This window comes from Ursus americanus, chromosome 13 (genome assembly GCF_024610735.1).
Source record: "Ursus americanus isolate L20-20 chromosome 13, mUrsAme1.1.p, whole genome shotgun sequence".
In the NCBI taxonomy this organism is placed as follows: domain Eukaryota; kingdom Metazoa; phylum Chordata; class Mammalia; order Carnivora; family Ursidae; genus Ursus; species Ursus americanus.
In genome coordinates this window covers 54,608,030-54,742,379 of record NC_142139.1, presented here as the reverse complement: position 1 = coordinate 54,742,379, position 134,350 = coordinate 54,608,030, and the positions used below count along the sequence as shown (strand labels likewise).

The 134,350-nt window shown below is 35.9% G+C and overlaps 1 protein-coding gene and 1 non-coding gene across 5 annotated transcripts; both read left to right on the top strand.

The window, feature by feature from the left end:
• The first annotated feature begins 25,832 nt into the window (after window positions 1-25,832).
• Window positions 25,833-128,198, top strand: LOC123793167 (putative ATP-dependent RNA helicase DDX60). Of its 4 annotated transcripts, none has more exons than XM_087866566.1 (38): window positions 25,834-26,125; window positions 32,874-32,981; window positions 33,110-33,173; window positions 33,973-34,162; window positions 35,469-35,810; window positions 37,499-37,615; window positions 44,135-44,296; window positions 45,820-45,978; window positions 51,726-51,867; window positions 52,738-52,893; window positions 55,243-55,348; window positions 55,808-55,923; window positions 57,400-57,560; window positions 60,645-60,891; window positions 61,806-61,972; window positions 62,868-63,020; window positions 64,490-64,639; window positions 66,943-67,062; window positions 68,458-68,553; window positions 70,482-70,597; window positions 71,417-71,559; window positions 71,646-71,755; window positions 75,792-75,896; window positions 76,380-76,508; window positions 77,534-77,658; window positions 81,577-81,735; window positions 85,186-85,336; window positions 86,743-86,895; window positions 89,015-89,119; window positions 97,050-97,250; window positions 102,132-102,236; window positions 102,499-102,640; window positions 104,254-104,375; window positions 110,820-110,967; window positions 112,666-112,808; window positions 116,511-116,662; window positions 124,412-124,474; window positions 127,474-128,198. In XM_087866566.1, exons 2-38 carry the CDS (start codon window positions 32,978-32,980, stop codon window positions 127,571-127,573), a joined length of 5,124 nt encoding a protein of 1,707 aa, XP_087722692.1. In that variant the 5' UTR covers window positions 25,834-26,125; window positions 32,874-32,977; the 3' UTR covers window positions 127,574-128,198. The 4 variants fall into 4 exon arrangements, 3 of the variants coding, with proteins under 3 accessions (XP_087722692.1, XP_087722693.1, XP_087722694.1); XM_087866567.1 differs by having other exon boundaries at window positions 25,834-26,151; XR_015726517.1 differs by lacking the exon at window positions 116,511-116,662 and having other exon boundaries at window positions 25,833-26,125; window positions 127,474-127,545.
• A 1,246-nt stretch (window positions 128,199-129,444) lies between these two features.
• Window positions 129,445-129,551, top strand: LOC123793416 (U6 spliceosomal RNA). Its single transcript, XR_006779952.1, has one exon. It is a non-coding gene; the product is annotated as a U6 spliceosomal RNA (small nuclear RNA).
• Window positions 129,552-134,350: the final 4,799 nt, after the last annotated feature.

Here is a 134,350-nt window from a genome sequence, read left to right as displayed (position 1 = left end):
CACAGGGTGCCTTGGTGGAGCATCCAAAACTGAGGTAGCCATGGGTCAGGGGTTCCCAGGGTGCTCCGTGCAGGGAGCATCCTTGTGGGTTGGCTGTAGCTGAATCAGGCATGAGCCAGGAGGTCCCAGAGCTCTGTGTGCTAGGGGTATCCTAGCAAGTTACCTGATGCTGATGTGGTTTGGGCCTGAAATATTCCAAGGCACTTTGTACCTATGTCACCTTGGTATGACAGCTGAAGCTATAATGAATGCTAACCAAGGACGTCCTGGTATGTGCTGTGCCGGAGCTGTCTTGATGTGACATCTGGGGTTAATATGGGACATGGGACTTGCTGAGGTGCTAGGCTGGCTGCAGCACCCAGATACTTCTCTTGTTCATGCTATCAAGGTGGAGGGGAAATGAACTGTGGTGTTCGCCAGCCCCTCTGACCTAGAGAGAGTTCCAACAGCTCTACTGCTGTTGGGTGGAGTTCTAGGGTTGGCTGTCTTATATGCTCATTGCTTTTTTTAACTTCAGCTTTTTTTTTTTTTTTTTTTTTTCCTGTGTCCCAGAGCAGACAGATCTGCTCATGGTCCTTCGGTATTAATCCTCCCACTGAAGTTCACAACAATAGGAGTGGGGGTTCCCTTCATTATCATGTCTCCATCTCTCTTGCCATAGTCCATATGGTCACTCTATCTTTTGTTGATCAGCCCTCAGTTCTTTAGGAGAAATTCCTTTATAAGTAGGTGTAGATTTGGTATGTTCATGGAGGACATGAGTTCAGGATCTTCCTTTATCACCATCTTAGACTAGAACTCTAAGTAAATTCAACTTTTTTGAGAACCTTTATTTTGAGGTCCTTGCTTGTGAAAATATGTTTGTGGCTTTCTTTGGCCTGAGTTGAGTCAGAGCCTTTGGAAAACTCTCTATAGAGAGTGAGAGTCTTAGGATGGCCCTGCTTTGCCCATCAGGGGTATTTCTCCTTAGTAGATTCCTGAGTGGCTCATAGTTTACAAAGCTACCACCACCTCTTTGAGCAGCCTGAGAAGCTCCAAAGGCTTTAAACATATTTCAGGAGTTGGAATAGGGAGAATAACTTGTTTTAGTCAGTGTTCTTTTTATCAGCCATTAAATTATTAAGGTATGTCTATGTCTGTGTAAGGCACTCTTCCAAACACTTCAGTATCATGGGAGAAACTATCTTATAGGCAATCATGTGGTACGTGCTATAATTGAGTACCACACAAAGTACTATGTTAACACAAATAACTTTATGGCTAATACTTAGAATCAGAGAAAGTATTATACAAGAAGTAATTTTCCGACCAGGTCTTAAAGAATAAGTAAGAATGTATTAAAGAGATTAAAAATGGGGTGGTAGGAGAGCATTACAAGCAGAATATGATAACAAAAAGGATAACAAAACCAAATCACAATTGCTTTCAGTGCTTGAATAATGTCAGGTGGCCAAGAGAGCCATTTTTCTCTGTCTCCATTCTTGTTCACTTCAGCTTCCTAGTCCTAAGATATATGGATAGGGACACAAATTTCTTGCATTTAATTGGTGACTGTGAGTTTCAAACATAATGGGCACAGTGCTAGGAAATCCAAAAGATGACTCCAGGGATATGTATGCAGAGAAAAAAAAGGAGTTGAATAATTTCTGCTACAGCCTAGAATTCTGTGGTGCACCAAATGTATAGTGCAAGTTTAGAGGAAGTAAACTTGGGAACTGCATGAAGGGGAATCGCTATATTTTCTTAACAGATATGATGTATTCTGTAAGGGTTTTACAAGGTAAATGTACATCTTATTATGATTTCATGTGTTTTCTCTACATATTTACATTGGATGGCTTTCTGGGTAATCGCTTCAGATCATCTCCTTATAATGAATGTCAATCAAAGTGCAGGGTTTTTATTATTTTTTTTTATTGTATAGTGATTACTTGAGTGAACTATGTGAAGATTAACATGACACTGTGCTCTTAACATTTAAATAGTCAAAATCTTCTGTGAAAAACTTCAACATACCTAAACTGAAATGTGTCAAATCACTTGGAATAACATTGTGGGTATTTTCAAGTCCAATTATGTGGTTTTCATCCCTTTGCTATAAAGATATATTTGAATGTATGCAATGAAATGGAAAAATGCTTCATTTTGGAGTTGAACAGAATTGAATTCAAATATTATCTCGGCCATCTAGCTGAAAGATGTTGGCTAAGTTATGTAATATAACTTAGTTTCCTTTTTGGCAAAATAGGAGTAAAAATGCAAACCTCTAGTTGTTTTGAGGATTAAATGATATAATGTATGAAAAATGATTGGGATAGAGTAGTGACTCAGTAAATGGTAATGTTACATTTAGCAGAGTTTTATTTTTAATGTCCAGAAGAATTTAGTTTCACAATGTTAAGTTTTGAGTATGTTTCTAACCTATTAAATTTTTTCATTAACGATCCATAAATCACAAAAGACCCATGTCAATTCTGAATAATAATTTAGTTATGTAAGAAGACTTCTGAGATTATAAGAAAGCCACTGCTATGGACAAAGTGTGTTCACTTAAATTTTATATGTTTAAATCTTAACTTCCAGTATGAGGTTATTAGGAGGTAGGGTCTTGGGAGGCAATTAGATAATGAGAGTGGTGTCCTCAGAATGGGACTAGTACCCTTAGAATAAGAGACACAGAAGCTCACTCTCCTCTCTCTGTTCTCTATCATGTGAAATTACAATAAGAAGAGAGATGCCTGTAAATCAGGAAGCAGGCCTTCACTAGAACCTAACCAGCTAATCTTGGACTTCACCAGAACCTAATCACCCTGATCTTGGACTTCCTAGCCTTCCAAATCATGAGAAATAAGTATTTGTTGTTTAAGTCACCCAGTCTGTGGTATTCAGTTATAGTAGCCTGAACTGAACAGCTGCTTAGCATAGTTATAAACTCCTTTCCTACTGAAAGCAGAACATGTGGATTCAACTGTTTCTCTAGTAGCTATGACAGATTTTTTGGGGGGTCTCTACGTTTATTTGTTCTGATAATAAACAAAAGTGTACTTTTCTACATCCTGGCAGTGAAAGATTTGTATGTGACGGAGAAAAGATTTTCACCTTGTGAGGCAGTGTCATAATTAAAAAATAAACCAAAAGAAGAAGAAGGAGGAGGAGGAGGAGGAAGAGGAGGAGAAATAGGGGGAGGGGGAGGAGAAGGAGGAGGAGCAAGAGGAAGAAATTATAACCATAGCAAAAACAGATGAACATTTAAATACTACTAAGGCTGTGACAAGTGAATACAGGACCCCAAAGGAGAAGAAATCTCTCCAATGAGCCCAATAAGCAGTTGATTTATAAATTAGGAAATATGATTCTTAAAGCTATAAAAAACAGTTTTAAGATACTTTTTTTTTTTTTAAAGATTTTATTAATTTATTTGACAGAGGGAGACAGCCAGAGAGGGAGGGAACACAAGCAGGGGGAGCGGGAGAGGAAGAAGCAGGCTCCCAGCAGAGGAGCCCGATGCGGGGCTCGATCCCAGAACACCAGGATCACGCCCTGAGCTGAGATTAGGCGCCCCAGTTTAAAGATACTTTTAACTAGCAAACCTCAAATGAATTTTTTATGTAAATGAGGTTATTGGTATAAGTTCTGTGATGCTTTAAGAAAATAATTAACTTATAACTTGATATTGTACATTGTGTAATAAGTGTCTGGATACTCATAAATAGATAAAGAATGCTTAATTTATTTACTTTTGGGCTCTTTGTGTTAAATTTGTCAGCTAATTTGTACACATCTAGGTATTTGGCTTTCATTATGATCTGTCTGTACCTTAGCCTTAAGCCACAGACTACAAAATATGTTTTAGACCCAGACCTTCAACACAGAACATTTCTTTCTCTGGGAGAAAGACAAACCTCTCCTATGATCCAGTATGTCTTACCAAGAAAACACCTATAGTATGAGATTACTTACAGATATATTACATAGGCTTAGAGAAACACCAATGTTTCTCTCTGTTTAGAGATGGAAAAACTGATATTTCTAAACCTTACCTGTAATTGGTTTATATTAGGCGTGTGCCAAAATTTGGTGTGATTATTCTTTGGGCTAATCTTATTTCCTTCTGAGATTTGATTTCTCTAAAGAGTTAGAGCCCAAAGATGTGTTAAAATGAATGACATGGTATATTAAGTAAAGTTCTAAAATATCTATAAATTGTTTTTCTACAAAGATGCTACATAAATTTTAAAAAGAAATAAGTACAATGAAGTAATGGGAGCTTTGCTAAAGCTAATGATCAGATAAATAATTCCACCAACTTAAGTCTGACCTAATATATTGCCTAAAATATTTTTGACATTTACAAATTCTGAAATTAAGAGTCTAAATGACAATAATCCATATTGGTTTTTTTTCTTCTGTTGCGTATAGTATTATAATCAGTATTTATAGACAGCCTTTAAATGAAACATCCAGTGCAATTTTAATGATGATTTGTTTCGTCAAAATAAAAATCTTTAAAGAAAAGGGTGCCTGGATGGCTCTGTCAATTGAGCGCCCAACTCTAGGTTTTGGCTCAGGTCATGATCAGGGTCATGGACTAGAGCCCCTCTTTGGGCTCTGTACTCAGCTTGGAGTCTACTTGAGGATTCTCTGCCTCTCCATACCCCTCTGTCCCTCCCCCATTCATGCTCTCTCTTTCTCTCTCTCAGATAAATAAGTCTTTAAAAAATAAATTAAGAGGAGAACTGAACAGACAACACATAAAAGAACAGATATCCAAATGGCAAGAAAGCGTATGAAAAGATGCTCAGCATCATAGGACATGAAAAAATTGAAAATTAAAACAATAATGAGATATGACTAAACACATTGGAATGGCTCAAATCCTGAGCACTAAGAATGTCAAATGCTGGCAGATATGTGGAGCAAAAGGAACTCTCATTCTTTTCTAGTGGAAATGCAAAATGGTATATCTACTTTGGAAGACAGTCTGCAGTTTCCTTTTTTTCCCCCTAGATTTTATTTATATTTATTTATTATTTATTTTTGGAGATTGAACATGAGCGGGGGCGGGGGGGTGAAGGGAGAGGGAGAGTGAGAATCTCAAGCAGACTCCATGTTGAGTGTGGAGCTCAACCTGAGGCTCAATCTCATGACCCCGATATCATGACCTGAGCCAAAATCAAGAGTCTGATGCTTAGCCAACTGAGCCACCCAGTCTGGCAGTTTCTTATAAAACAAAAAATATTCTTAGCAAAAGATTCCACCATCACACTCCTTCATATTTGCCCAAAGGAGTTGAAAACTTATATACACATAAAAACCTGCACATGGATATTTATAGCAGCTTGTTCATTGTTGTCAAAACTTGGAAACAACCAAAATGTCCTTCCTTCAATAGATGAATGGATAAATAAACTGTGGTATATCTAGACAATTGAATATTCTTAGCACTAAAATGAAATGAGCTATGTAGCCATGACAAGACAAGGAGGTAACTGAAATGCATATTACTGAGTGAAAGAAGATAATCAGAGTAGGAGCAAACTGTATGATCCCAACTACATGACATTCTGGAAAAGGCAAAACTGTGGAGACAATAGAAGAATCATTTATTGCCAGAGGTTAGAGGGGAGGAAAGGAGGAATGAGCAGAGCACAGGGGATTTTTAGTGCAATGAAATACTCTATGATACTATAGGGGTAGGTAAGTATCATTATACATTTGTTTAAGTTAATAAAACATGTTAACACTAAGAGTGAACCGTAATGTAAATTATGGACTTTGGGTGATAATGATGTGTCAGTGTAAGCTTATTGATTGTAACAAATATACTCTGGTGTGGGAATTTTGAAAGTAGGAGAGGGTGTGTGTATATGGTGACCAGACTATATGTGAAATCTCTGTCCCTTCTGCTCAATTTTTCTGTGAATCTAAAACTGCTCTAAAAATTAAAGCAAAAAAAAAAAAAAAACAGGGACAGTAGTTTTAGAAAAACAGACACGTGGAAACTATAGGGATTTCTGTTTTTGTTTTTGTTTTAATTCTGTACCCAAAATGGACTTAATATTTTACCATGTTAGTTTTTAACTTCTTAGTTCCAGCCTTTGGTTGAGAGACAAAGCCTTTTTTTCAGAAGCCTGAGCCAATGTTGACTTTTTTTGGAAGAATAATAGAGGGTACAGGGTCTGTTTCAAAGAGGGGGACTCTTCCTAACCTTTTTCCAGGCCTCTCCTTGGGAGGATATAATTGGCAGTAATTGTGTCCGATCATAATTACATTTCTTCATTTGAGGTAAGTTCAATGGCAGGCCCCTTTCTGTTTTGTTTCGTTTTTATTTTGCTTTCATTTTTTAAGTAGGAACCTTAAAGAGCAATCTAACACAGGGAAATTTCACAGGGAACTCACAGCATTGTATATTGCATTTATTTTAATAATGTAAAAGTTCTCTCTTAAGTTCCTTCTCTGGGATTTTTTAGACACAGAAATACCAAACTGGATAATATTTCTTTGATGGAAGAAGCTGTGAAATGAAAGGCTCTCAGCTCTGGATCAGAAAAGTAGAGTTGGTTGGTTGGCACAAAGAAGAAAAATAGTAAAACAAATCCTTCATAGAGAGAGTATTGACAGCATTTGAGTCTAGTTCTTTCCTTAATTCACGAGTATATATTGAGCACCTCCTATGCAACAGACATTGATCTAGAATCTGGGCATAAATAAGTAACATATAGGAAAAAACTCCTTACTTTTAAGGGGTTTGTATTCTAATGGGGTGAGCAGATAATAAACAAGCAAACACATGGGAGAAGAGAAAAGTCATGCAATCATTTGGGGAAAAAAAATTCCAGGCATAAGTAGCAGGAGTTCAGTAGCCCTGAGGAAATATGAACTTGCATTCAAGATACAGAAAGAAGGCCAGCATAGCTGCAGCATAGCAAACAAAGAATATAGTAAGAATGAATGTGGAGGGGTAGGAAGACCATAGAATGTAGGACTTGTAAGTTGTAGAATCTAAATATTAAAGAAAACCATTGGAATATTTTGGCCAGTATATAGAAATAATCTGATTTGCATTTATAAAAGATGGTTCTGGTGACTGTGGAAATAGGCAAAAAGTGGGGATAAGAAGGAAGGCATACTCCTGTGATAGTCATGGGGCTTAGATTTGGTTGGATGCAATTGGAAGGGTTCAGTATTTAGTCATCAGTATTTAGCTTAAGTATGGATGCCTTTTCAGATAATTGGCCAAATTTAAGTAAAACTGAAAGAATTTGCTGATAGGTCATACAAGGGGTATGAGTTTAAGAGGGGAAACAAAGATGACCTGTAGGATTTTGCCTCGTGATGAGGTAGGTACTATTTAGTAAAATAGAGAAGAGCAGATATGGGGATATGGAAGGATGAAGAGTTCTGTTTTGGAACTATTTAGTTTGAGAAGTCTATTAAGTGTTCAAATGAACATATCTTGAACTCAGAGATTGGAGCTTGAGGTAAAAATATGGGAGTAATTAAATAATATGTAAAGCCACAGGAATGGGTTAGACCACCATGAGTGAGTATAAATAGAAGAGAGATGAGACTTGGTTCGGTCCAACACTGTAAAGTCAGAAATCAGTGGAGGAGCTGGAAATAGTGACTAAGGAATGGCCAGTGAGGTAGGAGAAAAATGAGGAGAGGGTGATGTCTAAGTCAAGTGAAGAAAGTGTTTCAAAAGGAGGGAATAATCAACCATGTACACCTTCTAGTAGGATGAGGATGGATTTAACAAGTGGAGGTTTTTTCCCTTGATATGCAGTTTAATAAGAATGATCAAGATAGAAGTGTGATGAAGTTAAGGAGAGACTGGAAGCAAGGGAGTAGAGAAGGCAAATAAAGACAACTTTCAGCTTCTACATAAAAGGAAACGGAGAACTAACGTAACATAATAAAAAAATTTTAAAAAAGAATTAAAAAAAGGAATTAGAGATATGGAGTGATAGAGTCTGTCTTAGTTGTTTGGACTACTGTAACAAAGTACGATAGATTGGTGGCTTATAAACAACAGAAATTTATTTCTCACAGTTCTGGAGGCTTAAAGTCCTAGCTCTGGTTGTCAGCATGCTTGGGTTCTGGTGAGAGCTCTCTTCTGGGTTACAGACTGACAACATCTTACATCCTCAAATAGCGGAGAGCAGAGTGGAGAAGCAAGCTCTCTCTTTACTCTTATAAGGACACTAATCCTATTCATGAGAGCTCCCCCTTCATGACCTCATTTGATTCTAATTAGATCCCAAGGGCCCTACCTCCTAATACCAGTCACATTGAGGGGGGTAAGATTTCAACATATGAATTTGGGGGGGACACATTTGATCCATAACAGGGTCATTTATGAGATTAAGTGAATATTTTTTTAATGGCAGAATTAATAGCATGCTTGAATGCTGTTAATTTATTAGTTACCTATTAGATTAGAGGGAGAAAGCAATGAAGCACAGGGTGTTAATTTGCTATGGCTGCTATAACAACTCACCCCAAGTTTGGTGGCTTAAAACAGCAGAATGTTTTCTATAGTTCTGGAGGCCAGTTGTCTGAAATGAGTAACACTGAGCCCAAATCAGAGTGCCAGCAAGCTCTGCTGTCTCTGAACTCTAGGGGCAAGTGTTTCTTTGCATTTTCCAGCTTTTTAGTTGCTTTCCTTGCATTCCTTGGCTCATAGCCCCTCTTTCCATCTTCAGAGCCAGCAGTGTAACATCTTCAAATCTTTCTCTGTTTCTGTGGTCACATCACCTTCTTCTGACGTCAAATCTTTCTTTCCTTCCCTCTTATAAGGATACTCTGATTGTATTTAGGGTTCATCTAGATAATCCAGGATAATTTCTTTGTATCAAGAGTTTAATGCAATTACATCTGGGAGGTCACTTTTGCATATAAGACAGCATCACAGGGGTGCCTGGGTGGCTCAGCTGTTAAGCATCTACCTTCAGCTCTGGTTGTGATCCCAGGGTCCTGGGATCGAGCCCCACATCAGGCTCCCTGCTCAGTGGGAAGCCAGCTTCTCTCTCTCACACCCCCTTGCTTGTGTTCCCTCTCTTGCTGTCTCTCTCTGTCAAATAAATAAATAAAATCTTAAAAAAAAAAAAAAGACAGCATCACAGTTTCTAGGGATTAAGACATGGACACATTTAGGGCTCATTATTCAATCTGTCACAACAGGAGAGAGGGGATGATTCCAGGAATAATGTCCCTGGCCATTGAGAGAGTTTATGTATGGATAGGAATGAGAATATTTTACTCTTTGTAACAGTGGCTTAGGTACTGGTGCTGATAGTCCAATATATTTACAAGTGGGAAGATGGTACTGTTTGCTCTTGAACCCCAGATAAATTCCAGACCCTGGATTCTGTGAGACACTGCAGAATCTTAATAACAGATTTTCCTTTTATGTCTAACTTACTTTGAGCAGGGCTTCTGTCATTTGCAATCAAGAGATCCCTGTTTAATTTATAAGGTAGTTATTTAAATTTGTATTTGATATCAACATTTTTAAGTAAAAATTTCTACAGAGATCTTTTTCAGATTTTCCAAAAAACAATTGATTGTTTTGATTTCCTAGGAAATGTGGATAATATATTAGCTGGTTGGCCAAATAACTCCCTCAGTTCTTGTCTATAATTGCCAATAATTTGATGAGTAGTCCTTAATTTTATCATTCTGGATAAGTCAGCTGAACAGTAGAACTCTTCCTTTAATCTCTTGGGCTATTTTCTCAAACTCTTGGTCATAGCCACAAAGATAAAATTATGGGAAGGGATATTATCATATAATTGGTTTTGATTTCTTTGCAAAAATGATTGAATGGATTTTTAATGGTTTTATGTTGGTGGAAATTTGTCTTTTATAAGTAATTTATAAAATTATACTAGTAGGCAATTAGCCAATTTTAGCAAATGTCAAAAAATAATATGAGCCTGGAATCATTCCTATTGGCCTCATATACCTCATAACCTCATAGCTGTTAAGTCACCAGCTTCTAAACTTCTAAACTGTTCTTAAACAATTAAAAGTACAATGGGTAATTTCAAATAGAAAAAGTGACACAAGGAATGCTCTTATAATTTACTGTTGTATGCATATAAATTTTACTCAAGTGGCAGATTATCTTAAAATGGTAATTCAGTAGCTACTTAAAAATAGCTACCCATTTTACCCACATCTACATAAAAATGATCATACAATGATGACGAATATTATGGACATAGTCTATAACAAGGAGATGAAATAGGAATCCTAGAGGCATGGGGCTTAAACCATTTTGCTACATTGAGTTCAGTGCCTGCACATCAAGAGCACTCAAATAATGTTTGTTGAAAGAAACAATGATTGGATGAGTAGGTAAACCCAACTTGCATATTTTTTACAGGAAACTATTTACTCTTTATTTATTTCCATTTTTTTAAAGATTTTATTTATTTATTTGACAGAGAGAGACAATGAGAGAGGGAATACAAGTAAGGGGAGTGTGAGAGGGAGAAGCAGGCCCCCCGCCAAGCAGAGAGCTCTATGCGGGGCTCGATCCCAGGACTCTGGGATCATGACCTGAGCCGAAGGCAGACGCTTAATGGCTGAGCCACCCAGGCGCCCCACTATTTACTCTTTAAATTTGGGCTTCCTAAGATTCTATCTTGAATAAAAAGGGTCAAGATAAAAAAGCTGAAAGAATTCTCTAATTGAGGTAGTTCAGTTTATAAGAACTCATCTTTCCATTTTATTTCATCTATTAACAGTATCTTGAATGGGATTATAAATACTTATAAATAACATAAATTTAAGATTACTGTGGTCAATGATTTCTTTATATTGCTAATAAATCTGAGGCCATAAGCCAGCAGAGGGTGTCAGAATAAAATATATTCTGCCAGGTAAGACCTGTTCATGATAATGACAGGCCTTCCTGTAGTTGTAAAAATGTTCCACAACCAATATATCATCCATTCTGTAGCATCTCCTTGTAATGTAGTCTAATATTTTAATGTCTCAGGTAGCAAATATAGGCAATAAAAACAAAAAGCACTTCTGTCCTGACATCTCGTAGCAGAAGCATATCTAAGAGGCAGAAATATACAGGCATACCTCATTTTATTGCATTTCACTTTATTGTACTTCCAAGACACTGCATCTTTTACAAGTTGAAGGGTTATGGCAACCTTGGATTATGCCAGTCTATTGGTGCCATTTTTCCAATAGCACCCTGTGTCACATTTTGGTAATTCTTTGCAATATTTCAAGCTTTTTCATTATTATTATTATATTTGTCATGGTGATCTGTGCCCAGTTATCTTTGGTGTTACTATTATAATTGTTTTGGGGCACAATGCAACCTTCTTATATAAGATGGCAAACTTGGGAAGTGTGCATTCTGTCCCACTGATCAGCCATTCCCCTGTCTCTCTCTTTCTCTCTCTCTCTGGTTTTCCCTTTCTCTGTGACACAACAATATCACAATTAGGCCAATTAATAACCTTACAATGGTCTTTAGGTGTTTAAATGAAAGGAAAAGTCATGTCTTTCACATTAAAACAAAAGCTAGAAACAATTAAGCTTAGTGAGAAAGGCATGTTCAAAGCCAAGATAGGCTCAAAGCTAGGTTTCTTCAACAATCCAAATTGTGAATGCAAAGAAAAAAATTCTTGAAGGAAATTAAAAGTGCTACTTCAGTGAACACACAAATGATAAAGTGAAACAGCTTTATTGTTGACATGGAGGAAATTTTAGTGGTCTGGATAGAAGATCAAATCAGCCACTTTATTTATTTATATTATTTTTTAAAAAAAGATTTATTTATTTATTTGTCAGAGGGAGAGAGAGTGAGAGCGAGCAAACACAGGCAGGGAGAGCAGCAGGCAGAGGGAGAAGCAGGCTCCAGGCTGAGCAAGGAGCCCGATGCAGGACTTCATCCCAGGACCCTAGGATCATGACCTGAGCCAAAGGCAGACACAACCAACTGAGCCACCCAGGAGTCCTACAATATTTATTTACTAAAGCCAAAGCCTAATCCTGAACAAGATCCTGACTCTCTTCAATTCCATGAAGGCTGGGAGAGGTGAGGAGGCTGCAGAAGAAAAGCTGGAAGCTAGCAGAGGTTGGTTCATGAGGTTTAAAGAAAGAAGCCATCTCCATAACATAAAAGCACAAGGTGAAGCAGCAAATGCTGATGTAGAAGATGGAGCTAGTTATTCAGAAAATCTAGCTCAGATAAATAACGAAGGTGGCTACCCTGAAAAACAGATTTTCAATGTAGATGAAATAGCCTTTTGTTGGAAGAAGATGCTGTCTAGGACTTTCCTAGCTAGAGAGGAGAAATCAACACTGACTTCAAAGCTTCAAAGGCTAGGCTCATTCTGTTGTTAGGGGCTAATGTAGCTGATGACTTTAAGTTGAAGCCAATGCTCATTGACCATTTCAAAATGGCCCTTAAGGATTATACTAAATTATACTAGAACTACTCTACTTATGCTCTATAAATGGAATAACAAGGACTGGATGATAGTACATCTGTTGCCAGCATGGTTCACTGAATATTTTAATCCCACTGTTGAGACCTAATATTCAGAAAAAAGATTGCTTTCAAAATATGACTGCTCATTGATAATGTACCTGGTCACCCAAGAGCTCTGATGGAGATGGACAGTGAGATTAATGTTGTTTTAATGCCTGCTCACACAACATTCATTCTACAGTTATGGATCAATGAGTCCTTTCAACTTTCAAGTCTTATTACTTAAGAATTACATTTGGTAAGGTGATAGCTGCCATAGACAGTGATTCCTTTGATGGATCTGGGCAAAGTAAATTGAAAACCTTCTGAAAAGGATTCACCATTTTAGATGCCATTAAGAATATTTATGATTAATGGAAAAGAGGTCAAAATGTCAACATTCACAGGAATTTGGAAGAAGTTGATTCCAACTCGTATGGATGATTTTGAGGGTTTAAAGACTTCAATGGAGGAAGTAACTGCAGATGTGATGGAAAAAGCAAGAGAACTAGAATTAGAAGTGGAGCCTAAAGATGTGGCTAAATTGCAGCAGTCTCATGATAAAACTTGAACAGATGAGGAGTTGCTTATTATGGATGAACAAAGAAAGTAGTTTTGTGAGAAGGAATCTACTCCTGGTGCAGATGCTGTGAAGATTGTTGAAATGACAACAAAGAATTTATAATATTTCATAAACTTAGTTCATAAAGCAGCAGCAAGGTTTGAGAGGGCTGACCCCAATTTTGGAAGAAATCATTTGTGAAAGGAAGAATCAATTGATGCAGGAAACTTCATTGTTGTTGTTGTTGTTTTTTAAAGAAATTGCCATAGCTACCTCAGCCTTCAGTAGCCACCACTCCGATTAGTCAGCAGCCATCAACACTAGGCAAGACCCTCCACCGGCAAAAATATTACAACTCACTGAAAGCTGAGAGGATGGTTAGCGGTTTTGTTTTTTTCTTTTAACAATAAGGTATTTTAAAAATAAAGCATATACTTTTTTTTAGACATTATGCTCTCGCATACTTAATAGACTACAGCATAGTGTAAACATAACTTTTTTATGTACTAGGAAAACAAAAAAACTATTTGACTCACTTTATTGCAATATTCACTTTATTGTAGTGGTCTGGAACTGAACCTGCAGTGGCTCCAAGGTATTCGTGTGTTAAAAAACTCTGTGTTATGTTAACTTAGAATTGAATTACAGAGGCTTTCTTTATTTAAATGATACTTCATACTCACATTTGATTGAATTTCTTATGTAAAGGAGTTTCTTTGTGAGCTCGGCTGGTTGAACACATGATTTTCCCTCCTAAACCCCCCACATATAGTAATACAAACCTATAAGGATAAAGTTGGGAGTAGGAGATGGTAGAAGATTCCAGAAACCATCAAAATTGTTGGAAATGATAAACAGGTGAAGCAATGGTCTAATTAAATTAGAGAGCAGAAAATCAATCAACTGATCAATGAATCAATCAGAGAGCAGAGAAGGAAAAAACTTAAAGCGCTGTGGAAAGAGATGCTGATGAGAAGCAAATGAATTGTCTACAGAGCCCCAGAGAAATCCAGAAATTGAAGGCACCAGGCACTTTGTAAGTACTTTTAATTGGCAAACTATGGATATATGTGGGAATGAGATAGGAACTGAAAACAGGATTGAAAGAATGCCTGGGGACAGGTAGAGTCTACCTTCCCATCCCCACTTTTGTCCAGAAAAACTAAACCAGAAAGGCTTCCACCTGCCAATACAAACCCAGAAGACAGCAGATGAATCACTAGAGTATGTCTGGGGGAATTGGATTGCAGAGGGGGAAATAAGAGCTTCAACCGTACCTGTAGTTTTATTTCTTCAAACAAGATATGATGTATATATATATAAATGTTAACATTTGAAAAATCATGGTGATGTTGTGTTGGGGAATGGACCATCAGGATTAACTAGGTAAATGGTGAATAATACCATGTGTACAATATATTATTTTCAAATAAAATTAATTGCTAATTTTTTCTTAGCAGAATTATAACAAAATAAATCCATATCATGTCATAATAAATCATATCAATGTTTTTAAATGTTTTGTTGAATTAATAGTACTTGTTCAGTGTCCCGCCACTTTTCCCCCCCAGACTAAACTGCATCAGGAAATAACTTTAGGATATCCCATGTAAACTTTACAATCCCATCCCAGTGTGTGCTGAGGAAATGTGTGCCCATTTTAATATTTTCTTCAATAAAATAATACTCTTTTCTTTTTGTTGCTGTGGACTATTTGCAAATGAATGTAAAAGTTCCCCATCCTCTAAAATGTATAAAAAAGTATAAGTTCCCCCTTCTGTCTCCCAGGAAGTCTAGTCAAGTCTTTTAAGTTTAGAATCCTTTTATCCCAGAGAGAAATTCACATCTTTTTATACTTCTCAATCATAAGAATAAAAAAGTTGCAAATGCAGGTATAACCCTTACCTCCCCAAAGTGACATTGATTTGAAACAAACATGTTGGATTGTAGGGAGATGGGGGGGCGGGGGCTCGTGTTTCTAGGGTAAGATGCTGGTTCCAGCCTGGGAGAGAGTTGGGTTCTCAGAACCTAGAAGGACAGAGTGATGGTAGGCTTTGTGATTGGCCATGATACTCATGCAGGGTAGGAAAAGCACCCATTCATAGCAGGGTCTGAGTGAAGACACTTGGGCACTGAGCATTAAGCATCATGGCCTCAGGGGCTGCAGTGACAGGTTGGATGCCTTTACTTTTTAACAGCCATGGGGGCTGGAGCAATAAATCTCACAATGAGTCTCAGTGGTGAGGACGCTGGACTAACCAGAGGGAGGCCTATCCCACATTTCCTTCGAATACCAAATTCCTAAATCCTGGTGTAATGCCATGGAAGGGAGAAATCCAGAAGAAGGAGGAGAAGGGGAGGAAGGAAGAGGAGAAGGAGGAGAGGAGAAAAGGAAGAAAAGCTTATGCTTCTGAGAGAGCTCTTAGAGCTGGACATTCTTTCATTCAAAAAGATAAGGAAAATGTGACATGTCTTTCGTCTATCCGTAATGGAGAAAAACATACTTGTTATAAAAATATTATAAGAATATGAAATGCAAAAGTTCTAATTGGAAAATTTACACAGAGTAGTTCAGCTAAAACTCTTAAGGTGAAATAGTGCATGGAAAGTAATAAGGTTTTGTAATAGAATGTTTTTAGAATGTTTTCTTGACCCAGTTTTGAGGTCCTGTCTAGAGGCTAGTTTGTTCCCCATCTTGAGCAGTCCTTTAAGTCTACATCCCCAACCGCCTCTGTTATAGGGCTCCCACACTCTAGACTCCTATATACCCACCCTAATCACCCTAGAACCAGGTACCAGACAACCAGGAACTGTCTTTGTGCCTCAGAGCCCACTAATTTGAAATTATTCAAATCAGCCAATCCTAAGGCTGCTTACCCTGCCTCACCAATTCCTTCCCATGGAAAGCACAGTAAAGATGTCACATCTTTTTTATCCATTCATCTATTTATGTACACTTGGGTTGCTTCCATATCTTCCATATCTTGGCTATTGTAAAAAATGCTTCAGTCAATATAGGAATGCATATATCTCTCTGAATTGGCATTTTGTCTCCTTTGGATAAATACGCAGAAGTGGAATTGCTGGATTGTATGGTATTTCTATTTTTTATTTTTTGAGGAACCTCCATAGTGTTTTCCATAGTGGCTGTGCCAATGTACATTCCACAGTAGTGTATGGGGGTTCCCTTTTCTCCACATCCTTGCCAACACTTGTTATTTTTTGTCTTTTTGATAATAGCTAATCTGACAGGTGTGAAATGATATCTCATGGTGGTTTTGATATACATTTCCCTGATTAGTAATGTTGAGCATCTTTTTATCTGTCTGTTGGCCGTCTCTGTATCTTCTTCGGAAAACTGTCTATTCAAGTCCTTCGCTCATTTTTAAATCAGATTTTTTTTTAAAGATTTTATTTATTTATTTGACAGAGAGAGACAGCCAGCGAGAGAGGGAACACAAGCAGCCAGCGAGAGAGGAACACAAGGGAACAAGAGACAGCCAGCGAGAGAGGGAGTGGGAGAGGAAGAAGCAGGTTCCTAGCGGAGAAGCCTGATGTGGGGCTTGATCCCAGAATTCTGGGATCATGCCCTGAGCCTAAGGCAGACGCTTAACGACTGCGCCACCCAGGTGCCCCTAAATCAGATTTTTTTTTTGATATTAAGTTGTGTAAGTCAGTTATACCTCAGTAAAAAATAAATTAAAAAAATTCTTGTCCACAGTTCTCCCTCCTCTTCTACCTCTTAACTGGTGCTTCCTTTGAGTGGCCCTGCACAGTATGCTTTACCCAGGGATGTGTGAATAGCAAAACTGTCAAGCTCTTTCTGGTCTCTCTTTCTTGATCTGAATTTGGTCTCACCACATCTCACTGAAGGTGGTATGGTTGAAGCACGTTTCCCATGCACTTTCACATTACCACCAGAACCCACTTCCATGTGCATCGGAGGTTGGGAAATGGGATCAGTGGCCTTTTTGGTGGGCCCCAGTACAGTTTCCAAATGATTACTTCTTATAAAAAGGCCTGCTTTGGGGTGCCTGGGCGGCTCAGTTGGTTAAGCGGCTGCCTTTGGCTTAGGTCATCATCTTGGGGTCCTGGACCAAGCCCCTTATTGGGCTCCCTGCCCAGTGGGGTGTTGCTTCTCCCTCTCCCCACCCCCCAACCCTATGCTCTCTCTCTCAAATAAATAAATAAAATCTTAAAAAAAACACAACCTTGCTCTTTTGAAGCTCTTGTCTTTTGAGTTGATCATCATCCAGCTCTATCTTACTTAATTAAGGTTTCGGATCCAGTTGGGCTCTTGATTCTTTTCCTCACACTAAGACCAACATTATCTTGGGTGACATCAGTACCCATTTGTCTGTTTATTCCACACCCTTGGCATATTGCCTCATATTTATTGTTTGGCCTGCTTATATCTGCTGATATTTACCTCTATTCACCTTCAGCCCCTTGGTTCTGTAGCCACACTTGGTTGTGCTTCGTTTCTAAAATCCTAAATCAAAATGTGTATTTGTGTCTTGCTGGATAACAAATTACTCTAAAACTTAGAAGCTTAAAGCAATTCACATGAACTTAGTATGTTTTTCTAGAGCATTAAAAATGACCTTCATTGATTTTAAACCCCGGAAAGAAAGTGTTCTCTACTCTATGCCAGTTTTTTTTTTCTGTAGAATTGCAAATCTTTAGATCCTTTTATGAATAGATTAGCTTCTGCACACTTCAGGTGTGCCCACTTTAAAAAGTTCATCTCCTTTGATTCATCCCATCCTACTCTATTTTGAGGAACTATATGATATCATGTTTATCCCAACATTATTTATAATAGCAAAAATGGGTAACAACCTAAATCTCTAATTTAATGGAATAGTTAAATAAACTCATGGAATTTTAGTCATAGAAGGTGGTATTTATGAAATGTTTACATTAGCATAGAAAAAACTCATAGAATATTAATGGAAAGAAGAAGAAAATCATTTGTACTTACAATATGAACACATTATTAAAAAATGGAGACTTTTTATGGCTGGAGATTTTAATGTTTTAAATGAGTTGATACAAAGAGAAACAAAGGCTTGACTGGATGAGGCATTTTGATTTTTTTTCTTCACGAGAGGAGAAAGGCAAATCTACCAGAATAATTGGCTATTTAAAAATGGCTTTCAAACTTATCTGATCTAAATAAAAACTGATAGCCTTCATTTTCTCTTAAAATTTGCATTGTACATGCCTCATGTAGATACTTAGAAAGGAAATAGCAAACTTGCAAGTGGAATCGTCACTGACAGACAACTAGGGGCAGCTGTATAACAATTTCTGGAGCTGTTTACCAAAGAAAGTCTACTGAGGAAGGGTGTGGCTGTCAATCCTTGGGAAAACAGAAAGGAAGGAAAAATATGGTAAAGGAGGAAATCAGCTGTTGGACCAAAGATGGAATTAAATATTTAAAAAATTACAATCATTGAAGACAGTTGCTCTGCCACACAAAATCCTCAGGTCTGCTCATTGTCTACTTCTGTTGAACTAACAATTTGCTCAGCACTATTTTGGGAAAGAATTTCTACAGAGCTGGCGTATCTTTAGCCGCCAATGTTTCCTCTGAGAATCAACTTATCAACAGGTGTTGAAAAAGCCTATGGCAGAAATATCACAGACCCAGTAAGCTCATTTTAATTTCATACCTGCATCTCTGATTTTGTTGGAATGTTTTGTTTCTGCAGGGTAAAGAGGCAAATAAATTATTGTTGACATGGTTACATTCCATAGGTATACATATGAATTTATTAATACCATATGTTTATTTATGATTTTTAAATTTAATATTGACAGTATGATCACACAATTCAAACCTAAACAAATTTAGTAGAGCATGAATTCTCTTTGTAATGAAAGATGCTGGCATTATGATTTTAAGAAAGCATGCAAAAATCTTGACTTAAAAAATCTATTATATCTGGAAAAATAATATTGAAATTCCTTACAAAGCCACATGTCAGGTAAGCTTCAGAAAGAACAATAACATCATTATCAGAGAAAAAATTAAAAGCAAAACAATATAGTATTAAACTGCTATACTCTTGACAAATAATTTTCAGGAATTTAAGCATAAGACATAATTATATGTGACATAATGAATGAAGGAATGATCGTCCTCACTGCTTCTCCATTTAACAGCCTAGTTTGTCATGTTCCTAAACTTGAAAAGAAGGAATGGCTCCTAACAATGGATTACCACAGCGTTAGTGAGGTCCACAGCATTAAGGTCCACCTCATTAAGGCCCTCATACCCAATACTTAGTATTGTTAAAATTACTGCCTCCATCCAATCAGCAGCCACTAAATAATTTGGCATTATAGAAATAGTTAATTATGGTCTGTTCAGTGCCTATTTCAAAAGCATCTCAGTCACAATACACCTCTACCAGGCTACCCATGGGGTATTTCAGCAGCCTTGCTGTTGCACACAGTCTTTGAAGGCAAAATCTTAACTATGTCCAGCTATGAGGAGATTAATTTATTCATTTGAAATACTTATTCAGGACATACAAATACTAACAATGTGGCTTACAAAAAAGGGGATGAGCCATTGCTCCACACATAGTGCAAGGTCCTGCCTCCCAGATGAAATTCTTGAAAATTATTTTGTGAATTTTGAGGGCTGCTCTATCTCAGGCAATGTCATGACCCAGCTATTGTCCCACGTAGCACCCACAATATCAATACAAGTCTAACAACTTTTAGTTTTTTGGGGGTCTGGAGGCAGCATATTCTGCATTTATTTATTTTTTAAATTTCACCAATAGTTTAACTTGCAAGTCAGTCAACCTTAAATGGGGTCCCCTCCAACAAAATGTTATGAAATCTGTCTAAATTGAAATCATGAGGCACCCTCATAAGTGTCAGAGACACCCTACTGTAGATGCTTTAATAACCTCCTCTCATGACTCCCAGAGTCTTGGACCACCTATGATGTACATAAGTTGCCCATGGACTTCTGATACAAAATACTGCCCCTCCTCAGCTCTGTACTATGCACTATTAGAGTGGCATTTACTGAGCACACACCGGGATCTCCTGGAAGTAGAGAATTTTATAGACCCTGAGCATATGACCTTATGTACTCAATTGCCCATTGTGCTTTGGGTCATGGAAGCAATACCTCACAAACTTGGAATTGCAACCAAGGCTTCCTTGCAATAGGATGGAGCCAAACATGGGCTCTCTGGCACATTTCACTTGTACAAGTCCTCCTTATCTCTTTTCCTTAGTCTCTTGCCAGATGCCATTGTGTTGGAGGAGGTCACCCCTCTCCCAGACACTCTGACTACCTGGAGAACAAAATTGAGTGAACAGAATTGGGAATTTGCAGGTCTTATAGATGGACTCCACTACTGTATGTGATGGAGCTCAGTGGAATGCTGCCGCTTTCCCATCTTTTAACCAAGTTGTCCCTGCTAAAGGAGAAGACCCAAGAGTCAACATAATTGGCCAAACTTTAGATAGTTATCTCATCATGGATGCCTAGAGCAATAATTGGCCCCATCTATATATTTTTGCATGCTCTCAGGTGGCCTTAGAGTTTCTCCCTTTGATAGAGAACTCTGGAAATCTCTTGCTTCACAGATACACAAAATATAAATTAATGTAACAGGTATCTCTGAATATACTAAAGCCACAATACAACACCTCAATAGAACATTCATTATACATTTGGAGTTCCAGACATTACTGACAGTGACTGAAGACTCATTTCACTTCTTAGAAAGCACAGTGCTGGGCTCTTTAAAAAAAACATTCAGTGGAACTTCTACCTTCCTTTTATGCCCTTTCCAGTCGATTTAATTCATTTAATTCAGAAGTCCAATGAACTCTTCAAAGAGCTCTTATTTAATTACACAGTAGCAAATGGATTTCCCAGTGGGGTCCATTGCCATAGGCATTTATTAAACTAAATTCTTACCTCCTGGGGGCATGCACTTCCTCCATTAGTGCCACACAGATTCCTCAGCTGCGTTTGTAGGCCATCAAGAGGGGCACCTCTAAAATTTATGTTTTCAATGATCACCTGTCCATTTGGTTTTCTCCCTCATGGTCAGGTACCTACTTTGCTTCCTATGGAGGTATTTCTCCTCTTCCTTAAAGTCTCAGTCATCGACCACAGCATAAATTGATGTCAAGGCATTTTATTGTAAGACCTAAATTTTCATGTGCTGTTGTAAGGAAGCAAAAATTCTCCTCTACCCTCTTTGGGTCTCTGGCTGGGCCTAAGAATTAAACTGACGTAAGGCAGATTAACAGGAGAAAGGCATACAAATCTTACTGAATTTTTCCATGTACATGGAAACCTTCACAAGAGAGTAGAGACCCAAAGAAGTGACTAGAGCAGGAAGCTTTTATACCTTTTAGACAAACAAACAATAAATATGTCAAGAATTGACAAGTCAAGGTGTTTGGGCTATGGGTAATAAATGGTGAAAAAGTAACAAGGTTAATTTATACAGCCTTTCTGGCCCTAAATTTCTTTTGTCTGGTGATAAGGATATCTTCTTTCTTCCTGGTACTAGGAGATGGGGCAAGTACCTTTCACAGGGGATTTATCTCCTGCTTTCAGGGAAGAAGGGTGTGGGGGGAGGTCAGAGTGATCTTGCTTCTACTGTGCTCTCAACTCTTTCAGCTAACATATTCAGTATGCCAAAGCGCCGTATCTTTGGGTGTCATGTCCTGAACCTCATCACTATATTGACTTCTTTGTACCTCCAAGGGCTCCATGAGTTCCTCTACCGGGGCATATCTCCTCTCTTGCAGCCATATCTGGTGAGAAGGGCTCCCTACTTGGCTAGTTCCTCTATCAGCCAGAATAGCTGCATTTACCTAACAGTTTCACTTCCTCGTCAGCCACAAAATTATTTTATTTTATTTGTTCTTTTTTTAAGATTTATTTATTAGAGAGAGAGAGTGAGCATGGAGGGGCAGAGGGAGAGGAAGAGAGAGAGTCTCAAGCAGACTCTACACTCAGCATAGAACCTGATGCGGGGCTTGATTTCAAGACCCTCAGATCATGACCTGAGCCAAAATCAAGAGTCAGATGCTTAACCGACCGAGCCACTCAGAGGCCCCAGCCACCAAATTATTTAACAGAGGGACAGACTAGGGTCAGGAAGGAAATAGGCTGTTATAGTTACCCAGATGAGAAATGGTGTTGCTTACTCTAGCCTATGGAAAATGAGAGAAAGAAGAGCTCTCAGATTCTTTAAGTGTTAGCAGAGTTCCAGTTCACTAAGATTTGAGGAAGGTAAAGATGCGGCAATGATGCCCAGGCTTCTCACTTGAACAGTTGTTGGGTGATAATTTCACCAATTCTGATAGAGAAGGTAGGAAGAGAAATAGATTTGAAGAAGAATGCTGTAAACTAAAAGAAAAGAGGCTCTTTGGAAACGAGAGATTGGTTAAAAATCTTCCAAGTATTTCAGAGAGAGAGAGAAGTAATGGATCATGGACTAAACAAGCATTGTTATGTTTAGATTTGTCAATGACTGGATCATCATTGGTGATCTTTGACAGAGCAATTTCAGGGCACATCTGGACTAAAATGGCCTGAGGATTTGGAAGAGGGTGAAGAAGTATAGACCACTAAAGTGTAGATCACTACAGGGTACTGTGCCAAAAAGAGAAGGTGTGAAATACAGCAGGAGATGATTTTTGTTAGTATTTTAAATAGACCTGAGTCTATTAGTGGAATGAACAGTACATTTTAGTTGACTGGGTGAAGTTGTGGGTACATCGGTCTGAAGAAAACTGGACTGAGATGCTTAAGGAGGGAACTGAATCCAGATCGTAGAGGGTTAGTTACATTGGGTATGAGTGGTGCCTGGTGTGTTGGTCTCAGACTCCAAGCTGGGATGGTATATGGAGTTATCCTAAGGTTGAGAGGGAATTGAAAAAAGAGATATGTCATCAGAAAGAACTTGAGGGGCGCCTGGGTAGCACAGCGGTTAAGCGTCTGCCTTCGGCTCAGGGCGTGATCCCGGCATTCTGGGATCGAGCCCCACATCAGGTTCCTCTGCTATGAGCCTGGTTCTTCCTCTCCCACTCCCCCTGCTTGTGTTCCCTCTGTCACTGGCTGTCTCTATCTCTGTCAAATAAATAAATAAAATCTTTAAAAAAAAAAAAAGAAAGAACTTGAGAATATAAAGTGCTGTAGGATTGTAACCATCATTATAAAATATGCACAAGGCTTGGGGGTAAAAGTTAAATGCATCAGCTGTGTTTGTGAACAGTTTGATGGGGTACAAACTTGGTCATTTTCCTCAATATCCAGAAACAAACAAGCAAATATTTGAATTGTCCCAGATTATTCAATTGCAGGCACAATTGTAGAGGAAACTCAATAAGCTCAAGTGGTTGTACATGTTAATTAGGGGAAGGTTGAAGTGTTTATGTACAGGGTCATCCTGATAAGACAAAAATTCAGGAGTCCCAAGAAGCTTAAATGCAGGAAGTAAAAGGGAGGAGGTCTGAAAAGTAGAAATGTAGTTTGTGATTCTGTTTGTGATGATTAAGATTCTGGACAAAGTCCAGGGTGTGCCTGGGAGTAGATGGCAGTAGGTTGATGAAGTGGAAAAGAAAAACTGGAGTTTTTGTATGTTGCTTCAAAACACAGGGGTGGAAAATTGCAAATGATTGGGTCATGATTTATTGAGTTCTCACTTGATAAATTTAAAGACAATAAAAATCAAAGCAATGATAAAATATGTACGCTAAAAAACTTATCTCAATAATTTAACCAAAACAGAAAGCAAAGTGAAATCATTTGTCTATTAGTGAATGGCTTTCAGCTGTAGAATATGAAGAATTTGTCTGCGATCAATAGAGAAGACTGTAGGTAGACCTTTGGGTTAGACTAGATTTTGAATCTTGGCACCACTTATTAGTTGTGTTATCCCTCTAAGTCTTATTTATTTAATCTATAAAATGACAAAAATAATAGTGCACAGCTCATGAAATTGTTGTGAGAATTAATGTAAGAATAAATATAAAGATATTAGCATATTGCTTAGCACACAGTACCCTCCCCAGTTAATGTTGCCTCTTAAAACAAAGTCCATTATTTCTGCTCCTAGCAAATATGTTATTGCTTGCTTGCTTGCTTCCTTGCTTCCTTCCTTCCTTCCTTCCTTCCTTCCTTTCTTTCTTTTGCTATTAGTTTCTTATTATATGAGTTTACAGTAGTGGATCAGTTTTCTCTTGGTGCTGTAACAAATTACGACAAACTCAGTGTCTTGACACAACACAGTTCTTAATGTTCTGAAGGTCAGAAGTCCAAAATCAGTCTCAGGAGGTTAAAGTCAAGGTGTCAACAGGACTGTTTCCTTCTGGAGGCTCAATAAGAGAATCTATTCCTTGCCTTTACCCAGCTTCTAGAGATCACCTGACTTCTTAAACTGTGGGCCCTTCCTCCATCTTCAAAGCCAGCCGTATAGAGCTATCAGTTTGCCTTCTCTGACACTTTGCTCCTGCCTCCCTCTTTTAAGGACATTTGAACCCACCAGGGTTATTCTGCGTAATTCCTCAACTGAAAACCCTTCATTTAGTTCATTCTGCAAAGTATCTTTTGCTAGAGAATTTAACATGTTCACAGGTTGCAGGAATTAGAACACTGACTTCTTGGCAGGAGAAAGGAGGAGTATTACTATTATTAGAGATGTTAGTGAAGGACAGATATGAATATAGTATAATTTTAGACCAGTCATGTGTCAAGTTCCAAGCTTTTCAATTTTCTTTCTCCATTTCATCATCAACAAACACATCACAAATTTGTAAATAAGTGAATGAATGAATGGAAGCCTGATGGAAGTGAGAAATGTTCACCCTCTCCATCCCTACCTTTTTCTTTAACAACTTGACACTCCAATTTATGACCAGCAAATGTCATTCACTGCTCTGTTCTCTGTTTTCTTTGTGGAACACTGCCTGCACATCCGTTCTTTATTTTCTTTGCAGACAAAGCAGCCGTGGCTTCCTATTGTTGCTAAGAGTGCCCCAATCTACTGCCACTTCCGTTTGCCTCCTCCTAGAATTCCAATATATTTGCACATGAAATTAAGCACACTAAGAGACTAAAAAGAAAGAGAGGCTAGTGTCAAAACCCAAACTGCAGATATCAACAGGCAGAAATTTAGTGAAAATCACATTAAGGCAGAATTAAAAGTGAGCATGTTGCATTTTCAATTTGATTTTTGATGGTGTTCTTTGGCCCAGGAAAACTCCACATATAGTTCACAAAGAACAGTAATCATCAGCTTCTCCTAATGGAAACTCCGAGTTCGTGTATTCTTCCATACTGTCTGTTTTTGTTTTTGCATAAAGATGGAACTGCAAGACTCCACCTCTCAGGGTAGAACTTCAGATTCCACACTGTTACATTTCATCTGTTTCTAAACGGCTGCTTCTTGATTTTATGTTTAGAAGTCCCAGATTTCTCTGCCTCACTTTTGTCTACCTTATGTCCAAATTCAATTAAAAAAAATTTTTTTATTATGTTATGTTAGTCACCATACAGCCATCCTTAGTTTTTGACGTAGTGTTCCATGATTCATTATTTGCATATAACAGCCAGTGCTCCACGCAATATGTGCCCTCCTTACTCTACCCATCACCTGCCTATCCCAATCCCCCACCCCCCTCCCCTCTGAAACCCTCAGTTTGTTTCCCAGAGACCATAGTCTCCCCTGGTTCGTTCCCCCTTCTGTTTACCCCCCTTCATTCTTCCCTTCCTTCTCCTACCCAATTCTAAAGCTTATGTGTTTTTTTTGCTATCTCTTAAGGCTCGGATTGAAGAGAAAGGTGCTAAAACTCGCTTTTCTGAAAACTGTTTTACCTATTTCCTGGAGGAAAATGAAACTTAGACGTCCTGAGAGGAGAAATGAAACCGAAACTCCCTTCCCGGGTATAAAAGGCTGGCTGAGGCGGCTCCGCTAGTCAGAAGCCCAGGTTCATCACCTCTCGGTCACTTCTTCCTGGCGGGCGGCAGGGGCCTGTCAGCGGCTCTTCAGACGCAGCAGGTGGGGGCCGGACTTCGGGGTCTCAGGTGGGGAGTGCTCCGACGCAGGACAGGAGCTGGGGGGAGGAGGGAGGGGTCGGGGGTGGGGCCTGCGGACAGGGCTCCGAGAGGACAGGTATAACTAAGGGAGAGCCTCGGGGTGGAGATGTCCCGCGCGCGTTCAAGCTCTCTGGTTGCAGCGCGAGGCGGCCCGGGAGCCGCCCTGGGCGCGCGGGGCTAGTGGTGCGGGCGCCACTACGCCCCCCTAAAACGGTGGTGGACGGGTCTCTTTGTTGGCCCCAGAAGGCAAGGCTTGGGAAGAGGCAGAGGAAAGGGACGCTGGTGAGAAGCGCCTGGGTCTGAAGTCTGAAGCAGAGGGTCGAGTGTTCAGGCAATTAAGGGGTCCTCTTGAAAGAAAGAGTGCTGGGGATCTGGGGCCTTGAGGAGAAACTAAGGAAGGTCGGATCTGAGCACAAACAATAAAATCTAGAAGTTGATAGCAGCAAGCAGCTTCCTCTTCCACGCAGAATCCTATGTCTAACTACAAACTTGCAGAATCAGAATCTGCAATATTCTGATTCTCACAGGTGATTTAATATCTCACAGGTGGTTCCTACGTACCTACATTTCAGTGGCTTCATACAATAACTATTTCTTAAAAACAGTTAAAAGAATGTATTCATGGTCAAGGGGCACACATTAGTTTTCTACTGCTGGTTGACCAATTATCATAAGTTTAGTGGCATAAGTCAATAAAAATTTATTATTTTATAAGTTTCCATGCATCGGAAGTCCAGGCACCGATTAACTGAATCCTTTTACTCAGCATCTCACCAGACTGAAATGAAGGTTGTTGCTGAGGCTGCCATCTTGTCCAGGCTCTGGATGCTCATTCAGGCTGTGGGAAGAATTCAATTCCTTGCAGCTACGGGATTGAGGTTCCTGGTTTTCTTGTTGGCTGTTGGCTGTGGGTTATGCTCAACCTTTAGATTCTACCCTCAGGTCCTAGCGGGGTGGCTCTCTCAAAACATGGTGGCTTTATGTCTCCAACGCTAGCAGGAGAATCTGTCTCTTGTTATGTTAGAGTCTTACATAATGTGACCTAATCAGGGAGAGACTATCTCATTGAATTCACCAATCCTGCCTACACTCAAGGGGAGGATATTATACAGGGCAGTGCACCAGGGTGGCTGGAGTCTTGGAGGCCATCTAGAATTCTGTCCAATGCTGGTCAGCTCTTCTCCAGACAGTGTTTCAGGAACTTGAGTTTTTCCATCAAGTGGTTCCATCATTCCCTGGGCCCTGTTCTCTGTACTGGGCTGTCTCTGCTCCAATAATCTATGATTTCTTTTTTACCCTTCTCTTCTTCCTTTTAAAGATTGTTTAAGTCAGAATTCAAATAGGGTTCTGGCACTACTATGATTGGATGATATGTCTTTAAGGTTTGTTATAACCTCTTTCATCCTCTTGTAATTTATTTATTAATAAATTGGGGTTTCCTCCTTTCCCTTTTCCATTTTTTGGTCTTGTAGAGATTCTCCTATTCTTCCTGGTATCATTTAACAGTTTCCTCTAGCTTATAAATGTCTTGTCAATGAATTGTTCCTGCTAGAGTTTTGACCAAATTCAGGTTAAAAAAATTTTTTTTAGAATTACGTATTTCAACAATGGTATAGTTCTACATGGAAGTAGGTATTTGCCTGTATTTTTGTTGTGCTATCACCTAAAAATAGCAAGATCTATTAATTCATTAGAATTTGTAATATAAATATAAATGAAATTTCCCCATCTATATTATTTGGTACCCCATTTGTTCAGTACCTATATAAGAAAGGCAGTTTAACTTCTTGATTCCAGAAACCCTTAATTTTTTTATATATCATCTTTAGATGCTGTCTCTGGACTTTCTGCTATGAAAATCAAGGAACTTAATATACACTCTTCTTTTTCTACTATTCATCCCTTTCTGAACCTCCCAATTTGGTTATTATATTATTTTTATATTGTCAGGGTTTATCATAGTTTACAGTATTTTAAGACTTTATTCTTGTGATTTGTTTCTAGTTGAATCAAAAATGGAAAGCCAAGTAAACAAGCTACAAAATTATTTATTATGTTATTCATTGTAGATGCAATCTATATGTTTGTCTTGGAAACGTAGTTATCGTTAAGACTGCTGTTTGAAGTTGATACTTTTCTAAATTCAAAGTATCATGGATCTTCCTATTTTTCTTTATAGCTTCCTTTAATTTTTCTGGATCATATGTAGTTTCACTGTTTCTTGATTCCCCCCACCCCCCTAATTTTTTGTACTGTCTCTTTAAATAAAATTATCATTTAAGATAGGTGGTTGGTGAAATTTCTGACTTCTTGAATGTCTGGTGATATTGTCTTTCTGCTCTCTTAGTGGATTGAATGACTAGATATGGAATTCTAAGTTCAAAATATTTTCCCCTGGGAACTTTGCAAAATTTTTTTTTTTTTAATCAAAACATCCAATGACGCTCCTCTTTTTTTTTTTTTTTTCCAGTTCTATGTCCCAGGTACTATTTTCATCAATTTGTATACATCAGCTCATACATTTAAATAGCTAGAAAAGACAGCCGGAGAAAAGTAACATTATGGTCTGTCCCAATTTTATAGATGAATAGACTGAGATACAGAGAAAGTAAATAACTTGCATAAGGTTATAAAACTATAGTGTGTTTCAGAACTAGGATTAAAACCTAGGCATTCTGCCAATAGCGCTCATGCCTTTAACCACTATATATATATATATATATATATATATATATATATATATGGCCTCTCTGACTTACATTTCTTTGTAGCGTATCTCCATCTTTCTCTTTGCTCTTGGAGCTCTGCAATTTGAAGGTGCTATTTCCAAGTGTGTGTTTCTTTTTTGTCATTATTTCTTCTTAGTACTTGGAAAAACTTCAATCTAAAAATGTGTACTTTTCTTTAACTGTGGTCTAATATTATTGTATGACTTTAAATATTATATCTTTGGTTATTTTTATCTCCACTTATTTTGAAATCTTAGTTTTCTCCTTCTAGAATTACTGTGGGATGAATGTAAACTCTTAAATCCATCCTCTGTATTTCTTAGTATTTTTTTTTCTATTTTCTATCTCTTTGTTTTTTTCTTCTGTCTTCTAAATTTCCTGGAGGTGCCTAGGTGACTTCAGCTTAGGTCATGATCTCAGGGTCCTGGGGGAGTCTGCTTGTCCCTCTCCCTCTGCTCCTCCCCCCACTCATGCTCTGTCTGTCTCTCAAATAATAACTAACTAACTAACTAACTAAATCTTTAAAAAAAAAAAAGAACTTTCCTGAGTTTTAGCTCTCCAATTTAAGATTTCAGCATGTCCATTTTATTTTTCTGCACGATTTTTTTCTGAAATTATACTTTAAATTTTTATGAGCATTTACATTTTTTCCCTGTAGCAGTCTATTATTGTTGTATTAGATAATATTGTAATTATTGGAAGGCTAATTTGAACTTTCTAAAGGACTATTCTGTCCTTGAATCTTGTTTATTCATCTGGCTTCTTCTTAATACCCCCAAATGTCTATTGATTCTAATTTTTTAATTTATATTTATTCAGTGGTTATTATGATGGGTAGTTGGTTTTATTTTCCCTTGTGTGCCTCTCTCCCTTAAATGAGAAAGAACTGGGCGTAGTGATGTAAATTCTGTGTAAATGTTAAGTGGGGCATGAGTTCAGCGTGAAGTTTTACAGGGAGTTTCCTACAGGATATGTGAGAGGAGAGTAGGCATGCAGGCTGTGGAACCTCGTAATTGTCAAATTGAGAAGGGTTTTATTCTGCTACCATGGCTCTTGTTAAAAAGTTGTAGTGTCCAATAATAGGCACACATGTCTAATTGGTAATTGTTATTTAATTTAAAAATGATGTTATTTCTTTCAATGTATGTGTATTCTATTTTCAGATGATTTTGTTAGGACTTACTAATTTTTTTTAAAGACTTTATTCATTTATTTGACAGAGAGACAGCCAGCGAGAGAGGGAACACAAGCAAGGGCAGTGGGAGAGGACGAAGCAGGCTCCCAGTGGAGGAGTCTGATGCAAGGCTAGATCCCAGAACGCCGGGATCATGCTCTGAGCCCAAGGCAGACGCTTAACGACTGCACTACCCAGGCACCCCAAGGACTTATTAATTTGTTTGGCACTAACTACTTAATAAATAAACTATTAGGTATTTATTTTGTCCTAGGAGTACCATAAAAAAATTCCTGAGACATTCAGGACACTGTGAACATCTGGGAATCTATGAATTACCTTGTTTCTTCATATTTCATTAAGTCTGACCCTACCTTTTCTGGAGCTCTCCCTTCTGTAAGATACTCGGGGTTAATTTTCTCCTTTTACTCAGTTCTCACTGACTCATCTTTTCTGTTTGAGCTTGGTACAGTTTGGAGAACTGAAAGAAGAAAATATGGCTAATGTGCCATTAGTGAGGTTGAGGATTGCATGAATTGGATGGCAGAGGGTTTTCAGAAAATTTTCTAAACTTCTTCCTTGGGCAAAAGCCCCTTATAATCTGGGCTACACCTACTTTTCCTGTCGCATTTCCAATCAAGTCATTCTGTTTTATGCCATGTGAAACAGTCTGGAATCAAACTTGTCATGTGGTTTCATATCTCTGTGCATTAAACCAGTGCTATGTTGCTGTCTGAAATGTGATCTTCTATGTCCCTTACTTTCTCCAAAATGTCTCCATAATTTTTCCACATCTTTTCAATGTGTCGTTTAAACCTCAGAACACAGGACAGTCCAGTTGATTGAAGAACTCTTTCAATTCTCCAATAGCTTCCTGTACCATTTCTGCTGGATCCCTCAGCACATTATACTTTTTGATGTAATTCTCTTTAAACCATTATCAGATTGTAAGGGCCATGTTTTATGCATATTTGCATATGTTGCAGCAAGTTACAATGCTTGGTGAGGAGTAGATGCTCTATATGTCTGAAAGAAAGGTAGAATAGCTAGGTAAGTTAGGCTTTTGCCCATCTTCATTAAGTGTTTCCTAAACATTCCGTTCTAGCCCACAGTAGTTTCTTCTTTCTTCAAGCTTACTCGTGTTTATAGTCCTAAACTTCCTTGCATTCTTATTTTAATATTTAGTATCAAAATGTTCCTCACCGTTATATGTTCCTTAATGTCATATAATATGGATATCTATCAGTCTATCTCTCCATCCATCCATCCATCCATCCATCCATCCATCCATCCATCTATCAAGTTGCACTGCCCTAACACACTGTATGGCATATTTGAGGAATGTCTCAATATTTGTTTTTTCTGACAGAATGCTCAAGTGCATTTTCTTCTGCCTCTTTGACAGTTCTTTCTCAGTTACCTTTGCAGATGCTTCCTCTTCTGTGTTGGCATTTATTATATATTAGTGATCTGCAAAACTGGATTTTCAGTCCTTTTTTCTTCTTCCATGATATTGTGTCTCTCTGTCCAAACAAGCTCATCTATATCAATGGCCTTGTTTGCAATAATATTAAAATTATTCACATATTCAAGTCTAGCCCAGACCTTGTGCTTGACCTCTAGACCTGTATATATTTTTTAAAAGATTTTATTTATTATGTCAGAGAGAGGGAGGGAGCGCACAAGTAGGGGGAACAGTAGGCAGAGGGAGAAGCAGGTTCCCCACTGAGCAAGGAGCCCGATGTGTGACTTGATCCCAGGACCCTGGGATCATGACCTGAGCCAAAGGCAGACGCTTAACCGACTGAGCCACCCAGGTGTCCCATAGACCTGTATATTTAATTACTCAGGTGACATATCCTATAATAGGTCTTGAAATCAAGTCAAACTCAGACTGACCACAAATTTGAATTCATGATCTTTCCCTGAAATGTGGTCTTGTTCCAAGGTTTCCTGCCCAGGGAATGTCCTAGTCCTCCATCCTGTTGCATCAGTTAGAATCCTAAGAATCATCCTTGACAACCCTTAGTCTCCCCTCTTCTCCATCCATATCAGATCCATTACCAAATTATGTCAAACTTATCTTCTAAATATTTAATATCCATAAGTGCCCCAAACTACCAACAAACTGTATTACATCACACTATGATCTTTAACCTTCCGAACAATGGTTTTTCTCTCTACTCCAGTAACAGGAACTTTGCTCCCATCTGATCCCTTCTCTCTCCTATAGCCAGAGTAATCTTTCAGAATGTAATGCCACTCATGACACTACCTGCTTAAAATCCATCAATGGATTTTAGGATAAAAACATGCCCTCAAAGGCTCTGCATACTCTGATATTTCTGGAACCCTCTAGCACAGCTAGCTCGTCCCTCACTGATTCCATTCTAGCCTTTCTGGCTTCTATTTTGACTCTAGTACTACCCACAGTCCTTCACGCCACAAGACTTTTGTACATGGTATTTTGATATTCCCTCTGCCTGGAATGCTACTGTCCCCTACTCTTTTGTTTAGTTAATTCTTGTTTCATTCTTCAGAAATCAGCTCAAGCATTACTTTGTTAGGGACGCTTCCTCTATTCTCTTTGACTTTGTCACATTTGTAATTTTCCATTATTTATATAATTATCTGATTAATATTTATTTTTCCTGATGGAGTTTAAGCTCTGTGAGAACTGACAGCATGTTGCCTTTTGTTCATTCTTGTATTCTCACTGCCTGATGTTTTGCTTAATATACAGTAATTATTCAATACTATTTGTTGATGGAATAAATGAATTTCTAATTTTTCTTCTTTCTTTGTAGGTCTGTCATTTTCATTAATAACTGCTGCTTTGAGGTACCAAAGTGAGATATTTGCTATATTTGATATTTTCCAGTTCAGGTTCGAAGCCCAGGTAGCAGCAAGAATGGGTAATTTTCAATTTAAAATTTTTATAAATTATAAGATAATCTTTAAGCTACGCAGATTTAATAGAATTAAAATAACTTTATTGTTATTTCTTTTTAAATAATAAATAATCTTTTTTCTTCATGTTTAGAAGAACACATGATGATTTTAGAGAGAATGTCACAGCTAATTTTGAGTGCAGTGCCAAAAGCTGAGTGAGTATTGTCATAAGAAATAAAGAGATGTATAATTCAATATCATATTTCCTGTATATCTATTTGACCTTAAAGTAATGACTGCCTAAAAAAAGTAATGTCTATCTATCTCAGTATATATTATAATACATTATATGTGTAATTATATATATATATACACACACACATATATATGATTGTTTAACACAGAACTTTTAGATCTGTTTGATGGTGAATGGACAGTTTTCTCTTGCTTTATTTGTACACAGCTGTCAATGAACCCATTGTTTTTTTTAATAATAATTTTTTATTATGTTATGTTGGTCACCATACAGTATATCCTTAGTTTTTGATGTAGTGTTCCATGATTCATTATTTGCATGTAACACCCAGTGCTCCATGCAATATGTGCCCTCGTTAATACCCATCACGAGCCTATCCCAATTGAACCTATTGTATTATAAAGAAATAAGATTGATTAAGCGGGAAGCATTTAATACAGGTCTGTATCCAGAATAGAGGTGCTAAATTCCTGATTCCAATCCAGATCCTGACATGTGGTCTTACGTAATTTGCTCTATCTCTTTGAGCCTCAGTTTCTGTATCTATAGAATGGGAATGATCCTGCCTTTTTCCTATGAAGGACAGTCATGCATATGGATGTCTTGAAAAGTCTTAGCATAGAGCCTGACATAAAATAATTACTCAGCAAATCGCTTGCTGGTGATAGTGATAATGGATAATAACAACAATGCTACTGCCTTTTTATGGGACTTATTTAGTCAATATGTAATTTTTGTTTTTACTGTTTTCATTTTAGATATTCCAGTTTATTCAATGATTTTGTTGAATCTGAATTTTTTCTGATTGATGGAGATTCATTACTTGCTACATGTATATGTGAGAAATCATTAAAATCGGGGCAGGAGCTCCACTTCTTTTATCTGGTTGAATGCTATCTTATGGATCTTATCAATAAAGGAGGACAATTTGCCATAGTTTTCTTCCAGGTAACATGAGACAGTAGAGTTCTTTACTATGATTTAAGAACTAAAACCAAAATTCCTTACTATTTTATAATTTTTTTCCTTATTACAAAGTTAAGTACATTAAGAATTCAGAAAATTTTAAGGGAAGAACAGAAAAAAATACTCATAATCCCAGTATTCAGAAATTACCATATTTAAGATTATATTTTAGGGATGCCTGGGTGGCTCAGTCAGTGAAGCATCTGCCTTTGGCTCTGATCATGATCCCAGGGTCCTGGGCTTGAGTGCCACGTTGGGATCCTTGCTCGTTGGGGAGCCTGCTTCTCCCTCTCCCTCTGCTCCCCCTGCTTGTGCTCTCTCGCTCTCTCTCTGTCAAATAAATAAATAAAATCTTTAAAAAAAAGTATATTTTATTTTCAATAATTAAACTTCATTTAAGGACATACAGGATCATGAAGGAGGATGAGAAATCCTCTCAATGGAAGCTCAGTTGATCTCTGGATTCTACTTCTCCAACTCTGAGAACTGCTTCTGTCTTCAGAACTCAGCAATTTATTTGACCCCAGAAAAATATCAAACTCATTAATACTGCTTTGTTTATTATTTGCTCTATAGTAAATACTTCTAAGGAAATATGTTTGGTCTTCCTTTTCCAATTATGAGTATAATTAGTAAAATATGAACAGTTTCAAATACAGATAGGTATAACCACTACTACCCCTTCCTTATCCTGTCCCTAAAGGTAACCAGTGTGTTACTCTCAAGGATCTTGGCGTGTATTTGTTCAGTCACTTTGCAGTCTACATTATTGCTAGATTTTTTAATATTGCTGACTTCTTGCAAGCCATGTTTTGAATAAAGAGCCAGGATTCTAGTCTAATGTTTACAGTCTAGTTGGCTGCACTAATTCTGATCTGTTAAGAAAGACCTCTGCTGCTTCAGGAGGATCGTACTAAATTGGGACAGTCCCCTCAAAGTGATTCACCTTGGCTTCCTGTTGTGGATTATTTATATCCACCATTTGCTTTTGCATATTTTCCTGTCCTTTTTCTTTTGGAAGTGATATTGGAGAGGAAAAGAATTAGAATAAGAAGGGAAAGTATGATAAACCACTATTATGCCTGCTTAAATGGGATGTATGTATTTAAATCCAAATTATAATTTATGGTGGTATTTGTTAAATGACAGGCAAGGTTTAAGGGTCTATTCCCTGACTATAAAGCAGAACAAAACTGTGTTGGAATATATTTCTTTAATGATTTTAATGATATATGTAAACAAATTAAATGATAATTTCAAAAGAATATACTTTATCTCATCCCTATAGGATGCTGAGTATGCATATTTCAACTTCCCTGAACTTCTTCCTTTGAGAACTGCTTTAATTCTTCATCTTCAGCATAATACCACCATTGATGTTCGAACAAAATTTTCTGGATGCCTGTCACAGGAGTGGGAAATTTTCTTGGAAGACAGTTACCCATATTACCTGATAGTTGCAGATGAAGGACTGACCCATCTACAAACATACCTTTTCAACTTTTTAATTACTCAGTCTTGGGCAATGAAAGTCAACATCGTGCTTTCCTCAGGGCAAACATCTGACATTCTTCGACTTTATGCGTACCTTATGCCAAGCATGTATAAAAACCAAAAATTTTTCAAAGAGGTAATTGATATCTAAAGACAAATTTCTTCTAGAATTTTACAAAATTTTCCATGTTACTTGACTTAGTTTTATTTCCGCCACTTCTATGGAAATTATCATAGGTTTAACACAGAAGTCTAGAAAATTAATAATAAGGATAATACAAATGCAGCCATAGGTTCAGAACTTGTAATAACAACAGTGATTGGTACTTCTCATGAGTAATTTTTTAAAACCTTTACAATAGCCCTTTAAGTTAGATGTTAATATCATCTGTGTTTTGCCAATGAGGAAATAGATACTTGAATAAGTAATTTGCTCATCATCAACACTAAATGAATAATAGAGCATGAATTTGAAAAGAAGCAGTCTGACTCCAGCCCTTATGTGCCTAAGTACTATGTGATATACTGCCTCTAAGTTAATGAAGGCCAGAAATGCATTAAATTGGAGGGAAAAACTTAGGCCTCTTTTGCTGAGACATATTAGTGAAATGATCGTTAATATAGTAGTTTTAATAAGAAAACAATGGAGAAGGGTGATGAGGAAGGAAGGAAGTGAAATGTTTATTTCCTAATATTAAATCACTAATACAACTTTCAAAGTATTTAGAACTTAATTCCTTGCTTGATCTTATTCTTTTACTGTATTGGTATATTTGACAATTACTGTATTGAACTTTTCAGAATTAAAAATGCATACTGATATTATAAATAAATCTAGTTTCTATTCAATTTTCACTACTTATAGTGAATTACAAATATGAAAATAATGCTGTATTTCATCAAAATGATTTTGAGACAGTTAACATTCTTTACTCTGAGAATAGTGTCATACCCCTCGTGATATTTGGAGACATCCAGATGGTTGTCATGAAATCTGATAAGATAATTTATTTTGCTTTAGTTAGAACTCTAGTCATTAAACTCTTTCCAACTCTAGTTGCCTGCTGTGAGTAGGAACAGCCCTGGGATTTTTATTTTGGGAAGAGGTACTATAATCACTTTATCTCATTTTATTCTGTTAGAGCAATTTCTGAACTGAGTTTGAAGGATACCTTACAAACATCCTTCCCAATCTCTCCTTAAGGTTTTTTTTTTAAGTGTTAGATTTTATTTCTAGTATAATAATATATTTCCTACTTTATTGAACACTCATTTTAAAGAAGTTATTTTATCTCTTTGAGGAATATGTGAGATGAAAATAAAAATGCAGTGTATGTTGATAATGGTTGTTGCTGGATGATAGGTACCTGGGGGGAGATTATGCTATTGCTTATTTATGTGTGTGTTTGAAATTTTTCATGATAAAATATAATGTATTAACTGGGCACACTCTTCTTTTTGAGATGTTGGAAATATTCTAAAATTAAATTATAGTGGTGGCTGCACAACTCTGTAACTTTACCAAAAGCCATTGAATTGTCCCCTTAAAAAGTGAGTGAATTTTATGTTATGTTAATTATACTTTTCATGAAGTTGTTAAAAAAATGCACTAAATTCCCAGACAAAAATTAATTCAGCGAAAACAAGATAGTGCTGCTTGGCAGGCTTTAAAAGCATTGTTGATGACCTGTAGTTATATTAGTGTATTTTTTTAACTAGGAAATATATTTTAATAATTATATCTTCAATATATGATTTTCTGTAGTTGGAAAGTGATTAGATATTTAACTATGACAATTTATGTGACTTGCCTTCCTTTTACAGAATAAAGAGAAGATTGAGAGTGCTTATAAAACCCTGATTAAACAATTGGAAGAATGTAGAACTTTGGCACTAGAATTTCTTTTTGGAAATTTAAATTGGAAAAATATGATGGAAGAGGTACTGAAACTTTAAAACACCTTTTTATTTGAATTGATTTTTTGATTATAAAAAAGTTGCAAAAATAATACTGACTTCCTATAGACTTCTCATCCACATTCCCCTAATATTAGCATCTGATGTAACCATGGTACATTTTTCAAAACCAGGAAATGGACCTCAGTATAATACTATTAACCAAGCTTTGGACATTATTTGAGTTTCACTTACTTTTCCACAAATGTCCTTTTTCTGTTCCAGGATTCTGTCCAGGGTCCCACATCCATTAGTTATTTCTCTCTAGTCTCCTCCAATCTGTAGTAGTTTCTCAGTATTTCTTTGTCTTTTGTGAACTTGACGTTTTGGAAAGGTATTGATTATTTATTTATTTGTTTATTTATTTATTTTTAATATCCCTCAAATTGAGCTTATCTCATGTTTTCTCATGATTGGAATGAGGTTATGTATTTTTGGCAAGAATGCCAATTAGTTGGTGTTGTGTACAGTATATCAAAGCGTTCATGATGTTAATATGTCTTAACACTGGTTAAGCTGGTGCCTTCCAGCCTTCTCCACCATAAAGTTACTATCTTTCCTGACTATGCAAATCCTGTTTTTTTTCTCAGACTTTTGCCAATTAATTTTAGAAGCCATCAGTGAATCTTGTCTGCAACAGTTATTGCTAGATCTGTTTGCCTAATGGTTATTTTCTATTTCACTTTTCCTCTGCTTTTCTTAACTTGGAGTTCTGCTGTAAGGGAGAGCTCCTGTATCTCTGACCTTTACTTGTTTATTTATTTATATCAGCATGGATTAGTGGATATTTTATATTATAGATTAAAGTCCAATATTCCAATTGTTTTGGTACTCAGATTGTTCTCGTTTGAACATTAGAGACTCCTTCAGGTTTGTAGCTGTGTTCTTTTGCAAGCCCCACCCCTCTGCCCATCCTTTTTCTCTTCTAAAACCAGTTTGTTGAGATTTGATGACATACCTTGTGGTGATGGTTACACAGATGTATATTTATCTTCAAAAACATCAGGCCCTTTCTTTTTGAGCACTGTTTTACTTTTTGAAACCACAAGGTGTTCCATACTCATCTTGTATTTTCTCTACCTCAATCTTGAAATCTACCGCTTCTCCAAGGAGTTGTGGTTGCTTTTTTTTGGAAAACAGCTTTTATTTATTTATTTATTTATTTATTTATTTATTTATTTATTTATTTATTTATCTTTACTTAATATAAGCCAATCAATAAGTCAATGATTTTAATTTTTTTTGTCTTTTTAAATGTTTCACATAAACTGTTGAACAACTAAAATTATTTATATACAACTGTGACACAGAAGTAATGAGATGATTAAAATATTCTTAATGAGTTTGCATTTTCCAATTGTTTGACTTGATGTAGCAATACATATTTATGATTTTAATTATTGTTTAGGCCTCAGAAAATGTCTGTTTTTTAAAGATCAGCAGGGTTCATGAGAGAGTTGATAATGTTGACTTGTTGACTTCTTGATTCTTTTCTTTTTATTATAATATTTTTTTATTATGTTAGTCACCATACAGTACATCCCTGGTTTTTGATGTAAAGTTCCAAAACAGCATTTAAAGCCAAGATCTGGGAACTAAGTTTGTTCATTTCTACTGGGGCGTCATTGCTATGAAGACTTTTCGGCAGACACAGCTAGGAAATATATGTATGTATGCTAAGCCATGCATATACATCTGTCTATTTTTTAATCTATCTATCTTAAATATCATACATTCATACTGATAACTTACACTCGAATCCAACTTCATATCCTTCATTTTACCCCTCCCTTTTCCTTATTTGTGATTTCTTTCTCCAATTATGAGAAATTCAGCTCTCATTACGTACAATATATTCACTATTTTTTCATTTCTAGTATATACACAAAGTAGTTTTAGAATTGCTAACAATATCTTGTAAGAAATACATTTACTAAATGGATTACAGGATTTATGTGCAGTTCTTTTTATCTTTAGTCATAGAATATGTAAAATACTGCTTTCCAAACTTATTCAGGTTAGTTCTTTTCTTGCACACCCCCTTCAGTTTGGTTGCTATTCATTACTAATACAGTTGGGTTCATTGGTTAGTGTTTGTTTTTCACTTTGGGTCCCTGCCACCCATTTCCAGATTGTTTTTAATTATCTGTTTATTTTGAAGGGTATATGAAAGGTATAGGAAACGTACTTATGATTCTAAGAATCAGAGATATACAAAAAGATGCTCAAAGAAGTGACACTTTGTTCTTACCCTGCTACTCTGATTCCATTCTCCTCTATGGTTACCCCTTTCCCAAATACTTTCTGTAGGTAATTTGTCTCTTTAGTTTCAGGTTTATCCTTCTTGCATTATTATTGTTATTATTTTTTTGCACAAAAAGGCAGACATGTGTATTTTCTTATCATCTTTCTTAAATAAAGGAACACATATTGTAGATATTTTTCAGTACTTTCTTTTTATACTTAACAGCATGTTTAGAACTCATTTTAAAGCAATTTGTAGATATCTTCCTCATTATATTATATAGCTACATAGCACTCCATCATGTGGATGTACTATAATTTGTTTAACCAATTTCCTACTATGGAATTTATATTTGTTTTCAACATTTTGCAATTATAATCAATGCTGTAATAAATAATGATTTGTAGTATGTGCAATTTTGTATTATTGGAGGTATAGCCTCAGAGTAGATTTTAAAAATAGAAACAGTGAGTCAAAAGATAAGTGCATATGTTGCTTACTTAGGTTTTGTCAGTTTTCTTTCTAGAAGAATTATATCATTTCTTTTGTCTTTCAATTTTAAGTGTTCTCTCTATATCACAGATATTAGAACTTTGTGATATATTTTACGAATATTTTCTTCCAACTTGTCAGTTGTCTTTTGACTTTATGATTTTTTGTTGTGTACATTTTTAAAATTTTAATGTCAAATTTATTAATCTTTTTGTTTCGTTGTTGCCTCTAGATTTTGAGACCCAGTTAGAAAGCCTTTCCCTACATACATTAAGGTTAAGAAGAGGATTTGCCTTTGGTTTCTTCTTATACTTACAATTTTTTAAAATTTAGATTCCTCATCTATTTGCAATTCATTCTTGTAGACAGTGTGAGATATGGATATATTTTTTATTTTTTTCAAAGGGATGCTCAGTGGCATTTATTAAAAAGTCCATTTTTTATCCCAGTGATTTCAGGTGCCACATTATCTTTAAATTTCTATATGTATTTGGAAATAAATCTGGACTTTCTACTCTGTTCCTCTGATTTATTTGCAAATTTTACAGTCTTTTGATTATAAAGACTTAATAGGTTTTTTAATGTATTATTTAGCTAGGTTTTCCATGTATAGTTTTTCTCTTACAGCCATCTTGCATTTTTATTTTTCCATATGAACTTTTGTTATCAAAATGTCTAAGTTAAAAAAAATCTTGTTATTTTTGTTGGAGAATATTGACTTTATAAATTAAACTGGAGAGAAGTGGCATCTTTATAATGTTGAATTATTCCATGCAAGAAGAGGGGGGTGTATTTAAATTTTTTTCTAGTTTATTTTTGTGAATTAAAAAAAATTCCTTATATATGTTTTGTATATTTCTTGTTAATTTTCTTCCTAAGTTTTAATGTTTTGTTGTTATTAAGTAAATTTTGCTATTATTCCAAGATTTTATCTACCATTGTGTTCTTTGACTCTTTGTTGTTTATACATATGAAACCTATTGATTTTTTTTGTCAATTCTATGTGCTGATGTCTCATTGACATTTTAATTTTTGAATTAGTTTAATTATTCTTTGGGGTTATCCATATATACTATCACATCATCTGTGAACAGTGATAGTTTTGTATCTTTACCCATTGTTATGCCTGAAATTACCTTTTCTTATCTAGATGCATTAGGTAACAAACCTGATACAATGGAGGATAGTACCAGCTATAGTGGGCATCTTTGCCTTGTTCCTAATCTTAGTAGAAATGTCTCTAGTATTTCCCCATTATACACACACACACACACACACACACACACACACACACACACATTCATTCTGATTTTAAGACTGTATCCCTCAACTTATCTCTTTTTGAGTGTTTTTATCATGAATGTGTATTGAAATTGTGGATACAATTATGATTTTTAAATATTAGCTTTATTAATATGGTATTTTGATATAAGTGGATTTTTAAATATTGAAGTAACTCTATTTCTGGAATAAATCCCATTTGATCATGGTATTATTTTCTTAATTGGTGTTGGGTTCCACTTGCTAATATTTTGTTTAGAATTTTTGCCTCAGTATGCGTGAGTGATACTTTTCTGTAGTTTTCTTTCTGTGCACTGTAATTATTTGGTTGGGTATCAGTGTCATGCATGCTTCATAAAGAAAGATTAGAATATTTTCTTTTTCTTTTCAGTATTCCAAAATAATTTATGCATCACGGGGATTACCTGGTTTTTGAAGATTAAAATAGTTTCCCTATAAAGTCATATGGGACTGGGGCTTTTTTGTGGGATAGTTTCTTAATTTTCTCTGTTTGTCCACTGGAAATTGATTTATTTAAGCTTAGTTACTCCAATGGGGTCAATTTTTATAATTAATCCTTATGAGGAAATTATCTATTCATTTACATTTCAAATTTATTTGCATAGAAGTTAAAGTAGGCTTTTTTTTTACTCTTTAAAAATTTCTTCTGTTTCAGTAGTTATTTTACCTTTACATTTTTATTCTGTACATTTTTTTATTTGTCACATTTATTAATGGTCAAATTTGCTAGTGGCTTGTCTGCTTTTTAAGGTTTTCAGAAATCCCTGAAATTTTGATTTATTAATTAAATCTATCTACCAATTTTCTTTTCTTAATTTTTGCTTACTTTTATCTTTATTTTTCGCCTCCTTTTGCTTTCCTTTAGCTCAGTTTGTTGTTTCTTTTTAGATTTTCTTTTTGGAGCTGAGAATTTAATCCATTTTTTTATTATTTCATTTTTATTGTTAAATATGTTTAATGCAACGAATTTTCCTTTGGTCACTGCTTTAAATTTATCCCATAAATTATGATATGTAGTGTTTTTGTTATCAGTTTTATAAATTCTGTAATTTCAGTTTGTATTTCCCTTTCACCTAGGAGTAGCTTAATTGAAAATGTTTTTAAGCTTTAGATTGAAGGGTCTTTGTGCCTTTTTTTTTTAAAGTAAACCCTACCTTTATTGTATTTTGATCAGAGCGCCATTTATAGTGTTTCTACACTATGGAAGTTACTGATGTTTTCTTTGTGACTTAACATATGACCAATTTTTATGGGTATGCTGGGGGCACTTAAGAGGAATACATATTCTCTATCACCAGAGTTTAATTCATAGGACCTACACTATTGATTATGCTGTTTAAGTCATCTATCTTCTTACTTATTTTTTGTCCATTTGATTTCTCTTGTACCAAAAGTAGTATATTAAATTCTGTTATTATTAGTGTGTTTCTGAATATAGTTCCTTTAATCTCCTGTAATTTTTGCATCGTAAAGTTGGTTGTGACATTATATGTTGCATATTTATTCATAATTATTCTTAAGAGATGAATCATTCATAAAGGTTACATCTCCATTATAGATTGTGGCTTTTAGAATAAAAGAGTGCTTTTCCTTTTCATATTTAATGCTCTTGAGCTTGAATTCCCCCTAGTGTGCTGTAAAAATTGCTAGCCTACCTTCTCTCCTTTTCTTTCCCCCCATTTCCCTGGTATACTTTTATCCATCCCTTTATTTTTAGTCCTTCTGAGTCACTTTGTTTAAGTTGTGCTTCTTGCATACCACATGTATTTGAGTTATTAAAAACTCTTCACATATTTTATTTTTACTGGATGTATAATATTTCCCATATGCTAAACACCTAAATTATTTGAGAATTGGTTTCTAAAAATAATTCTGTATGAACACCTTGGTGCATAAATCTTGGTGCACATTTTGTGTTATTTACCTAGCCTGGATACCTAGAACTTGAATAGCCAGTAACAAAGTATCAATATAATTAATGGTAATCATACATATTGCTAAATAGCTTTGCAGTAATTATGTACCTATCTCTACTCTCATTAGCAAAGCATAAGAGAAATGACATATCACATGATTTCCAGTGCTGTCTATTATCATTAGAATATTCTAATATTTGTTAATTTGTAAGTAAAAATATGCTATTTAATTATTCATTTATTACTAGAGAGGTTGAACATTTTTTCTATTTTGTTAATATTTGTATTACTTTTGTGAATTATCTGCTCATGTCTTATTAAAGGCTGAGATGTTTTATTATTGATTTATAGGAGCTCTTTACATAGTTAAATTTTAATGATTTTACTAAAATATGTATTTTCTCATCTTAAAATTTTATCACTTTTAACAGAAATATTTATAGTTTTATGTAGCCATATCTATCTTTGTATGATTTCTTCTAGTAAGATTACTTATGAATAAAAATATTTTTTAAATATCATGACATTTACAGTTTTCTTCTGTGACAGGCATGTGAAACTATTTCTCAGCTTAAGCAGCTCTGGCCAGAAGGCTCTGACATTCGGCGTGTTCTTTGTGTTACTTCATGCTCCTTGTCTTTGAGAATGTACCATCACTTTTTAGAAAACAGAAAAAAGACTACCTCTGATGAGAAAACTAACATCCAAGAGGTGTGATTGTTATAACTTTACTATGAAACACCATTGCTTTCCACTTTTGAAATTTTACTGATTTTCATCTACCTTTTTTTCCATTTCTTGCTGTATTTATTCCCCAATTTACTTATATAAATTTCTCCCAAAAGAGGGAAAAACTGGAATTTGTTTATCAGAAATATCTATGGTGTTGTTATATGATTTAGTGTTTTACTATACAGATGTTTCCCCTTAGTACACAGTCAAATTTATCCAATCATCCAGAAGAAGGGGTAATAAGAAAGGAAATTAGCACTTGGTGAGAGCTTATATTATAATGTTCTGGGTTCTTTAAATGCCTTGTGCCTTTATATCCTCACAAGAGCATTTTCAGGGAGGTATTTATTCCCATTTCACATATGGAAACCCCTGAGGTTCAGATAGTCCAGGTAACATTCCTTAATTCAATAGCGGAGTGGAATGATGATTGAACCTGTATCTTTCTTGTTTAAATTCCATACCAAACTGTCTTTAGAAAGAATCTTCTTGCTGTAGTGTCTTGGTGCCATCTTAGCTGCAGAAATACTAAAGCTCTTAACCTTCTTTATGGTTGACACAGTTTGTTAAGAATCTGTTGGCCAGTGTGTGTTTGCTCTCCAGTTAAATAGTCATCCCTATATATATGTGTACATATGCACACATACACACACTCACACACACATGTGTACACATACTGTTTTGTATATAATCTGACTGCTGGGGGATTCTTGCCTAAATTTTTATTAAAGTAAAATGAAGCTTTTGGTAACTTTTTGTACACTCTCAGAAATGAACAGGACTTACTACCTTTTACTTAGCATCCTTTATATTTGGTTTTCCAATATCTACTTGAATATATTCTTACTCAAATATCTTTTATGTCATTAGGCATGACAATTTTAAATTAGTATCACAAGAATGATACCAAACCAAGTGTATCTCTTTGGAACCTCTAGTCGTTAGACCCTATTTGGCCCTGTGGAGGCACTCTGAAATAAGTCTTACTTTTATTTCACTGACAACCCTGCAAACTTTTGAAGATGGCTAGGAGGGCCTTGTCCCATCATGTTAAATGTGCCCATTTCTTTACCTTTTTTCTAATTGGGTACGTTTTTTTAGATGTGTCCTGGTTTCTTCACTCTAATAGTATTCAGTGAAACTTTTAAAATATGATGCTTTGGACAGAATAGGGCATTTAAAATATGGCTCTGTTCTTGCAAAGTCCTGTGGGATCATGACTTCATTAGCTGCTGGGTCAGCTCATTTAAAGTTAAGCTTAACTAAAAGTACTACAAAACAGCTTTACATAAACTGCTGTGGAGCTAGCAGTTCCCTGTCCCCTTACCTGACATCTGTATTTTATATGCAGTCAAATTTATGTATGAAGAAAAAACCCTCAAAAACCTATGGAATGAAGAATGTAACAAAGCAAAATGTGGCTGCTGACCTTTGTGGTGCTGCATGCGTATCATGAAATTTCATAGCCTGCTGATCTCTATTTTACTTTCTTTGTTATTCAGGAGGAAAGTAATTGCTTAGCCCTGCAAGAGATGGAGGATTTGTGTAAACTGCATTGTCTCAGTGTGGTTTTCCTACTCCACTTACCTCTTTCTCAAAGAGCCTGCGCTAGAGTCATCACTTCCCATTGGACTAAGAACATTCACACTTTCTTAGAAATGGTAAATATGCTCTTTATTAGTTTATTTACTTATTTTTTTGTTTCCATTGCTTGACATAAGGAAACTGCAGTCACCTTCAAAAATAGATTTATAAAGGGTCCCTGAGTGGCTCAGTTGGTTAAGCCTCTGACTCTTGGTTTCAGCTCAGGTCATGATCTCAGGTTGTGAGTTCAAGCCCCATGTTGGGTTCTACGCTGGGCACAGAGACTACTTAAAAAAAAAAATTATAAGGGGATATTGTCAGCCCTTTGGGGAGCTTAAATATTTAATGGCCTAAGTCAATTTCTTCCTAATTTCAACAACTCTGGTAGTAATAACAAACAGCATGATATGTACCCAATCTAAGGATAAACATAATCTCTCTATTTTCCTTCTAATTTCTGTCAAGATCAGGTTTTTGTGTCATTAATTATAAGAGATTGGTGTCCATTGTGTTCTGCTCTTGAAAGGAATTGAAGACATATATGTAATGGTTAATTTTGTCCATTATAGATGTTAGTTAGAGAAAATTTGTAGACTTTAGGAAAATAGCAAAAACAAAAGAAACACCCAGTGACCCACTATTCAAATCAATTCATATATTACATTGCAATGTATATATGTATATATACACATACATATATAAATATATATTTTCTTTTCACAGATTTTAAAATTTTCTTTCATACTCTTGGTTAACTTCATTTTTTAATGGCTGTTATTTTTTATGGATGTACCATGGTTTACTCACCCATTTTTCTATTATAGGATATTAAGAGGTTTTAATTGTTGTATTATAAATGCTACTATTTCCAGGTTCTTTGAGTGTAAGCCTTTTCCTTTAATTTGGGGATATTGACTTAGACTTTGTGCCCAGAAGTGGGATTAGTGGATCAATTTAAATGGAAAATTTTTAAAAATCTTGATACTTGCAGTCAAAATGTTCAAGGAAAGTATTTTAGAACCAATCAATTAGTAAGCTAGTCCACAAATATTTATCTAATGTATATACATTGTGTGAGTCACTGGGGATACAGTGAGAAAAATAAGAATATATTTACCAATCTCAGCCCACCACTTTCATAGAGCTACATTTTACATAATGTTATCAGGGAAGAATCAGAATTTGCATCCAAGTCTCTATCTGCTCACTTTCCCATTCTCAGCAAACAAGTGTGTCAGAACGACCAGAGAAGAATCATTTAGGGTTTCTTGCCCTTTTTCCCCCTAGGGTCCCCTATGGCTGTCTGATGAATTCTATGAAGGGAATTTTCCCTTCCTCAGGATAATATAAATGAATAAAGTAAGATACTTAGGATTACAAGGGTATCAGTTATATTGAAATAGTTATTAAAATATTAAAACATACATTTGTGATGTAGTAATACATGTGTTTCCTTGTTACTACATTAGACAATCAAATAACTACCATACTTTCAATATATGATAAGTATAAACAGTATCTCTAGATGTTTGTAGCACTTGCAATGTAATGTGAAAATATGTTATTTCTACTGGTGCCAAATTCCAACTATGGCATAACTGTATGGCATGTCATCTGGGTTTATTATTGAAAATGAACATTTTTGCTACAACTTAGCAAAAATAAAAATTTTCTTTTTTTTTTAAATGTATTTACAACTTTTTTTTTTTAAGATTTTATTTATTTATTTGACAGAGATAGAGACAGTCAGCGAGAGAGGGAACACAAGCAGGGGGAGTGGGAGAGGAAGAAGCAGGCTCATAGTGGAGGAGCCTGATGTGGGGCTCGATCCCGTAACGCCGGGATCACGCCCTGAGCCGAAGGCAGACGCTTAACCGCTGTGCCACCCAGGCGCCCCAAAAATAAAAATTTTCTGATCTAAGTTCACGAACTCCCTAAATTCTTATCACTCCTGTGATAAGATCTTTTCTGCACGACCTCCCTCCTTTCAACCCCACCTTCCAGCTGGACCGGCATGTGCCCTTACTTTAGGGATTGGGGGAAAAAAGTCAAATTTCCCACCCTTTGAAAGAATAATATTGATCTACATAAAACAAATATTATTGAAAAAGACAATTACCTTCTTCTGCCCACACTGCACCTTCCTCATAGAGTGTCTATGATTTGAGGAGGGGAGAGAGTTGGAGAATAAATGAAGTCACCATGAGTGGGTGGGAAGGGCATGATAGAATCCCTCTAAAGTTTCAGGGGTCTGTGCATAGAAAGAACCTGTGATTTAGTTTTCAGGGCACAGACTGGGAGATAGCTAGTCTCACCCAGGATACCTGCGGCTGTATGTGCCAGGGAACTGGACCGGAAAATGCAGTATGATGTCTACCCATGAAAGTGTGGGAGATGGTCCCTGAACTTCCTGAGGGAGGGTCTGAAAGTTCTTGCAGGCTCTAAATGAGTCATGCTAGTTGATTGAGAGGGAAGGGGAACCTGCTAGTCTTTACAGAATTCTCAGAAGCCAGATGAGGGGATAAGTGGGAAATAACATGGAAAAGACCCCTTTAAATCTGAGGACTGTATTTCAGTAGACTGTGAACTCCATGGAACAAATGGAAGCCCCTCCATAACCACTGACCATTTAATCTCTATTCAAGGGACCTGGGTCTATTGCCCGTGTAGAATACTGAAGAGTGAGGTATAACTGAAGGCAGCCAAACTGAGTGGTGGGCACCGTTTTTAACCAAAATGTATAAATTTTTTTATACATACTTTTTTTTTTTAACAACAAATGTATAAACACTCCTGTCAAAGCCTGGCATGGGGACTCATGAAGAGCATTGATCTGAGTGTGACTGGGAAGTAATTGAATTGGACTGATTTTACTTTGTAATGCTTACATTATATTTACTGAAATACCATAATGCATATGTAGGATCAACAATTAAAGTTCGGAAACAGAAGAATACATTGATTGTGTATCTAGGTCTATATCTGTGAGCATTTACAACTGCTCTAACAGAAGTGTTAAAGGTTTTATGATGTGGTGTACACAATACCATGTGGCTCTGCTGATGCTTGGGGGAGAAAATATTTCCCTATATCCCAAAGCCCGCTGGGGAACTTTCCTCTAGGCATTTTGATAGTCTGTTGAGAAGAAGCTGACTGTGGTTAATTAAAGGGATAGGAAGACTGTATTTCCAGCTCTTTTTAGTTTATTTATTTAATTTTAAAGATTTTATTTATTTGAGAGAGAAAGAAAGAGAGAGAGTGCACACATGAGCAGGGAGAGGGACAGAGAGAGGAGAGAAGGAGACACAGACTCCCCACTAAGCAGGGTAGCTGGAGACAAGGCTCCATCCCAGGATGCTGGGATCATGACCTGAGCCGAAGGCAGACACTTAACTGACTAAGCCACCCATACACCCCTAATTTACTTTAGACATTTCAGTAAAATCATGTCAGGTTAATACATTAAACCTATTGATACGACATATTAGATACTCAAATAATGCATTCTAGCATCAATATTACTGTGCTGCGAGTTTTGTTGTAGTTATTTCTCAGATAATATTTGATTTTTTTGGTCAACTTTTTGTAGGTTGAATTACATATACTCAGTCACCGAATGGTATGAATGTCATAATTGTGGTATTGATTTACAGATTTAGATGAATGCTCTGTATGTATAGTTTTCATTTATAAAGAGTCTTATAAACAATTTTTTATGGACAGTGCTAATTAGGTGAAAGGATATTACAAAGTCTTTCTAAATTATGTAATATTCTAAGATGGTTCTGCAGGACATACTTTGTGGTTTTAGCTGATAGAAAACATCACTCTTCAATTAGGATGGCATGGATTGAGGACAGGATAGGAATAGGTGCTAGTTATTTTGCACCAGCTTTATGTGTATACTTTACCTATGTTACCTCATTAAGACATAATAATACCCTCGTATGTCCTCATTTTACAGACGAAAAACTTGGGCTCAGAAAGGCTAAATGGCCCTAAGCTTAGCACAACTAATAAATGATCAAGGTGGGAGATAAGTTCATCTCTGTCCGGCTTCCAAATCTGTGCCCTTCCCACCATCCTCTGCTCCCTTGTTAAGGGGAAACAGCTGATTATCCCATAGTCAAGCACCCCTCTGTTCTTTTCTATCCTCCATGCTTCATTTTGGTAGCACCCAGTAGCTGGAAGTGTAAATTCAGGTAGACTCTGAAATTTCCACAATAAAAAGCGTATTCTGAGGGCTGTGGAAAAATCAACAAGCAAACTCTGAAGGGAGAATTTCATGTTTACTCAAATCCTGACACTTGGAGACCATTCGGAGGCACTTCTTATATGAAGTGAATAAAATGAGGAATGTTTGCTGTACTGTATTCACATATTACCATTTGTTTACTCAGTGGTATTATGGGAAAGGATTGGGTGGGGAGAACCTTACATGGCAGTGGTTCTCCAAGTATGGTTACCTTGAACAACATCATCAGCATCACCCGGAAACTTGTTAGAAATGCAAATTCTTAGGCTCCATCTCAGAGCTACTGAATCAATCTTGGGATGATGCCTAGCAATCTGTTTTATTTGACAATCTTTCCATGTGGGGCTCCTGCTGAAGTTGGAGAACCACTGTTTTATGGCTCTGTGGCAATCTCTTTAGTATTTTATTGTAGCTAAAACTACACTGTAGGTAGGAGTCTCCTACCTTGATATTTATGACTTCTCTTGAAACTTGGGCAGTCTCCCTAACATCTGTTTAGAGCTAGGTCGTCCAAAGCACTAGCCCATAGCTACAAGTGGATATTAAACTTGGAATTAAATGTGGAATGTGGGTAGTCTGAAGTGAGATCTGCTCTAAACTTAAAAGAAACACCAGGTTTCAAAAAAACTTAGTATGAAAAACATGTAAACTACTCTGTTAAAATTTTTATATTGATTACACATTGAAATGATAATACTTTGGATATGTCGAGTTAAATAAAATAAAATTTTGCTTTTTCTTTTTAATGTGACTTCTGGAAACTTAGGATAAAATATGCAGCTTGACCATGTTATATTTCTGTTGGATAATTCTGGGTTCTGTTTCCACATCAGTATAGATAAATAAATTATTCACATTTGGAAAGCATTTGGTTTTATCATTGAGGGAGGGTGGAGCAGAGAAGCCTCAATTTTCCCCCATTGAACGTTAACTCCCCAAACACTATCATTGACTGAAAAGATGACTAGGCTCTTGCTTGCTAAGGTTGTTTACTCATGTCTACTCAACTCTGAACTAACTGTGGCCAGGAAGACATTCTGTCTGTGAGGCATGAACATAGCCTCACTGTCATAAACTCAGCAGCTGCACACCAATGTAGGTGGAAGGGAATCTTTGAGTTTGAAGGATTCAGCATCTTCTAGACCCCTAAACAATCAAATGCTATTTCTTGAATCCTCTTTGGACCTGCAAGTAGAATTGGAAAACATTAAAACCTTAGTGAAGAACAGAGGTAGATTTGAAAGCAGAAGTATTTCTGTAGCATTGGGATTGTATCTGTGGTTTAGTGTGAAAAAAAAAATTGTATTGCGTCAAACACAGATTTCTATGATTCAGAATAAAGAACTACGCTGAATGAATTTTTTGGTCAGTTTGGTTTTACTTTATGATCTAACCTTTTAAGATATAAAACATTCATCATTATCCAGCCTTAAAGGACTTACATTAATAAGAACTGAAAGAACCTTGCCAACTTGCCTTTCATTGGATTAGTGATGCATTTGAAGTTGTATTATAGTTTATTGCTAATATAATAATTATCAATGACTTGGTTTTATTTTTAATTTTCAGAAAAAGTGGTGTGAGTATTTCATCCTAAGTAATATAAACATTTGTGAATTTTGGAATCTGAATTTAATTCACCTTTCGGACTTAAGTGATGAGCTTCTGTTGAAGAATATTGCTTTTTACTATGAAAATGAAAATGCTGAAGGTACCACCTTAGTATATTATAGTAATTGTACTTTCATCCAGAGATAAACATTATAAGGGATTTAAAACTTCAAAATCGTTTTCCTATATGTCCAACATATAACATAGCAATTATTTTCCTTTCAATCTTTGTTTATACATGTATATAAGTTTTATTTAGTTGTAATCAGTGTGAGTGTTATATTTTAAAACATTTTTAACTTAATATACTCAAGTTTTCTTGAAAAAATAGTGTTTAGGTATTTGGCATTTCTAGATAATTTTGACAGTTGTATTTTTCATTTAAATATATGCAATACATTTTAAAAATATTTATTCTAATTAAAGTAATCATCCTACTACATGAGATATTTACAGAATTTTAATTTTTTTCCAGAGACAAAGCTGATTTATATGTTATATGTAATTTGTTTTTCTTTCTTTGAATTCTTTTGTTAGAATAAATTTTCTGCTGTTTCTTAATAGTAAAAGAAAAAGAAAACATGTTTTAAGAGAGCTAGAACTCATTGAGCATTCTTGAAGCTGCTTTGACCTCTAGAATTTGGTTCCTCCACTTTATAAACATTGGAATGGGTTAGCTACATATAAATTTAGCAACTCTCTACAAATTTTCTTATCTTTGAAAAATAAGTTCTATTCAGTTTTATCGGTTGTAAAGTTATATGTGGCATAACATTTTAACATTATAAAATAGATATTCATAATCTCTTATTATGATAGTTGTAATTTATTCATTTAGGTGCAGTGTGGAAGTCACTGAAAATTTCACTGTTTAACAAATATTTCAGAACTCTATGAATTTAGTTGAAGTGCATGCTTCTGTATATATAGGAATGACTTTTAATATTTAGTACTTTTAACTATTATATAGGCCTACATTCAAATTTAGGAGATGCCATTATGAAAGATTATGAACATCTCTGGAATACTGTGTCAAAGTTGATCAGAAAGTTTGCTGTTGGAAAGCCATTTCCTCTGAGAACAACAAAACTTTCTTTTCTTGAAAAGAATCCATCACCAATCAAAGGTAATAGATCTCTAAATTAATTTGAAATAACAGTTCAAATCTCTGAAAATTTTTTGAAAACACTACTAACTAAATGCTGTAGATCCAAATAATTTTCTTGCACTATGCATTTAAATAATAAATAAATAATAATAAATAAAAATAAAGTTACCTCTCCCTATATCATTGGGAAATGATATATGCTAGGACTATAATTTTGAAGTTATATATTTTGCTTGTAGCTAATGTTGTTGCCAATTTAAAAAAGCCAGATATATGTGACTTTCATTTTTTTTAAAAAGATTTTATTTATTTATTCAACAGAGATAGAAACAGCCAGCGAGAGAGGGAACACAAGCAGGGGGAGTGGAAGAGGAAAAAGCAGGCTCATAGCGGAAGAGCCTGATGTGGGGCTCGATCCCATAACACTGGGATCACGCCCTGAGCCAAAGGCAGACGCTTAACCACTGCACCACCCAGGCGCCCCTGTGACTTTCATTTCTATCAATATGGCAGTATAGGTTAAGGGAAAAATCTTTTTTGGGAAACAATTGAAATGCTGGTAAGACACACCAAACATCCTTGTGTATTATCGTAGCTAAGCTCAAAACAGGGAGGGAAAAGCTCAAAAAAAAAAAAAAAAAAAGGGAGAGACTGATCTTCGGCTAATACAAAATAAATTACTCTGATGATTTCTAATTATAGGTCCATCTTCCCAAGAATCGGGGGTTTCAGTTATTCTGTTAGTAGTGTCAAGACAACTCTAAGCCAGAAAATTGACTTAAAGTGATCAGAAGAATCTAGTACATTCTTTGTAGAGGAAAAACATCATAAACCCTGGGAACACCTGGGTGGCTCGGTTGGTTAAGCATCTGCTTTCAGCTCAGGTCATGATCCCAGGGTCCTGGGATCGAGCCCCTCATGGGGCTCCCTGCTCAGCAAGGAACCTGCTTCACCCACTGCCTGCCACTCCCCCTGCTTGTGCTCTCTCTCTGACAAATAAATAAATAAAAATTAAAAACTTCATAAACCCTGGTTTTACAGGATACAGGGTTTTACTCATATTCTGTCAAATATGAGTACAAATATGAATTTATAAAACGACAGGAAATAAGCTGCTAAGAGAAAAATGTAAGCTATAGAACTAGAACTTCATATTTTGTAATTATCAAAAGTAGAATATACTATATGTGTATTTAAAATCTCAAAGAAACAAAATATGAAATTTGAAACATGAGAAAATTACAAAGTTCTATAAAACACCATTCACATTTTAAAGTAACCAAAATTGTAGAAATGAAAATAGTGTCAATGGATAGGCTAAAAAGGTGATTGGATATTGCTAAAGAGAATGTGTAAACTAGAAATAGATCAAAAGAATTAGACTCTTGAGGAATATCAAATAAGGGGTTTATTGATCCCAGGAAGATCAAGTAGGGGAGTGGTTAGGTAAGATCAGGAAGAGAACAAACCCAGTGTGAGTCATGTTAATGAGTAGATTTCCACTGTGGGCAAATACAGGTAGATTTTACTGGGAATCTTAGAGTAGTGTACAAACCACCTCAGAGATGTCTTACCTGAAGAGCAAGATAGCTGGGGCATTTACCTTGCAACTCCTGTCACACTTTTGGCTGAGGGCTATCTCTGGGGCATTGAATCCTTAGCAGTTCTGGCCTTCCTCACATGGCAGTAAAAAGGAAAGTGCTCAGGCAGAGAGCTGCAGAGACTTGCAGTAAGAAGGTGTTAGGCAAACACAGAAACAGTGAACACCAAGGGGATAATCGGCAGAGCAATGGCAGCTTACCTAGAATTATGAACCAGATATAAATAAAAAGGCATTCATTAGCCAACTAGTATATATAGGATATATGTGTGATATGGCATCTATCACATGTATATGTATATGTGCAGATACATATATATAATATCAAAGAGGATGTAAGAAAATACTGTAATGATATCAAATTATTTCATTATTATTTATATATTTCCCCCTACTTTTTAAAAATTTCATTTCCATAAAAGTATTTATGTAGGAGATCTCTGAGTGAGAGTTCCATATTCCAATTCCTTGTAATAGGTGATAATGAAAGAAATAAATATTAAAAAAATAGGAAACAGTTATTTTCTACCTACCTAGCTACCTACCTACATGCCTAAATGCTGCCTATTTCTTCATAATCTGTTATGTTTCAAAATGTTTTAATGTGGGCAATAGCTTTATGGGAAGGTCTGGAATTGATAAATGTAAATAAAATCAATGAAAAATATTTTTTAATGTAAGGTTTTAGAAAATGATGTGTAATGTTCCTGTGTGAAAGTTTCCCATTTAACACTGTCTTAATTTTTTTTTTTTTTACTTGTTTACAGATACCTCCAAGGAAAAGATTCCTAATTTGGGATTTATTTCAATGTCATGTGAAGTGGTTGATAAGTTTGTTGGCAACCTTTTGAAAGATTTGCCTTTCTTAAAAAGGTATAAGACCAAAAATGTCTCAGTAAGTGGGTGGAATGGATGACTTACTCATTAAAGATTCTATGAAATGAAACAAATTAAATGGAATATATTAGATGCAATATGTGTTTGTAACATATAATGAGTTTAAAGCAAATTTATCAATGTCTTTGATCTTAACTAGGTTAAAATCAACGTGGTTTTAATCTTAGAGTAAAATTACTCCAGCTGGATGTTTTTAATTAGTGGATTAATTAATGAATATTTGTTGATTTGATGAGACTGTTAGAAAAGTGGGGTAGATTCTGGGTTCTTAAGCACCTAATAAACTGCTTTTTGGGTTCTAACACCCACATCATATTATAGAAAGAGGAAAGGTGGCTATGATTTTTAATAAAATATTAAAAAATGAAATCCGTGTTGTATTCTATTTAGAGGCATGAAATTTAAAATATGCATATATTTCTGTTTGTCTTGTAGTGATGATCCTATTGTAACTTCACTAGTTAAACAAAAGGAATTCAATGAACTTTTGCATTGGCATTCTCACAGACCCCTTAGTGATGATTATGACAGGACAAAGTGTCAATTTGATGGTGAGTTATATGACTCTGATGAAATAAATTAAAATCAATTTCACTCTCTTTTTATTTTGTAATAAAAAATTATCATATCATGAGCCACAAGTTATACTTCTTGAATAATGATAGTCAACAAGATATTTCGATGTATGTCAGTAAAGATGATAATGAAAAAGTCCCACTCTGTTTACTGATAGTCATAGGAACACAGGAATGCAGATGTCCTAAACAAAAATTTAAAGCTTTTTAAAATAAATATGGTTTGTAGTTTAAGGTATTTGTACATTCCTTGAAATTTATAATACTGAGGCCATAGTCTTTCAAGCAGTTTCAACTACTTTCACACCACCCCGTTGATTACATGTAACAAGTGCCAGTATTTTGTGTGCCTTCATTCTCAGGATGGTTGGAACTGCAAAAGGAGGCCCATGAAACCACTAAAAGTAGATCAACAGAGATTGACTTAGGGATCTTGTCTCCTTGGTTAATCCCTTGTCTTCACCTCATCTTTGTCTACCCCTATGCTTACCTCCACCCTTCTTCAAGTTGACAAAACTTACTTTCAGAAGAATCTAGGAGTGTGCATAGTAAGCTTGCTCATATTTATCAGCCTGCTTACATAAACAGCTACTGAGATCCTGCAAGATGTGAGGGGATCTTTTAGATTAACTATTAATATCCTTCAAAGTGGTTTAATTTGCTATATGTAGATACAGACATAGAAAATTCAACCAGCTTAATTATCCCCTTAATTGAGGTTTTTTAGGTATGAGAGTAAGTCATACCTTGATTATTGGGATTTCCTTTGTCTTTGGATTTTTCCATAGCGAAAGTGTTTTTCAGCTGCCAAGCTCTTGGCTCTGTGGCTCTGGTTTAGCGTAAGGATTTTTCTGTCAGGCAGTACCAGAAGCCAAAATATCCAAGGTGGATATCTTCTTGATTTTGCCTCTACCACCTTCTTTTTTTTTTTTTCTTTAAAGATTTTATTTATTTATTTGACAGAGAGAGACAGCGAGAGAGGGAACACAAGCAAGGGGAGTGTTAGAGGGAGAAGCAGGCTTCCCATGGAGCAGGGAGCCCGATGTGGGGCTCGATCCCAGGACCCTGGGATCATGACCTGAGCCGAAGGCAGACGCTTAACGGCTGAGCCACCCAGACGCCCCTCTACCTTCTTCTTCTTAAACTCATTCATAGGGCAAATAACAGGAATTACGCAGAATCTGTCATTCTCTGTAGCATCCTGCTATTTGCTTTAGGAGGTAGACCGTGGAAGAATGTTTTGTCACTTCCATCCTTTAAATTAGGTAAAGAATTACTCCATAGAAAAGAATTGCCTGACTTGATTCCGTCTTTAACAAAAGTAAATCAGACTAAATTCCTATTCCAAACTAAAAAGTACATTCATTGTGTGGGTGGGATGGTATGAAGAATTAGTGAGAATGCTGTCGAAAAAATATAGTAGTTTTACATTTTAAATCTTTTCTTTTTCAGAAAAATCTAGAGATCCTCATTATCTTAGGTCTGTACAGAAGTATCATGTTTTTCAACGATTTTATGGGAATTCATTAGAATCGGTCTCTTCAAAAGTCGTCGTAACTCAAGCTGTCAAGCCAAAGAATAATTTTAGTGCACCCAAGAACAAAAAGGCACATGTAGGTTCTATTAATTCCATCAAATTTTAAAACTGTTTTTTTTCTGGTCTTTTCTTAAGTTTATATTTGTTCAGTTCCTCTGATAGTTTCTTTCCATGCTATGCTTTTTCTTTTTAGGTATGATCATTTAGATTATTTTATTTACTTGGTAAGAAAGTCTAACCTCCATATACAGGGTTATATATGATCCTCTAAACATAATAAAATGTATATGTATTTGAAAAAGAATATAAGACAATAGGTTACTAAAGGCTTGGATTTAGAAATGTTGAAATAAAATTAATAATATAGTTCTTTTGAGTTCTGGTCTACAATGGCAATATAGGAGGTTCCCGAACTCATCTCCTCCCATAGACACACAGAATTTACAGATAAATACAGAAAAGTTCTCTCTGAAAGCAATCCAGAAACTAGAGAAATAACTACTATACATTGGATAAATGAGAAAAATTCCACAATAAAACAGGTAGAAGAGGCTGAGACATACTCTTGCTATAAACCCCATCCCTGGTGCAGAGACATACACTTGGGAGAAAACTCATAAGTCCCTGTTTTTCCCTCAGGAGGAAAGGGTTGGGACCAAATTTTTGGTCTGGCTCCCCAACTTTTAGTTCCACCTGAAGAAAGGGCCCCTCAAAATATCTAGCTTTAAATGCCAATAAAACCTGCATCCACAGGACCCAAAAGATTATAGCCTGACTATCCCCACCAGGGCACAGAGGCAGCAGACTGAAATGCTTATTCCCAGTCTTTCCCTGAAAGAGACTGATTTGCATACTGTAAAAAGTCCAAGCAGAAATGGGGACTTTTGCTTTAATAGTTAAAAAGCAGCCTTTCCAAGCCCAGGTAGGTGGTCATTGTTTTTCTCCTTGTGGTGACAACCTCCTTTTTATTTTCATAGTCATTTGTTGGTGAAATCATCCAATTACAACTTTTCCTTTTTCATTTAGAGCTACCAAGAAGTTTCTATTTTTTTTAAAGAGAGATGTTATAGAATAGAAAGTTTGCAGCAAAAATTCTCATTACATAGTATAAGTTATGAAGACCGAAAAAAATCCCATTTTTCTTTTACATTATTAAAAATTAAATAAATTATCTCATTGGAGTTAAACACCCTCAGCACTATATAAATGTGCTCTTCTGGGGCGCCTGGGTGGCTCAGTCACTGGGCGGCTGCCTTTGGCTCAGGTCGTGATCCCAGCGTTCTGGGATGGAGCCCCGCATCAGGCTCCCTGCTCAGCTGGAAGCCTGCTTCTCCCTTTCCCACTCCCCCTGCTTGTGTTCCCTCTCTCGCTGCCTCTCTCTCTGTCAAATAAATAAATAAAATCTTCAAAGAAAAACTGCTCTTCTAGCAACTGGTTAATAAATCTGCATATTTGGTATATAATAAGCATTGTGCATGGCAAAGCACCAGGGATCACCCTTGTCTTATTGAGAAAGAACCATGCTGAGTTAACCTAGAACCAGTACATTTGGCAGATTAGAACATTGGGAAACCTCAAATAATGTTGATTAGAATTAAATGTTGAGGGGGCGCCTGGGTGGCACAGCGGTTAAGCGTCTGCCTTCAGCTCAGGGCGTGATCCCGGCGTTCCGGGATCAAGCCCCACATCAGGCTCTTCCGCTATGAGCCTGCTTCTTCCTCTCCCACTCCCCCTGCTTGTGTTCCTTCTCTCGCTGTCTCTCTCTCTGTCAAATAAATAAATAAAAAATCTTAAAAAAAAAAAAGAATTAAATATTGAGAAGGGGATGACAACTAATATCGACTTCATTGTAAGCAAAATTTATATATTAATTTCATGACTAACCAGAATAGTAGAAGGTTTATAGAATTCTCTTTTTTTTAATAATTTTTATTTTGTTATATTAGTCACCATACAGTACATCCCCAGTTTTTGATGCGATTGTTCCATGATTCATTATTTGCGTATAACACCCAGTGCACCATGCAATATGTGCCCTACTTAATACCCATCATCAGCCTATCCCAATCCTCCGCCCCCCTCCCCTCTGAAGCCCTCAGTTTGTTTCCCAGAGTCCCCAGTGAATACAATTCTTTAATTTGTTTTTGCAGATTAATAAATCAGATGGGTAAAACTATAGTAAAGTGGGTCCATATTGAGTTTAAGTCAGTTGGAAAATCTTTTTTTTTTTTTAAAGATTTTATTTATTTATTTGACAGAGATAGAGACAGCCAGCGAGAGAGGGAACACAAGCAGGAGGAGTGGGAGAGGAAGAAGCAGGCTGATAGCAGAGGAGCCTGATGTGAGGCTCGATCCCACAACGCCGGGATCACGCCCTGAGCCAAAGGCAGACGCTCAACCACTGTGCCACCCAGGCGCCCCTCAATTGGAAAATCTTATCTAGATAGAGCAAATCAGTTATATTTATGTTGTTCCTTTCCATCCACTCCTTTCCTTCATCTGGTTTCGCTTTTCCTCATTTACTTATCAAATATTATGAGCTAAATGATTTGTGCTTGAGATATACAGACAACTATGGCATATTTCTGTTTCAAGGAAGTTAATCTAGATAGGAGGTATGACAAGTAAAATCATAACTACAGTATGTGTAATGAGTACTTTGATAGAGAGATGCCCTGGCAGAGAAGGAATATATGAGTTAGGCTTAGGAGTTAGGAAAGGCTTCATGGAAGAAATATCTTGAAGGACAAGTAGGCGACAGGGAGATGACCATGGAAGAGGAAAATCCATTCCAGAGAGAGCAGCAGGAACCAATGCAAGAGACATCAGAAAGCAGTGGCTTGATGTTTCCAATTTTATTAATTTACTTTCTGATTTATAATCTGTACCACTCAGAAATCTACAAAATTATCTGCAGAGAGGCTTTATAGTGATTAAATTTAATTGTCATAAGTTTTCAATTAACAGAGGCTTTGTTTTTAAGAAATAAATACTGAATTTAAAATTTTTCCTATTCAAGAATGGGAAGATGGTCAAAATAACCAATATACACTTAAAATTATTGTCTCATATATGAAATTTATTCTTGGGATATTTCCAATTTGTTTCATGATATGCTTTTCCTTTTTCTTTTTCTTTTTTTTTTTTCCTTTTTGGGCAGGAGACTAAGGCTGAAATAATTACTAGAGAGAATAAAAAGAGGTTATTTGCTAAGGAGGAACAAAAAGAGGAGAAAAAGTGGAGTGTTCTGTCATTTTCTATTGAGGAGGAAATGAAAGAGAACTTAAACTCTGGAATAAAGAACCTGGAAGAGTTTTTGAAATCGTGTAAAAGTAACTCAGTGAAATTTCGAGTTGAAATGGTAGCATTAACTGCCTGCTTGAAAGCATGGAAAGAACATTGCCGAGGTAAAGTTACGTATTTCTGGATTTTTTGTTTTGATGAATTGGAGAATTAATAAAAGGATGTAATGATGATAGCTGTCATTTATTAATTGGAAGCCTTAGATTCATTATGTGATTTTATCCTTACAAAATTCCTCTAAGGATTACTTCTTTTATTAGTGAGCAATGAAATCCCAAAGTAGCAAATATACAGCACATTCCTAAGCAAATTCAAATCAGATCAGTCAAAGACAGGCTTAAGATTACCCCCCTTCTTTATCCTTTTCTTCCCCTACCGATCTTCCTAGTTCTTACGTTCCATAGATGAGAGAAATCATATGATAATTGTCTTTCTCTGCTTGACTTATTTCACTTAGCATTATCTCCTCCAGTGCCGTCCATGTTGCAGCAAATGTTGAGAACTCGTTCTTTTTGATAGCTGAGTAATTTGGCAGTTGTAATTGACTAATTGAATTAGCAACCTCCCCAATGATTACACCAAACAGTTATCTATAGTCAACAGTAGGACTCAATAAATGTTGCAAAGTTTTAAACCAGATATTTAAAGTCATCTAAATTTTTTTTGACAACAGTAGAGAAGTCATGAAGATAATAGGTGAGAAAAGATTTGTTGCTCCCCAGAACACTTACACAACCTTGAGCTTTAACAATCTTATTTCTATCATGAACTATAAGACTTTTCTTTGTCTCTATTATTTGCACAGCTACTTCCTAGTTATCCATGGAAATAATGAAGTAGGTATAGCTGCACTTTAATTATATTTTACCTAGTCCTCTGTATTTGAAAACCTTTATTAATGTTAAATAAGATAGTGAGTTTAATTAGGTCAGATTGATAGCCTAGATGACTAATCTTGGATAATCAAACATTTTTTTGATGGTCTTTATAAAAATTATATTGTTTATTATTTGTTAAGGTGAAACCACAAAAGATTTAAATATAGCTGTTCAAATGATGAGAAGGATCCATTCCTTGATGGAGAAATACCCAGAACTTTTGCGGGAGGCAGATCAGCAACTCATAGCCAAATGCCTGAAGTATTTAGGATTTGATGAATTGGCAAGTTCTTTATATCCAACCCAGGTAATTTTCAAAATAGCTCCATTTTTATAGAATAATTATTGGGCATACATAAAGTGTCTTGCAAATAGAGTCACCTCTTCTAAATTTTTACTTTTTTTAACTGACAATGTTTACTCCTATGTTCAAAGTCTGTACTAGTAATTCAGCTGTCCAAACTTGAAATAAAGTAGAATTAGAAAACTGATACAAATGCTTGTCTGAACAAACAGGTTAAATGCCAGATAATTTCTGCAGAACCTTAAAACTTATACTGTGTTAAATTCCAGCAAACAATTTAAAAAACTATATTGTGATTGTTCAGTTGTCTTTAAATGTATTAGATGTAGCTAGAAATACCATAATGGATATTTGAAAATCTTGATGTCAATCAATATACTCACAGTTAAGATAATGATTTAGACGGTAAAGAACTTCTTCAATAAATATTACAAAATTGAAAAGGTGGTATAAGTCAAGCAGAGAAAGACAATTATCATATGGTTTCTCTCATCTATGGAACATAAGAACTAGGAAGATTGGTAGGAGAAGAAAGGGATAAAGAAAAGGGGGTAATCAGAAGGGGGAATGAAGCATGAGAGACTATGGACTATGAGAAACAAACTGAGGGCCTCAGAGGGAAGGGGGTGGGGGAATGGGATAGACTGGTGATAGGTAGTAAGGAGGCACGTATTGCATGGTGCACTGTGTGTTATATGCAACTAATAAATCATCGAACTTTACATCAGAAACCAGGGATGTACTGTATGGTGACTAACATAATAAAAAAACATTAAAAAAAAAGAAAAGGTGGTAAGATGCTTTTCTCATAAAAAGTACTCAGTAATATATATTTTAATTATTTAAATAATGTTGTAGTTTAAAATCACTTTCCAAATGGACTTTTTAAATAATGTAGGTCGCAAGAGATGACGTAAAGAAAACAGATAAATACTCAATTGGCATTGGGCCAGTTCGGTTTCAACTACAATACATGGGCCATTATTTGATACGAGATGAGAGAAAAGATCCAGATCCCAGAGTTCAGGATTTTATTCCTGACACATGGCAGGTAATAATTGAATGAAACAAAAATTTTATTTGTATTTTATTAAATGTGATTTCAGGAACTTATTATTGTGGTTTTACACATTATATTTGGCATGAACTTAATATTGAGTCATGTCATTTAAAATTATTTTATCATTGGAAATGATGAAATGGAAATTCTTTTCCCCTTAAGGAAAGGGAAATTTTCATTTTGTTCATTTTTTATAAATAGACCATTTCCTTGGAGGTAGTTTGATGAATTCAAATATATATTATCAAAGTTCAGTCTGTGTCATCCAGTTGTATCATTGTGGAGCAACCTCCATGTTTTCCACGTGGCAATAGGATTTCATATGTAAATGTGCACAGAGCAATTTTGGTAGTTTAAACAATATAGCAATTGTTTACAGATTTACATGCTATACCTGTCACGATCATAGCCATTCTTCTATAAATAAATGTAAAATTGATGGATATAAAATTTGGAATAAAATGGTGTGTTTCTGTGGAGATTGAACCATATAAAATTGCTGATAAATTGAACATGTTTACCTACAAAAGTGCAATTTCATAGGTTCAGTCTACTAGACTTCCAGTTCAGAATATGGTCTTTATCTTTCTTATGTTAATGATAGTGGAGTATCTTTAAAAATTCCTTCCTCCTTTTCAGGAATGCGAGGACCAGTTCCTTACTTTAGTGCAGGACATGAAGCAGCCAAGTGCTCTCTATTAATTACACACACATTTCAATTCTTCTGATGTCCACTTAATTTTGAGATGTGGCCCAAAGTGTACATAGATTAAAGAGTGTGCAGACTGAGGTTTGGGGATGTTTTTCCATTTTCTGCCCATCATAGAAATTTATGATTCTTTGATTAGTCATCATTTTGATGATTAAAAGCATAAACTGAGGGGATGAAGTTTTGCATGCCCTCCAAAGTAGGTACCTGACATTCTTCTGTATATAAAATGAAAGATAAGTAGTAAAATTACGAATGATTGATTTTTTTCTCCTCAACTACCATTTCACCATTACAAAAATAAACATTTGCTACTTCTTAGAACTTAATTTCTCAAAACCTTTAGAGAAGCACTGTACTTCATCAATGACAAATACTTAAAAAAAAGAAATTTTCCCAATGACAGGATATTTTATTCAGACTCATTTTCTGTTTTAGAGGAGAGCTGTACTTAATCAATGACAAATACTTAGAAAAAAGTAAATCTTCCCAATGATAAGATATTTTATTCAGGCTCATTTTCCATTTTTCACACACAAACTCACCTCCAGATGTTCAAAAGCATAGCGATTCTGTCTTCTGAGGGAATGCCATGAGGTCTTCAGATTTTCCTACGTGTTTCTACATGTGTTTTCAACTCCCCATCATTACATTTGAAGTTCAGAAAATTATAATAGAAGTGTATTCATAGATTTGTTTTGGTAACATGCTGTTCATATTATTGACAAAAATGGTGCTCTGAACCCTACAGCGAGAGCTCCTTGATGTTGTGGATAATAATGAGTCAGCAGTGATTGTCGCCCCAACGTCCTCAGGCAAAACCTATGCTTCCTACTATTGCATGGAGAAGGTGCTGAAGGAGAGCAATGAAGGGGTAGTTGTGTATGTTGCACCAACAAAGGTAGCCCTCAAGTGACTCGAATTTTCTCTTTCATTCCAAAACCTCTTCTTTTAAAATAATACATGTAGTCATGGGGTGAATCTATTTCAGTTTTTATTATTTATTTGTTGTCCAGTTTTATTGATCTATAATTGGCATATAGCATTGTATTATTTAAGGTGTACCACATGTAATTTGATATATGTATATATTGTGAAGTGATTGCCACAATAAGTTTAGTTAACATCTGTCACCTCATATAGCTACAAACTTTTTTCTTATGAGAATTTTTAAGATCTATACTCTTAGCAACTTTCAAATATGCAGTGCAGTATTGTTAACTATAGTTGCCATGCTGTACATTTCATATCTACTACTTATTTATATTATGACTGGAAGTTTGTACCTTTTGTTCAGCTTCATCCGTTTCACTCACTGCCTCCAACTCCTACCTCTGGCACCCATCAATCTCTTCTCTGTTTCCATAATTTTCACTTTATTTTGTGACCTGTATTTTCTCCTTCCAGTTTCAGAGGACGACATAACACTTTTCTTAGAACCACTGTGAGGAAAAGGTCTGGTCTTGTGGATTTTGTCATTCAGCATTATGCTTGCATTGAGAGAAGTACTCACACTTTGCTGGGCAATGTTGAGTCACTTAGGAATCTAATATTGCCTTTGCAGAGTTTATGGAATTTATCTGATCTGCCGTTGGGCATTCGTGATTGGTCTATCTCTCAATGCAGGTTGTTTTGCCATATTTCTTTTATGTCTGTTACTGCTTAATGTTGAACTTAAAAACAGGAAGTATGATCTTTGTCATTTAGGAGAAAGATTGACTTAACGGAAAATATAAGTTTGCATATCCTCATTCATAACCCTTTGCTTGTAATGTGATTACTCTTAGGAAAGGCAAATTTAGTTGAGATAACTTTAATTCTATAGATTAAAATGAATTCAGACTCCATTTTACCTTCTAGGAAAAGTTTAGTGACTTGTGGTCAGCCTCAGAACCAGATTGATCAATATGATTAATTGAAATGAGCACTTTTTTTTATTGTAGCTTTTTTGTTTTTCATGGCTCTTAACAAATACTCATTAAAGGAAATTATATTATATATGTTATATATATGTTATATAAATATATATTATATATGTTATATATATATTATATGTATGTTTTATGTATATATATGTTATATAAATATATATAAATTAACCTAGCCAGAAGTGGAATTTTAGTAACAACACAGTACGTTTTGCCAAATTACTCTTTTAGAAGTTTAAATCCATTTTTATTCCTACTGGCAGATATGGCAGTGTGTATTCTCTTATCTTGTCTAACATTTCTGTTATTACTTAAAATGTTTTTGCCATACCGACAGGTGAAAACGTCTATCTCATATTTAAATTTGCTTTTCTGTGATCACTAGTCATTTGGGTATCTTTGTGTGATTTTTGGGCCCTGACATTTCTTTATTCATGAACTACTTCTGGATGCATTTGTCCATTTGTCTTTTACTTGGGGGAAGTGGATTGTCTTTTCATTGATTTGTCAGAGTTTTGTACACTAAGTACATTACTCTTTACATATCATAACAAATATATCTTTATTTGTCATTTAGTCTTTTTGCTCTATTGGGTCATATTAATGATCATATTTTGTTCATATCTTTGTGTACTCAGGTCTATTAGTATTTTCATTTAGTGTTTCCATGTGTGTGCTCAGATATGTGAAAATATTCACTTTTTAGTGTCTTTATGCTTATGTTTTAAAATTTATTTTTTAATCTATGTGTATCTTTTGGGGGGGCATAAAGTGTGAAATTGATGTTCATAGATTTCTGCTTACTCAGATCCCACTAGCCAGGCTACCCACCTGATCCAAAGTATTCATGTATATATTCAAACTTCAGATGTCTGGAGGAAGTCCCCAAATATAAGAACCACAAATCTAACGGACTATCCTTCACTTGATCTTTCTTCCATGGTAGACTCACAGCTTCTTTCTAAGCCTTGGTCATCCAGGTTTTCAGCTATTTTTTCTGATGTGTGAGCAACATTTCCTGTTTTTTCCTTCTGATTAAGCCATATTTTCCCCATTTTACTTTAAGTTAAGGTTTATCAATGAGGTTCACATGCTTAGTCAAATATCTCAAAGAGAGCATGTTAGTGTATTTAGAGTAGATGTGTGTAAGAAAGGGGCTGTTGTTACACTTTCTGCACTTATAACCTTACATATTTTTAGGCAATTCCTGTCAGTCCCTGAGGTTTCATCTGTGCTTTATTATGTAATTATCAAATTACTTCCCTTGTCAACCCAGGCCCTTGTTAATCAAGTAGCAGCAACTGTTCAGAATCGTTTTACCAAAAATCTGCCAAATGGTGAAGCTCTATGTGGTGTTTTTACAAGGGACTATCGTCATGATGCCCTAAACTGTCAGGTAGGATATATTAATTAATGCATTTGTTATCAAATTATATAATAGTACTAATATATGTCTCTTTCACCAGAAATTCTACTAACCCTAACCCTTTGTGAAGACAAAGCTTTATGGAAATAATTTTTTGAATTTATAGAAGATGAAATGGCTTTACAGAAAATTTAATATTGTCACATTCCAAAGAGATGAGAAATAGCACTCATCTTTCTCTAAGGACACTTATATTTTGACTTCAGATTTCAGTTATAGTTTATTGCATCATTTGGTTTATAAATGGATTCAACATGATCTGAAGAATCCAATGCTATAAAAAATTAACAAACACCAATTTCTTTTTTTTTTTTTTTAAAAGATTTTATTTATTTATTTGACAGAGATAGAGACAGCCAGCGAGAGAGGGAACACAAGCAGGGGGAGTGGGAGAGGAAGAAGCAGACTCATAGTGGAGGAGCCTGATGTGGGGCTCGATCCCATAACGCCGGGATCACGCCCTGAGCCGAAGGCAGCCGCTTGACCGCTGTGCCACCCAGGCGCCCCAACAAACACCAATTTCTAATCAGAATGACTTTTTCTTGATAGTTAGGAGACTCTCAATTTTCTTGTTGAGTAGGATGCTCATCATAATTTTTAAAAATGTATTATTGATAGAATCCCTGATGCTAAGTAAGCCATAGATAGTTTTCCTCCTTAACAAATTCATAAATAATTAAGACTGAACAAAAAGTGAAAAGATGACTCTAGAACATTGCAGAGCAGACATGAAGATGTGTTACCCAGATTGCCTTTCAAGGATGGCATTGCTGCCCAGATGTGGAGAGAGTAGTCAAGACAAATGCCAGCTGTTGGTTCCTCCAGTTCTGCCTCCACAGTCCATGTCCTGTGGCTGAGCTAGGCAGGGGTATAAGTGCCGGGATGTTTCAGCCTGATGTGGAATAGCTCTCACAGCCAGTATTCACTCCAGAATTCTGAGCCAGGATGGCCGAGGTTTCATCAGGCCTGCTTTAAAGTATAGCTTCTCCCTCAGCCCAATTCTGCTTCTCCCCACATCCATAGTTGTTGATCCTAAATAGACATTTTTCAAACAAAACTATCTCAGGGTCAGATTGAAGAAATAAACCTGTGATGATTAACTCTATTTGTATTACTTTGAATGCTTATAAATAAGAATTTAAACTTCAAATCTGATATTTTACAACTTTGACTCATAAGAATTACAGTTTCATAAGGCTTAACCTAATATATCACAATTACAATGAAATATCCTCAGAAGTGATATTATATCATAATTATTAGCAGGTACATTCATGAGTTATAACTCTATATTTCATATTCTTATAACAAAGTCTGCACATAGTAAAGTACTCAGAATTTTTGTTTATACAATGTTATTTTTAGGTGCTTATTACAGTGCCTGCCTGCTTTGAAATTCTGCTATTAGCTCCTCATCGCCAAACATGGGTGAAAAGGATCAGATATGTTATATTTGATGAGGTAGGTTTGGTATTATTTCTCTAGGTTGATTTCCTAGTGTACATAAGTGCTATAATGAAGATATTTGGTGCTTCAAGACATTTGTCCCTTTGCATAGAGTTCAGGTTGTGGGGGGGTACTTCCTTCTAAATGGTTTCCTCAGTAACTCATACGTCTTTTGTCTCCATTTTCCTGTTGTGACTCAATAGGGGATGTCGGTATATGCTGCAAAAGTCTGTAACAAGGTAGAATTAAACACCATGGCGTAAGTTTTCCTGGTAGAGATTTCAAAATCCAATCTTTGCCCTCGAAATCAAAGCATTTTGGTCTCTAACAATGATAGCAGTTATGTGAGTTATTTTATCAGTCATCGACACAACAGAAAACAAATGGCACAGTCAAAACACAACAATTCAAGAAGAGAGTTTTCCAAGTGTGTGTGAGGGAAACTAAAGGTTAGTACAGTAATTCAGGGCTAGTAACTTACCCCTATGCTTAAAGGGACAAGTCAAAGAAGAAGTTACTGAGATGCAAAAAGAGACTCTGAAGTAGCCACATTGTGAGTACTTACTTAGTTGAGGGACATAGCTAGTTCAAGGTAAACTTTCAGGAAGGGATCCAGTGAAATAAAGACCTCATTCTCCTCACATCTCCTGATCCCTTGCCAAGGCTCTCCATTGGCCAAGTCCAGGGGAACCAGAGAGCTCTGGAGTCACTTTAAAGTAATCTCTACAGGTCCGTTTCCCTGGCCAAAGAGAGCAGGATAGAAAATAATGGAGAATTATAGGGACGAATGGAAGATATTCGTAACATTTCTATAGTATTTATAAATGTTATGAAATTTTATAATATTTATAAATGATATTTATAACATTTTATCCTTATATTTTATTTTATATTTTTATAATTATATTTAATAATACACTTAAAATATATTTATATAATATAAAATATATGTTACTATGTTATATATAAATATATATTAAATATTTATATATTTGATTTATATATTATATATTTTATTTATATAATATAGATTTATATAATATGTAATTTATATATGACATATATTTATAGAATTATATATTATATTTATATATTCATGCAAAGCATATAAAGCATATTATATATTTATTAAATACTATATTATATATCCATTTTATATAATATATGTTATATATTTATTTATATATATACAGAGCAAGTGGGCTGGCATGACTGATAATGGCAGTAAGGCTGTAGGAGGGCAACCCTGGAGTGGGCAGTCAGTGAAGTCCTTCTAATGGAGTGACATTCGCCTGAACTCTGTAAGCTGAATAGAGAGGGTTAAGCAGAGGGAATGATACATGTGAAAGCTCTGGGGTAGGAAAGGTGTATTCAAGGAACACAGAAAAGTCCAGTATGTTCTAAGCAGAGGGGGAGCACTATGGGGCAGAATGACTTGATACGAAGCTAGAGAGGCAAGAGGGGGCCAAGTTATGTGAGGTATAATGTACACCCTGTTAAGGAGTTAACATTCTGTTCCATATGCAAAGGAAGATATTGAAGAAATTTAATTAAGGACATGGACTGATCTAATTTGTCTTTTAGACATATCATTTTGGCTGTGATTAGAAGAATGTAGGGGGCACTGAGGGAAGCTAGGTGGTGGGGGATATTGTAGTAGTGCAGCTGAGACGTGATGGTGGCTCGGGTGGCAGTAGACATGGAGAGAAGCGCATAGATTTGAAAGAAATTTTTGAAGTAAGAGAAAGAGGAATTATTGATGGATTGGTTATGGCGATTGAAGAAAATTTGTGTCACGATTTGCCATCACCTAATTTGTGGATATTTATATAAACTTGGCCTGGTAACATGAAACTATGTATGATGATTTGAGCTTCTGTGTCTTATTTTCATTTGCTATTTTAAAATAAGCTTTTTAAAGGAGAAATTTTTTTCTTTAATAGGTCCATTGTCTTGGCGGAGAAATTGGAGCAGAAGTCTGGGAGCATCTCCTTGTCATGATCCGATGTCCCTTTTTGGCTCTTTCAGCTACCATAAGTAACCCGGAGCATCTCACTGAGTAGGCATTATGTTCCAATTTGGATAAATGCTTTTCTATTTTAAATTTTATACTTTCTATATAGGTTCTGAAGAGTTTCATAACTTTCTGGTGAGTTTATTAACTTATCTCTGGCTATTCAAGCAACAGAGCATCTACAGTGCCTCCTGGCAGGTGCTGAGAAAGGCCACACTCAATAAAGGAAAATCAAGGACTATCCCAGCCAGATCTGCTATTGAGTAGAAAATTTCTTCCGTTCGTCCAAAAAAGTTCACCAGCAGTGATAGATCTATGTTCCTTTTTTTTTTTGTCCTTGAGCAAGAAATAAAAAATGAAATAGTATAATGACATCCCCTGCCACAGACCTTGAGATTTCTTCTATTGTCCCACTTTGTAGATGTTTAGAAAGATAGCAAAGCCTTATTAATTGAAAAGCCCATAACATTTTTTCATTGGGATAGATTTTGCCTTGTTGCTATAACAATTATAGCAAAGGCTACTATGTGCCAGGCACTATGCTAAGTGTTTTGCAAATAGTAATTTATCTTAAATACCCAACAGCCCTTATGATTTACTATTTCCATTACTACTATTAAATCGTATTTCTATTACTACTATTATTATTTCCATTTTTATGGAATGCAGAATGTGGGAAATGAGGCACAAAGAATGTAAATGTAAATGTGACTCTCAACCGAGAGCCACGGACAGCAGTAAGGAGGCTGGGATTCAGTCTCAGGTAGTCTGCCTCCAGGGCCTATTCCTTTAAGTACAATTTTTAAATGTCACAGGAATAGTACTATATTACTGCCTACATAATATGTAAATTTATTTTTTAAGGTGGCTACAATCAGTAAAACACTACTGGAAACAAGAAGACAATACAATGGGAAAAAATACTGCTTTTAAAAGAAATGCTGGCCGTTATGCCAATTCTCCCAAAGATTACTTCCAAATAAAGCAATCATATAAAGTTAGACTTGGTATGTTTGGAATTTTTCTTTTACTTGAAAATCATTGCAGTCCTTATGCGTCCACTGATTTGGAAATTCTTGCTCTTCATTGTTAGTGCTCTATGGAGAGAGATACAATGATTTAGAGAAGCATATATGTTCAATAAAACATCATGACATTTATTTTGATCATTTCCACCCATGTGCCGCACTAACAACGGATCATGTAAGTAATATTTTAGCCATATTTGTTCTGTGTAATATAAATTACTTGTATATATATTATAATTGAAAAGCTGCCTAGTTGATTCTTAAGAGAATTGTAGTATAGATACTTTATAACAGATATTTAACTTTATTCTTTATTTTGTATATTGAATGTATTTGACCTATAGCATAATATAAATTTAAGGTGTATAACATGCTAATTTGCTGTATTTATATATTATAAAATAATTGTAATAGCAATAGTTAGCACCTCACATTATATAATTATACTACAATATTACTGTCCATATTTATTATGCCATGCACTAAGTCTCTCTGTTGTAGTTACTCATTGCAAGTTTATGCCTTCAAACAACACTGATCTTAACCTTCCCACCTCACATTCCCTGAAAACCATCATTTTACTGTGTTTTTTATGAGTTTGACTTTTAGATTCCACGTATAAGTGATAGTATGCTGTTATTTGTCTTTCTCTGCCTGACTTATCTCTGTATAACTTTGCATAATGTGCTCAGGGTACATTCATGTTGTTTCAAATGGCAGGATATCCTCCTTTCTCAGGGTTGAAGAGTATTTATTAACATTGGTTTTTAAAAAATAACAAAAATAACTTTGTAGTCTTCAATGAACCCTCAGTGGTGTCTGGATCCGCAAAGCTTGAAAATGACTAAAATTTCAACCTGAAGTTTTTTGGTTAATTTTATTTATTCTTGGACATTATCTTGCCCATTTTCCTTCTTCTCAGTACCCATGTCTCTCTGTCCACCTTTGTGACACTATCTCAGTGCACAACTCTATGTGGGGAGCTCCTAGTACATGTGAAAATCTGATCACTGCCAGTTAGGTTAAATAAGGAAAAGACATTTCACTAACGTAACAATCATAACATGATTTTTTGGTAGTGAATCAATAAAGTGGAGGTCTTAGGATATCATTTGGGGCATTGGGGTGTCTGTGGAGAAAGATTTCTTAAATTTCCTTGCATATTTCTCTTCCTTTCTCATCCTATTCTTAGGAATGACCCATTCAAGCTCTTATTACCTCTCAAAGTGATAATCAGTAGTTTGCCTTCCTTTCAAAACCTAGCAAGTAGAATATATTCCAAATTCTGTTGTCAGGTAAAACTCCTAAAACATAATTATGATCTTGCCAAGCCTTAATGGCTTTCCTTTGGAAGTGACTAAATCCACAGTTCCTTGGCTTGGCTTCCTAGGTCTTCTCTGACCTGGCCCCAAAATCTGATGTATTTTACCTGGAGGCCTTCATGATTCATATTGTTCCTGGAGTATTTCACCACAGATGCCAAATGCCAGTTGTTCAGACCCTGTTTATCTTTTGTGACTCTTCTAATGTGAAACATCTTCAGAGTCCTTCTGTGACTTCCTTAGGTGGGTGTCATGCTATCTCCATAGCACCTTGTCTGTATTTCTTGTATGACACCAATTATGATCAGCTTACTGCTAAAGTTGCTTATATGCATGTCTTCTTTATCTTACTAGAATAACTCCTTGAAGACAAATTCTGTGTCCTCATGAGTTCCTAAAAAACTTGTATATAAACGGTGCTTAATAACTGTATGTTAAGTAAAGATAGCCAACTTAAATCGAGCATTTACTTTGTGTTCTAGGAATTTTACGTATTTTGTCTCTTTTAACCATCACAACAGTTTTAGGATGGATGTCTTGTTAATATTCCCATTTTACAAATGAGGAAGTTGAGGCATAGAGCATTTAACTAACTCATTATTGCACCACAAGTAAGTGGTGGGGCCAGGATGCAATCAAGATAGACTCCAGAGCTTGCCCTATCATCACAGTATTCTGAATGATCTATTGGACAAATACCTGAATGAGTGCATGGATGAGAATCATTTTATAGCCTTTGGGCTATGATGCAATGGCTTCTAAAAGCAACTGAATGAATCCTAATCATGGTAATTTTCTAATAAGATTTTATTACAGAAGTTTCTTTTTTGTGTGGCAATGGCCCAATCTGAACCCTAAATAAAAGTTAAGTATGGACAAAATTCCTGTGACCTCACACCCCACACTTAGAATACAGATGATAACCCACACATAAATAATAGACTTCTTTTTCTGTCCCTTTCTCTCTGTCTCCTTTTTTCTTTCCCTATTGTCACCTGGCATTTTTAAAACAGCATAGTATTTAAAAAATTATTTATTTTGTGTAGGATGTTTCCAGGCAAGTTATCTTTAAGTAGCAATGAGTGCAGTGATTTGGAGTACCTAGCAAGATTGGCATTTTGGTCCAACTGCCTTTTGTCTGTTTTCAGTAGCTATTAATGGAGTAACTGGAAAGCAACAGAACTGCTACAGTGTGCTCTGGCCCTGTATGACTTCTGCAAAGGTCATGCTGTTGTATGAGTCTTCTTAAGAATTCTGGACTTTTTTTTTTTAAGATTTTATTTATTTATTTGACAGAGTGAGAGGCAGCGAGAGAGGGAACACAAGCAGGGGGAGTGTGAGGGGGAGAAGCAGGCTTCCCGCTGAGCAGGGAGCCCGACAGGGGGCTCAATCCCAGAATGCTGGGATCACGACCTGAGCCGAAGGCAGATGCTTAATGACTGAGCCACCCAGGAGCCCCAAGAATTCTGGACTTTTGCAGCAGGAATGGAGGATAAACTCAAAGGCTTGGGCATTACTAGCTGTGTGTGAAGCATGTGTTTATATAGTGTGTTTCGTATAGTAGCAGCAATACAAAGCAAGCAGACCTTTCTTGATGTTGTGTAGTACACTTCAGATTAATATGAAAGAACTCAGTGGCAAGAAAAAGCATAATAAATTATGGCAACCGAAAGAGAAGAACCATCCACCCTGATCATTGCCCCTACAGCTTCATCATAAAAATAGTTTGAGAAGGGAAGGGGTGGGACAGGATAAGTAAACTGGCCTTAATCCAACTGAGGTGAAGGATTGCCCTTCAATCCATATGAGGCTTATTTTTGGCAAAAAAGCAGAGCTTGGCTTTTGCAGCCAATTACCATGCCACAGAGGAGCAGCTGCTCACTCCTGGAGAGCTGTCAGCCCCAGGAAGTCCTTGAAAGAACTGGTGACTCTTTCTGCTCGTACAGATCAATTCTTACCATTACTTGGGGCATTAGAGATGATATGGTTTGCAAAATAGGATCATACTGTAATACTACTGTGTTTACAAATGAAGGATGGTACAAATTTATGACCTTTTATTTCTTTTCCTTTTCTACGTAGGCTGGCTTAGGTTTTGCCAGTTCATTAGTTACTATGTAGTGGAGAACAACTGAATTGAATTCCCAGCTTTTAGCCACAGAGTTATTAAACCAATTTTAAAAATTTAGACTTATAAGTTGATCATTGACAGTTGAGGCATCAACCACATGCCAGGTATTTCACTAGACTTATTACATACATTATCTAACTTAATTCTTGCAACAAATCTATGGCACAAGCAGAATTCTTGTCCACTTTGGAAATGAAGAAACTCAGGCTTCTATAAAAGGCTAAGAGACTTAAGAAATCACAAGCATTCTAGTGACAGAAATAAGATTTATATCTTTTTGGGTTTTTTTAGATTTTATTTTATTTATTTGACAGACAGAGAGACAACCAGCGAGAGAGGGAACACAAGCAGGAGGAGTGGGAGAGGAAGAAGCAGGGTCCCAGCAGAAGAGCCTGACGTGGGGTTCGATCCCAGAACTCTAGGATCACGCTCTGAGCCAAAGGCAGACGCTTAACGACTGAGCCACCCAGGCGCCCCCAAAATAAGATTTATATCTTAAAAATTATGCTGGTTTTTGGATTTATCTTACAGATAGGTTATTTAGTTAGGCAAAATAATTTCCCACTTTCAAGTAGTATTAATAAGAGAACATAATGTTTACATTCCAAAATAACATATTCAGTTACTATATTGACATGGAGTATGTTGATATAATGCAGTCTCAAGTTCAGAGAGTTTACCCAGGTTCACAGGGCAAAGGACAGAATAGAAGATAGAATGAAAGAATATTAAAATTTTTAATTTTGTTTTAAATGTAGATTGAAAAGTACGGATTCCCTTCTGATCTTACCCTTTCCCCTCGAGAAACCATCCAGCTTTATGATACCATGTTTCAATTCTGGGAAAGCTGGCCCAGGGCCCAGGTAAGTAATAATTACACATTTAATTTGAATTAATTGTATTATAGTGGATGGTAACATTGCTGTTCAGAAAGACAAAGTCTCACCCTTTCTGGTCATATGCATCTAATCTTTTAAAATTATAGGTAGTTTCCAAAATAAAATCACCCCTTCTCAGATCTTCTTGCTAACATATTGTGTTTTACTTTAATGGGGTGTAATGCCATTGAATTCCTGAAGATATTACTTCTTTCAATTTCTGGGATGCTAGGATATTTTAGTCTTCTTTTACATCTTGGATTCATATTCCTTCATTTTCTCATTGTACTCTCCTTTTCTCTTTATGCCCTAGTTGCTGTCTGTTCTCATCTTCTATTTGGTAAAAAGACATTCGATAGTCTGTACTCTCCAGAAGCTTGTAATTCTGTTAAATGAAATGCATAATTGAGAAACATCTTTGGATTTTCTTGCGTGATTTTATTTAATTTTGTGGCATTTCTTTTCAAGGAGCTCGATCCAGAGAAATTCATTCATTTTAAGAATAAAATAGTTGTTAAAAAGTTGGATGCTAGAAAATATGAAGAGAGCTTAAAGGCAGAATTCACAAGTTGGATTAAAAATGGCCATACTGAGGAGGTAATTTCCGCATGTTTTTGGCAAAACCCTATGTTCCTTGTTTTCTTAGTTGCATTGTTGCCATCATCATCATCATCATTATTATTACTATTATTATTTTAGTCTTCAACTTAAAGTTTAGGACTTTAGGCCGAACTGAAAGTCTAGTATTCTGAGATAGAATAGAAAGAGGAAAAGGAAATTGCTCTTTGTTTAATCCTCTGTGCTTTCTCAGTGTGACAACAGACAAGAACAGAGGTGTCACTATCCACAGTCAGTGTTCTTGATGCAGTAAGAGATTGAAATCATAGTAACAGTAGCTCAGAAGAATTTTTTACTCCTTTATCATTTTTGGCTTGGGATTTTTTTCTTTTGTGATTTTTAATTCAATTTGTGGGAACTATTTGTGTATTAAAACCTTCACCTGGGGTCATGTAAGTTTTGCATATTTATATTAAATAAGTTGAGGATGGTCTTTATATTTCAAAGTTTGTTTTATTGTCACACATTGAGGTTTCTCATTTTGGGTGAGTGACATATATTAGACTTTCTCATTTGAGTTTTTTCCATTACATTTTAACTTAAGTAATCTCCTCCCATTCAGAAACATAATTAATTTACATTTTCTTCCATTTATTTTGTCATTTAAAAACATTCAGTTTGAAAGTGGTTTTTTTATACATGCCATGGAGAGAAACTGATTTACCCCAACTTCTGCTGTAGTGGTACCAGCAATCATTTACTGAACAACCTCTTTCTGACTGATTTGTGGTGCCTTACATAAATGCATGTTAAATTGCATATATGTGTGCATGTATATATAGTAATCTTTTTGTTTTTGTTGTTCCATGGTGTATTGATTTGTATATTTCTTTGATGGTTCTTTAAAAAATGTTATATTTTCATAATTATTTTATTATATTTTATTTTAAGGAAGCACAGAAATATAGATTAGACAACTATGAAAATACTTTAGCCAAAAGTAGTAATTCTTTTCTTTATTATGCAGAATTTAAAACTAATAATTTTTTTATTCATTGCTACAGGCCAAAATGGTTCTGAGGAATCTTAGTCCTGAGTCAGTTTCTAGTTCAGAAAACATGATAAGAATGTTTCCACTTCTCGTTGAAAAGCTAAGGCAAATGGAAAAGTTACCGGCATTATTTTTTTTGTAAGTCATTTAATTTAATTAGTTTTTGTTTGTAATTTGTATCAGGCTTATTCTTTTAAGTTGAGGAAAATGACACAAACTTCACTGTTGTAATAAAGTATTCATAACTATTTTTGGTGCTCATTTGTTATCAGAATGCATATTTAAAAAATGCACCTTTCTAGTTCAAAAAATATTTAGTTCTTAAAAAATATCAGTTCTTAAAAAATATTTTTACTTGTGCTATTACAAATTACTACCTTTGAATAGTTTCCTACTCCATTTTTTATCTTTTTACTGTAAACTATTATATTTTTATTTAGGTCTTGTAAATTTCCAGTAACTATTGAGGTTCTTGGCAAAAATAAATTGAATGTTTACACATACAAATATCCCACATAAAATTAAAGTATCCTTACAACATGTTAGCATATTTATTGGTGGGGTATTTTATTGTTTTTAATTCACAGTTATGAGAACTGTAACTTAGAGACACTGCTATCTTGCTAAAGTTTATATGCTATAGCATAAAAATAGCTTAAAATTGAATGTAATCATCCAGTTTTGGTGAGGCATAAGTTATACCAAAATATATTCATTAAATGGATAGTACTCTGTATCCTGGATTAACTTTGATCACATAGTCTGGGATCAGAATAAAATACTTTCTTTATTTTAGAAGATTTTAAACTACTTTCGGTCATGGAAGTTTAAGTAGGCCACGGATATAAACAAACAAACAAACAAATAAATAAAGGTTCATTATCTTGTTCATCTGGCAAAGTTTAATGAAATTTTTTTACACATAAATAGACATATAGTACTGAATCATTATTGGTGATATACATTTAAAATAATGATGATAATTAAACATATGGTTGTGTTTGGAACTTTTGGAGATTGCAATACAATTGTTCCTTTTATCTGTGTTGTTGGGACAAGGAAAATAAATTTCTGAACTACCAAGAAGTTACACAACTCACCTACTTAACTTTAGAGCATGGCTACAGATTTTAGAAACAAACACAATTTTGTGTATCTGAGATATTCCTGAAAGCCTAACTGCAAAATAGAAATCCAAAAATAACTATTTATTGTTCATGCACACGTAAATACTTAAAACATTTAAGAAGTAAAATATTTTCACCCAATGTGTGAAGGAAGTCAAGAGTTACAAACTTCCAGGTAAAAAATAAATAAGTCATGGAGATGTAATGTATAGCATAGCTACTATAGTTAATAATACTGCATTGCATATTTGAAGGTTGCTAAGAGATTAGTTCTTAAAAGTTCTTATCACAAGAAAACAAATTCTGTAGCTATGTGTGGTAACAGATGTTAATTAGGCTGATTGTCGTGATCATGTCACAACATATGCAAATATTGAATCATTCTGGTGTATACCTGAAATTAATATAATGTTGTATGTTAATTGTACTGCAATTAAAAAAAAAGGGCAGGGTACAATAGAATGCATAGTGTTTTGTGCACCTGTAAAAGCTTCTTTGGAAACTATACCTAGGAGCACGATCACTGTATTTTGTAGTACGGGAAAACTAATGCGATAAATGGAACATGACTTTTTTTTCTAATGTGGCTTCTTAACGTATGTCCCATCAGTAGTTCATGAGGTTCCCATTTAGACCTATCATCACAAGCTTGTGGGATTGTCATTCTGTTTCTGTAAAATCATGTCTTGCTACTGTTGTAATTTGCATTACTCTGATCAGTACTGAAGTTGAGCATTTCTTTCAAGTAATGGTCTTTTAACTTTAATTAAAAATTAATGTTTAATTTTGATGCATTAAAATTCATCAACACTTAAAAAAAGGAGAAAATGTTTCACAAAAGCATCATAGATTTAATTTTGCTTGAGGAATTGACTCTTGGCATGTCTTGGAATTTTGGGCTCTCTGCAGAACATACTGTGAAAATCCTTGGTCTTATGCAGTTTGATTTAATCCTAAGTAGCCCCAGATCATCAATAAATCAGGATTTTTTTAGGGCTCAATCTGTACATCTGAGAGCTTATCGAATAATGATTGTCCCTGTCAGCCTTCTCCAGTTTGGTCTCTAGAAAAAAATGTGTGGAGCACGTTTAATGTTTAGTGACACTATCAGTGTGTGCTTAAGAACACACATTTCATGATCAGGCCCAATTGGGATCCTACCTCTGCTCTCAATTAGTATGGCACTTCTAGACAGCTCCTTAATGGCTTTGAACCTTAGTTTCTTTATTTGCAAAACGAGGTGATAAAAATTGTAACGCATAGGGTTGGGGTGAGAATTAAATACAAATAAATTACGAAAGCCCTTAATGCAGTATTACAAAATGATATTGACAGAAGTCCAATCTTGATCACATTCATTCTAAATAGGTTATCAGAGAGACTTAAGAGGAAGAATTATTTCCAAGTGATCTAGATTTTAAACACGAAGTACTATGATGAAAATTATGCCGTTTCATACAGAATGTACACCTAGATGAAGTAAATTGCATTAAAATAAAAAAAGAAGCAACATGATTTCATGACTAAGAACATGGGCTTGGAGGCCAGATTCTGCCACATACAAGCTGTGGAATCGTGGGCAGATCACTTAATCTGTTTATATATATATATCCATTTTCTCATCTACAAAATAGGGATAATAATAGTGTTTTCCTCATAGGGTGATTCTGAGTACAAAATGGTTTAATATATTTATGATTTGGATACTTATATTTATGGTACTTAGAGTAGCGTCTGAAAATAGCATGTTTAAGTGTTAAGTGTTTACTAACTTTATTATTTTATTGTCTACCATATAAAATTTCTTGCCATGTGGCATAGACTGCCATTTATTTAATCCTTACTTTACTAGTATACCAATTTGTTTACTTTTCATCTGGTCTCTGGAAAGAAGTAGTCACAATCCAAAAAGTTAGGGTGAGAACCCAACATTGTCTCCATTCCTGCCTAAGAGCAATATTTTACTGTTTGATCTCATTTATATATAGAATCTTAAAAAGCTGAACTCATAGAAACAGAGAGTAGATTGGTGGTTACCAGGGTCTCAGAGGGTTAGGGATGAGAGAAACGGAGAGATGTTGGTCAGAGGGTACAAACTTCCAGTTATAAGATGAATAAGTTCTGGGGATATAATGCATAGCATGGTGACTATAGCTAACAATACTGTATTTTATCCTTCAAAGTTGCTAAAAGGGTAGATCTTAAATCTTCCCAGAATAACACACAAAAGGCAACCACAGGAGGTGACGGATGTGTTAACTAACCTTATTATGGTAATTTGTGATATGCACAGGTATCAAATCATCATGTTGTACACCTTAAACTTATGCAATGTTACATGTCAATTATATTTCAATAAAACTGGAAAAAAGCAAAGGAGTCTCTAAAATTCACAAAAGATTTGTGAAATCCAAACTTACTCATAAATATATAATGCTAAGGGCCTTTGATTCCATCGGGGGGAGACCTAAATATGAGTGGAATTAAATACAAGAGCAACTACAACAACAATTCAAATAAATAAAAGAGCATAATTCTTTTTTGTTTTTAAACTTCTTTTTCTCATCTTGGTTTTGGGGGGGGGCAATCCATTTTCTGTATATAAATAGAGAAAATCCATTGTTCTCTGTCCCTTACCTGTGGAGTGTCTTACCTACTCTTATAGGAGAAATTTCCATGGGCTGTAATTGCTGTTGCCTCACGGGTAAGGTCTATACAAGGAGGGCAACTTACAGTTTACTGTAAGGTAGTTAATAAGGAGTCTGCTGACCCAGAATACCTTGTGTGCGTATTCAGGATAAAACTCATGAAGTTAGATATTAAAAGCTCAACAGGTATATGTCAGGATGTTAAAAGTAGAAGGAAATATGATTTGAATTTTATTTATGATACTGTTTTCAAGGCAAGTGGTCTTTTCATTTGCTTGTAGATTCAGCTTAAGAGATGTAGAACAAACAGCTCAATGGGTGAGACGTTTCCTGAAGCAAAAGCAGGAGAGACAAAGGCCTCCCGAAGCTGATAAAGAAGCCCATGACATGATTAATAAACTTCGAAAAGTTCAAAAATCCATTGAGAAACAAAAGACAATGTAAGTATTTAATGAAACAGATTAGTGGTTAAAGGGTTAAAATACTCCACAGGTCGAATCAGAAACATACGTTGAATGTGCTACAAAGAAGTTCTAGTTATTGCTTGAACTTATTTGCAAATTGTCTTAATTTGGGTCGGAAAATGGGATAAAGATAAGTGGTCATAATATTTATATACATATTCTTTAGTTGCATAGATGAGTCTCATTTAAGACTTCAAAGAGGCAGGACCACAGCCTATGAGCTTTGGCGGATTATGTTCCTGACATATTTATCCCTCAAAATAAGCATATGTGGGGGCGCCTGGGTGGCACAGTGGTTAGGCATCTGCCTTCAGCTCAGGGCGTGATCCCGGCATTATGGGATCGAGCCCCACATCAGGCTCCTCCACTATGAGCCTGCTTCTTCCTCTCCCACTCCCCCTGCTTGTGTTCCCTCTTTCGCTGGCTGTCTCTATCTCTGTCAAATAAATAAATAAAATCTTAAAAAAAAATAAGCATATGTGACTCCAACTCTCAGTCAGCCCTCAGAACAAAGTCAAAACACGTTGTCTTGGGTCACAACATGGAGGTGTCATTGATTTATCATGATGTCACATAAGTGAACATCGAATGAATTTGAAAATTGAAATGCCGGTGATGGGTATTAAGCAGGGCATGTATTGCATGGTGCACTGGGTGTTATATGCAAGTAATGAATCATGGAACTTTACATCAAAAACTAGGGATGTACTGTATGGTGACTAACATAACATAATAAAAAATTACTATAAAAAAATAAAATGAACATAAATGGATTACACAAATTAAAAAAAAGAAAGAAATGTCAGTTCTATGCTTGCCAGAACTTTGCTTTTGACTCCTCTTCCTTGTTCTCATGTCTAATCCTGGCAACTCTAGTCCAAGATGTTTATTGTCTCCCTATTGTTCTCTCCATCTTATTTGCTGCCTGGTGTAGATGCTCATTATGTCTTCCTTGAATGATTGCAAAGGTCTTCTTTTTAGACTCCAGAGCCTTAGGGTTCACTACTCTCCAGTGTAGCTAACAATTACTCTTGCTAACATTCAAATTGATTAAATTATTCAATGTTCACTATTCTTTCTTCCTTCTTCTTTGCTTCAACGATAAAGTCTAAATTTTTTGGATGTTGTTGGTATGCCAGCAGGTTTTGGGCTTTGCCCTACTTTTCCAGTTTTACTTCCTACCATTCCCCTCTAATAATACTCAGCATTTATGGTTCTTCTTACATGACCTGTTCTTCTACCTCTATGTTTTTCCATGATCTGACCCATCTGCTTTAAGTACACTCCTTTCTGATTGCCCTCAAAGCTTACACTCATAATTTTGCTATCTCTTCTCTGAATCTTGCTGTAATTCCCCAGTTAAATTTAGTAATCTTTTTTTCTGTGTTCCTGTTACATATTCAGTATTTAGTAGATCAGCTATTACAATACACTACTGTTATTTTTCACTTGTCTTTCTTTTTCCTACATTATTAGTATTTTCCTCTTTTCATCTGCAGTGGTCAGCACATTGCTTGGCAGGGAATAGTCATTTCATAAATATTTTTAAATGAATCTGAGCATTCAAACTCAGATATTTCTTCAAAGTAGACATAACTTTTACAGCTCCTCTGATTCAGATTTCTCAAATTCTAGAGCAAGCTGTAATTTGCTGCTGACCTTTCTGCTTATCTTCCCTCTGCCTCTTGTGCTGTTTCCTTGGAAGTAGTGGGAGGTGAAGAGCCCAGACAGGGACAGCGTAGGAAGTATACCAGCCCCCCCTTTTTTAAAGATTTTATTTACGTGTTGGACAGAGAGAGACAGAGAGAGGTAACACCAGCAGGGGGAGTGGGAGAGGGAGAAGCAGACTTCCCGCTGAGCAGGGAGCCCAGTACAGGACTCTATCCCAGGACCCTGGGATCATAATCTGAGCCGAAGGCAGACGCTTAACAACTGAGCCACCCGGGCGCCCCTATAAACCGATCTTTAGACAACTTTTCTTCAGGGCACTAGGAGCCATCATTTCAAATTGGATTAGTGACCAATAATTCAAACTATAAAAATATAAAGGGTGTTTTAATACCTTGTTCAGTACCATCATTATATGGAGGGTAAGAGGGGAGCGTGTGTTTTGGAGAGTACCACTCTGGCCCTCTTCTATCTGCGTCTATTTCTATAATGTTAGGAGTCAATGAATCTTAGGAGGCATGGCCACCTGGAGCTCATTCTCACCCTTTTAAATTCCACGTTATTATGGGGCTATATTTGTCAAGGTGAAGGGGAGAACATATTTTATTTGGCAGTTTGTTACCTTGATTTAAAACTTATAGTTAAACAACAATATGTGGGCCTCCATTAGTACTCTGCCCCATGCTCTGCAAACATTAGGGCCAGGCCTTTCCATAGTCATATTATTCTTCCTTGAGTTAAGTGTAATGTTAGTTGGAGGTGGGATACAAGTGAGCTCATCTTCTCATATTTGGAGTTGTCTTATATTCACAGCTAAGAGAAAAGTGAAAAAAATTAAAGAAAGTGTAAGTGATCTGGGTATCTGTAAAAGGCCATTACACTGAGAGGTAATGGATAATATGGTCTGATGACATAGCCAGGTTTTATGCAACCATGTCTGAAGTAAGATTCCTTGGTAGCACACTCTGAGATGGGGTTACCTCTGTAAGCGATTTACTGAAACGTTGCACTCATGAGGGACCTGCCAGAAAGTGAAGGAAGCAAAAATAAAAGGGGAGGGAGAGAAAGTAAAGAAAATATGCACGGATGTGGGTTTTGCTGGAATATTGCCTGAGCCTCGTCCAATAGGGAGATCTGGGAGCATCACAGAATTGTCCCAGCTTGGATCCAGGTGGCTGATTTTTGTACCTCATATTAGTTAATTATTGGCCTTAGGCTTCTTCCTCTCTCCCAAGAGAGGTTGTAATCTCACAGACATTTCTAGGAAGCTCTTGTCAATTGAGGACAATTCTGCAGGGAACAGTATAGCTGAGAGCCCTTCCTTAGCAACCAAACTCAGAGCTGTTGTAGCCTCTATTACAAGGAGTGAAGGACAATGGCCTGAAATTGGCAATATGGAGCAAGGGGGACTACTTATCTCCAAGACTGGTGTCATGAAGGCTGAAAAAGGAAAAACTATTACCACTTTAGTAAGGGGACATGAGGTCATCTGGGGAGAAATGGATTTGGTAAGAAGGCTACTTACAGGAGGGAGGGAGGAGAATAGGGAAAATATGGGTACATAGGGAAATGTTTACTGAACGACCCCAAGTCCCAGAGGCTAATGAGGAAGTATATTAGGGGAGGAAGTCTGGGTCAAAATAGTACAGATGTATATAGGAGTGAATGTCTGGGTGATGAGGGGATCTGGGAAATCTTGGGCTCACTATGGTAGCCAAATCTGACTATTCATTACTTAAAATTTATTTTTATGAACAGGTATGAAAAAAAGCAGAAAATTCCAAGAAAAATGGATCAAAGGCTAATAATACATGAAGCTGAACATAATAATCTACTCAAGATTTTAAAGAAGAACCTGGAAATCCCTCAGGAGTGCACATATGCTAATCAAAAAGCAATAGACACTGAGGTCGGTGGAATGAAATACTCCTCCAGGAAATGACTTCACTCATCAGCCATTATTTCTCAGTTATAGACACTGTTGAGTGTAATAACTAAATGCAATCTCTAATAGAATAGAATTCTCTCTGTGTGACCTTCTAGTGACACATAACTCTTGAGGGCTCTGCAGAGCATGTCTAAAAAGGACAGGAGAAGTTTTTTAGGTTATTTCTTGCTTGTTAAAAATTAACACCTGAGAGGGTCTGTCCTTTGATTATTTTTTCTTTCACAGAAAGGCTTTTTCACAACCTGAATTCTAGACTTAATCCCTCATACCTCATTTGAATATTTGGGTACATGTAGTTCAATACTCTTTAAATAATGTACACAGAATTTGTCAAAATCAGAAGCTGTCTATATTATAGTTAAAACATTCTACCAAAAGACATTGAAATATCTAAAAGTGGTATGCCATTTTTTCCTTAAAACTTTTTTTTTAATGCAAACAATTCCTGCTTATGGTAGATGAATTTGAAAATACAAATTAGTAACAATAAAAACAATGACATCAATCAGAAGTAATCACTACCCTTCTGGATGAAGCTTTTATATCTTTTTCATTTGTGACTCACACAAACAGTTCTGTTGTATACTTTTTTGGGGGAGTAAACTTCATAGTTTCTTCCTTTTTAATAACCATGAATTTACATCATCATTTGAATAGCTCCTCAATATTCCATTGTATGGGTGACTATACAACTGTCTTCTGCTTTTGGATACTTAGGGTTTGTTGGGGTTTTTTTTCTCTTTCTTCCTTTCTTTCTTTTTCTTTCCTTCCTCCCTTCCTTCCTCCCTTCCTTCCTTCCTTCCTTCTTCTTTTCTCCTTCTCATAAGCAATGTTTATCTTTGTACATAGAACTCTCTACACAAGTGGATTTCCCCCTTGTGAGAGAATGGTTATTTTTTAGGCCATTCGTGACTGATTTACAGTGAGAAGTAAGTACTCTCAGACCATATGGGGTAAGGAGCCCTCTCTGCCTTCCTGGAGAAGTCTGTCTGTCTGTCTGTCTGTCTCTCTTTCTCCTATCCCTGGGGAGAACTTGTAAGGCTCCAGTAGAGAACTGACTTCCCTCAGGCAAGAGCAGATCATACCTCACACTTCCTCTGGGTGTTTATCTACTGTTTTGTCAGTACGATTTATCCCTGAAGTGGGGTGAAACAGTGAGAGACAGCTGTTCAAAGATTTGGGAATATTTCCTATAGTTACTGTTGCTGCCGTAAAATGTTCTTCGTACTCATGTAGAATCAATTTCAAGCAGTTGCTCCATTTAGTCAAACTATTATATAGTATGTTACTTTCTTTAAATATTTTATTCTGATTTAAGTTAAACTTAGATAAATGATCAAAATCCCTAATACTCTTATTTCTTTCAGACTTTGCAGATGGTGTTCGATCGAGTAAAATTCTCAAGAAAAGGTGCAGTGCTGAAGGCTTTGGCAGGAAGGGGTATTGGATATCATCACAGCTCTTTAAGCTTCAAAGAAAAACAGTTAGTTGAGATACTTTTTCGGAAAGGATTTATTAGGGTAGGTAAATTTTTTCATTCTAAAATTGAAGCTGTGTCAGTATGAAAGTGAATGTCCATGAGAGGGGAAAATAGTAACTTTTTTTCCTCATCTAATTATATCTTTTACTTATTTATTTTTTTTACAACTCATGATGTCACTGCATATTCTTCCATCTCATTTAATTGAGGGGGGGTTTGAAATTTATCATTTAGTTTATCTCTTTTTCTAGAATTAAAATATTCCCTAAACAGATACTTTTCCAAATATTTCTGTAATGCAGTATACCTATTATGATCTTGGAACAACAATTCCTTGCTTTTTCATTTATAATATCTAGGGAATTTTATCAGCTGTTCATGTAATTTTTCTTACAGACATCCTTTTGCGGGCTTACAGGACACTTATAATAGGTTTTGGTCAAATCTTTTCTCAATGTAATAGCTGAAGTAAGAGCAACAATGTATCACTTCCTCAGGGCCCCCTGCGTATTTTGGCAGTTTTTATTTGAGTCACTCCTAAAAGCTCTCTCCCCATCACTGACAGTGCACAAGAGGAAGATTACCTTAAACAACTTGAAAACCAACCCCTATTATGCTTTATTTAGTATGTTACATGACGATGCATGGGGATAGATTGGATAAATCTACAATGAGGATTAATATAATTTCTTATTTTAGATCTTGAGTAATATTTAAGAATAGCCTCTGAGTTTTTAAAATTACCTGTATCAGATTTTTTGTATAATGTATATTAAATTCGTATATGCGAGAGAGAGCACAAAAGCAGGGGGTTGGAGAGAGAAGAGAGAAGATACTACTGTAGGTAGTATTTTTTTTTAAGATTTTTATTTATTTTAGAGAGAGAGAGAGCACAGAGGGAGAGGGAGTGGGTGAAGCAGACTTCCCACTGAGCAGAGAGCCTGATGTGGGGCTCGGTGTGGATCATGACCTGAGCTGAAGGCAGACGCTTAACTGACTGAGCCACCCAGGTGCCCCTCTAGTTATTGACTTTTAAAGTAAATAAGTAACTTGTTATTAGGTAAGAGAAAAGCTAAGCAAAGTTGTTAATAATATATTTTGGTTTTTATCCAGATTAAAAATTACCTTTTAACTTTCTTCCACATTTTGCCTTCAGCTCGGGTCTTGATCCTGGGGTCCTGGAATTGAGCCCTGAGTCTGGCTCCCTGCTTGGCAGGGAGTATGCTTCTCCCTTCTGCCCCTCCTCTCTCCTCAAGCTATCTCTCTCTCAAATAAATATAATCTTTTTTAAAAAAAGGTCAATAACTAGAGACAAAATTTTCTACATGCTTATAAATTGAGGAAAAGACACACACCTATTTTGACGGGCTTATCTTTTGTCTAAAATAGTATATGTTAAATACTAGTGCTTAATTACTGTTAGTTTAATGAATGAATAATTAGGTCACTCTAGAAAAGGCATTATGGAAATAATAATAGCTTTGTTATAGAGAACACATTTTGAAGAAAGGTATTTATTCTACTTAAGGTATAAATTTAATGTTCTTTTCCCATTTTTGTTTTTATTAAAGAACTTTAGAAAAATAGATAATAAAGGATGTGTTTCATTTTCACAGATGTATAGATCTCAGTTACAGAATAATTAGAGAAAATGATTAAACATTAACACTAAGCCATGGCATATATGACAATCAATGTAAAGAGAAAGAGAGGGCCATTAGAAATACCCAACATTATATGAGAAAATGAGCAAATATGGATCATTTAAGAAACTTAAAATTTGCCCTACTCCCTTTTTGGTCATTCAGGAGGGGCGGAATGAAACTGTGGTTTTCCCTTATTACAAGATATGTTATCTCCATAGAAATAACCTTCACAAATACATTGTAGGGGAGGGAGTAGGCAATTGCCAAGAAGAGGGTTTGTAAAAGTATTATTACCCTGCCACGAGGAAATTCCCTTTTTTAGTCATTCATTAAGAAATAGTTACTGAATACCTGTCACATGCCAGGTGCTCTTGTCAGTGTGGGGATACAATAGCGAATAGGGCATCTCTGTCTTTCTCACCGGGGTTCGATTGAAGTGCAGAGAGTTTCAGTAACTATATGGCATTCTACTGAAATGCTATTTCATGAAGAATTGTTTTATTCTCTTTCTAGGTGGTGACAGCTACTGGGACACTTGCTTTAGGAGTCAACATGCCTTGTAAATCTGTGGTGTTTGCTCAAAACTCAATCTATCTGGATGCTTTAAATTACAGACAGGTATTGCAATATGCATACACTCACTATTGCATTATGAAAATATGGCCATAAAATGGTAAAAAACGTGAGCTGTTAGTTTATGAACATATTGCAGTTCATGTACTAGCACACCTTGACATTCATTCATGCCTGACTGTCTTGTTTAGCTGTGGTACAGGGGTAGGCACATGAGCACAGAATTATGTGGCCATCACCAACCAGATATGTGACTTTGGGTGAGATATTTGAACTGCCTGATGCTTTTTTCCCTATTTCCAGAGTAGTGGTGACAATTACTATCCCACAGCATTTGCAAGAAAAATGAAGTTATTTGTAAGAAAGATACATATCAAAGGTGCTAGATAAACATTGACGCGTTCGTTTCCTGTGCACATTATCTATTTTTCTAAAGTTCTTTGCAGTCTGGAGTTAATACTTCTGTCTTCTTTGCTCCCAGTACACAATCTATTATCAAGCCCACTTCATTATTCTTCTACATGTGCTGGTATTTGATTTTTGCCTTACAATTTCTTTATTTTTTTATAATAATTTTTTGTTATGTTATGTTAGTCACCATAATGTATACCCTTAGTTTTTGATGTAGTGTTCCATGATTCATTATTTGTGTATATCACCCAGTGCACCATGCAATATATGCCCTCCTTAATAACCATCACAGGCCTATCCCAGTCCCCCAGCTCCCTCCCCTCTGAAGCCCTCAGTTTGTTTCCCAGAGTCCTAGTCTCTCATGGTTCATTCCCCCTTCTGTTTACACCCCTTCATTCTTCCCTTCCTTCTCCTACCGATCTCCCTGCTATTTCTTATGTTCCATGAGTGAGTGAAACCATATGATAATTGTCTTTCTCTGCTTGACTTATTTCACTTTGCATAGTCTCCTCCAGTCCTGTCCATGTTGCTGCAAATGTTGAGTAATCGTTCTTTCTGATGGCTGAGTAATATTCCATTGTATATATGGACCACATCTTCTTAATCCAGTCATCTGTTGAAGGGCATCTCGGCTCCTTCCACAATTTAGCTACTGTGGACGATGCTGCTATGAACATTGGGGTGCATATGGCCCTTCTCTTCACTACGTCTGTATCTTTGGGGTAAACACCCAGTAGCGCAATTGCTGGATCATAGGGTAGCTCTATTTTTAACTTTTTAAGAGACCTCCACACTGTTTTCCAAAGTGGCTGTACCGACTTGCATTCCCACCAACAGTGTAAGAGGGCTTCCCTTTCTCCACATCCTCTCCAACAATTGTTGTTTCTTGCCTTGTCAATTTTTGCCATTTTAACTGGCGTAAGGTAGTATCTCAGTGTGCTTTTGATTTGAATTTCCGTGATGGCTAATGCTTTTGAACATTTTTTCATGTGTCTGTTAGCCATTTGTATGTCTTCATTGGAAAAGTGTCTGTTCATATCTTCTGCCCATTTTTTGATTTGATTATTTGTTTCTCATGTATTGGGTTTGAGAAGTTCTTTGTAGATCTTTGATACCAGTCCTTTATCTGTAGTGTCATTTGCAAATATATTCTCCCATTCCGTGGGCTGCCTCTTAGTTTTTTTGACTGTTTCCTTGGCTGTGCAGCAGCTTTTTGTCTTGATGAAGTCCCACAAGTTCATTTTTTCTTTTGTTTCTCTTGCCTTTGGAGATGTGTCATGAACAAAGTTGCTGTGTCCAATGTCAAAGAGGTTGCATCCTATGTTCTCCTCTAGGATTTCGATGGATTCCTGACTCACATCGAGGTCTTTCATCCATTTGGAGTTTATCTTTGTGTATGGTGTGAGAGAGTGGTCAAGTTTCATTCTTTTGCATGTAGCTGTCCAATTTTCCCAGCACCATTTATTGAAGAGACTGTCTTTTGTCCACTGGATGTTTTTTCCTGCTTTGTCAAAGATTAGTTGCCCAGAGAGCCGAGGGTCCATTTCTGAGTTCTCTCTTCTGTTCCATTGGTCTATGTGTCTGTTTTTGTGCCAGTACCATGCTGTCTTTGTGATCACAGCTTTGTAGTATAGCTTGAAATCCAGCAACGTGATGCCCCCAGCTTAGTTTCACCTTTTCAACAATCCCTTGGTGATTCGGGGCCTTTTCTGGTTCCACACAAACTTAAGGGCTGTTTGTTCCAGTTCTTTGAAAACTGTCATTGGTATTTTGATTGGGGTGGCATTGAAAGTGTAGATTGCTCTGGGTAGCATAGACATTTTAACTATGTTTATTCTTCCGATCCATGAGCATGGAATATTTTTCCATCTTTTTCTGTCTTCTTCAATGTCTTTCAAGAGTGATTTGTAGATCTATATTCTATAGATCCTTTACCTGTCTGGTTAAGTTAATTCTGAGATAACATATGATTTTTGGTGCTATTGTAAATGGAATGGGTTCCCTAATTTCTCTTTCTTCAGTCTCATTGTTCGTGTCTAAAAATGCAACTGATTTCTGAGCATTGATTTTGTATCCTGCCACATTACTGAATTGCTCTATAAGTTCTAGTAATTTGGGGGTGGATTCTTTTGGGTTTTCCATATAGAGTATCATGTCATCTGTGAAGAGAGACAGTTTGAGTTCTTCTTTGCCGATTTGGATACATTTTATCCCTTTTTGTTGTCTGATTGCTGTTGCAAGGACTTCTAGTACTATGTTGAATAATAATGGCGAGAGTGGGCATCCTTGTCATGTTCCTGATCTTAAGGGAAAGGCTTTCAGCTTTTCCCCATTGAGAATTATGTTCGCTATAGGGTTTTCATAGATGGTTTTTACGAAATTGAGGAATGTACCCTCTATCCCTACACTCTGAAGGGTTTTAATCAGGAAAAGATGCTGTATTTTTTCAAATGCTTTTTCTGCATCAATTGAGAGGATCATATGGTTCTTGACTCTTTTCTTGTTGATATGATCTATCACACTGATCGATTTGTGAATGTTGAACCACCCTTGCATCCCAGGGATGAATCCTACTTGGTCATGATGGATAATCCTTTTAATGTACTGTTGGATCCTATTAGCTAGGATCTTGTTGAGGATTTTGGTGTCCATATTCATCAGGGATATCAGCCTGTAATTCTCCTTTTTGATGGGGTCTTTGCCGTTTGAGGATCAAGGTAATACTGGCCTCATAGAATGGGTTTGGTAGTTTTCCTTCTGTTTCTATTTTTTGAAACAGCTTCAGGAGAATAAGTATTATTTCTTCTTTGAATGTTTGGTAGAATTCCCCAGGGAATCATCAGGCCCCAAACTCTTGTTTTTGGGGAAGTGTTTTTTTTTTTTTTTTTACGATTTTATTTATTTATGTGACAGAGAGACAGCCAGCAAGAGAGGGAACACAGCAGGGGGAGTGGGAGAGGAAGAAGCAGTCCCCCAGCAGAGGAGCCCGATGTGGGACTCAATCCCATAACGCCGGGATCACGCCCTGAGCCAAAGGCAGACGCTTAACGACTGCACCACCCAGGCGCCCCTTTGGGGAAGTTTTTGATCACTGCTTCAATCTCTTCATAATTAATCGGTCTGTTTAAATAATCAATATCTTCCTGTTTCAGTCTTGGTAGTTTATAGGTTTCCAGGAGGGCATCCATTTCTTCCAGGTTGTTTAATTTAGTGGCATAAAGCTGTTGATAAAAGTTGCTAATGATCCTTTCTATTTCATTGGTGTTGGTCGTGATCTCTCCCCTTTCATTCATAATTTTATTAATGGGTCCTTTCTCTATTCTTTTGAATAAGTCTGGGCAGTGGCTTATCGATCTTCTTTATTCTTTCATAGGACCAGCTTCTAGTTCTGTTCATCTGCTCTACTGTGCTCCTGGTTTCTAATTCATTGATCTCTGCTCTAATATTCATCACCTGCCTTCTCGTGTGTGGGTTAGGCCTGTTCTTCTATTCCAGCTCCAGTTTCTTGAGGTGATAATATAAAAACTACATTTTTAATTTTTCTCTTCTTTTGAGTGAGGCTTGGATGGCTATGTATTTTCCTCTTAGGACCGCCTTTGCAGTATCCCATAGGTTTTGGATTGATGTGTTTTCATTTTCATTGGTCTCCAAAAATTGCTTAATCTCCTTCTTAATTCCCTGGTTTACCAATCATTCTTGAGCAGGATGGTTCTTAGTTTCCAAGTGTTTGAGTTTCTTCGAAATTTTTCCTTGTGATTGAGTTCCAGTTTCACAGCATGGTGGTCTGAGAATATGCAGGGAATAATCTCAGTCTTTTGGTATCGGTTGAGACCTGTTTTGTGACCCATTATATGGTCTATTCTGGACAAAGTTCTATGTGCATTTGAAAAGAATGGGTATTCTGTTGTTCTGGGGTGTAGTGTTCTGTATATATCTATGAGGTCCATCTGGTCCAGTATGGCATTCAAAGCTGTTGTTTCTATCTTGATTTTCTGCTTAGGTGATCTGTCTATTGCTGAGAGCAGAGTGTTGAAGTCCCCTACTATTAACATATTATTATCTATATGTCTCTTTTTTCTGGTTAAGAGTTGGTTTGTATATCTAGCTGCTCCCCTGTTGGGGGCATAGATATTTATAATTGTCATATCCACTTGTTGGATACATCCTTTAAGAATAATATAGTGTCCTTCTGTATCTCTAACTACAGTCTTTAGTTTAAAATCTAATCTGTCTGATATGAGAATTGCTACCCCAGCTTTCTTTTGAGGTCCATTGGCACAAAAAATGGTTTTCCATCCTTTCACTTTCAGTCTGGATGTACGTTTAGGTTCAAAATGAGTCTCTTGTAGACAGCAAATGGATGGGTCATGTCTTTTTATCCAATCTGCAACCCTGTGGCGTTTATGGGAGCATTTGGTCATTCACATTGAGAGTGATTATTGAGAGATATGATTTTAATGATGTCATGTTGCCTGTGAAGTCTTTGTTTCTATAGATTGTAAATTTCTGTTCTGTATCACTCTTGGGGCCTTTTTACTTTTATAGAACCCCCTTAATATCTCATGTAGGGTTGGTTTGGAGGTTATGAATTCTTTCAATTTCTGCCGATGCTGGAAGGTCCTTATCTCTCCATCAATTCTGAATGATAGCCTTGCTGGATAAAGTGTCCTTGGTTGCATGTTCTTCTCAGTTAGAGCTTTGAAAATACCTTGCCAACCCTTCCTGGCCTGCCAGGTCTCTGTAGACAGGTCTGACGTTATTCTGATATTCTTCCCTCTGTACGTAAGGATTTTCTTCCTCCTGGGCGCTTTCAATACTGTATCCTTGGATCTAGTATTTGCGAATTGCACTATGATGTGACATGGTGTAGGTCTGTTCTCATTGATCTTGGGAGGGGTCCTCTCTGCCTCTTGGACATGAATGCTTGTTTCCTTTGCCAGATTAGAGAAGTTCTCAGCTACAATTTGTTCAAATATCTCTTCTAGACCTCTCTCTTTCTCCACCCCCTTGGGGATGCTGATGATTCTGACATTGGAACGTTTCATTGAGTCAATAATCTCCCGTAACCTGCATTCTTGAGATTGAATTTTTTTGAGCCAAGTTTCCATTTTTACTTTCTCTTCTACCATCCCATCCTCTAATTCACGAATTCGTTCTTCTGCCTCATTTACGCTGGCTGTCAGAGCGTCTAGTTTAGACTGCATTTGATTCATAGCATTTTTAATTTCTTCCAGATTCTTTCCCATTTCCGCCCTTAGAGATTCTATATTCTCGTTAATATTTTCGTTAATATTTTTTTCAAGCCTACACATCATCTTGACCATTGTTACTCTGAACTCCATTTCTAATAATTTGGTTATATCCATATCCATCAGTTCTGTGGCAGAGGCCACAGACTCATTGTGTTTTCTTTGCTGGGGGAGATTTCTCCTTCTCGTCATTCTGATGAGGAGAGGTTGCAGGGATGCCCAGAGCCCAAATTATTGACCAGGAATGGGGCAGTGTGCACTTGTTTTATAGGGACCTTAGGGATGTGGGCTTCTTGATTTTTCAGCCTGCCTTCTGGGGGAGGGGCCTGCCTCGTTGGTACTCAGGCAACCCTGTTTGGGTAGAGTCACCCCGTCCCCTGTGAAGGGGGTGGGGATGGGCACAATGTGAGCTGGTATTTCCAGGCTTTTGTTCTCTGGCGGCTTTCCCTGGAGGTTTTCTGTGCCTCTTCTGAGAATCAGAGCAGCAGTGGCCGTATCCTAGCCTCTGTCTCAGAACAGAGAGATCGCAGTCTGCTCTCCACTGAGCCCTCCTGGCCACTTTAACTCTGTTTCTGTCGGTGCTGCTAAAAACCCTGCAGTGTCCTGGGTCGTGCGCCCCACAGCCACTCTCCCAGGCCTCATTTCCAGGGCCGGCAGGTTTCTGTCCTTTGTGCTTCTAACACTGCCAGCTGCCCCCAGTTCCTGCTCACGTTCCTGAGCTCCCTGATTCAGTGTGGTTCGCACACGCTCCAGAGCGCCAGTTTTCAGTCTGGTTGCGCACGTGCTCGCGAGCTCCCGGTCAGTCTGGTTCCAGTGAGTGCTCTGGAGCTCCGGTTTTCAGTCTGGTTGTGCGCGCGTTCCCGGGCTCACGGTCTCAGTCTGCTTTCTCGTGGATGCCGGTCCGCGAGTCCGGCCCGCTCCCCATTGCAGGTGGCTAGTGCTCCCGGTGCTCGAATGCCACAGCTCCCTCCCCCTTCTGTTTATCTTCTGATATCTGTGCATGGATTCACAGCTCCCCATTTCGTACCTCAATACTCAGCGCTGGAGATGTTCGTTAGTAGAGAACCAGATGTATCTTCCTACGTCTTGGGCTGATTTCATGGGTGTTAAGGATTGTCCAGCCCCATTCAGGGGACCAGCTGAAAAAAGGGTCCCCTACTCCTCTGCCATCTTTCCCCCCCCTCCTGCCTTGCAATTTCTGTCTTCACTATCTCTCATCAGACATTCCTGGCCTTGTATTATTAAAACGGTTCTTTTGATTTTCAATTCTTCTTACTTTGCTATGTCCTATATACAATACAGTTTGTCTTCATATAGCTTCCCTGCTAGGGAGTATTTGATGAATATTTCTGCTAGCAGCATCAAACTTAGGTATCAGCCAACATTCAAGTTTTTATCAAAATGCCCCCCTCTCTTTCTCTCTAAACACTCACTTCTTATTCTTGTAGGACTTGTTCCTATCCAATGCAACACCCCTCTTATTTCCCACAACTTTACCAATGCCTGTCCTTCTGATCTCCCCTCCTGGGGCTGTGTTCTGCATGAGCGCTCCTCTCCAGTATCGTCTCTGGGAATCATATAGTTAGGGTTCTCCAGGACCCTATGTGTTATGACGTTTCAGATGATGAACTTGGGAGTCAAAATGCCAGGGTGTGAGTTGGATCTTCCACTTTCTGGTGTTTGACTATAGACAAGTTTCTTCTATCTGTCATGTCCCTATTTCTACATTGTAAAATGGAGATAATGATTACGTTTATGTCATACAGTTGGTGTGAGGTCTGTATAAAAACAGTTCAAAGGATTTAGCACATTCTAAGCACTTAATATATGAGAACTAGTACAACTTCTATAAAGAAAGAGTTTGTTTTCTACAAGTAGAATTTCTGAATTTTATTTTACTCATGTATTCCTCAATTTGTGCACAATTTTTTTGGTGATCTGTAATGCAACACACTGGTGTGTGAGAACAGAATGAGGGAAAGGAAGTGGGAAAGGAGAGAATTGGTGTAATTAGTTCAGCTATAAGTGAATTTGAAATTGGGGTCTAGTCTTTTTCATCTATATATCATGATATAAATATATAGCACAATTTTTGGCATGAAATAAGTACATAATAATGATGAATGTCTCATTCTTAGCTCTGTCTTAGCCATGGTAAATTTCCTAAGTGCTACACCGTTGGATTTTAGTTTCAGGTTATTTAATGCTTGAACATATGCACGATTTACTTGCTCCAACCCTATGGAAAAGGCTCAACTGTGTGATGGAGAAAGTATTTAGGGAAATATTACTTTGTGATTCTCTTCTGTTTCCAGATGTCCGGACGTGCTGGAAGACGAGGTCAAGACCTGCTGGGAGATGTATATTTCTTTGATATTCCATTGCCCAAAATAGAAAAACTCATTAAATCCAATGTTCCTGAACTGAAAGGACAGTTTCCTCTCGGCATTACCCTGGTCCTGCGACTCATGCTGCTGGCCTCCAAGGGAGATGACCCAGAGGATGCCAAAGCAAAGGTACTATGCTTGACATTTTCTGACGTAGAGTCTTCACTACTAGCTTGGCTGTGGTTAGGTTTGCTCTTCTTTAGAAGTCTATAGCAATAACTTTTCAGTTTCATCAGTTTTGTATGCTTTGCAATGTCTTGCATAGTATAGGGTTGGTGCAGAGTGGGAGAATAATAATTCGTTTTGTTTGTCTCTTCTATCAGTCATAGAATTTGTGCTGGATGGGCATTTGGAATTAAAGATTACTTTTTTCATGTGTGATCGATGTTGCCCTATAGTAGTTAAAGGTGCTGGCTATCGATTTTATTTTATTTTATTTTATTTTATTTTATTTTATTTTATTTTTAAAAGATTTTACTTATTTACTCAGAGAGACAGAGAGCATAAGCGAGGGAAGGGGCAGAGGGAGAGGGAGAGAGAGTCTTAAGCAGTCTCTTCAGAGCACAGAGCCTGACACGGGGCTTGATCTCATGACCCTGAGATCATGACCCAGCTGAAATCAAGAATCAGATTTTCAACCCACTGAGCCACCTAGGCACCACTGGCTGTAGATTTTAGAAGATCTGGGTTAGATTCCATTTTCAAAAGGAACAGGATTTGTTGTGATCATTTGGTAATAAAAGAGTTTATTTTTTGTAAAAAACAAAGTAACCCAAATTCACCAAAGAGTATTTAGATAATGCAAAAGGCTGAAAGAAAGCAAAAACCGTACCAGGTTTCATTGTCCAAAGACAGTCATATTATCATTTTGGTAATTTGACCTAGGTGTACATTTGGTTTTCAAACACTGATATATTTGATTAGACATTGATTGATACGATTGTAAACTTTTCCTGAAGTTTTTGCTGAGATAAATATTTTGTGTCTAATGTCATGATGAAAAATTTAAAAATCATAATGAAACAATTTGGTTTTCATCCTTACGAAGATGCATTGTTTTTTTATATTGATTAGTATACCAGATTAAATCAGAAACGGTTTGTCGATGTGAGGAATCTTTCAGGCCTTTCCTGATGAGTTGGCCTGGTGTTGCTGATGGTCTTACAGAGCAGGCACGTATCCTTTAAGACCAAACTTCCCCATTTCTGTACTAATTTTTACTTCTGTGTAAGAGAGAAGACTACATCTTTTAGCAAGCTTTTAAAGATTTTTAAAGAAAGGTTATTGGAGTGGTTTATTTTCTTTGCCGTGGCATATTTGAGAAAATCTGTCTGTAATCTTTCGACATAAAAGGCTCGAATACAGAATAAAATTCTTAGAATATTCTCTTTACTCATCACATCAAACTAAGTTTCATTTCCTCTTGCATGTACTGTTACAGTGGAGTAGAGTCTTTTACTCTTCCCTAGTGGAGCCATGTAATTCCTGTTTTCTTGTAGTTAATTTGATTTTTTTCTGCCTATGTATTTATATGACTCTTTTAAAAAACTCCTTATATTTCAAATTCTTTTCCCCAGGATTTTCTGTTTTGTGGGTCATTTTTTTTTTTTAAGAGTTTTTTAATTTATTTGACAGAGAGAGAGACAGCCAGCGAGAGAGGGAACACAAGCAGGGGGAGTGGGAGAGGAAGAAGCAGGCTCCCAGCAGAGGAGCCTGATGTGGGGCTCGATCCCACAACGCCGGGATCACGCCCTGAGCCGAAGGCAGACGCTCAACGACTGAGCCACCCGGGCGCCCCTGTGGGTCATTTTTTAAGTTGATGTTTTAGTTATATGCTGAGAACTTTGAATCTTCATGCTTACATGAAGCATGCTCATAGGAAGATTCATGCTCAGTTTTTAAAATTGTGGTGAAATAAAAATAATATAAAATTTACCATCTTAACCATTTTTTAAGTGTACAATTCAGTAATGTTAAATACATTGCATTGTACAGTGCTCAAGTAGTTTTGGAACTAAGAAGAAATTTCTTGAATTAGATCTTTCATATTTGCTTCTGTTTTCATTTGTTCAATTTCTTTTTAGGAAGAGTCATAATTTTTAAATCAAAAATTCTTTATCTGTACTCCATTGCTATGTTTTTCTTCATTATGAGAGAACAGGTGAAGTTTATCTTTCACATTGATGATGCTGCTCTCCAGAGTTTCAGTTCTGCTCTTTAGTAATACACATTGTGGATTTTATTTTTTTATTTTTTTATTTTTTTTAAAGATTTTATTTATTTATTTGACAGATAGAGACAGCCAGCGAGAGAGGGAACACAAGCAGGGGGAGTGGGAGAGGAAGAAGCAGGCTCATAGCGGAGGAGCCTGATGTGGGGCTCGATCCCATCACACCGGGATCACGCCCTGAGCTGAAGGCAGACGCTTAACCACTGTGCCACCCAGGAGCCCCACACATTGTGTATTTTAAATCTACTACTGGAATTTTAATTTTCCTGAAATTCTTCACTATTTTTAATATCACTGTTTCACATATTAATAAAGTATTTTTTAATGTCAGTTTATAATTGTCCATTTACTTTATGCTATTTTGCCTTGTCTTGTAGAGACAAGTCTCATATCTTAAGGCATCCATTGCAGATGCCAAATAATTTTCCAAAAATTTTTTTGCTGCACAAAGAAAATAATTTTTATAGGTCATCTCCCCCCCCCCTTTTTTTGTTTAAGGAGTAAAAGCCAATGTCCTTATGATGGTTCTGCAGAGCCTGATCCCTGATTATCTTGTTGAACTAACCTCTTCCTGCTCTCCCACATGAGCCTACTACTGGCTCTGTGGATATTTCAGGTACATTACAGTCTGAGGACCATGGCTTTGCTGTTTCTTTCTCTTGTGAAATCTTCTCTCAGATATGTGCGTAGCATCACTCCTTCACCTCATTCAAGTTTTTGCTCTAACATTACTCTTAGTGAAGCATTCTTTCACTGCCCTTTCTAAATTGGAAATGTATCTCCTGTCTGCTGCACTATGATCCTTATTCATTTATATATAGTATGTATCAGTCCTAACATAGCATCAAATATCTATCTATCTATCTGTCTATCAATCATCTATCATGTTTTTATTTATTTTCTCTATGTTTTCCACTGGAATGTAAGCACTCTGTGGCCAAAGATGTTTGTCTTAGTTCCTGGTATAGACATTTAATAAATATTTTTAGCATGACTGAAAAATTTTAGGAAGGTGATCAATTTTCTTATAAAGAGTTGCTCTATTGTGGGTTTTTCTATTTTCTCACTTTTGAATATAGGTACATTTGTCTAAATCTGATCAACTGCCAAAGAGTGAGATGTATGATTTCACTCTGGCTTCTCTCTGGCCACCTAAGTGCTGTTCAAATACTGTATTAAATGTGAGGCTAGAAGAATAGCTTTTGACCCAAGTGTTAGTGCTTAGTAGATTTTAAACTTACGTAGCTTCTCTGGACTGAAAGTTTATTGATCTACTTTTGCCAGTCTCACTGCCACATTGATCACGTATGTGGATGTCATTCATCACTACAAACTACAGTATGCATTGCTGTCAGGGTCCTTATCTCAGTACGACTTCAGTTATGGGTCTACATCTCTAAGATTACAGTGAACCACCATGAGTTGCTCACCCTCTTACTACTCAGCCATTTTCTTGCTGTTGCCATCTGTGACCAAAGTAGAGCAACAGAGAAAGAGAGGTAGTAGGAAAGGGCATTTTTGGCACTCTCAAAAAGAATCATCCTAAAGTAAAGGTGATGTGCACTATATCCCCCTTCCTTTCTCCTTTCGCTCATCTGTATCCTCCCACCTTCCTTTCACATAGTCCACTGGCCTTACAATGAGTACAGACACTTCTAGGTTCTGTAAACTCTCAGTCCTAGTGGTAGCCAGGCTTAAATTTGGTGATGTTAGGAAATTTTCCTTTTATTGGAACCTCATAGATGTTTTAGTGGGCAGCTCAAAGGTATCTTAACTGCTACCTCAGTGCTGTTTTATACCAGAAACCAAGCAATATTTTTATTACTTTTGTTTTAATCAACCTAATTGCATTATTTTTGCCACAATACTGCAGGGCATACAATAGCATATCTTGTTTTCTTCCAGAATAAATCAAGAGCTGTAAGCTCTTAAACTGGGCTCACATTTATTATCAGATTTTTTGGCAATAGTTTTCATTTCTGATGATTCTGTTTTATATGTTCTGTTTATTAAAGGAAAGATGTGCCATGTAAGAAGATGGTAAAGCAAATAATGTGAAATTTAACTGAATCTTATATATTGCTGGAATCTCTGTGGTATGATAGATATGGGTAATATCTATCCTATTGTTTTATATTCTTTTATGTGCTAGTAAGGTGGAGCGACAAGAGGAGACTGAGGTAGAGCTCAGGAGAATAAAGTATTATATTTATAAGCCTCAGAGATAGGAGTCAGGGCAAACTCTGCAGGACTATGTGTGAAGGACACCAGGCTGGTCAGGAGGCAAAAGATAGGAGCAGCAGAAAGGTTTAGGTGACTGCTTTTATTATAGTTTCTATGGAAAAGGCAAAACAGGGCAGAGTAAGCAGTTTAGGACTGGCTGGTTTGAATAATTCTACTGGGTTTTGGGCTGTGCAGGTGGCCTCTTGTCGTCTGGTACCTGGCTCTGGGATGACTTAGGACACAAGAAATATTGGCTAGTTGTGTGAGAATTAGGGAAGGAAGAAGTTGGGGGGTATAAACTTGGGATTGGTTGGTTTGTATATGATAGGCATGCTTTTAGGCAAGTTGTTGTTATCTTTAGGAGTTAGCTAGCCCAGGAAGGGACAGTTTTCCCCCATCCAGAAAGGTTTTATGTTTGTTTGTTTGTTTCAGAAAGGTTTTTTAAGATGTCAAAACATCATAAGAAAAAACTTAAAATTACAATATACCTATATTATTATTTACAAATATATTTCATAAAACTAACGTGGTGTGAATTAAAGTATTCTTCTTTGAAGGTGCTGTCAGTGCTAAAGCATTCATTGCTGTCCTTCAAGAAACCCAGAGTCATGGAGACGTTAAAACTTTACTTCTTGTTTTCTTTGCAATTCCTTGTGAAACAGGTATGATTGTCCTTTGTCTTTTTGTGAAATAGGAATGGTACTATATTTTTTATCATGCTGAATTAATTGTGGTCTTTAGAAGGTTATATCCGATGACTAATATTTCTTTACTTGATATAATTATCACAACTGGACCAGGTAATGATTACCAATCTCTCTTATATTGGCATTAAATACTGTTTTAAACTAGCACTTAATAAGTTAGTTATTAATTAATGGATGTGGTGAGTTGAGTCAAACTAATAATTTTTTTTTTCTTTAGGGCTATTTAGATCAAGAAGGTAAACCAGTGGGGTTTGCTGGACTTGTATCTCATTTGCATTATCATGAGCCTTCTAATCTTGTTTTTGTCAGTTTTCTTGTAAAAGGCCTTTTCCATAATCTCTGTCAGCCAACTAGGAAAGGTAAGCTTGATGTTTGTGTGTGTAATCTTAAAATAGTAACAGAGACTATAGTGAAGCTAGCACTTCTAACACAAGTTAATATTTAGATAATTTAGAGATACCAAATTTGGTAAAATAAAGTTTTATATACCTACTAATATAGATCATATGGGAGACAGCCATATTTTGTGACACCTATTTTAAAATGTCAGTTTCTTATGAACTTTAGTGATTTCTGTACTCCAGGACTCAGAACATATTAAAAAATATGATTTTTTAATAAATATTTATCCTAATTAAATGTAATATGTGCTCATCATATAAAAGGGATATAGGAAGGCATTATATTAAATATAATATTCACTGTTAGTATTTGTGAATATTTTCTTCCAATCATATTTTCTTAGAATATAACTATATAGTTTATTTAAATAACTGATATGTTAATTGCATAATCTGGAATCTTGTTTTCCCTGAAATATAGTTTTGCCAATATCACGTAAACTTTTTGTGAATTCTGTTTTAATGCCCACTTAATATTCTGTTTAATACATTTTTTAAATTAAAAAGTTTTGAATTTTATAATTAAACCATACACCCTGAAACAGTGTCCCTAAAAGAAATGTTTTCCTTTTGGTGCGTAAATTTGTTGTATTTCCTAATGCCCGGCAAATGCAGTGCCTTTCACAGCATTTCTTTATCTTCTATCATGAACTGATAGCAACACTTTACTTTGTGCAGTAGGTCTAGTCACTATCTGAACATGCATTGTTCTGTGAAACAAGAATACTCAGAAAATTTTGTCCCCCTAAAAACTCTGTAAGAGGAGAAATAATTTCCTGTAACAGGAAGTACAGTTATGTTCATTGCTGTACGGGCGGGGGTGGGAGGGGAGGGTGTATGCTATTATAATCATGAAGGTAGAAAATTTGATAACTTTATGAGGCACATAATATGGCTATCACTCTTTTGTCTGTAAGGAAACTCAGATACAGAGAAGTTAAATAAATTGCCATGGTCACATAATTTTAGTAAGTGTCAGAGCAAAGATTCAAATATAAGTAGTTTGACTCTAGAGCCCAAGTTATTAAAGGTGTGACCGTTTTAATTACTGCGGCATAATGCTCTTGTGAAGGACAGAAAGTAAGTCAAATTGATGGTATCTTAATATGAGTGGCAAGAAGGGAAGGCAGGGAGATAAGGCTGGGAGGTTATTTATGGGCTGAGTTTTGGAAAGCCTTAAATGCTAGGCTGAGGAGATTGGATTTTGTTTATGAGGCATTGAGATGCAACCAGAGATTTTTGAATAGGTGAGAGACATGATCATAAAATGCTTTAGGAAAACTGATCATAGCCTGAAGTTGGGGGGCGGGAGGTGGGGTAGAATCCAGGTAAGGAGATGAGGCAATTTGTGGTTGAAATGATTTTGGGATGAACTAGCGTGAGCGTAGCAAGGATGAAAAAGAAGGCACAGATGTAAACTGGCAGCAGATATAGTCATTCCTTGGTTGCTGTATTTGTTACATATTTTCAATTTCCATGAAATGAAATGCAGTATAACATTCAATTTAAATGTTAAAAATGGGATTGACACACTTTTTTACATTTATAACAAGACACTTTATTTTGTATAGGCTCAAAACATTTTTCTCAAGATGTTATGGAAAAGCTAGTGTTAGTATTGGCAAATCTGTTTGGAAGAAGGCTTCTTCCAGCAAAGTTCCGGGATAGTACTGTCACGTTTTATCAATCAAAGGTAAAATTTATGCTTCTGATAACACTAAATAATTAATGTAATTAAGTAGATCCTACCATAAATGATTCAGCAGCCCTAGGATTTTATCAATACGTGGTTCACTTGTTTTATAGAATAGTGGTTTGTTCATTCTGTAATAGCTATTATATTTAAACTCTAATTCATAAGCCTCTCCATATAAATATATCAAAAGATTGTATTTCTTGAGGAAAAATAAGATAAGGAATTTTGCCCATGTTTTCCATTTGATTGTATGACTGTATCAAATTATAGCATTCAGTGGCTAAAGAAAAAAAAGTAGATAGTTATACAGTAAATGAACTAATAGTTCCTATCATTGAATCTGTAGTTCCGTTAGGATCTACTTTGAGGTAGGGCTACCGGCAAGAAGTATATGTTGTGATAATGTCCTCACTGAAAAATGTATTAGAATAGTCTTTGAAAAAATCATTCCTTGACTCACATAGAGTAAAGGCAGGAAAACTCTTTTCCAGTTTTATTTTCAACATATTCTTTGATCAGGATTTGCTATTATTAAATCAACATCAAATAGTTACTAATCTACTCCACTAGAATCTGAGAAAGTGGAATAAGCTGGCTATACTAAATAACCTTAGTAAAAGGTGACAAGGAACAAAAAGAGATGAGTTAATCTGTATTGTCTAACTCCACAATGTCTCATTATGAATCTTAGGCTTTACAGAATGTTCTCTTGACCAGTGAACACAACTTTAGTCATTGACCTATCATCTTCACATTTTTTCATCACATGTACCCTCTTGAAGTATTATTTGTTTTACTTAAATAATTTATATTTAACTTAGAAAAGTCAGTATCTAAAATCTCACACGGAAAGACATCATAAAAATAAAAAATAAAAGAAGGTTTTGTGTGGAGACCTCCTGTCTTTCTCGCTTTCTGTCAGTCTCTTTCTCTCTCTCTTTTTTAAAGGTTATTGGAAATTTGTGCACTTCCAGGTAGGATATAGTAAGTGGTTATCATTCATATTGCAACAGAGAGCTGTGGAAACAATGAAGATGTGGCTGTCTAACATTGTAAAATGGCAAGAACTTACTAAGGTGTGATGGGACTCTTTAGTCATGGTTTCCTCCCAAAGAATTTGTTGATTCTGGACATGGTTTGAAAATTGTACTTAGCATATACAGAGAGCCTCTTCTGTGAGATTAAAAAAATTATTAAAGCATTTAGTGACCACATGGGGGTGGAGTGACAGAAACTTGGGAGACATAATGTTTCTATGAGATTACTGAGGATGTTTACTGAGTACCAGATCTGCATGAAATGTTGGGGTACTACCACCAAATTTTTTGTAGTCTTGTGACACTTATTAAGTAAAAACCCACTAGAAGGAAGGTTCTGCATTTATTCACAGGCTTATATGCCCCTCAAGACGTTTTTGAAGGTTTTTAGAACTAGAAGATGTAGAATATTAGGAAGCTCTGGAGGAAAGAGGTAGATCTTTGTCAGTCTTTTAGGACTGAGAAAACGAGACCTACCAACCTCATACTCTAAGTCCCAAGAATGTCATGACCCAGCAACAGAGTTAAATCAGGTATAGACTGAAACTTAATAAAACTGGAAAACAATACCAGCAATACCAACAATACCACTTTAATCTCTACTTGGACTGAAGTGATCACATCTTCAATCATGTAACCAAACACAAAAATGGGAGAACTCACTCTGGTGGAAGATAACATCATATGAAGCCTATCTGGTCCTTTTATAAACATTTTATGGTGAAAAAAAAAAAAGGCCCAGAACTAAAAAAGTGAAAAGCAAGAATATATGACCAGTTGGCAGGAAGAAAAGCAGGCAATAGTAATAGACACACAGATGATTCAGATATTGGAGCTAAGGGACAAGAAATTTACATATGATTAGTATGTTCAAGAAAATAGGAGAAAAGATAGGCAAAAATTCACGGAAGGATGGAAAATTTCACCAGATAATTAGAATTTTACCATATAATTAAATGGAAACTTCAGAATTGAAAAATATAATATCTGATCAGAATATACATATCAGAAGTCAGAGTCAGTGAGCTGACAGCTCAATAGGAAGTACCCAAACTCTAGCACAGAGAGAAAAAATTAAAGGTAAATAGCATAAGAGAAACATGCATCACATTCAAAAAGTTTGATGTTACATAACGGGAGTCCATTAAGAAGAGGAAAGAGGAAAATGGCAGAAGAGTATTCAAAACTAATAGTTGGGAATTTTCCAAAGTTGATGAAAGGTAGCACTCCATAGTTTAAAAGCTTATTAGTCAACTTCAAGAAGGATAAATATAAACATTAAAGTAAAGCTACTGAAAGTCAAAAACAAAGAGAAAATCATAAACCAGCTATAGCTGAAACAGGCATTTCCTTGAAAAAAGCAATAAGATTGATAGCTGACTTTTTAACCAAAATAATTGAAGCTAGAAGAAAAAATTTCATCCTACTCTATTTTCACACATAAATATGTACATATATTTTGCTATGTTTTAAACATAATTTAAAATAGGGTAAATATATTGTGATTGATTTAATAACATAACAGGAGGGTATGCATATATCTACCTTATTTTTTCAGCTTTATTGTTATTGAGGTATAATTGATATACAAAGAATTGCACACATTTAATGTATATGTCTTAATGAGTTTGGACATACGCATATACCCATGATATCATCACTACAACCAAGGTACTAAACATATTCATCACATTCCACATTCCTTATGTATGAGGTGTTTTTTTTTTTCTCCTTTTTTTGGTAGGAACACTTAACTGAAATTTATCCACTTCAAGTATTTTAAAGTTTCCAATATTGTATTGTTAACTATAGGTACTTTGTTGTACAGTAGGTCTTTAGAATTTATTTATCTTGCATAACAGAAACTTTATATCCCATGAAAAACAATTGCCCATTTCTTCCTCCACCCAGTCCCTGGCAGTCACCATTCTATCCTCTGCTTCTATGAGTTTGACTATTTAAGATGTAAGTGGAATATAAGTAGAATTTATAAGATATAAATTCCATTACATGAAATCATGAATTATTTGTCATTCTGTAACTGGCTTATTTTACTTAGCATAACATCCTCTAGGTTCATCCATGTTGTTGCAAATGGGAAGATTTCCTTCCTTTTAAAGATGGAATAATATTCCATTGTGTGTATATACCGCATTACCTTATCCGTTCATCTGTTGATGGACATTTGGATTGTTTCCATATCTTGCTTATTGTGAATAATGTTGCAGTGAACATGGGGGTACAGATATCTCTTCAAGATCCTTATTTCAATTCTTTTGGGTATATACATCAAACTGGGATTGCTGGATCATATGGTAGTTCTATTTTTAACTTTTTGAAGAAAACCCTGAATGTTTTCCATAGTGGCCACAGCAGCATACATTTCCACCAAGATTGTATAGGGATTCTAATTCTTCTGTATTCTCCTCAACACTTACCTTTTTGATTTTTTGATAATACCCATAGTAACAGGTAGGAGACAATATCTCATGTGGCCTTCATCTGCATTTCCCTAATGATTAGTGCAGTTGAGCAACTTTTAATATACATGGTGGCCATTTGCGTGACTTCTTTGGAGCAATGTCTAATCAAGTCCTTTGCCCATTTTTTTTTAATTTTTTGCTATTGAGTTGTAGAAGATTCTTAGATATATTTGGATATTACCCCTTCCCAGATAGATGGCTTAGAAATATTTTCTCCCATTCTGGAAATGCCTTTTCACTTTATTATTTCCTTTGCTATGTGGAAGCTTTTGGTTTGATTTAGTCTTACTTGTTTATTTTCATTTTTGTTGCCTGTGCTTCTGGTGTCATATAAATAAAAATCATTTCCAAGACCAATGTCCTTAAATTTTCTTCTTTGAATTTTACAGTTTCAGGTCTTATGTTTAAGTCTTTAATGCATTTGAGTTTATTTTTTGTACAGTATGTGATAAGGGTCGATTTCATTTTTTTCATGTGTATATCAAATTTTGTCAACACCGTTTGTTGAAGAAATGATCCTTTCCCCATTGTGTGTTCTTGGCACCTTTGTCAAAGATCTTTTGACCATATGTACATGGATTTATTTCTGGACTCTATTTTGTTCCATTAGTCTATATGTCTTTCATGATGTTGGTACAATACTGTTTTAACTACTGGAGCTTTGTAATATATTCTAAAATTAGGAAATGTGATGCCTCTGGCTTTGTTTTTTTTTTCCCCTCAAGATAATTTTGACTATTCAGGGTCTTTTGTGATTCCATATGAATTTTGGAATTGTTTTTTATATTTCTGTAAAAAATGCCATGAGATTTTGATAGGACTTGCAATGAATCTGTAGATCCCTTTGGATAGTTTTGACATCTTAATAGTAATTATTCTTTCAGTCTATGAACATGGCATGTCTTTGCATTATTTGTGTCTGCTGTAATTTTGTTCATGAGTGTTTTATACTTTTTAGTATAGAGATCTTCACCTCCTTGGTTAAATTTATACCTAAATATTTTATTCTTTTTGGTACTATTACAAATGAGATTGTCCTAATTTTCTTTTCAGATACTAAGTGTATAGAAACACAACTTTTTTTTTGAAACACAACTGTTTTGATTTTGTACCCTCCAACTTTGCTGATATTGTTTATTAGTTCTAACAGTTTCTTGTGTATGTGCTAAAAGAAATATGTATTTTACGCAGACAAAGAAATCTAAACTTGGGAGACTTGAAAATGTAACAGGGCATGAAGTATACTAGAAGGATAATGTGCGGGTAGATATAAATAAATAAATAAATAAATAATATAAATAAATAATATAAATAAATAATATAAATAAAAAATAAATATATAAGTAATTTAAAAAACACTAAAATGCGTGACAATCATAATACAAGTGTTGGGAAGGGTAAATATATTTGAATATTTTAAGGTTCTTGCAGTACTGAGTTGTAAAAAAGATGTATTTTGTAATCTCTGGGATAAAGACTAGCAAAATAGTGCACATATAAGTGTTAATAGAAGAAAAACTGATTTAAAAAAAAGACAAGAACAGAGAAAATAATATGGAATATATGGTCCGGATAGACACTGAATGCTAAAATAGTATACATAAACTCAACTGTATAAGTAACTACATTGACTATATATGTACTAAATACTTCAGGTAAAATAATAACATTTTTGGATTTTATTAAGAAAAAAACCCACAATTATTTGCTGTTTATTAAAATCACATCTTACCTATGACGTCCCAGAAAGATTGAAAGTAAAATGATAGAAAAAGAGATATGCCAGGTAAATCTTACCAGAAGAATCAGAAACACCTTAATTGCCTGAAAATTAGATAGATTCATTTCTAAATACATATAGGTCACTAGAACAAATAGCAAAAGAGTTTAACATGGTTCTGGGACTAGAGGGCATGGGTGGTAAGACAGAGCCCTGATTAGTTGTTGTAAGCTTTTAACACTGATTAAAAAAAAAAAAATTGTAGTGCTTACTATGATAAAATACCTTTTGAATATTAATAGAATTCTTAAAAAAGAAAATTAAAAAATTAAAATAGGAAAAATGCATATGGGACAAAAATAAAATGTAATTATAGAATATTTTATTTAAATAATAAACATACAAATACAAGATGTAGTTCATACAAAGATTAGAGCAAAATTTATAGCCTTATAATTATATCTTAGAAAAGAATAAAGGCCGAAAAATATCAATGACTTAATTTTTCAGCTTAAGAAGCTAGGAAAACAAAACAAATAGAAAATCTAACAGAGTAGATGTTACAAATATCAGGAAAGAAAATGCGACATTACTACAGATCTACTTTGGACATTGAAAAGAACAAAAGAGGATATTATGAATGATTTATGCCAATACATTTCGTTGTTTGGACAAAATCGGCATATTCCTAGAAAACGCAACCTTCCAAAATGAACCAAGGAAGAAATAAAAAGTCCTGTGTCTGGTATCTATTATAGAAATGCGGTCAATTATTTTAAAAACTTTCCCACAAAAAAAGAGAAAAGTTGCACTTATGATGAGCCCTCGGTGTTGCATGGCAGTGTTGAATCAAAATACTGTACCTGAGACTAATAATACACTGGATGTTAACTATATTGGAACTTAAATGAAAACTTTAAAAAAAGAAAAAAAGATGGTGTTGATTAAGTAGTGTGAACAAATTTTTAAGTGAAGATACTAGTTTTTATAAATGCACATAGAAACAAAAAATGAATTTTACTTCAATTTCACAATGAAGGAATGAAGCGATTACATTATTGAATAAATAGGTAACTACAGAATTATATTGCAGTGTTCTTTGCCATTCTTCCAAAGTATCAGTTTTCAAGGAAGGTGTATAGATCTCTCTAAAAAAATATTTGGCTTTCCAGTGTTCTTAATGATCTCCCTGATGATTTAGGTGTTCCTTGACGATCTCCCTGAGGATTTTAATGATGCTTTACATGAGTATAATATGGACATTACAAAGGATTTTGCCTCCTTCCTACTAAATGTTGCCAGATTGGCTGATGTGAAACAAGAATATGAACTCCCATTGTCAAAAACAAGTAAGTATATCTTAGCTCCACTGTGGAATGGTTTAAAGAAAAAATAATCTTTCTAAGAATATTTTTTCCAGAGGAAGAGTAGACCCTGGAAAAGATCAGTCTGCCTTAAGAAAGGGGGATTCCTTCTGCTCTCTAAAGAAAGAAACTCTTGATTTTTAGAAGCCAAAAGGGCAACGGAGAGTAAAACTAAATAGAGTCATTTATAAACCATCTAGATTAAAGGTTGCTTTCGGGGCAAGCTTGGCAAGTGCAGTAAAGACATCTATGAAATGAAGAGAAATGAAAGACCATTCTATCACTCATTTTCTTGAGAGGAAATATGCATAGACTCTTGGAAGATTACCTGGGCCCAAACTCTTGTTCTGCTATTCTTAGAAGTGAGACCCTGGGCAATATTCCATATTATTTCAATATTTCATATTCGTGCCTCAATTTTCTCAAAAGATGTATAAAAAAGAGAATAGCATTACATACCTAGTTTGGGTGAGCTTTAAATAATCAGTTAATACATGTGAATATCTTAAAACATACCTAGCACATAGTAAACACATTAATCTTTGCTCTTATTTTTTATAAACTATTGGATAGAAATCTTCTAGGGAAAAGTAAACAGGAAAAGCTGACTGGGATAAAAGGAAAGGGTTGAGCCATGGGCAGTAATTTCCTAGTTTCATCATACCTTTAACATCCTCAGTTGGAAAAAGTTAAGGAAGCCGAGCCTGTTACTTCCCGGGCCCTATTAGAGTGGGAAGCAGCATGAACGAAAGCAACAGTAACAGTGGAACATTGTGAGCATCCCAGAGGAGGCAAAATAGTAGTGCCTTCATTACAAATTAGGGCCCCCTTTGAATGCACAATCTGGTGCTTTTTAAGAGTAGGAATGGAGGGGGCGCCTGGGTGGCTCAGGTGGTTAAGCGGCTGCCTTTGGCTCAGGTCATGATCCCACAATACAGGGATGGAGCTCCATGTTGGGCTCCCTGCTCAGTGGGGAGTCTGCTTCTCCCTCTGCCCCTCCTTCTGCTTGTGCTCTCTCTCTCTCTCTCAAATAAATAAATAAAACCTTTAAAAAAAAGAGCAGGAATGGAAAAAGTACTTCTCATATGCCATTTCCAAACCTACTGGTAGTGGCTTCTTGAAATACCCTGTCTGGAGGATTGTGAGGCCAGATCTGAGTTCAGTGGGAAAAAGCACCAAGGAATAAAAATAGTTCTATGTTAAAAGAGCATGCAATTTAAATGTAGCCTTTTATTACCTGTTGATCAAGGAACTAAAACATAATACAAACTTTATAATATTGATAATAATATTAATAGCTAACATTTATTGAATGTATTATGTGCCAAGATGTGCTACTCACTTTTTTAAAAAAAGATTTTATTTATTTATTTGTCAGAGAGAGAGCACAAGCAGGGGGAGCTGCAGGCAGAGGGAGGAGCAGGCTCCCTGCTGAACAAGGAGCCCAATGTGGGACTCGATCCCAGGACCCTGGGATCATGACCTGAGCCAAAGGCAGGCACTTAATCGACTGAGTCACCCAGGCGCCCCATGCTACTCACTTTATGTGATATATCTCATCCAGTCTGATACAGGTCCTGGAAAGTCGAATGACTCCATTTGTAGCATGGTCTAGAGTATGTGCATAAAGCTTAACAATTTGGCTGATTTTTAAAAACGAATCTCCCAACCCATTATGGCCAGATTTCACAGGAAAAGAATGTGAGGACTCTGAACTTGTGTCTCACTTGATGAACTGCAAAGAAGGAAGAGTAGCTATTTCTCCGTTTGTTTGTCTCTCTGGAAACTCTGATGGTGATTTGCTTCAACCAAATACTCCAAACCATGTAAGTGGAAATGGGGTTTATAAATAAAAGATCTTTAAGAAAGAATTGGATTTATACTTCTAGGCTGTTTAGAAAGGATTTCAAATTTCTCAAATTGAAAAAAAAAATTCCAGGTGTGTGAACAGAAATATCCAGGAAATGGTACTCTTGGGGCCAGTATGATTTCAATTTTTCAGTGTTGACCTGAGGAACCCTGCTCCATTATACAGAATTCCCAAGTACCACCACTGTTCTTCCATCTTTGTAGGTTGATGCAAGTTTGCTATGGAAAGAGCACGTAAAACTATCTTCAGGCTTCCCGGTATTGCTATAGATGCCATAAATCCTATATATATTCTGGATCACTGATGTCCAAAATGGAGTACAAAGAACTAGACACATTGGGAATATGTTGGAAAGTCACTGAATGTTGGAATAAACTTATAGAAATTTAACTTATATTTTAATACAGTTTGAGAAAGAAAATAGGTTTTTTTAATATTTGATATTATGGTTTGACACTAGTGTTTCAACTCTATTCTAGTCCAAAATCAGACAGTCCTCTATTATGTAAAATAGTTCAGTATCACTTAAAAGAATTTTGAAAAACTAAATAGATCTTTGTGCATTTTAAATGGACACATACATTTTTATCACAAATTCAAGTAATTTCTGATGATATAATTTCCATAAATAAATAAATAAAACCATCATATCATTTTAATGTATAAAATGGAATATGAATACCAAAACATTTGAATACCCATAATTATGAAGTTAAAAACAGTCGAGAATAAAATTTCATTCTTTTCTCTTGTATTTAGATTATACATTCACCCACATAATTTTACCTTAATGTAATAGATTTTTAAACATGAAGCCACCCTATCACATTTCTTAGATTAAATAGTATGCAATTTCAATTTAAATAGTATGTAATTTCAATAGTATGCAATAGGTTATTTCCTGTTAATTACAGAAACTTAAATATAAATTTTGAGAAGTAATTACTAAATATAAAATTAATATTGTATTAGAAATGTATTAATGGGATGGATGAAGCTATTTCTTTTTAAATTAGTCCATGTAACTAAGAATGAATATTTACTTATTTTTAGAATGAGACAGAGTTCCAGCTTCAAATTTTAATTTGAATGTTGAGCAACCTTATTCAAATAGATAAATAGCTCAGAATGGAACAACTTTTATAACAGTGATACACAAGTCTTCTAATTTTTTCTGAGCTGTTGGCCCCAAATCACCTACCAATCTATTATCACAAATATATTTTTAATGTTCTCTTAATTAGCAACTTAATTAGACCCACTTTAATTTTGTTGAATTTAAGTAATTGGAAACAACCTAATTTAAAAGAAAAAAAATTTTTTTTTACTTAGTCTTTAAAGTCATCTACTTTCTTAATAGGAAAGCAATATGGCTCTTTGTTGCTACTCTGTACATTTTCTTTTTTTTTTCTTCCTTTTTTTTTTTATAATAATTTTTTATTATATGTTAGTCATCATACAGTCCATCCCTAGCTTTTGATGTAAAGTTCCATGATTCATTACTTGTGTATAACACCCAGTGCACCATGCAATATGTGCCCTCCTTAATACCCATCACCAGCCTATCCCATTCCCCTACCCCCCCTTCCTCTCTGAAGCCCTCAGTTTGTTTCCCAGAGTCCATAGTCTCTCATGGTTCTGTACATTTTCAAACACCAAGTAAGTTTGAGGAAGCTTTTTTTATAAAACAAAAAAGATGAAAGAAAAGCATTCATGAAAAAAGAGATGAGGAGTTTTTTTTTTTTTTACTGATAATGTACATGGTTTAAAAATTACTTAGAGACACTGCTCCAGGTCTTATGTGAAGCTCTGTAAGGCTAGTTTTTTTACCCTCATGTGAGTGGTGTCTTACAGAATGTGGAAGCATGTGGAAATCTGGCATATAAATAATAGAGGACTGAACTTTAGCTTTTAAGATCAATAATTTTATGAAGCTTTTCCCCCCTGTATTTATTTCTATAATTACAATTAATTACTTATATAAGAAGTTTGTAGCTAATCACATTGAAAACAAGACATATTAATTGTTAAGTATTATAATTTCCCTTTTTCTCTATTTTACAATTAATTCAACTTATGATTAGTAGGTGCCATTATCTTTTGTTTCCTTTCCATATGCAAATTTTCCCATGGTTTTTTTTTTTTTTTTTTTGGAGGGACACTGATACATTTATAATAGGATATAATATCTGTGTCTTACTGCCACACAGTCACCATCAATTAGAAGAGATCTTTAAGGTACAGGGCATGAACTAACACAGACTTTTCATTGTTCCTGCTGGTGTGCTAGAGAGAAGAGGCTGGTTCTATTTCATTTATTTTGAAGCATCCTGCACTAATGAATATTTCTAGAGTATGCCATGATGGCAATGTGCCCTTTGCTCTACCCAACTCACTTTATACAATTTTACTTTACTAGTGTAAGTTATAACCTCTCAAAACTTATTTTGTTTTTATTGTTTGTTACATTTTAAGGTAATGCTAAATAGGCATTCATATTATCTTTAACATATAGATAAGCTATAGAGCATAAAACTAAAATGAACACCCATGGGCTCAGGACCCATGTGCTCCTCCTCTGTTTTATTCCCCGGTCTTTCCTCTTTCCCCAGGATATCAATTATCCTGAATTTTGTGTTTTTAATTCTCCTTTTAAAAACATCATATTCCAGAGTCATTTTTGATTTTTATCAAAAGTAAAAGAATCCGTACTGTAGTCTCTTGGATGTCGTTTTTTGCTTTTGTTTTGTTTTGCTTTTTGCACTCAACACTATGCTCTCAAGATTCATTCATGTTGTCACATGAAGCTCTATTTTATTTTTACTTCTTCGTAATATTTCAGAGTGTGGATATAAAACAAGCCATTGATCTATTTTCCTCTTAAAAACTGCATTTGTTTTTAGTCTTTACTGTTACAAACAGGGCTGCTACAAATGTCTAGTGCACATGTGCAACAGCTTTCCTTGAATGTAAATCTTCTGGATTTTTGAGGTCAAAGCAGTTTTCTGGATCATAATGGAATAAGAATATTCCAAGAACTTTTAGTAATAAAAGAACTTTCCATGCCTACTACCAAATCATTTGAGAAAGTAGTTGTACCAATTAGTGTATTAGAGTAGTTCCTATTGACCCTTTGTAGTTTTCATAAAATGAGCAGACATCAAAAGCTATTGACTTGTTTACTTCCTAGTCTTACTTTTCTTCTCTTTCCTCATATATCTTGCTCCCCTTCCTTTTTATTCTGGTGATTGGGTTCTTGAAATTATTAGTTGCTTAGTTGAATTCTTCTCTTGAGACATACAAGGCACCGGCTCTCTGATTCTCTATTTATAAGGTATCTCCTATACCAATTAGGATAAAGAAAAAAAAATTAAAATTAACTTTTCTTTTCTAGTGACTCTTGTTATTATTCTCATGGCTGCGTGGTTGAAATTGCCAAGAGTATGCTATGAGGCAATAATGTTCATAGGTGGTACCAAGTAATTCTCTAGGCTTGTTTAGGATAGCACTAACCCAGTATGTATGAAAGACGCCATATTCCTTTATCTTGAAGAGTGTGCTTCAAACAGTTTGAATAAAGAAAGGAACTACAAAGCACAATGTAAGAAATCATAAACTTTCTTTACACATAAATAACAAAAGAGTTGTGTTTTTCCAGGCCATTCTACGCACAATTGGTATCAATCACGCTCAGGCTCCTGTGCTGTGGTCACAGATATTTGATAACCAAGGAAGAAGAATGCCACTTAATGCTTATGCACTTGATTTCTATAAACATGGTTCCTTGACAGGACTAGTCCAAGACAACGGGTATGTTTTCTCCATCTTCACCTATCCCCCCCAGTCTCTACTTCTACCTTTCTATCTCCATGTCTGCATTCATGTCTGTGTCTCCATCTTTCTCTTTCATTTCTACCTCTACCTCTAGTTCTATTTCTGTATCCATCTGTACATTGATATCTAACAGATGAACCTAATGAATTCTAGGCAAAGCTTTTTACAATTTTAAGTGTAGGTGAATCATGCTAAATATACTGGAATTTTGTCCTGCAGATTAATGGTGAGAGAGAATAACAGACTTTGTGTTGTTTTGTTTGTGGTTTACCGGCAAAATCTTGGGACTTAAGCTGACTCACTTGATCTGAAGATGTACCCTACAGACATATTTGCATACATTCACAGATGTGTTTTTATGTATTACCATCCTATTTATTTATTATAAGATATTTTAAAACTGAAAAACAATAACAATGCCATGCTCACCATTATCTGAGAGAAGTATATAAAAAAAGTATATAACTCACACATCTGAGGACTGAGCATAGGACAATTGTTTTAGCTCTCTGGCAGGCAAATTATTTTCAAAAACAGTAAGGAAGGGTAAACCCTCTTGGATTTACCTGAGAATAGAGAATAGAGCCCAGGCACTGAGCACATAGATGGGGAGGGGCATTCTGTCACACCAAGCAGTAGTTCAGTAGACAATTTGAACAATCTTTATTGAATTAAAGAATTTAAAACTTGAGACACTAGGAAATGTTGATTTTTTTTTTTGTATTTCATAGCTCACTCATGTAGATGTATTATATTCTTTTTTTGAAGTTTTTACTTGAATCACCTTGTGTTCATTATAACAAGTGCACTCCTTAATCCCCAACACATATTTCACCCATTCCCCAACCTCCCCCTTTGGTAAACATCTGCTTGTTCTCTATAGTTAAGAGTCCATTTCTTAGTTTGCCTCTCTCTCTCTTTTTTTTCTTTGTTTGTTTTGTTCTTAAATTATACAGATGAGTGAAATCCTTTAGTATTTGCCTTTCTCTGGCTGACTTATTTCATTTGGCATTATATTCTCTTGCTCCATCCATGTCATTGCAAATGGCAAGATTTCATTCTTTTTTATGGCTGAATAATATTTCATTATATATATATATATATATATATATATATATATATATATATATATATATATAAGCACACACACACCTCTTCTTTATCCATTCATCAATTGATGGACACTTGATAATGGGCTGCTTCCATATCTTGGTTATTGTAAATGATACTCCTATAAACATAAGGGTGCATATATCCCTTTGAATTAGGGTTTTTGTATTCTTTGGATAAATACCCAGTAGTGTGATTGCTGGATAGTAGGATAGTTCTAATTTTAACTTTTTGAGGAAACTCCATACAGTTTTTCGTGCAGGCTGTACCAGTCTGCACTCCACCAACAGTGCAGGTCCTCACCAATACCTATTGGTTCTTTTGTTTTTTTGTGGGGTTTTTTGTTTTTTTAAATTTTAGCCATTCTGACAGGTGTGAGGTGATATCTCATTGTAGTTTTGATTTGCATTTCCCTGATGACAAGTAATAATGAGCATCTCCTCATGTAGACGTCTGGGGGCCATCTGTATGTCCTCCTTGGAGAAATGTCCATTCAGATCATTTTTTAATTGGACTATCTGTTTTTTGGGTGTTGAGTTTTATAAATTCTTTATATATTGTGGATACAATCCTTTATCAGATAGGTCATTTGCAAATATCTTCTTCCGTTCTCTAGGTTGTCTTAGTTTTGTTAATTGTTTCCTTCCCTGCAGAAGCTACTTTTTTTTTTTTTTAAGTAGGCTCCACACCCAACATGAGGCTTGAACTCCCAACTGTGAGATTAAGAGTCCCACACTCTACCATCTGAGCCAGCCAGGTACCCCTGAAGCTACTTATATTGTAGTTCTAATAGTTTATGTTTGCTTTTGCTTCCCTTGCCTCAGGGGACCTATCTAGAAAAAAGTTGCTATATTCAACGTCAAAGAAATTATTGCTTGTGTTCTCTTCTAGCATTTTTATGGTTTCAGGTCTCACATTTAGGTCTTTAATCCATTTTTAATTTACTTTTGTATATGGTATAAGAAAGTTTTTCAGTTTCATTCTTTTTTAAAAAATATTTATTTTGAGAGAGAGAGAAGGAGGAGGGGGAGGGGCACAGAGAGAAGGAGAAGCAGACTCCCCACTGAGCAGGGAGCCCAACTTGGGCCTCAATCCCAGGACTCTGGGATCATGACCTGAGCCTAAGGCAACAGCTTATCTGATCGAGCCACCCAGGCACTCCTTCCAGTTTCATTCTTTTTCATGTTCCTGTCCAGTTTTCCCAACATCATTTGTTGAAAAGACTGTCTTTTTTCTATTGGATATTCTTTCCTGCTTTGTCAAAGATTAATCGATCATATAATTGTGGGCTTATTGCTGGGTTTTATATTCTGTTCTATTGATCTGTAGGTCTATTTTATGCCAGTACTTCACTGTCTTAATCATTACAGCTTTGTAATATAACTTGAAGTCTGGAATTGTGATGCCTCCAGGTTTGCTTTGCTTTTCCAAGGTTGCTTTGGCTATTCAGGGTCCTTTGTGGTTCCATGCAAATTTTAAGATTGTTGTAGCTCTGTGAAAAATGCTGGTGGTATTTTGATAGGGATTGCATTGAGTCTGTAGATTGCTTTGTGTAGTATAAATATTTTAACAATATTTGTTCTACTAATCTATGAGCATGGAATGTCTTTCCATTTCTTTGTGTCATCTTTCATTTCTTTCATCAGCATTTTATAGTTTTCAGGGTATAGATCTTTCACCCTTTCAGTTAGGTTTATTCCTAGGTATCTTTTGGTTTTGGTGCAATTGTAAATGGGATTGATTCCTTAATTTCTCTTTCTGCTGCTTCATTATTGGTGTGTAGAAATGCAATGGATTTCTGTATATTGATTTTGTATCCTGTGACTTTACTGAACTCATTTATCAGTTCTAGCAGATTTTTAGTGATGTCTTTCTGGTTTTCTATATATGGTATCATATCATCTGCAAATAGTGAGTTTTACTTCTTTCTTACCAATTTAGATGCCTTTTGTTTTTGTTGTCTGATTGCTGTGGGTAGGACTTCCAGTACTATGTTGAAGAAGAGTGGTGAGAATGGACATCCTTTTCTTTTTCCTGACCTTAGGGGGAAAGCTCTCAGTTTGTGCTCACTGAGGATAATATTAGCTGTGGGTTTTTCATATACAGCCTTTATTATTTTGAGGTGTGTTCCCTCTGAACCTGCTTTGTTGAGGGTTTTTGTCATGAATGGATGTTGTACTTTATCAAATGTTTTTTTCTGAATCTATTGAAATGATCATATGGTTCTTCTCCTTTCTTTTATTTATGTGACGTATCATATTGGTTGCTTTGTGAATATTGAACCACCCTTGCAACCCAGGAATAAATCCCACTTGATTATGGTAAATGATTTTTTAATGTATTGTTGAATTTGGTTTGCTAGTATTTTGTTGAAGATATTTGCATCTATGTTCATCAGAGATATTGGCCTGTAGTTCTCTTTTTTTTTGTGGTGTCTTTCTCTGGTTTTGGTGTCAGGATAATGCTGGCCTCGTAGAATGAATTTGGAAGTTTTCCTTCCTCTTCTGTTCTGGAATAGTTTGAGAAGAATAGGTATTAACTCTTCTTTAAGTGTTTGGTACAGTTTGCCTGTGAAGCCATCTGGTCTTGGACTTTTGTTTCTTGGGAGTTTTTTGATTACTCATTCAATTTCTTTACTGGTATTCAGTCTGTCCAAATTTTCTATTTCTTCCTGTTTCAGTTTTGGTAGGTTTTATGTTTCTAGGAATTTAATCATTTCTTCCAGGTTGTCTAATTTGTTGACATATATTTTTTCATAATATTCTCTTAAAATTGTTTGTATTTCTATTGGTGTTGGTAGTTATTTCTCCCCTTTCATTTATGATTAGAGGTTTATCAGTTTTATTGATTTTTTCAAAGAGCCACCTTCTGGTTACATTGATCTGTTCTATTGTTTTTGTTTGCTTGTTTGTTTCTAGTTTCTGTAACATTTATTTCTGCTCTAATCTTCATTATTTCCTTTCCTTCTGCTGGTTTTAGCTTTTGTTTGTTCTTTTTCTAACTCTTTTGGGTGTAAGGTTAGGTTTTTATTTGAGAGTTTTCTTACATATTGAGTTGGAAGTGTATTGCTATAAACTTCCCTCTTAGAACCACTTTTGCTGCATCCCAAAGGTTTTGGACCATTGTGATTTCATTTTCATTTGTTTCCATGTATTTTTTAATTTATTCTTTGATTTCCTAACTTCCATCCATGTATTTGTGGTTCTTCCAGAATTTTTCTTGTGATTGACTTCTATTTTCTTAGGGTTGTGGTCAGAAAAGATGTATGGTATGATTTTGATCTTTTTGAATTTTTGAGGCTTGTTTTGTGGGCTAATATGTGATCTATTCTGGAGAATGTTCCATGTGTACTTGAAAAGAATATGTATTCTGCTGTTTTAAGGTGGGATGTTCTGAATATATCTGTTTAGTTCGTCTGGTCCAGTGTGTCATTCAAAGCCACTGTTTCTTTTGTTGATTTTCTGTTTAGATCATCTGCCCATTGATGTAAGGGGGATGTTAAAGTCCCCTAATATTATTGTGTTATTATCAATTAGTTCCTTTATGTTTGTTATTAACTGTTTTATGTATTTAGGTGCTCCCATGTTGGGTGCATAAATATTCACAATTGTTACATCTTCTTGTTAGATTTTCCTCTTTATGACTATATAGTGCCCTTCTTTGTCTCTTGTTACAGTCTTTGCTTTAAAGTCTGGTTTGTCCAATGTAAGTATTGCTAGTCTGGCTTTCTTTTGACAACCATTTGCATGATAAATGTTTATCCCCTCACTTTAAATTTGTAGACGCCTTCAGGGCTAAAATGCTCTTATAGGCAGCATACAGATGAGTCTTTTTAAAAATCCATTCTGTCACCCTGTATCTTTTGATTCAAGTGTTTAGTCCATTTACATACAATGTAATTATTGATGGATATGCATATATTGCTATTTTATTACTTGTTTTGTGGTTGTTTCTGAAGATTTTCTCTGATCCTTTCTTGTCTTTCTCTCTTTCATGGTTTGCTGGTTTTCTTTAGTGACATGTTTGGATTTCTTTCTCTTTATTCCTTGCATATTTATTAGTGGTTTTTGATTTTTGGTTACCGTTAGGTTACACCTTCTGCATACCGCAGTCTCTATCAAGCTGATGGTCGTTTAGATTTGAACCCATTCTTTACTCCTCTCCTCCCCATGTTCTAGACATATGGTGTCTTATTTTACATACTATTATTTTGTGAGTTCCTTGGCTGGTATTTTACCAAAAAAAAAAAAAAAAGATTTTTACTGCTTTTGTGTTTCCCATCTTCATGCTGTCACTTTTGGTCTCTCATTTCCACTCGAAGAGTCCCCCTCTTGGGGACTATATTTCTTGGAGGGCTGGTGTAGTGGTCATGAACTGCTTGAATTTTTGTTTGTCCGGGAAACTCTTTATTCTTCTATTCTGAATGATAGACTTGCTGGATAGACTATTCTTGGCTGCAGATTTTTCCCATTCAGCACTTTGAATATGTCACGCCACTTTCTTTTTGCTTGGATAATTTCTGCCGAAAAAGCCCCTGATAGCCTTATGGAGTTTCCCTCGTATGTCACTGCCTTATTTTGTCCTGCTGCTTTTAATTTTTTTTCTTTATCACTATAGCTTGCCGTTTTAATTATATCTTGGTGTGGATCTGCTTTCATTGATTTTGTTGGAGTTCTCTGTGCCTCCTGGATCTGAGTATCTTTTTCCTTCCCCTGTTAGGGAAGTTTTCAGCTATTACTTCTTTAAATAAATTTTCTGTCCCCTTTTCTTTCTCTTCTTCTTCTGGGACTTTTATAATATGAATTTTTTGTTTCGTTTTGTTTTGGTTTTTTGTTTTTTTAATGATTTTATTTAGAGAGAGAGAGCACAAGTAGGGGAAAGGGGCAGAGGGAGAGGGAGAAGCAGACTCTCCACTGAGTAGGGAGCCTGACATGGGGCTTGATCCCAGGACCCTGAGATCATGAGCTGAGCCTAAGGCAGACACTTAACTGACTGAGCCACCTAGGCGCCCCTATAATGTAAATGTTATTACATTTGATAGTCACTGAGTTCTCTAAGTCTGTTCTTACTTTGTATAATTCTTTTTTTCTCTGTTGCTCAGCTTGATTACTTTCTATTACTATGTTTTCTAGGTCATTAATTTGTTCCTCTGCTTTTCCATCCTGCTGTTCATTCCATGAAGTGTGTTTGTCATTTCATTTATTGAGCCCTTTATCTCTGCTATGTTATTCCTTATCTCTGTGTTAAGGTTCTCACTCATGTCTTCCATTCTTAAGTCCAGTGAGTATCTTTATGATCGTTGCTTTAAATTCTCTGTTTCACTTAGATTTCTGGACATGGCCTTATCCTGTTTTTTCATTTGGGACAAATCCCCTGTCTTCTCATTTTGTCTGTCTCCTGTTTTTGAGGGTAATAGCCTTATGTAGAACTCCTGTGTTGAGAGATGCAGTGTGGGTGGGGTTTGGGCTGGTCTTCTCAGGAAAGGGGCCCACAGTGCTGGGATTGAAGCAAGCATGACCCAGAAGGGTGGTTCCCCCAGAGTATGGCAGGTACCAAGCTTGGCATAAGCAAGATAGGCAGTGAGTGTTGGTGTGGTACTGGTTCCTGCAGGTAGCCCTGTGCTTATGCTGAGGGGTGAGGGAGGGAAGTGGTGCTGGACAGTTTTTTTTGTTCACAGAGGGGTTTCTTGTGAACACTGCTATCTGGGAAATGCTCTGAGAAGAGCAAATAACCTCCCCACCGTATGCCACAGGCACTCTTCAAATTGCTGTTTCCACACCATACATCTGTGGGTTGTTTGCCTTGCCTTTTCTCCAAAAGCAGCCCGAATGCCCCTGGGCTATATCTGAGCCAAAACCACTGACCTTTAAAATTACAGACTTTAAGCCTCATTGGTTGCAAGAATTCATGAAATTTTGCCCCTCTCATTTTCCAAGCCAGTTGCTATGGGGAATCATCTTCCCTTTATGCTCCACTGTGTGCTAGACTGTCTCTTGCCCTGCTCCACCTCCATGGCTCCCACCTGACTGCAATGGTCATGATCCAGTTCTCTCCCAAACCACATCTCTGCACTTCCTATCTTCTTCAATGTGGTTTCTTGTCTATCTTCAGTTCCATCAGTCTTCAGGTTGATTTCTGGGGTATTTAGGATGTTTTGATAGTTATCTAGTTGTGTTTATGGGATGAGGCAAGCCTTGGGTCTTTCTACTCCACCATCATCTTCCCTTTTCGATGTATTTCTGATCATTTTTAAAAATATGACTCATTATTGTGAATTAAGCTATGACATTAATAAATAATTCATTTGATTCTTTCCTTTTGATTTCCAGCTCCCGTTCACTCTCCTGAGCTTAACTTTCCTATTTTAGTTTTCTCCTGAGATGGTCAGTCTCCTGTGTGTATTGATTATGTGTGGTTGTGATGCTTATGACTTTTGAATTAATAATCATCATTTCTGTTGATTGAATCATCATCTAGGATTTGTGGCGAAATGTTTCTGGTAAATATGTCTTGACAGACAAAAGTAATTTGTTATTGACAAATCCAGTATTTCAGTATGAAATAAGTTCTTTAATGTTTTTATACTATTAATTTTCAAAATTATATTTTGTATAGGATAAATGAAGGAGCTGCTTATCAGTTGTTGAAAGATTTTGCACTCACCATTAAATCTATCAGGTATGTTATATATTTTAGATATTGATTGCAGATTTTCTAAAAATGTAATGGTAATTTGAAAAATATTGACCTCATAGTTAAAAATGCCATTGAGCTTCTTAGGCGTCACACATTTCAACTCTCCAAACACTTTGCAGAGCTTCTTTTCAACACCCTGTTGCATTGGTTCCATAACAGAATTAATTCCAAAGCCCATTTGACATAAGGTTTTATTCAGACCAGAGCCTCAGCCTCAGGCACTGAATAACAACAGGATAATATTCTAAAGCCTCAAGAATTCCTAGATCCTAGTATTCTCAGTTTCACAACCAGTGTTTGTCAGATACATGATACTTGAGAAGGCCCCTTAGGGCTCCATCAGGTCCCTGGTTTATATCAACTTGCATAATCTGGACTCTCTTGCTTTATATAGTGCTTTTTTCCCAGGCTTTATCTAACTCTGGTCTCTCATATTGGCTTCCTGTTTTCATCTTTAGCAGAGCTCAGTGGGGACCCAAACAACAAACTTTATATGGATGCACCCATCCTAAGACTTTATTAGAAGGTCCATCTTTAGGCCCATCTAGTGTTGCCTGGTTAAACATATATCTTCCTAAAGCCTCCAGTCTGCACACACTTCAATACTTTATGGGATTTCCCTTTTCTATCACTTACTTTAAAAGTTATATATCTTCACATACATGCATACATGCAATTTGCCACGAATCTCTTCATGACGTTCTTGCTAATCAGGTCATTGACTTTTAATTTTTTGATTTGAGATTAATCAGACCTATTTGGATGTTTTATACAGGCAATGAAACTATGGGGACGCTAGAGCAGAGGGAACTGCTCTAGATAGTTTCTTGAGTATCTCTAGATAGTGTATTTCTTGAGGGGCTCATAGTTATTCAAGAGTGTCCCAAGAAACCCCAGAGACTTTGGAGCCATCTCAAAATCTGGTCCTAGAAATATCGTTCATTCATCTGAAAAGTATTGAAATATTATTGTTTTGAGACATACTTCTAAGCATTTGAGATATAGAGAATCAGTAAATCTATCCCTGCTTTAAACATAATCTTACAGTGCAGTGTGAGGAAACGGATTTGTAGCTATTACAAAGTCAATAAGTGCTAGGATGAGAATAATGTGGCAACCTTGGATTCAGAGAAGAATTTTCAAATGAAGTAAATGTTTCACTAAGTCTTAAAGGATCTTAAGGGGTGGGGTAGAGGAAATAGTGTTTTCCAAGTAGAGAAATGAGAAAGGGTCTGATATGTCAGGGATAGGCTTCAATCTCACTCTGGTGGTATGGGGAATATGGGAGTTGTGATAGGGATGGGGGAAGATACTGAGTTGCTTAAAGCAGCTTTAAAGGCAATTTGGGTCTGTATTGGAAAGGGTCTTAATTCTCATATGATGGAGTTGGGCTTAATATTCTGGATAATGTGTAGACAATGTATAGGCATGAGTATGATATGGGTCTATGGTTTATTTGTGTGACAAAAATGTGTATGGTTTATATATGTGATGGAGACTCAAAGGCTGTAAGAGCCATGCAGGTTAAGAGTGAGTGTGGGTCTAAATTAAGGAAACAGAAGTAATTATGGAAAAGAGTATTTAGAGAAATATTTACGGGATAGAATTTATAGAAATCTGTCAATAAAGTTCATGTAGTTGGTGATGATAATGAGGTTTCTATTTTAGTTAACTATACATAAGAAACATAGAAGTGAGGATGAATTTTGAGGAGGACTAAGAACCAAAAATAGTGAGTTAGAATTTATATGTGTCACAAAATATCTGTGGGAAATAATTCAAGAGGAAACGGTCAGTGTCATAATTATAGGTCCGTGACTAGGAGTATATTCAGTGTTATAGATAGAGATCTGGTCATTCTTTGTGGTAGGTCAGTGAAGACACTAGGAAAAATTCTGGAACTCTAATGCAACCAAGGTAGATAAGGAATTAGGAAAGGCTGATAAAATGTCAGATCCTGATCGTGGTCAATACTTATCAGCCCAGCTGCACTGCTCTGTTCTTAGATTTCCTCTTTCCTTTCTTTTCACTTGCATATTCATTTCTTGTTGCTGCTATAGCAATTTACCACAAACTTAGTGGTTTAAACCAACACAAATTTATTATCTTACAGTTCTGGAAGCCTGAAGTCCAAAACGGGTCTAACTGGGTTAAAATCAGATGTTGGCAAAGCTCATTTCGTTCTGGAGACTTTAGGACAATCTGCTTTATTGTCTTTTCCAGCTTCTAGATGCTGCTGGCATTATTTTGCTTATGGTCCTCTTCCAACTTCAAGGCCAGCAACGGTGGGGAAGGTCTTACATTGCATTTCTCTGAGATGAAACGTCTCCTACCTCCTCTCGCAAAAATCTTTGAGACTGTACCAGGCCCACTCAGATAATCCAGGATAATTTTCTATCACAAAGTCAGTTGATCAGCAGGTTCAGTTCTGTCTGCAACCTTAATTCTCTTTGCTATGTAAACTAACATAGTCCTAGATTTCTTTGGATTAGAACACAAATAAAAGCCACTATTCTGTTTATTATACCCTGTTTTTAAAAATTCTCTACGGATCTAGGTAAAGGAAGTAATATTTTGCTCTTCATAGAGGTAGTTGCTTGTGGATTTCAGTATATACTGGACACAGTAACCAAAAAAACCACAAAATAGCCTCCAAGGAGATGCATGGTGAGAAGAAAGGGACTTTGTGTTGCACTATTGAAGGGAGAAGGGATAAGGTTACGTGGAATTTGGTGGCCTTTAAAATCCTTTTGGTAATTGACATGAAGAGGAGCTGCATGGAAATTGATTTGTTATCTTTATTTTGTTTTGTTTTTTATATATTTTTTCCGATAAATATATTTCTTATCAGTATTCTTAATATTTTGCTAACATTTCGTCATCTAGTGGGAATTACTTAATTCTTTCTGCCTGGGGAAGTCCTTCTTACAATGCTGACTCTCACTAACATGTGCTCTGTGTGTGTGTATTTCCATTTATAGTGTTTCCTTGCGTGAACTATGTGAAAATGAAGACGACAACGTGGTCTTAGCATTTGAACAGTTAAGTGACACCTTTTTTGAAAAACTTAAGGCAGTTTAAAAGTAAAAGACTATCCAGACCACTTAAAATATTGCCACAGGCATTTTTCAAGTCATATTTTGTGATCCTCATACTTTTTGTCAGAAATACATATATGGTGAAGTGGAAAGAGCAAACACTTTGGAGTCAGAATTGTGATCAAACCTGCCATGTTCTCTCATGTGTACCCTTGGACAAGTTATTTAATATCTTTGGAATCTTGGCTTCTGTATATAGTTGAATAATAATGTCTATGTTTCAGCTAGTTTGTGGACTGATTGAGAAAATGCAAAGATTTTGTATGTGGCTGAAGAACAATTTTTACTCTGTGAGGCCTAAACAAATACTACATTCTCAGCATTTTTCTCCTTGATGTTATAAATTTTAAAGGTCTATCAAGGCTAGAATAAACTATTATAGTATCAAGTTGAAATATATTTTCTCTAACTTAAATGTGATTATATGACTTAGATATATGGTTTTTAAAAATGGCACCTTCTAGTAAACTTGAATTACTTTTTAAAAAAATATAAATGAGAGTTTTGGCATAAATTCTGTGATGCTTTAAGGTAAAATATAGCTGGTGATTTGGCTTGATTTTAATTGTGACTGAAAAACCACAAAGAAATAAAATGGGTGTAACCAATTTTCCATTAGTCTCTTTGTGAAAAGTCTACATATCTTTCAATCCATTTGCATATACATATGCATTTTACATATATACTAAATAGTTTATGTCTAGTCACTTTCCCTCCGTAGTCTAAGCCTCAGATCACAGTTTTGGAATTTATTTTAGACCCTAAACTTGAACAGAACATTTTAATCTCAGAGCAAAAGGACTGCTCTCTCCTTCTATCCAGGTGTCTTACTGAAGATGATATATTGTATAACATTATTTATACATATATTACATTGGCTTAGAAAAACACCTGTGGTTCATTTTGTCTGGAGATAAAAGAATATTCGGTTACCTGGAACTGACGCATTATTGCGTGTGCCATGTTAGGGGACTCTATAGTTTCTTCAGACTAACTCATTTACATTATTTTAAAACATGCACTGCAACAATTTCCAGACCCCAAAATACTTTGAAACCAAAATGGTTTCTACTGACCTCTTAAACTCTACTCAAAACACTGAAACACAGTATTAACAGATTGTCATGTTGGTTTCCACATCTTACTTGTGGTTTTATAAGTCTCATGGAGACATGAAGATTTTTTTTTTCATGTGACTGAGCCAACCTGATTTCCTAATTTTTAGAGGTAGAATAAGGTTATTTCCTATAATCTGGTATTCTATTAAAGGAGAATAAGAGAAACCCACTCTTTGAGGTGGGTCTAATGGGCAGCTTCCTTTGCTTCCTTTTTGACTTTTAGCAACAACTTTAAAAAGTAGCTTGGAACAGGGGCGCCTGGGTGGCACAGCGGTTAAGCGTCTGCCTTCGGCTCAGGGCGTGATCCCGGTGTTATGGGATCGAGCCCCACATCAGGCTCCTCTGCTAGGAGCCTGCTTCTTCCTCTCCCACTCCCCCTGCTTGTGTTCCCTCTCTCGCTGGCTGTCTCTAAAAAAAAAAAAAAAAAAAAAAAAAAAAAAAAGTAGCTTGGAACAACTTATGTACAGAGTTTATATAGGAACTCTGAAAGCATTTTGTGTTCCATTTGTTGTAATAATGTGAAATTTTTCTTTCTGAGAAGCATGTACAGAGACCCTGGTGAGATTTACTGGAGAATCATTATTACCAGCATAATTTATTCCTATCTTTTTCTTATGAGAGGAAAAAATCATATTGGCATTAGGCCTATAAAGGGTCTTCTGGAAGAGCCATTTATTAAAAATTTGTATTTTGAGAAAATTATAGATACAGATGCTGGCATAAGAAATAATATACTGTGATTGCTTTAACACTGCATGTACTAAAATTGGAATGATACAGAAAAGATTAGCATGGCCCCAATATAAGGAGGACATGCAAATTTGTGAAGCATCCCATATTTTAAAAAAAGAGAAACAATATACCCATGCATATCTGGTTAATTAATATATGACAAAGGAGCCAAGAACATACAGTGGTGAAGGGATCGTCTCTTCAACAAATGGTGTTGGGAAAAATGGACAGCCATATGAAAAAGAATGAAACTGGATCACTATCTTATACCATACACAAAAATTAATTCAAAATGGATTAAAGACATGAACATAAGACCTGAATCCATAAAAATCCTTGAAGAAAACTAGGTAAGTTCCTTGACACCAATGTTGACAATGTTATTTTGGATTTGACACCCAAAGCAAAGGCAACAAAAGCAAAATAAATAGGTGGGACTATGTCAAACTAAAAAGCTTCTGCACGGCAAAGGAAACCATCGACAAATAATAATCATCATCATCCTCATCCTCATCATCATCATCATCATCATCCAACTAAAATGGACAGAGGACCTGAATAGACATTTATTCAAAGAACACATACAAATGGTCAACAGACACATGAAAAAGTGCTCACTAAACATCAGGGAAATGAAAACACCACCACAATGAGGTATCACTTCACACCTGTTAGAATGACTATTCATTCAAGTGTTGGCAGAGATGTGGAGAAAAAAAGAATCCTTGTGCATTATTTTGGGAAGGATGCAGCCACTATGGAAAATAGTATGGGAGTCCCTCAGAAAATAAAAAATAGAAGTACCATATGATCCAGCAGTCCCACTTCAGAATATCTATTTGAAGGAAATGAAAACACTACTCAAAAAGATATATGCACCCCCCTATTCACTGAAGCATTGTTTACAGTAAGCAAGACATGGAAGAAACCTGTGTCCATTGATGGCTGAATGATAAATTAAAAAAAAATATATATATATATATATATGATTTAGCTACAAAAAGGAATGAGACCTTATCGTTGGCCACAACGTGAATGGAAATTGAGGGCATTCTGCTAAGTCAAATAAGTCAGGGAAAGACAAAGATCATATGATCTCACTTATATGTGGAATCTATAAAATAAAACAAAACAAAAATTGAACTCATAGCAGAGAAGAGATTTGTGGTTGCCAGAGGCGGGAGGTGGGGGTGGACAAAATGGGTAAAGGGGGTAAAAAGGTACAAACTTTCACTTGTAGAATAAATAAGTCCTAGGATGCAATGTAAAACATGGTGATTATAGTTAATGATGCTGTATTGTATATTTGAAAGTTGCTAAGAGAATAAATCTTAAAAGTTTTTATCACAAGAAAAAAAAATTGTAATTATGTGTGGTGATGGATGTTAACTAGACTGATCGTGGTGATCATTTCACAAAATAAACAAATATCAAAACATGTTATATACCTAAAAGTAATATATCAATTATTCTCAACAAAAAAAGAAATAATACAGAGAGATCCTATACAGTCTTTACACAGTTTCCCAAATGGTAACATTTTGCATAATTATTGTATAGCACAATATCAGAATCAGGAAATTGATATAAACATGACCCATTATTCAGATTTCATCAATTTTACATGCTCATTTGTGTGTATTTCATTGCATGTGTAGTTTTGTTTCTACCATTATAGTCAAGATACAGAACAGTTCCGTTACCACAAAGAACCTTCTCCTTTTCTTTTACTATTGCAACCATTTCCCTCTCACCCCCTCCTGCGTCTCCCTTGCTGAGTCCCATTTGATTGACACCCCTGCCCCCAATTTGAACCTCCACCAACCTCTAGCTGTTTCCTGTTTTTGCAATTTTGTTGTTTCAAGACCTATATAAATGGAGTCATGCAGTCTGTAACCTTTTGAGTATGTCTTTTTTCACTCAGCATAGTTCCCTTGAGATTAATCCAGGTTGTTACATGTATCAGTAGTGCGTCCCTTTTTATTGCTGAATAGTATTCCACAGTATGGTTGTACCACAGTTTGTTTAGCCGTTCAGCCCACTAAAGGACATTTGGGTTGTTTCCAGTTATTGGCTATTACAAGTAAAGCTGCTATTAATATTTACGTTTCTTCTGTTTCTTATTCTGTTTCTCTTTTCTTGCCTTCCTGTGAATTACCTAAAACTTTTTGGATTCCATCTTGATTTATTTGTAATGTTTCTGAGTATATCACTTTGTATAGTTTTCGTAGTGGTTGCAATATACCTGTATGACTCATCACAGTCTACTGGTATCAAATTTTACTGCCTTACTTTTACTTGGATCCCTTTACTCTCCCTCCTTTTTGAATACAATTATCTTAACATACATTGAACACCACATCAGAACTTCACAATTTTTATTTTAATCATCAAATATGATTTAAGAAGTTCATGAGAAGAATATTATATTTAACCCTATTTTTACCCATTCTCATTTTCTTTTTCCTTCTTGAAGGTGCAAGCTTTCTTTTGTAATTCTCACCCTGTGTTTAAAGAACTTCCTTTACCTATTCTTGAAGGATAGGTTTGTTAGTAAAAATTACCTTCATTTTCTTTCAGTGGACAGTTTTTATTTTCTCTTCATTTCTTTTTTTTTTTAAAGATTTTATTTATTTATTTGACACAGAGAGACAGCCAGCAAGAGAGGGAACACAAGCAGGGGGAGTGGGAGAGGAAGAAGGCTCTTAGCGGAGGAGCCTGATGTGGGGCTCGATCCCAGAATGCCGGGATCACGCCCTGAGCCGAAGGCAGGCGCTTAATGACTGTGCCACCCAGGCGCCCCTATTTTCTTTTCATTTCTAAAAAAATATTTTCAATGGATATAGAATTTATGATTGGCAAGTTTCTAAAAGTTTCAATTCTTTAAAAGTGTGTCACTTCTGGCCTTCATGCTTTCAGATGAGAAACCCAATGTCAATTGAATTAGTATTCCACTATTGGTTATGTGTTGTTTTTCTCTGTCTGCTGTCAAGATTTTTTCTTTGTCTTTAGTTTCCAGAAATTTAATTATGATGTTTGCTTGCATGTTTGTTTGTTTGTTTGTTTTTAATTTGGGTCTACTTACCTTTTTCATTCTATAAGTGTAGTTTTTTTCTAAATTTGGGAAGTTTTCAGCCATTATTTCTTTGAGTTTATTTTCAGCCCCACCCAGTTTTCCTCTCCTCTGAGACTCCAATTATATGAATGTTGGCTTTTTTGTATTGCCTCACAGGTCTCTAGAACTCTTTTATTTCTTTTTCAGTCTACTTTCTGTTATTCAGATTGGCAGATTCTATTGATTTGTTGTAAAGTTCACTGATTCCATCATATGTTATCTCCACTCTACCACTGAACTCATCCAGAAATTTAAAAAATTTCTGTCATTGTATTTTTCCTTTCTATAACTCCAAATTTCATATTTTTGTAACTTCTATGTCTTTGCTGGGATTTTCTATTTTTTATTTATTTTAAAAGAATGTGCATTTGCGGGGCACCTGGGTGGTGTAGTTGCTTAAGCATTCGACTCTTGGTTTTGGCTTAGGTCGTGATCTCAGGGTTCTGAGATCAGCCCCTTGTCAGGCTCCCCACTCAGTGCAGAGTCTGCTTGAGATTCTCTCTCCCTCTCCCTCTACCCCTCCCACTCGTGCTCTCTCTCTCTCTAAAATAAATAAATCTTAAAAAAAATGAGTACTTGCATTTGCTTGTTGAAATATTTTAATGACAGATGCTTTAAAATCCTTATAATTTAATTTTGACATCAGCTTTATCTTGGTATCGGCATCAGTGTCTTCTCATTCAAGTTTTGATTTCCCTAATTATTGATATGATGAATGACTTTTTATTGTACCCTTTGGACATTTGGACGTTTTGGATATTATGAGACTTTTAATCCTATTTAATACGTTTTTTTAGAAAGTGAGGTAAGATGTAGCATGAGGAATGGGGTGGATGGGAGTTCAGCTTTCTTCTAGACCTGCTGGCATCACTCTGGCAAAAGGAGCACAAGCTTACATTGCCTCCATGCAGATAGTGACATTATTGAAGTTCAGCTTCCCTGGAAGTCTTTTTGACATCTTCCTGGTGAAAGTGTAACCATGCTTTCACTGTCTTATTTCTTACCTCTGAGTGGGGTATATAATGAGCTTCTCTTTGGGCCTTGCTGACACCAGGGAAAGGGGAAACAGGGCTGATTCACACTGCTCTGTTGTTTTAGGGTGAGGATGGAGGCTCAGCTGTCACAGGGTCTATATGTGGGACAGTGTTGATTAGTCCTGTCTTGCACCAACTCATTCTTTCTTACTCATGTTGGTTGAGGGTGGAGGTTCAGTACCTACCCTCCCCAATACACACATACCGGGGAAGGGAGTAAAAGCAGGTTTCTGATTAGCTCCACCTCACACTGTCTTGTTTAATCTCACTGATGCTAGGTCAGGGAGTGGTTAGATAGCCCCAATGACACCTGGACAGGGTGAAGTGTAGTGGTGATTAACCCCTCCTCATACTGCTTTGGATATACAAGAGACAGTAACAAACTCAGAGAACTCATTATCATGTCATTTCTCAAGTCTCAAGGTTCCTATTGTTATTCTGTTATGTCTAGGTACTTTTGCTGCAAAAAGGAAGACCTAGGAGGAATGGGGTTGCTCTGTCTTAGATTTTTATTAAAAGAAAGGAAGATGTGGACATGTTGTGAAAAGTTTGAGTCTATATTGTTTACATGAATCAGTAACTGGGTCAAGGGAAAGCTTCTCCTCTTCATAACTTCGTGTTATGATTTCAGCAGTAATTTGTGTGTGGTTCAGGAAATCTCATGGTAGGAGGGCAAAACTGCCATGGCCTGAGAATTTTCTGAAAGCCAATTTTTGCTTTTCTCAATATCCCTTTTGATCCTGTTTTATATCTTCCCTTTG

Excerpts from the sequence above, each read along its gene's own strand:
- LOC123793167 (XM_087866566.1), top strand. Across the intron at positions 52,894-55,242 it reads GAATCCATCACCAATCAAAG|ATACCTCCAAGGAAAAGATT; the intron begins GTAATAGATCTC and ends ACTTGTTTACAG. Across the intron at positions 68,554-70,481 it reads GATATGTTATATTTGATGAG|GTCCATTGTCTTGGCGGAGA; the intron begins GTAGGTTTGGTA and ends TTTCTTTAATAG.